The 107,514-nt window shown below is 34.8% G+C and overlaps 5 protein-coding genes and 2 pseudogenes across 7 annotated transcripts; 5 read left to right on the top strand and 2 right to left on the bottom strand.

The window, feature by feature from the left end:
* The first annotated feature begins 7,294 nt into the window (after positions 1 to 7,294).
* On the top strand, positions 7,295 to 20,712 carry LOC147407961 (crooked neck protein, putative / cell cycle protein). Of its 2 annotated transcripts, none has more exons than XM_086436762.1 (8): positions 7,295 to 8,687; positions 8,807 to 8,872; positions 17,930 to 18,074; positions 18,211 to 18,429; positions 19,032 to 19,248; positions 19,341 to 19,536; positions 20,110 to 20,260; positions 20,451 to 20,712. In XM_086436762.1, exons 1-7 carry the CDS (start codon positions 7,519 to 7,521, stop codon positions 20,222 to 20,224), a joined length of 2,127 nt encoding a protein of 708 aa, XP_086292888.1. In that variant the 5' UTR covers positions 7,295 to 7,518; the 3' UTR covers positions 20,225 to 20,260; positions 20,451 to 20,712. The 2 variants fall into 2 exon arrangements, with proteins under 2 accessions (XP_086292888.1, XP_086292887.1); XM_086436761.1 differs by having other exon boundaries at positions 20,410 to 20,712.
* LOC147407962 (two-component response regulator ORR23-like) lies at positions 8,879 to 17,918 on the top strand (annotated as a pseudogene).
* An 8,670-nt stretch (positions 20,713 to 29,382) lies between the features above and the next one.
* On the top strand, positions 29,383 to 38,140 carry LOC147407960 (uncharacterized). 2 transcript variants are annotated; one of them, XM_086436758.1, is made up of 4 exons: positions 29,383 to 29,536; positions 30,120 to 30,213; positions 32,370 to 32,559; positions 33,220 to 38,140. In XM_086436758.1, the coding sequence occupies exons 3-4, from the start codon at positions 32,466 to 32,468 to the stop codon at positions 37,860 to 37,862; spliced, it is 4,737 nt and encodes a 1,578-aa protein (XP_086292884.1). In that variant the 5' UTR covers positions 29,383 to 29,536; positions 30,120 to 30,213; positions 32,370 to 32,465; the 3' UTR covers positions 37,863 to 38,140. The 2 variants fall into 2 exon arrangements, with proteins under 2 accessions (XP_086292884.1, XP_086292885.1); XM_086436759.1 differs by having other exon boundaries at positions 29,390 to 29,536; positions 30,126 to 30,213.
* A 1,560-nt stretch (positions 38,141 to 39,700) lies between these two features.
* Positions 39,701 to 53,361, bottom strand: LOC147407959 (mitochondrial adenine nucleotide transporter ADNT1-like). The gene is made up of 8 exons (XM_086436760.1): positions 52,878 to 53,361; positions 51,251 to 51,299; positions 50,145 to 50,308; positions 48,215 to 48,252; positions 44,069 to 44,181; positions 43,823 to 43,936; positions 41,195 to 41,539; positions 39,701 to 39,931 (listed from the first exon to the last, which is right to left on the bottom strand). The coding sequence occupies exons 1-8, from the start codon at positions 53,033 to 53,035 to the stop codon at positions 39,848 to 39,850; spliced, it is 1,065 nt and encodes a 354-aa protein (XP_086292886.1). The 5' UTR covers positions 53,036 to 53,361; the 3' UTR covers positions 39,701 to 39,847.
* A 17,231-nt stretch (positions 53,362 to 70,592) lies between these two features.
* LOC147407958 (jasmonoyl--L-amino acid synthetase JAR4-like) lies at positions 70,593 to 75,580 on the top strand. Its single transcript, XM_086436757.1, has 5 exons — positions 70,593 to 70,831; positions 71,989 to 72,330; positions 72,430 to 72,531; positions 73,058 to 73,833; positions 74,848 to 75,580. The coding sequence occupies exons 2-5, from the start codon at positions 72,038 to 72,040 to the stop codon at positions 75,387 to 75,389; spliced, it is 1,713 nt and encodes a 570-aa protein (XP_086292883.1). The 5' UTR covers positions 70,593 to 70,831; positions 71,989 to 72,037; the 3' UTR covers positions 75,390 to 75,580.
* Positions 75,581 to 77,853: 2,273 nt separating this feature from the next.
* Positions 77,854 to 83,671, top strand: LOC147407957 (protein trichome birefringence-like 25). The gene is made up of 3 exons (XM_086436756.1): positions 77,854 to 78,239; positions 79,379 to 79,656; positions 82,642 to 83,671. The coding sequence occupies exons 1-3, from the start codon at positions 78,002 to 78,004 to the stop codon at positions 83,413 to 83,415; spliced, it is 1,290 nt and encodes a 429-aa protein (XP_086292882.1). The 5' UTR covers positions 77,854 to 78,001; the 3' UTR covers positions 83,416 to 83,671.
* A 12,254-nt stretch (positions 83,672 to 95,925) lies between these two features.
* On the bottom strand, positions 95,926 to 97,582 carry LOC147407956 (hydroquinone glucosyltransferase pseudogene; annotated as a pseudogene).
* Positions 97,583 to 107,514: the final 9,932 nt, after the last annotated feature.

Raw genomic sequence — 107,514 nt, 5'->3', positions numbered from 1 at the left:
TCAATAAAAATCTAATCTTTATGACTCATTAGATTCGAAAATGAAAGTAGAGATTAATTTTGTCATTTTTATGTTGATTTCTTCTTTTATTTTCCTGTCGTTTTCTTGTCGGAGAAAATGAGTGATTCAATTTTTACAACGTCGAGTTTAATTTATATTACCATCGAATTCGACAGAATTACTATTATGAATTCGACGGTAATTAAATTACCATCGAACTCGATACTAATTACAGTTGTGAACTCAACGGTAATAAAAATTGAACTCAAACTTGGTACTACTATATATTATAAACTTGATGTAAATGATACTCCGAACAACATGCACAAAATACTATTTGACAATACTGTCGAATACTATACTAATAATATTGAACTCGATTGTAATTTACTAAACAAAACAATTTTTTTATTTTAAAAATCCTCAAATCTTGTCTATAATTAAACTTGCCTTGGGTAATTTATTTTCCTACTTTTTTTACTTTATTGGAAGCATAACTTTTACATGACATAGAAAAAAAATTATATCAAAGAAAAAAAAAAAAAACTTAGAGAATAAAACATAATTTAATAGTCACTTTCATCAGGTATATTGTATAATGAACCAAGGTTATTATCATTGATAAATTTTTCTCGTTCTTCTTCAGTAAATTTTGAAAAGTCATTAAATTTGTCATGTGACACGAAAACACATTCTTATATTTCCCTCTTCATTGTGTTCAAGAGCTTGATCAAATGTAGATGATATATTAGTCAAGTACATCTTTGTTTTCTGTCAGATAATTTCCTCCATTTCATCAATCTCTATCTCAAGACATTTAACTTCACTAACCAACCAATGCCACTGTTTATTTCTTTCACTAAAAAAGTCTTTAATCAACTAGTTGGTGTATTTTTATTTTTATTTTTATTTTTTATCAAATGAGGGTAGTGTATTATTTAACCAATTGCTTCGTCTAAGTTACTCGTGCCGTAACATGTGTTTCGTGAGTATTCATCAGACTGACTATCGTAATTATTCATTAGCTCTGTTTCTAATCCAATTCATCACTGCTAATAGCAACTAAAGATTTTCCACCAAACGTCAACGATAATGAGATTATTGTAGAGAATAAAATAATTATGAGTTGAGAGGTGGGATCCAAAATATTGTATTCCAATAGTATATATAGGCTATCAACTAATATGAATGTGACCCTTCGACATTCAAATGGAGTGCTGTGAATTGTCATGTCTTCAAATAGGTATGCAAATGTAACCATTCAGTATTCACTAAAGTAATCGAAACAACTGAGGTGAATTGTCATGTCATTAAAAAGTTAGAGTGGATGTGACCATTGAATGGTGTACAAAGAATTCATTGAAGCATGTGATGGAACCATGATGTTAATGGTCATGTTGCATTAAAAAAACAAGAATTATTCTTAAAGACAAATATTGTTGAGTTCGACGGTCTTAATATTAATTAGTACTGGGCTCAATTGTAATTTAATTACAATCGAATTCATTATATTATTTAGTACCGAGTTTGATAGTAATAAAAATTAAACTCGACGTTGTAACTCATTGTTACTCGATTTTACAATTTTGGTTATAACATAATTTTTCAACAAAACGACAAACAAAAACGAAATTGATGAATCGTAAACTCTATACAAACCATCTATTTACTTGGGGTTTATCCTAGACCTATTATTTTCATATAGAACAAGTAAAAAAAGAGTGCTAAAAACTCAACTCTCGTGTTGATTTTGTCGTATAGACAATTAGGAAGGAGAAATTAAGGGAATGAGAGCAATATTGATCTCTTAGATGGACTTCTAAGGCTTCATATCATCAAAAACTAAGGAAAGGATAATTTCGACACTTCACACGTTGATAATGGAGGGAATGAGGTTCATGGACCATTTAGGAATATATATATATTTTACCAAATGTCCTACCAAGTTACAGTTGAAAAGTTACAGTTGAAAACTTATAAACCATTTAGAAATAAATCATTTCGTGAGGGTTCTTTAAGTAATTTTCCCCAACTTAAAGACATATGGCACCAACGGCCTCTACGTCAATCCCCTTGTCATCCTTTTTTTTTTATTGGTTCCTCATCGTCATTATCTTTGTTATCGTTATCATCATCATCATCATTACTGTTTCCTTATATTTCGAGATTGATGGTAATGCTCCATTGACTTTGATATTCTCTTATAGACTACTATAAAATGATGTTAATGCCCTCATCCTCTCTTCATCATTGTTGTTGTCACCATCATCATCTCCGAAAGGGTGAGATGATGGGGTATTAAATTAAGGGTTTTTAAGTCTTTTTTTGTTCTTCTTTTCCCGTTAGTCTATACGTGAAGACCACAATCAAAGGGTATGCCACCGTTTTTAAAAAAATGAGGCCATTTTTAAAACACGACACCAATGATCTACATGTGCCTTGCACATCTAGGCCTTAACTAATATTTTTTATAATACCATTGCAATGTAATCTAACCCATAAGAAAACTACACCAATCTAAAAGAAAATTAAAAAAAAGCATCACTTTAGTCCTAACTATAAAGTTGTCCCTCTTATAATACAAAAGGTCTTTTACTAAATATACATACAATTTTCTTTAGTGTATAAATATTAGGGGTGCACATGGAAGATTGGTTCGGATTTTGACAAAATTGGAACAAAACCAAACATAATCGGTTCTACAATTTAAAAACTGAACCGATCCAATTACCCTATAGAACCAAATCAACATTGGTTCGAATTGACTTGGATCGGTTCTTGGATCTCATATAGAAAAACTAGTATTTTTTTTTCAAAAGAGAAACCCTTTGGATCATATCATAAATAATACCTATTTTTAAAATGAAAATGATTTTATGATTAAATTTTGACTGAAATCTGTATAAATTAAAAATTAGAGGAAGCTCAATGAGATTAAAAAAAAGTTACAATATTAAAATTGGTATTTTGGATGGATTAATGAGGAAATTAATCCATAAATGGTAGATTAACGAATCCAAGTCTAGGTTCATATAGCATATTTCATCTAACAAATACGACATAAAGGTTCTCATAAAAAAATAAGGAATCAAACTCTTTGAAAAAGTTTTTCCATAAATAGATTGATCCATTTAAGAGTTGAGAGAGAGATTTGTCTACATTTTTTTTTTTTATGAATTTTAATTAGAAAAAAATAGAGGAGATGAAGTTGAAGACTTTGAGGTAATTATATTATAATAGATACTTCGGATTAGTTTGGTTCTCGGATTGGTTCGATTCTATTATACCCCTAATCCGGAATTGAACCAAATCAATCGGATTTTTTTATATACAATCCGCATCCGAACAAAACCATGCTCAATCTGAACCAATCCAATCCAAAAGACTTCGGATTGGTTCGGTTCTCGGATTTACCCAATCCAATGTGCACTCCTAATAAATACTTCTATCTTTATTCTCTTTCTTATTCTACCAATTTTCAATATTACCCCTCCAACTTTATTGTATTTCATCTTCTCTTCCATTTTTTTAACAATACCTCTCCGATTTTATCATTTATTCTCTCCTACTTCCTTAACCCTAAAGGTTTTTTAATAATACTTTTCTAATTTTATTATTTTTTCTTTTTTACCCTCCTTAATCCCAAAGAGGATGCCCATGTCGTAGGCACAGACAACCTGTGTAATGCATATATATATATATATAAACATGGGGGATGCTAATGTCCAATATCCCAAGGCTTGAGATGTTAGAAATATCCACGACTTCGGATTTTCAAAAATGCCCTCAAAATATATTTTTATCTTTTAGTACAAAAATATTAGAACAATTTAATATTTGTAGGATTATACTTTGAATAATGATTTTCTGATGCCCCCTCTGACATACGCCCCCCCTACGCTCTCATCACAAAGCTGTAGATCAGCGTATAGGGATGTTAGATTATCACGACTCTTATACTTTTGTATATGTAGAGATTTTCAATGGTATTTTGCTTCTTGTGCAATAAATGACTTTTAAGAATGGCATTGAGTTTACATAAGCACCATCTTGTAAGTACCAAAATGCCTTTATCTTTTACACTAAAAAATTAAAAGATGAAAATGTTAAAAACCACAAAATCGTGAAAGAAATGTCTCACGGCCTTTTTGTAACTTCTCAATTGCAATTAATAGTCCGCCACTCTATATCTCAAGCAGAATTTTCCACCACAATAACTTGTGAATACGTTCTCTGCGTTGTAATCACCTTCACAACGTACCTGTATGCATCCAATGCTAATGCATATCTTCTCGATAAAGTGTTTTCTTCCATGTGTTAGAACAGGCACACACAATAATTTTTACATCTATACAAAATAGTTAGCCAACTACTTTGCACAAAAGATCTAAAATACCAACTACAACCACATATAGGCAGAAATGTGTGATCATTACACATCAGAGCAATAGTATGCATCAACTATACCTAATACATTGAAAATGACGTCGTTTCACACATTACTGATGCGGATGTGTACAGAATCATAGATTCTTTTCATTGAGCTACGAGTGAGAAGCATCTATAATTTTGTGCACACAAACGTGTGAAACAATGTCAATTTTGATGTTACTCCAGCACGACTATGATATAAATCTTTGGATCATTAAAAGACTTTTGAGTAAGAGGGACACGCGTAATGCACATGCTTTCTTATTATTTATATATTAATTTAATTGATTGATTTAAGTATATCTTCTAATTTAATTCTCAATTCTCTAATTTTAGAGAAATGCTATTGTCACCCCAATTTTTTTAATTATTTCCACACACCCCAATTAAAGATTAAAACATACTTCTAAAACATTATAAAGGTTTGATTTAAATTATAGTCTCAACAATACAAAACATTACAACACTCATTCAAATAATTACAATAGTTGTTTACAGTTATGATTAAGCTCATATCAAATCTAGAAAAAAAAAAAAAAAGAGACATCCACTATTGGTATCCCAATTTTTTATTATTATTTTCAACTATTCAATTATTTTCTTCAGAAATTTTTATAAATGTGCACAATTTATGAAAAAATTCCAATTCCAGTATATTATTTAGCGATCTTATTAATAAATTACCAATGAGATTGCAGGTAACATTGAAGTACAATACGTTTGATATATATATATATGGGTGGCGTTTAAGGGCCAACTTTTTGGCAAAACATTTTTCAAAACATAAGTTAGAAGTTTTGGAATGGGCTGATTTTTGGTGAGGATGATCTCTACGGTGAGGAGATCATCATCACCAAAAATCAGCCCATTCCAAAACTTTTAACCCCATCAGAAATAATTTACAAAAAATGGATGGTTCACGATTTTTAAACTTGTAAACATGGGTTAGAAGTTTTGGTGATGATGATCTCCTCACCGTAGAGATCATCCTCACCAAAAATCAGTCCATTCCAAAACTTCTAACTCATGTTTTGAAAAATGTTTTGTCAAAAAGTTGGCCCTTGAACGTGACCCTATAATATATATATATATATATATAGGGCAATGTCCAGCAACAAACATTTTGACAAAACATTTTTCAAAACATGGGTTAGAGGTCTTAGAATGAGCTAATTTTTGGTGAGGATGATGTCTACGGTGAGGAGATCATCCTCACAAAAAATCAGTCCATTCCAAAACCTCTAACCATGTTTTGAAAAATGTTCTGCCAAAATGTTTGTTGCTAAAAGAGACCCACATATATATATATGGGTAGCGATCCATGGCCAACAGTTTGGCAAAACATTTTGGCAAACACATTTTTCAAAACATGGGTTAGAGGTCTGGAATGGGCTGATTTTTGGTGAGGATGATCTCTACGGTGAGGAGATCATCCTCACCAAAAATCAGCTCATTCCAAAACTTCTAACCTCATCAAAAATGGTTTACAAAAAATGGACGGTTCACGATTTTTCAACTTGTAAAATGGGGCTAGAAGTTTTGGAATGAGCTGATTTTTGGCGAGGATGATCTCCTCACCGTAGAGATCATCCTCACCAAAAATCAGCCCATTCCAAGACCTCTAACCATGTTTTGAAAAAGTGTTTGCCAAAATGTTTGCCAAACTGTTGGCCACGGATAGGGACCCTATATATATATATATATATATATATATATATATATATATATATATATATATATATGGGTCCCGTTCGGCACCCTAAGTTTTACCACACACTTTAACAAACGCGTTTTGTCTACATGGGTTAGAAGTTTCAGAATGAGCTGATTTTTGGTGAGGATGATCTCTATGGTGAGGGGATCATCCTCACCAAAAATCAGTTCATTCCAAAACTTCTAACCCCATCAAAATTGATTTACAAAAAAATTGACGGTCCACGATTTTTCAACGTGTAAACATGGGGCTAAACATTTCGGAATGGGCTGATTTTTGGGGAGGATGATCTTCTAATCATAGAGATCATCCTCACCAAAAATCAGCTCATTCCAAAACTTCTAACCCATGTAGGACAAAAAACGTTTGTTAAAGTGTGTGGTAAAACTTAGGGTGCTGAACATTTCCATATATATATATATATATATATATGGGTCGGGTTCTTACGACCCCTATTACGACTCACATTGCGACACACCGTTTTGTCTTATATGGGTAAGAATGTTTGGAATGGGCTGATTTTTTGTGAGGATGATCTCTATGGTGAGGAGATTATCCTTGCCAAAAATCAGCTATTATGATACTTCTAGCCCTATATTTACAAGTTGAAAAATTTTAGACTGTTCAATTTTTGTAAATCCATTTTGATGGGATTAGAAGTTTTGGAATGGGCTGATTTTTTGCCAAGATGATCCCCTCATCACAGAGATCATCATCACAAAAAATCAGCCCATTCCAAATATTTTTACCCATATAAGACAAATGGTGTGTCGTAATAACGCCATCCTATATATATATATATATATATATTTTAACCGAGGGAATATCTCATCAACATTATCAAGTGTGACAAACTAATCTCCCTTAGGGTCCCACATGATCAATCCCATACGAGTTTTAAGGGGACGAACTCAAACCCGTTTAAGTGTCACACAAGTTGGTGGCAGGGGATTCGAAGACAAGACGTGGGAACGAAGTCATCGCTGGTAATTTATCAGTGAGACAACACACCAAAATAAGTATAATTATTTTCATATGAATATTTACGAATAAATAAGTGCAAATCGAGTTAAGTGAGACGAGTTGACTCGTCCGAGACAACTCGATCTCCTAAATATTTCTTTGAAAGGGATTTTAGTTTTCTTCAAAATCTTCACTGGGAATGTCAGGTTTAGGGTTTCTTGGCTAAAAGTTCATATAAACAATGGAGGATACCATAAAGAGAAACATCGATCACTCCAAGGTGAGGAGAGAATTGGTCTCTTGGACGAGTTTTGAGCTTATTTGAGAACAAAGAGGAACCATTTTCTCAAAAATCCGAGCACTCGCTTCGAAGAAGAAAAATTGTGTGTGAGCTCCTGAGAGTAACAGCCATGGCGTCTTCAAAGAGAGACTCAAAAGATTCGGACCCATCGTTAGGTTACCTAACAAAGAAAGATACAGAGGTGAAGCTTCCTCGACCAACAAGAGTGAAGAACAAAACCCCTGCACCAATCCAAATCACAGCAGAACAAATCCTCAGAGAAGCTCGAGAACGCCAAGAAGCAGAGATCAGACCACCGAAGCAGAAAATCACAGATCCAACAGAACTCGCCGACTATCGAATCCGCAAACGCAAAGAATTCGAAGATCAAATTCGTAGAGTTCGATGGAACATCAGTGTCTGGATCAAGTACGCCAAGTGGGAAGAATCTCAGAAGGATTTCGCCCGAGCTCGATCGGTTTGGGAACGAGCACTCGAGGTCAATTACAGAGATCATACTTTGTGGTTGAAATATGCTGAAGTTGAGATGAAGAACAAGTTTATTAATCATGCCAGGAACGTTTGGGATCGAGCCGTGACTCTACTTCCTCGTGTCGATCAGCTTTGGTATAAATATGTTCACATGGAGGAGATTCTTGGTAATGTTGCAGGTGCTCGACAGGTCTTCGAGCGATGGATGAATTGGATGCCAGATCAACAAGGTTGGGTTTCTTACATAAAGTTTGAGCTTCGGTACAATGAAATTGAACGTGCGAGGGCGATTTACGAGAGGTTACTGCAATGTCACCCAAAGGTCGGGGTGTGGATTCGCTTTGCGAAATTCGAAATGAAGAATGGAGAGGTAGCTAGGGCTAGGAACTGTTATGAGAGAGCTATCGAGAAATTAGCGGATGATGAGGAGGCCGAGCAGTTGTTTGTTGCGTTTGCGGAGTTTGAGCAAATGTGTAAGGAGACAGAACGCGTGAGGTGTATCTATAAGTTTGCACTTGATCACATTCCTAAGGGGCGAGCGGAAGAGTTGTATAAGAAGTTTGTTGAGTTCGAGAAGCAACATGGGGATAGGGAAGGGATAGAGGATGCAATTGTTGGGAAGAGGAGGCTTCAGTATGGAGATGAGGTTAGGAAGAATCCTCTTAATTATGATTCGTGGTTTGATTACATTCGTTTGGAAGAAAGTGTTGGAAGGAAGGAAATGATTAGGGAAGTTTATGAGAGAGCTATAGCCAATGTACCTCCGGCTGAGGAGAAACGCTATTGGCAACGGTACATTTACTTATGGTAAGTGTTCTATTGATGTTGAGCTTGTAGTTACATAGATGGTATTATGGGTTTTTTCGTAGAATCTGTTGTGGTTTTTAATGAGTGGATTTAAATAGTTTTTTTCCCTGTCTACGTAGGATTTATTATGCTTTGTATGAAGAGCTTGATGCTGGAGACATGGAGCGAACAAGAGAGGTGTACAGGTAGTTTTTGTGCTTTCAATAAATATACATATTGGATTATCTCATAGACTTTCTAATTGTGGTGGTTACCATGTTTTGGAATTTCCTTAGTCATTATCTACATTCGCTTATCATTTATATATGAGTGCATATGTGCATTCATAACCGATATGACTTGTCTGATGTTTAGTGCTAGTGAAGAGACATGAGTACCTGCTACTGTATTCACCAAAGTCTCCGGCTTATTGAAAAAGTCATGATTAAATCTTGACTTTTTTCCTTCACTGTTTTAATCACGATTTGATTGCATCTTTTCAATAAGACGTGACTTTTACGAACTTCATGATTAAATCACGTTATTTGTGATTAAATAAGAAGAAATGAAATATGACATTGATGCTCTAGTTGGAGAATATTACCTTGATGAAGATGATGGTGACTATTTTACCAATAAAATGTAAGATAATAGTGATATAAATGAGGATGGCATTGTTTTTTTTGTTGTTGTGACCAATTGATAAATCCTAACTCAGACCTATGATTCTTATCTTTTTTCTATGTTGAACAAATTAAACCTTAACTATGGTGTGAACATTTGCTTACTTGTTGTGGATACATGGATGAAATCAATATAGGATTTGGTGATCGATTATTGTAGTTTAATATGGGATTGAATGACATAATATTAGAATACCACCAACTAGGAACAATTGCACAGTCCTAACTCTAACTTGATTTTTTCCTGATTTACTGACTTATTCCCAAACTCCGACTTGGTAACTATGCCTGCTACTAGAGCAAATCTTCCCACTCCTCTTCACAAGGTCTATTTTTCTAGCTACTAAGCACTCAAAAATCTTCATAGGTTTCTTTGGTCCAATTGGCTATCTCTATGATAAAGTTCTTCGAGTCCTTTTTATTAAGTTACGATTTTGTGTGAGTTCCACTGTAACGAAGTTGGATTGTCAATGAGGAAGAATAAGTAAATAGTCTTTCAAGAAGAGTTACTAATAATCTCCATCTTGGTTTGACTTTTTGATGCATTGTATCAAAAATAATTTTTTATGCCACACTTAAGAATGATCACAATATCTGGTATCCCAATTTCAAGTTATTCTTGGTTCATACCTATTCTCCATACCTTTCTTGTTGGTCACTATGACCCTTAATTGCATAAGGTTTGAGGCAGTTCTGGTTCTTTCAGGACATTCCCCTTGCGTTGGTGGGATAAATCTTTTTGGGATTGCATTATCAGAAGTTCAATTCATCTTATTGTGTAGTGTGTGTGTTTCAATTCATCGTATGTAATGATGCATGGCTGTGGATTGATTGGATGAATCAAATTTGATAGATCCTCTGATACGCCTTCTCTATTTCTATTAAAAGTCCTTTTTTTTGTTGGCTTTATAGTAATTAATCATCAATTAATCAAAGGTATCTGCAAGAACTTCCCATATCATAAGGATTTACATTGGGGTTCATCCATTTATGGATCATCTGACTTCCTATGGTATATCTTTGGAGTAGCAAGTTTGGCTAGAAAGATCTTTTGAAGAGGATAAAGTATTGCAAACTATCTATGGCACAAGTAGTGACAAAGTCGTGGGACAAGATGACTTCTTTATGGCGTCCTTCAAATTTCTAGTAGAACTTTCATTGTTTTAATACCGAAGTGGTTAGGAGCTGAAGATATTGTGTAGTTGAGACCGATTAGTCTGGTTGTGCCTTGTACAAAATTATCTCAAAGATGCTATTTTAGGCTTAGAGTGGTAATCGTAGTTGTGATTGTTCCATTACAAGGTGTCTTTATTATTGGTCATCAAATGGAGTGTTGATGACCAATAAATGTTTTGATTCGGGAGTGAAATTGGGGTCAAAATGGGTCATTTTGTTTACAAAAATGCTATGGATAAAGCATATGATTATTTTAATTGGGATTTTTAGGATATTTTTTTGGGTCATACGGAGTTTGGACAGATATAGATTAATTAGAATATGAAATGTCCTTTTGTAACATTCTTTTGTGCTGTTTTGATGTTTTATTAGGGTTGGAAATTAATTTCCAGAAGTGTAAGATTTTCCTGTTTTAGATTACCTTTGGGGGTCGTTTACAAGAGTAATGCGGTATGGACTCTCGTATAACAATGAGAGCAGGAAGGCACTCGTCTCATGGAAGACAATGTACCTTTCTAAAAGGGGAAAAGTAACTTTAATTAAGAACACGTTGGCAAGTATCCCAACCAAGTTCTCATCACTATTTATAATATTTAGGAGTGGTATTGCAATTGAATATATATTTATTTGCTTTTCTATATGGAATGATAAGGATGAAAAATGCAGGTTGCATTTGGTAAACTTGAAACTCATCTGTTCGTCAAAAAACAGAGGGGTTAGATTTCAACACTTTTGGGCAAATGTTTATGGAGATTTAGTGTTGATGAAAGATAGTTCATAAAATATAAATATAAACTAAGGAATTTTGGGTGGAAAAGTGGAGAACTGCAATCTTCCTTTGGGAATAGAGTGAGGAAAGACAAAGTTCTTCCAGAGTTTCATCATAGGATAACTTTCAGGGGGTGAAAAGTGAGTGTGGTCTGATGTAGGGAGGATCATTGGTGTGGTACATTGCCTCTCAAAATGCAAATTTCATTGGTGTTGATGAAGAAGTTCATAGAATAGAAGATAAGTAGTCAGGGAATTTAGGAAAAATGTAAGATAAGGAATTTTGGGAGGAAAAGTGGAGAAGCACGATCTTCCTTTGAGAATGGAGTGTGGAAAGATGGCCTCAAAGTTCTTCCAGAGTTCCATAATAGGGTAACGTTTAGGGTGCGAAAAGGGAGTATGTCTGACGTAGGGAGGATCGCTAGTGTGGTACATTGCCTCTCAAAATGTAATTTTTTCAGATTTGTACTTTGTTTCTTAAAAGAAGGGGTTTCTTATTCGAAATTTCGTTAGGCCACTGGGCTGAGTTGTGTTGGGATTTTAATTTCAGGATAAGCTTGAAGAGATTGGGAGCTTGAGGATTGGCCAAGTTTCTCTCTTTCCCATCCATCCTACAGACGTGGATCGACATATGTGGGTTTGAAGTTGGGATAGAGTCAGTGTTGTCAAATGCGGTCGCATATGCGAATATGCGATTGCATATGCTATTTCAAAAACAAAAATTGTACATGCTACCATCACATATCCAAAAATATGCTATCTGACTAATATGCGATGGCATACTGTCCAACGCTCATATATATATATATATATATATTTTTTTTTTGTGCAGCAAATGCGATGGCATACTATCCAACGGTCATAAATTTTTTTTTGCAGCATATGCAATGGCATACTACAAGATGCAATCGCATATTGTCCAACGGTCAGATTTTTTTTTTGCAGCATATGCCACCACATATGCGATGTGTTAAATTGCATATGCAAACAACACGTGCTGGTCGCACATGGTTGCATATGCTATTTAACAACATTGGATAGAGCATTCTCAGTCAATTTGTTTTACCAATCCCTAGTGCATGGCTTGCCTTTGGAATTCCCAGCTATAGTTTGTCTAGGGCCCAAAAGTCCCTTCTATGGAAACATTTTTCATTTGATTAGATGTTTCAGGTAAAATCTTTACTACTGGTCATAGTATTTCTTGGGGGTATTATTTTAGTGGACTTTTATTCTTTGTGTAAAGCCAATGGTAATTCTGTCTGCTAGTTACCTATCCAAAAAAAATGGTGATTCTGTTAATTAGTTGTTCATCCATCGCAAATTTGCACATGAAGTTTGGTTCTCATTTCATTTCACAATTCCACATTTTTTTATGTTTCCCTAATTTAGTGTCATCTCTGTTTTCAAAAAAATTGGAACACTGATCCTTAGTTCTAGAAATGATCTTCTGGAGTTTGACACCATTTACTTTTGTTGAGGCATCTGGAAGGTGAGGAATATTTTTATTTAGAAAATAAACACATTCTATAGGAGGTTACCATTAGCATTTTGAGATTCCTGTTCATTCGGTGTGAAAGCTTTTAAGGAGTTGTAAGGGTCTCATCTTTGATACACCGAACATGGTGTGGATCTATATTGAGTGATAGAGATGTATAAAATACTACAGTAAAAGATTATAGAGAGGTACCAAATACAACTGTATAAGAAATATTTGTGATTATAGTACAACATAAGAAGCTTTTTCCGTATTGGATTATGATCATTTTATAAACATTAAAATGTCTTGAAAACTTTTAAAAATAAAATATGAGATATCATTAAGTATGAAGTCATACGATCAATGTAAGCGTAGAGTCATCTTGTAAACGGGAAGTTGTTATCATATAGAATGAAATTTCTTGAAAATAAGCAAGAAGCTGAAAATGTTATTCTAGATAAGCTTGTAATGATCATAAGAAGCCAGTTGTTCGAGTGAAACTCAATCATGGGGACTCTTTCAGTAGATGAATTCTTAAATGTATGTTGGTCCAATACCCTTCAGTCCTCATGGTGCCTAAATACTCATTAATTCGAAGCCCTCACTTGGAAGCCTGTCATCTTGTCTATGTCAAATGCATAGCTTTTGGATATCCACTTACGTTATTTATCTTAGCTTGTTTGTAGGATGGTTATGTTGAGGTTTCCATGTTGTTTATCTACATTGCAGTCACCATCGCCTGTGACACATTGGTAGAGTTCCTTTTCTAGTGTGAATTTTTTGACAAAAACTGCCTTTCGTTCCATGCTGGGGCATTTGGAAGGACCGACAACCAGATTATTCAAGATTGTTGTTGGGAGATCTTGGAGGTCTATAAGGCTATCAGACAATTTCCTATTGAGTTATTAAAAACTAATACAAGAAATAGGCATTTTAGAAGAACTTGTACAAGATATGCATTGTCCAGGTTTATGGTATCACTACTCACAAACTTTGCCAGCTTACCAAATTGGCACCTTTGAATGGTGAACCCTGTTTTTTAAATGTATTTCTGTACAGGTATGTTGAAATTGAATACATGACCTTAAAGCTGGGATTTTATTTCAAATCGTTGAATTTTCTTTTACTTCTTGAAAATTTCTAAAAACACGGAACACCATGATTTGCAGGATAATTTTAATCCATATATTGAGATTTGCCCCATAAGCTGCTCTTATCCTTATATCCCCATTCTTCACCTTGAACTCGATACCATTGGGTTACCTACTAAAGAAACTCCGATCGTCAACTTAAAATTCGGAGTTTATGGAAAGAATGAATAAAATCAATAAGCTTTTAGATTGATTCAGGCCGCAGCGAAGACAAATTCAATCAAGGCAAGGGTCGATGTAATTGAGCTCGTCTTCTGTTATTGCTAGTTTGTTAATATCAATTCTCACTATCTTAATCTACGTTCCTTTGGTTTTTTGATACTCTCTCAGAACCTTCAATTTGTATGTTCCTTTTAATTGGAGATGTAATTGACCTTCATTGGGCATGAACAAAACATCTCATTTGACTCTCTTAGTTTATCTCCTATTGGGGCTACTACTGTACTTCCAAAAATGTGTCTGTTTCTAATTTTCTTTCTTTGGCCTTCCACTCATCCATCTCAACATTCTTCCCCTGTGTGCTCAATTTATTTACATGTTGCTTCTTGATTGCTCAATTTTCAGGACCATGCAGTGTAGCAGGTCTTATTGCCTACTTAAATGAAAAATTCTTTGAATTTTATTGGGATGCATCAATGACATTTCACTCCAAAAGCACACCTGTACATTTTGATTATAGGTAGGAGATTGAAGGTGGTGTTTGATCTTAGGTCCGTTGTATTACCCCCTAATAGACTTTTCTAGATGAATAGGTTTGGCAACTTCGATACACGGTTACTTTAACTAAGAAGTGTTAATTTTATGGGTGACTTCCATCTAAGGTTCTCTCTCCTTATGTATAATTAAACCTGGGCAATGAAAATTGCCACTTTGGTATTTCCCGAATATCAACTTTTACTAGGCATGCCCCTCCATGAGTGTCATTACTAAAGTTGGACTCTGTTTGAGAATGTCAGGCATATGAACATCACTAATAACAACGTCAAACTTGTTTATGTTCTCTCTCAACATCTTTAGAGCTAGAGCGGCTTGAGTAGTTGTAATAACATTATACTGGCATCGACGAAGAAGAGTTTCAAACACGCGTAGGTAAGTGAGATCATCATCCACAGATAGAACTCGCATGCCCACTGGAAACTGGTCTTTGGGTTCATCTTCACAAATACTCTCCCCCCCCCCCCCCCTCTTCTTTCTTCGATTGTCATTTTAGATCCCAATAGAAAATCAAACAGAGAAAACCCGCAATCCTTAAAGGATTTTCAGCTTTGAAGAAATCCCAAGAACTCTCCACACCAAACAAAATAAAGAACCACCCTAAAACAAAGAAAAACAACCACCCCAAACTTGTGATGAAAGGGATTACCCGTGGCGCTTGTGCCTACTTGTTGAAACCTGTTCGAATTGAGGAGCTCAAGAACATATGGCAACATGTAATCGGGAGAAGTCTCATCCAGGAACGGGTGAAGGTGAACAAGGACCCAGAGCGGCTGGACATGCTGATCGGAATGGGAAATTCAACAGGAAACAGAAATACCAGGATGAAGACGAGGATGATGAATTTGATAAAAATGGGCAGGAGATTGTGGACAGCTCAACCCAGAAGAAGCCTAGGGTTGTTTGGTCTGTGGAGCTGCACTACAAGTTTGTTGCGGCCGTTAATCAATTGGACCAGATGAATGTAGAGAGGCCTACTCGAGATAATGCAGCAAGCCATCTTCAGAAATATAGGCTTTACCCAAAAAGGATCAGCTGTGTGGTGAGCCATCAAGTTAACATGGTTGCTGCTCCCCTAAAGATCCCTCCTATTTGTGCATGGGTTCATTTGACAGACTTGGAGATTTTGATGCCTTGACTGGATCCGGGCAGCTTTCAAATCCCTCTAACATCTTTTCCACCGGGTGGGATGCTCGGTAGATTGAACACTCCTGCTGCTTTGAGCTTACATGGGGTCACATCATCTGGAGTGATTCAACTCGGTTGCACCCAAAACTCCGTCAGCTCCATAAATGATCTTGGGAAGCTGCATCAGGTCTTCTCACCTGGAAACCAAAATGGATGCCGACATCATTTGAACTCGACCAATTGCAACAAAGCAAGTGTGTATCTCGCATTGGAGAGTTCTCTACTCATTAATTATCTGACATTTTTTTCCACTTGCTTGTGCCTTCCCGGACATGGGGGGGCCATCGGTAGCTCAAGCAATTCTCTTCTCAATGTTTGGAACAACCAATTGTTGTCACAAGGACACCCACAACAGGCATGAAGTCAGGGAAGCTTGGGAAATCAAACTTCTGTTAGAGTGCTCTTACTTAACTCAGAATCTTTTGAGATAAGTGCTAGCGTTTCTTCTCATTTACTTGATCAATGACAGCTGGCAAAGTGATGTTCCATAGACTGGCTTTTCATTGAACCTTTTGCCACCAAGTGACCCTTTCAATCATATACTGATTTGTCTCCTAATAACTTGTGAGAAAATACTTCTTCGATGGCCCCAACTTTCAGGAGTAACTCACTTGATATTTCCCCCACTAGCGTGGTGACGCCATCTCTGCAGGATTTAAGAGGAGATACCCGATACCAAGCTGGCACGATTGGTGTTAATAATGTTTAGCATGATAACTTGAAGGTCTTGAACTCTGGAAGCATGGGCAGTAGGGTTGGTCAGAATATGAACTGCACCATGCAGCAGAAAAGGGAAGAGAATAAACAGGATTACGCACACAATTCAAATATTAACTTCAGCTCTTTAAACTCTTCGGTACCTGCCCGTGCTGTTGTGGATCCCTTGGGCCAGGAGGGTATGTTTATAAACGAAGACATCGATTGTGACATTTATCCTGTCAAAACTTGTATTTGAAACTTGGGTTGCACTACCAACTCCTAAAACAAAAAAGGGGGTGTAACAACATAAATATCCTTAAGATTACATTCTCTAACACACTCAACATACATCTGCCTTGGTTCTATTTATTCTAACGTAGTTCTAGTTATTCTAATGCCCTTGGACTCCAAAACAGCCATCCTCAGTTTTACTTTTGCATTGACTCCCTCTCTGGTCTCATTGACACATAAATTCATCTAAATACAGCATCTTCAAAGGAGAGACCTTTACTTTCCTTCTTTCTGAATTCCCCAGGGGATGACAACTGGGAGTAACGACCAAATGATCTGTCCCCATGATAAGAAAATGCCCCCCGCTCCTCCTCCTCCTATGCATCATCCAATACATATCCAAAAGTGAAAAGGAGGTTTCCACACTTCCCTCACACTACAGTGCATGAACAAGTGATCACGTCTCCCCATTTTCTTTAGACAATAAACATAAATCAACAAAATATTCCATCTAGAAATCAAGTCATCCTTTGTCAAAAATTGATCAACATTCGTTTCCCTAGCAAAGAATGATACATTGGATAGAATTTGAGATCCACACACTGAGTTAGGGCCTTAGGGCACATCGATCAAGATGACTTTCCAGTGTAGAAAGGTGAAGCAAACTTAGCATTTGTATCCAATGGCCAATACCTTGGGGTTATTTACCCAAGTATTTTGGTGTGAACTTATATGAAGTTGATTCGAAGCTTTTGGGCCATTTTACATCTTTCTTTCTCTCACACATACACACACTATTATGATATTATTGTTATGTCTGCCTCTTAAAGACCAAACCTTGTGTTTTCTGAATCCCCTTTTCACAATATAAATCCTAGGGGTTTCTTCTGTGGGCAAAAATGATAACTAATTAATTAGAAAATGTAACAGGCCCCTTCTCAGTTTATAACACTGATTATTGATGTGAGGACAATACAGTAGATTTGAGGTGGAATTTCTGTGAACCTTTTTTCATTCTCTTCTACATACTTTTTTCCCTTAGCTACTTGTATGTTTCATTTGGATGGGTTGTCACTTTGATTCAAATTTTGTAGTTTGTCTCATTCTTGTCCCAAAAGTTTTGGATAATGCACTGTAAATGTTGATGACATTGTTTTGTTCAATTATTTTGGCCAGGGAATGCCTTAAGCTGATTCCACATAAGAAATTCTCATTTGCAAAGATTTGGCTAATGGCTGCCCAATTTGAAATAAGGCAGAAGAATCTCAAAGCTGCACGACAAATCCTTGGCAATGCAATTGGGATGGCCCCCAAAGATAAGGTATTGTTATATTCTTTTTTGATGGATCCAAGTGCGGAGTTGTGTTTGTGTGTGGTATTACCACACACATACTGTACCTCCTCACCAAGGTGACATGGGTTTTTACATTTTCTTAATATATGCCTGTCACTGACAGATATTTAAGAAGTATATCGAGATAGAACTGCAACTTGGCAATATCAACCGGTGTAGAATTTTGTATGAGAAGTACTTGGAATGGGCTCCAGAGAACTGCTATGCCTGGAGCAAGTATGCTGAGCTGGAGAGGTCTTTGAATGAGACTGAGAGAGCTAGAGCTATTTTTGAGCTTGCAATAGCCCAACCTGCACTGGATATGCCAGAGTTGTTGTGGAAGGTGTGTAGATGGAATATTCTATTTTAGTGCTTAAATTTCAGTTGTTCATTATGTTAACAAGGTATCATAATTTAATGAATTAACACTGTCCGAAGTCAAGAATTTCAAATATTATTTCTTCATTTATATTAGGTCATCTAGTCATCCTTGTTATCGGAAACCTACAAGTATCTCAATTCAGAGACCAAATTTTGTTGTTGTTGTTGTATTGAATATCAATGCATATTTGAAATTCGTTACTAGTATTGTAGACCTCAGCTTCAGACTCTCATGTCATGATTCATGAAATGTTTTGAGACAGCTGATTGCTGGTTCCTCTTCTTATTTTCTTCCACTTGTTTTCAAGTTTCAATGATAAGTTTGTCCTATATACTTAGATGAAAAAGCTAAAATAGTAAAGTATTGTATCAAAATATTGTCTGATGTATACCTCTACATTTATCAGTGGCCTCATTTTGGGGAATGAAGAGTCACGTATCCATTTCCCATACCAATATCCATATTTTTGGCATGATTTGTGTTAACAGAATTTGGTCCGGTATATTTAGTAAATAAAGCTATAAAAAACAATTATAATGTGGCATCTATTTGTTGGATTACAGGCATACATAGATTTTGAGATATCAGAGGGCGAATATGAAAGAACTAGACAACTTTATGAGAGACTACTAGATCGGACAAAGCACTTGAAGGTCTGGATTAGTTATGCAAAGTTCGAGGCATCTGCTGCAATGGAAGAGGAAGGCGATGACATGCAGGAAGATAATGATCAGGACTCTCTTGTTGAACAAAAGAAGCAATGCCTCGAAAGAGCTAGAAGTAAAGCAAAATTACATTTTATTCGAGTTTTGTGAAAATTAGCCCATAGTTAAAAATTCTAATTATAATATTTATTCTTTTTTATTCACCAGGGGTTTTTGAGAATGCTATGAACTATTTTAGAACGTCTGCACCTGAACTAAAGGAGGAAAGAGCTATGCTTTTGGAGGAGTGGCTGAATATGGAGAGCAGTTTTGGTAGCATTGGAGATGTCAGCATAGTTCAGAATAAGCTACCAAAGAAGCTCAAAAAGAGGAGGGAGATTGTTTCTGAGGATGGTCCTACTGGGTATACCATCAACTTTTCATCATTCTCTATTCTTTTGTTTTCATGGCACAGTTGTAATTTGGAAGAAAAATGCTCAAGTGACTTGAAATAACACTCAAGAGTAGCAATGAGAGTGTACTTGAGTATGCAAAAAACCATAGATGCTTTTTCTTGAGATACGAGTGTTCTACACTCGAAGAAAATCGATGGTTCTCTGCACACACACTGCTACTTTGAGTGCTATTTCGAGGCATTGGGCTTGGTGAGCTCATGCAAGCTGGAAATATAACTTAACATGTTTCCATTCTGCTTGTGCAATGGGCGGCTCCAACCAATAAATATGTTACCTTCTATCATTTATGAGAACTTATATCGCCAAAGACACAATATTTATGGAAAAGAGGTGTTCGTTAAAAAATAGAATGGTTTTTGCATCCCAGACACCATATTTAATTTTTTTAGTCCTAGTGTGTGATAAAGATGGTGGTGTGGAAATATAAGCTCTCATATTTATGTATGTTCAAGTTCGTTCTTCGCTTAAGTTTTGTCTTCTATCATGTAAAGGTTCATTCTGACCTTGAGAAACCTTTGCAGGTATGAGGAATATTATGATTATATATTTCCCGAGGAATCTGCGGCCCCGAATCTTAAAATTTGGGAAGCTGCTTACAAGTGGAAAAAGCAAAAACTTAGTCATACTGAGGATTGATGAACGAGATTCCGATGGTTGTCACCTTTGCAAACGGTAATTTATTTTCCTAGCAAAGCATTCTTACTTCAAATATTTCGATGTTTTTTCCTAATGACTGATAGCTTAGTTTATAAACTGCATCATTGCTTGCTTGCCTAAATCCTTAGTCCATTTGACTTATAATTTATATTGTTGATTATTAGGAAAATGATGCACGTCCCTACACTAAATCTCTTCCTTGTAGATTGTTGAAGTTTTTAGAGTGGAAGATCATCTGTGATGGCTTGAGCAGCTAAATAAACAGGTGAGATCTCCAGGGGGGCACACCCTTTGCTAACATTGGAATATTGGATAGTTTGTTTGCTAGCCTTGGATTGTTTAGGTTAGTTCAGTTCGGAATTCAGAATGTAAAATATACATGTAAACATCACTTTTTTGAATCCCCACCATTTAGAGAACATAAGATTTTTTAATGAAAGAAATGTTTATTGTAGTTGTACAAAGAACTGGTTTTTTTGAGGAGATTTTATATCACCACACCTATTTTGATTATTACTCCAAGTTATGTAATTATGCGTAACACAAGTGGATCAAATAAGAGGAAGAAAAGTGAGCAAGTTCAAGGGTGATAGAACAACAATCTGACATTCAATTTCTCTGTAACCAGTCCTTTTAGAGTTGAAAGAGTTTTTCTTAGAAAGACAAATCGGATGGCCTGCGGGGGTTAAGGAAATTGAATTGGTGTTTGGAAAAGAATGGTGTGGACAATATAAGTTCTGTTTTTTGATGAATCCACCTGATCCGATTTTTTGATATTTTATTTATCGTTAGGTCTAAAGTCTGGTAAAGTTCAGTTTGATAGACATGCGAGCCACAAATAGTCTACATTGTTGACTTCGGCCCTATGATCGGGCCCATGGATGGGTCCTACTCCCGGGCGAGAGCGCCAAATTCTCTTCAACACCGATTTAATCATTTAAATTACTAAATAAAAATAAAAATAGAAGAGATTCAGAACATTTGAGTCATTTTTTCTGAAAAGCCGTACAAGAGTGACTTCAGCATTCTTCTTTTCTGAAATAGTCGCTGCTGGAGTGGTTTCAAAGATTGACCTTATATTTCGCACTTTTAAGATTGACCATATATGCTTTTCACTCGTATCTGGATGAAATTCGTCTAAGGTTCGTAACCACCTCCACATTAGCAGTGCGAAATGTGATTGCCACATTAGCAAATTGCGAAATGTGGTCACTTCGGCGTTATTCTTCCTAAAATTGCTGAACAACCCAATGTTTTCCCACATTTTCTTAAAACAGTCTCGTATAAATCGTTGGATTATCACTAATTTTTTTCTTCTTCTAATAATCTCTCAAACACTGCAGCTATAAAAAAAATGCTATTCAAGTGATTTATATAGGATTATTTTAAGATAAAGAGGGGAGATAAAAGGAAAATCCTGGTGGACTGTGATTCTCACTGTGTTGATGTGATAGTCTTAAATGTGTTTTCTTGAGATACGGGTAAAAATTTTTTACCAATAGAAACGTGATTCTCACAGTAAATCCCAATGTCACGCCCAACATTACTCAAGTTAAATAGTTTGATAGTCTATCAATTTCAGAAAATATTGGACAATTTAACATTTTAAACTGCTTCTAGTGCAATATTATTATTTTTATGATAAATAATAAAATCAATATTATTTTATAATTTCCTCTGTAACTTGGAAAATATGGGTAATAGTCGAGTGAGGATATTTGAGTAAACACGGCTAAGATAGTATTAATAGGAGGATACTTTCAGTAATCCTAGGAGAACGGGCATCTACAAAATTTGTGGTTAGAAAATCTATGATTTTCATCACTCCGTACATTTGATGGATTGCAAAGAATGTCATTTGAGATTGGGAAAGTTTTGTGCAGGTGTCTTCAGGGTTCTCACGAGTGGGGGAAGGGGTGCAGTCATCGGTTCACATAGGGTTGGACAATGGGTCGGGTTGGATCATGTTCGTTTTCGTATTGTATTGTATCGAGTTAAGGGTATTATGAAAATTTACCAACTCCAACCCATTTATAAATATATATCTACCTGATCCAACCCACATGTAACCTATTTAATAAAATTTTAATCTTTATTGAAAAAAATAAATTTTATTTTCACTATAAAAAATAAAATATTATTATTAAAAATAAAATCACACAAAACCATTTATAAATATATGTACCTGATCCAACCCACATGTAACTTATTTAATAAAATTTTAATCTTTATTGAAAAAAATAAATTTTATTTTCACTATAAAAAATAAAATATTACTATTAAAAATAAAATCACACAAAATAAACTAAGTTCAATGAGAAAAATAATTTTCTTTTGATTTTTTTTTTCAAAGTTCATAGAATTTTATCCTTTACAACCATGTGGCATGAGATCATGTTTTTGGATACCATAAAGTGATGTAGTCAAAAGCTTCCCTTACTAACTTAGTAAGAAAAGTATTTTTCAATATTATTATTATTATAATAGATTAAGTAAAGTGTATTTCATTATCACATAAGACATAATAGCTTTACTTAGTAAGATCTTAAATCTTATTAGAAGTCATTTTACCAAATATTAGGAATCAAGCACTAAATAAATAATTTATTAAGAAAAATATTTTTTATTTCCCAAACTAAAGTTTAACCATTTATTAATTTAAAAATAACTTAAAACACTCTTTGTATTTTATAGAATTTAATAAAAATAAATATTATGAAAAAGTTCTAGGAGATTTTAGAAAAAAATGAGTAATTCAAAAAATTCTTAAATAATTATTGATATATTTAAAATTACATGTTAATAACAAAATAACTAAACTGGTTAGGCGGGTTGACGCCCAGAACTCAAACCCAATGTTTGATCGGTTGACATTATTATGATTCAAACCCAATTATGCTTTACCCAAATCAACCAACTTCGTGTCATGTTCACAGGTTGTGTTGAGTTTACCACCCCTAGGTTCAAATTTTTTCTAGGAAAATCCTAGAGGAATTTGTTTTCCACTGTGTTTCACACTACATTGACGTGTCGACCATAGATATATTTCCTCGAGATACGAGTAAAAAGCATATATGGTTATAATAACCATAAATGCATTTCCGCGAGATATGAGTGAAAAGCATTTATGGTTATGTGCACACCTCCTCATCAGCACAGTGTGAAATGTAGTGAAAAACGAAATTCCCCAACACGACTCTTATTTTTAGGACAATGTGATTTTTTTTTTTTTTGAGGATATTTATGTAATCAGGTCGAAATATAAATATATAACCTATGACATATTTAAAAGAGGGGGAGATGGGGAAAGAAGAATCACTTCGTAATCCTTGGCTTGTGATGGTAAAATGATCGAGTGCTTCCGAGGACATAGCCCATACGTGAACCTCGTAGATACTTGTGTTTATGTTTTTGCATTATTTTAGATTGTATGTGGAAGTAAAAAAGAATGGGCTCCATCTCAAGGTCTTAGTGATTGGTTGGGGACTCTTTGGAACATGGTCCTCCACGACACAAATTCTCTAACGTCCTAAGTTGGTACAATTTCTTTTTAGGGAGGTTTTAGAGTAGAGAATGCGTACCTTAGTAAGTGGTTGATGGCCTATTTATAGTCATGATTTTTAAACTCGTCCGAGACCGAGACGTATCATCCGAGTTAACTCGATATCAGAGTTGAACGAGACAAATTCACAAAGTCATTTTTTGATCGAGATTTATGAGTCACAGTTTAATTTATTGATTTGTCTCACGAGACGTCTCAAATGTATCAAAAAACTCGTCCGAGATGACTCGATATCAGAGCTGAACGAGATGAGATGAAATATACCGAGTTTAAAAACCATGATTTATAGAGAAAATAAAGTAGATCTTTATCATTTCCTTTCCTGATTTTTATCCCTTCTTTTAAGAATTTTTTTGGTTTTTAGGACTTCCCTAATTGATGAGAACTCCCCCTCATTTAGCTTTGTGAACAACATTATTTCTTGGATTATGTGCCTCATCTATCCTTGATTTTTAGGTTTTAGGTTAATCCTGGACTTATTGCTTTTTCTGAACAACCCTTGGTCCTTCTGATCTTACACACTCCGAATTGATCTTGAGGAGACCGATCTCCGAGCTCTTTACCTTGAGCACCATACTTGATGAAATGGGGACAAATCCCAAAATGACATCTGGCAAATCTGTTAAAGGGCGATGTCTTTTATGCTCCATAGTGTGTTTGTTATTTCCTATCAATTCTTAGCAACAAAAACGTCCTAAGCCAAAATACAGCATGATGGGGTGATATCTAAACATTCAGAGTTTTCCCTAGATTTTTTACTGTCCAAATCTTGCAATAAACATTTCAATCCCACCCAACATCAAATCAAAATAATTTGGATTCCCACCCAAATAGGTTACTATATGAAAGAGTGGCTTAGAGAAATGCATGTTAGATTCAGAAATAGAATCGTCAAAAGATTGATTAATTGACGGTATTCAGATAAAGAATAACCATCAAATTAGTAGACTTGTCGAACTTAGGGCCGACTCAATACAAGTTGAGGTCTAAAGACTAAAACTCTAAATGGGTTTTTATTTTTTATTTTTAATAAAAAAGCTCTCCAATAATCCAACATGGATCTATTAAAATGTTAGTGAGTTTTTTTTTTTTTTTTTAACAAGTTCCAACTTGGAGGAACCGTAAGGTTTGTGTAATGTGTCTCATATTGTTCATAACCTCGTACACTATCTTAGCTCAATATGATTGTAGGTGATGTAAAATTTTGTTTAATTTAGATTAAACATATAATATCTTGATATAAAAGCTAAATCTCATAAGTGAAAATACCAGACTTGAAATCGATCCAATTATCCTCGAAATTTATAAGCATGATTTTAGAACTTGGAATTTGGTCTCGTCTCTCGTCTGAGTTACCCTTTAATTCGGTTAACAATTGCTTATTAATATACACTTACATGTAAATAATTATAATTTAATTTATAAAATAAGGTGGATTATAAGATTATCAATCATAAAACCATATTTTTATTTAGAAAATAAATATTTAAATTATTAAAAATAATCATTTTAATAATAAAAAATACAAAAACTTGGTTGACTTGGTCAAATTTTATTGACCCGGGTAAGATTTTAGAAATATCGCTTGAGTCATCTCGATTGCCAAACAAGATATTGGGCTTGCAAGATGAGTCTGATGAAATATTTCACTTGTTCTTTAATGATAGGTCTTGGGTGAGATTTGAAACCATCTATATAATAAAAAACAATGGTGGATCCCACTACAGCTACATTTTTTGGGGAGTAGGGTCTTCATTACTCCACTTTATTATTTTCATATTTACTCCTACAATTTTATTTTCTTCCCTCTCCTTTCTTTTCGATAATACCCTTTCAATTTTACTATTTTTCATCTTTTATCACTTTAACCTCAAAATGAATGCTTGTGTTGTACGTTAACTCTAATTTATATGATAAAACATAACTGTACAGTCCACCTTCGTTACAGTTTTATGAGAGATAAACGTCTTCTCAACTACAATTATTGGGGAAGGGAACAAACATCCCACCTAGTTATATCTCCTGCTTCAAATTTTTTTTCTTTACTCTCCACCCCTTTACTTTTTTCAACAATTCCCATCTAATTTTACTATCTTCATCTTTTATCCCTTCAACCTCAAAATTTAATAATTCCCTTCTAATTTTATTATTTTCCCCTTTCCCCAAAGTTGATGCCTATGTCGTCAGCACGGGCAGTTTCACTATCTGTACAGGGTTGGGGTAGTTTTGTGGTCATCCATCGGTACTTGTCGATTCAGGGGCACAAGAAAAGGGATACCATTTGTTGCTCAAACAACAACATGAAATACTATTTATACTATAGATACGTGATTTTCATATTCGAATATCACCTCTAAGAGGATTTGGAATTGCCACCATTCACTTTTGTAAATAGGTGTGAATAATCACTTGAAAAGTATTTTTAGAAAAAACATCGTTTTGGTATCATAGTGACTCTCGTATGGATAAAATATTGAGCTACCTAAGATTTAGATAAGTGGTTCGATTAGAGGGAGGATAAGGTTTTAGGCACTCGTCTCTCTCCATCAAATGATGATAACCTTAACAACATGGTCATTTTTTATATAAAAAAAATAAAAATGATCGAATAATCGACGACTTGTACCCTTAAAGGTAAGGGATTTACTATCGGTTTGAATCATAAGGATCATCTCATTAACGGAGTTGATCTCATCAATACCATGCCTTAAGAACCTAATTTTCGAAAGTGTTGGCTAATGGCTATGGGCTCATTCTCATGGGTTGAGAATAGTCCATTTATCGATTACCTTAAAACGTATTATGTTAGGGGTTTAAAATAATTTCTTTTCTAAAATAATTATAACCCCTACATTTTCGATTGAACCGAAGTCTGATCTTCCGGAGGTAAGGGAGGGGGAGCATTATATCTTAAAGGCTTTCTAAAAAATAAAATTAAAGAAATGAAGGGGGAGGTAGAAGAGGGAGATAAAAAAGGGAGAGAGGAGAGTGCAATACTATATTTAACCCACCTTAAGGCTTGGGCCTTTCTTTTACTTCTTCTTTTTTCTTCTCCTTCTTGAGTTTTTTGTAGTTATATGAGTTTCATTTTTAGAGAAAAAAATAGTTTACAAGGGAGAGTGTGAGTTGAGTAGAATGAGATTGAGAAACTTCTTATTTGAGTTTTTAAGGCTTGAGAGTATGAGTCTCTTTTTAAGAGATTAGGGGAGTATTTATTGGATTTTTGAGTTGTTTTCAAGGTTAGAAATGTTAAAAGGGAAAGGTTAGAAGGTAATAGGATGATGTGTAAGTATAAAAGAGGTGTCATTTGGAGGTTAGAGAAAGGTATTTGTGTAAGGTGGTGGGAATATGTCACTTTGGACCTAACCCATTTGAGTTGAGTGTTAGGTGTGGTATTTGGTTAAAAGAATGAGTTGTGTAGGGGATTAGGTGATTAGGTTTTGGGATAGTGGAGGAAGTGGTGACAAGTATCTCAAAGGCGTGTGTGTGTGTATGTTAGGTGAGTTGATTAAGGAGAAGAGGAGTAGATGTTGGTTAAAAGAATTTGGGAGGTGAAGGGTAGTGGTGACAAGTGTCCCCCTTGATGATCAAGGATTGCATGGATTTTTATTGCGATTGATTATGGGTATGGATATGGGTAAGGGTATGAACTTTAGGTTTGGACTTGATTGAGTTGGGTTTTTATCTTGATGATGGCTTCGATTTTAGAATTGAATTGAGTTTATGGTTTGAGTTAGAGTTGGGTTGTATGAGATTATAGTTATGTTAGGTTAAGGCCTTAACTAAGGTTAGGCTTGTTTTAGGGTGAGGCTAAAATGGTTTTTAGGGGGGGTTGAACATTAGTAGGTCTTAGGTGGGTTTTGAAAGTTTTCGAGTTTGGTATTTGAGGGTGACAAATGGAGAATGTTAGGGGCTTGTAAGGCCTTATTGTGGGTCCATGAGACCTTTACGGGTCTTAGGATCTTTTGATTTGATCAAAATGTTGATTTTTGTTGATTTGGACTTTTTAGGCCTATTGACGGATTTTACTACAAAAATTGATTTTTTTAGGTTCTTTTGAGTGGGGGTTTGTTCAAATTGGGCTATCTACACTTACAATAGTGGATCAAGGTATGTAGAGTAATGGATTAGAGTATGCAACGAGCAAAAGTTTGGATAAAAGGTCCTGGTCTTAGAATATATGCAGAATTTCAAGGATAATTTTTAATTTATTATTTTTTAAATTCTCTTTCTTTTTCAAGAATGTTTCTCCAATTTTCTTTTTCTCTTCTATTATATAAAGATATCCCTCTAATTTTATTGTTTTTTCTTTTCCACCCTCAATGCAGATGAAAAAGTCATGCTCCAAACTCTAATATATTTAGAAAGACTTACCCGATAGGCTTAATTATTGCATTTTTATTATAAAAAACTCTCTTGGAATCTTGACAATTCCAAGGAAACCGTATTTTATGATGTTTGTTACCCATCAAACCTTACTTTATCAAGTTTATTATCCAACAAATCTTGTATTGGGATCCATGTAATAAATTCAAATTTTTGGGTTTAATTGGTTACTTAACATAGCTTGGAGTGAATCCTAACCACATAAATTTGAGGCATCTAGATGCCACATGTTTATAGAGGATAAAATTCTAAGAACTCCAAATAATAATAAAAATTGAAAAAAAATAAAATAATACTATTTAATTTTAATTTTAAATTTGAGAGATCGGTATCCATCTATTTTCAACACCTTCGACCAAGCTAAAAAAGGAATATTTTTTGAATTTTTTTTCTTATGGATCTGAGTTTTCCATGAAATCTAGAAGAATTTTTGTATTGGATTTCCAATTTGATAATCCGTGTGGGCCCAAAGAACCTTAGTAAGATTTCTAATCTTACTAAGTTAATCATGCTAGCCTAACTCATGAAATAAGGTTTGCTGGGGTAACAAACTTACAAAGTAAGGGAGTTTTTGTAATAAAATTACAACAGATAGGTCTGCCCGGTACGGTAAATCTCTCATATATATTTATACGAGACTGTCTTGGACGAGTCAACACGGTATAGGAGGACGATAAACCAAATTTGAAAACCAAACGTCATGTCCACCTTTATTGAATAAAACGAACGGCGGTGCGCGGGAAACAGCCGTCCCAGTGTTGCTTTATTGGATGGCAGTTAAGGTAATAATGAGGAAACTAAGGGTATTAATATTTAAATAAACTCCAAAGATTCCATCCCCAATAGGTTGAAGCCGAAGAGACGCTTTGGCGACTGAAAGCACGTGAGACACGAATGCATGATGATGTGAAATTACGCAATTAACCTCACAAACCTCCGCTCTTAACAATCTGAAAAGGATATTTTTGGTAAAAAAGCTAAAAATTATACGCGGTCATTGGATGTTGGCGATGGTCTCCTGTCCAAACAAAAGCATATTTTATTTTCTCTAATAATTCTATCACCATCCCTAGGCAGACTGTCGTCCCAATCTCCAGGAATTCAGATCTTCCTTAAGATTAGAACTATAGATCTCGAGGATTATTCAATTGTTTTAAACCTGGGATGACGGTTCATCGAGTTGGCATTATCATTCCTTTTAAAACTGTTCATTTAAAGTTTGAAACCTCTGTCTGTCTCTCTCTCTATCTGTAAAATTTGTTTTGGATTGTTTGAGAGGAACATGTGCTCTTCGCCTGTCTTCAAGAGTTCCAGATCGATTAGATGAAATTCTACTAACCAAGGTAGAGATTTTGAGTTCAGATTCAAAAGTTTTTTTTATTATTCTAGACTGAATTTCATCGTTTCTTCGTGTTTTTTGAAGTTCGGATCGATTAGATGAAGTTCTCGTAAGAAAATCGAGAGTTTGAGCTCAAATTCACAACTTATCTTAAACTGATGATTTAATCAGTTTGTTTTTATCTTTTTATTTACTGAAGTTCAGATCGAATAGATCAAGTTGTTTTGCTTAAAGATTCTTAACGAGTTTCTCTGTATCTGTCTTTTTCTCTTCGAGGTTTCTGAAGTTTGATCTGTGAGACGAATCTCGCGATAGCAAAACTAGATTGGAAGCTCTATATCGTCTTTTATGGATTGTTTTTAGCTGAATCACTGGTTTTTCTAAGCTTATATCGATTATATAAAAACTCTTGTATGAAACTCTTATATTAAGAAGATAGATTGGGAAAAATCAAATTCTCGTGTTTTTTTGAATTTAGATAGATTAAGATAAAGGTTACGTGAGGAAAATATTGTTTTGAAGCTCAAATACTCAGTTTTGTTTTGGTTCCTAGTTAAAAATTTTCATTTTCTTTGGTTTTCTTGAAGCTTTAGATCGGGGGCAGAGCTTCTGTAAAAAGAAAATTCGAAGTTCATATTTGCAGAGGTTCATGTGAAAGAAAAAATAGCTGACAAATCTCAGGTGATTATTCTCCATCTATAGGTTAATTTTCTGGAAAAGTTCTTGTTCCTTTTTAGAACTTTTTTCTAAAATAAATTAAAAAATTAAATGATTAATAGACTCTCTCTGTTATCTAAGGCTTTTTGCTAGATTTACTTCTAAAAGAATGTATTCTTTTATGAGAAAACTTACAAAATTCTGATACTAGAGCTGGTTTTCTAGATTTCAATTGGGGTATTGGGGGTTTCCAAGAACTTGCTAATGGGCGTACTTTATATATATATATATTCAGATAGGTATCTGAGGAAAATTATATGATGAGATGAACATGGTTCATCATCCTCAACGAAGCCACTATTCTCAAACACAATACATGTTATCCACCTGTGTGACTAATACAACAATGGGGTCTGTAGGGACCTGGGGCCCACTTTTTTTGGTGGGCCATAATATTCCTAAATTCAACTGATCAAGCGATTTTAACTACCCAAGAAAAATTTAAACAATCATGGGGAAAGTTTATATCTTGTTGGGTTAAGATCACTGGATCACATGATTTTGGGTTGATCATCCAAGAAGATTGCATGGTCTGGATTGTAGTTAAGCCATGTGTGCAGGTAATTGTTTTCATATAGGGTGACGAATCCTTGCTCAATTTCTTTATCAATGTGCAGATTTAAATTCACTATCATTGTCCAAAGATGTTTAAGTCTAGGATTTTCTTTAAAGAATACTGAAATTATGGTTTTCATCACCTGTTTATTAACCCTCCCAATTCCTGAAAAAAATTTAATACATAGGAGTAGAGATTATGCATCTGCTTTTTTCCCCTAATGAAGCAAAGATTTTATAGATATAAAAGTAATTTACATGATTAAATAAAAAAAACTGGGGAAATACCTCTATGATACTACTCTAATAGAGGGAATTCCAATCAAACCCCCCTAAAGGCCTTCTTCACTGCTGAAGGAAGGTCACTTTCATTATAGAAAAGCATGCGAGATCTTGATTTAGAACCCACGTTAGCCAAAACATCCGAATCTTTGTTTCCTTCCCTAAAGATGTGATGAATATCTCAATTTGACTTAGCCAATCTGTCATTCACCTCCCTTGTCCAACCATTCACAACACAAGGATACGAACGACCATTTAATTATTTAACAATCAACCAGGAGTCAGTTTCAAATAGAGCTTATGCATCATGTCCTCCTGCTGAAGGTTTAAATTTCCATCTATAGATCACACACCCAAGCATTTTGAGGGGACTTGGAATTTTAGCAACTGCAAATAATCTGATTACCTCCACGTAATTGTTTGGATTAGCTTATTAATGGGATTTAGCCTCTAGTCCTCATGTGCTTCCTATATGAATGTTATAATTATCTAATTCAGAAATGCAAAACTTGGTAGTTGTATTCCTCTTTCTTGGTTAGGAGTAGTATTTCTTTTATTTTCATGTTGTTCTTTGTTTTACTGTTTATCCGTTGTGGATAATTTCACTCACTCCACTTGGAATGCTTACAATCACTTTTGTTATTCTGGAAAAGTTCAAGGCCACAGTGAATTTTCAGGTCAAGGAAAGATTTCTACATGGCCCCTTTTTTTGCCAGACGTATTTGTGAATTCTTACTTGACCAGAAAATTATTGCTATTTTTGTACAAATTGCCTTGACTCTATTGGATGAAAACTAGAATTTTGTTAGTTTAACTACAGAAGGGTTAGCTTGGTATGGAACTTCAAGAGGATCTTGGTTTTGCTAATCCTTAACTCTATTTACTTTTATTAGTTCAGCAACAAAAGATTTGCTTCGTTTGAAACTCCAAGAAGATATTGATCATACTAATGATTTTCAATTTTTGTCTTTGGTGCACAAGTGTCCTATTCACTTACTTCGATGGATGATGAGAGTTGTTTATCCACTGACATATGTTCACAATAAAATCAAGTTGGTTGAGGAGTTTTGGAAAAATTCTACTCACATTGATTTAATTTGATTCGCAATTTGTATTCTTCATGTGTCTTGTTCTTATTTTCAGTTCTCTTGTGTATAAGTACAGCTTGAGAAATCCTAGGCCAGGAAATTGCGACTTTCTCACAAATCAATCTAATCTTCAATTTAGTTTTTTGATTACCTTCTCTGAAAATTTTGAGGGAATCTTTGAACTCTGTTTTTCAGATCTTCATGCATTTAAAGCTTAAATAGGGTACTGCTCTGTTCTGAAGGCAGCGGGCTTGTTAAGGGAGGTGTGCAGACAAAGCAAAACCAGTAGAGATGACGAAACATCAGTGGAGGGAGATGATACAGTCTTTTTTTGGACATCACATTGCTCATGAGAAATCTGAAGAGCAGGAAAAGAATAAAGAAGGTGATTTTTTTTTCTTGGGTTTTTCTTGTGCTTAAAGAGATTCCTGGTTTGTTGGCAGTTTTGTTTCTTTGTCTTTTTCTTTCAATTTGTTTTTAATGTTAATGATCAAATACAAAAGAAATAATACATTATTAACCTGCGTATAACTATTTATTTTCTTTCATGGTTCCTAATATTTTCTTAATTATTTGTACCTCTTAACTGTTAAATACAATAGACATTTTTATTCTTTCTGTAATATACTTGTAGAATTTGTTATTTTATTATGCTTCTCAGGGTTGCTATCTTCAATAACCACCGTTTCTTGATATAATACACCTATAATTCTTGTAACCAATTGCTTGAAAGGTATTGTCAAACAGCTTACATATGGTCTTCTTTTTAGGATCCCTAGTTTCAGCCCATTTTTTTTTAGTGTCATGGGGGAGTACTTGATTTTTATCTGTGTCAAAGCTACATAGGCTATTATTCCAGCTTTCTATTTAATTTTCAAACTTTGGATTGTGTTGAACATTTACCTGCAATTTGTTAATCTTGTTTACTTTGGTTTGACAGTTAAAGATTTCTACTGTAGTTCTTTGTATCTTAAACTTTTTGTCTTGCCATCCTATACTTGACTAATCTTCAGGAAATATTCATAAGCTGCGTGTTACTTTGCAGACGTTGAAAATAAAGTGAAAAAGATATTGAAGCTGATCAAAGAAAAAAATGTGGAGGGAGACCCACTAGGGAACTCAAACAATGAGTCAGAACTCATTGTTCTCATTGAAGATTTCCATAATCAGTATCAATCTCTCCATGCACTCTACAACAATCTCACAAGTGAACTGAGGAAAAAAGCTCATTACAAAAAAGAAACAGATGATCACTCTTCGTCTTCATCCAGCTCGGACTCTGAATCTGAACATTCTAAATATAAATCCAATAAAAATGGAAAATGGGAAGATGAACTCCGAAAATTAGAAGGCTTGAAGCAAGAACTGGAAGCTACGAATCAGAAATTGACAGCTACAAGGGAAGAGAAGGAAACTTTAAGCTCAGAATACCTAACAGCTTTGAAAAAGATTGAAGAAGCAGAGAAAACTATAGAAGATCTGAGGATTAAAGGTGTTCAGTTGGAGGATGAAAGGTTGAGACTATGGGTCGAGAATGGAAATGTGAAGCTACAGCTGGAGGCGGCCAGTAAATTAGAAGCTGAACTGAACCAAATATTGAAAGATGCAGATAGAGAGAAGGAAGCTCTGAACACTGAGAAATCAATGGCTTTGAGCAGGATTGAAGGGGGAGAGAAAATTATGGAAGACCTAAGAGCCAAAACAGAGAAGTTAAATGATGAGAAGTCACGGTTGTGGGTAGAAAATGGTGCGATACAGCTAGAATTGAAAACTGTGCAAGAGGAAGTAAAACAGACAAAAGAAATATTGAAAGAAAGGGAAACTGAACTCTCTGCTCTTGTGACGATACATGAGGACTTCAAAAATGAATCAGCAGCTTGTATCAGGGATTTGGAGGCACAATTGGACCGCTTAAGCACTCAGAAAAGGGAATTCAAAGAGCAGATTGAAAGTAAAACGAACATAGCTAAACAGTTGGGAGAGGAAAATTTAAGGCTTGAGCTGATTCGAACTGAACTTCAAAACCAGATCAAAGAATTGGAAAGAATCTCTAAAGAAAGAGAAGATAAAATCTCTGGGCTCCTGAAGAATCTTGAGGACAGCGAGAACAATGCATCGACTCGAGTCAAAGACTTAACGACGAAGCTCAATGATCTGGAACTGGTGTTGGATACATTACGCGCTCAAAAAAGCAAAATTGTAGAGGAAAAATTGGAGCTTCAGCTAGTTGTAACTGACTTGCAAGCCAGGATACTTGAATTGGAGAAAATATCTAGTGAGAAAAAAGACGAACTCACTACTCTCTTAAAGAAACTTGAGGACAGCGAGAATCAAGCGTCGTCTCGAATCGAGGGCTTAACTATACAAGTCAATAATCTGCAACTTGAGCTGGAATCCATGCACACCCATAAAAGCAAATTAGAATTGAAGATCGAAGGAAGAGACCACGAGGTTTCTGAATACCGGATGCAGGTTGAAATGTTGAACCAAGAGTTGGCAAGCAAGATTGCAGATCAGCAGAGGATGTTGAAAGAGCAGGAGGGTTTAACAGTACAGATAAAGGACCTGAATCTGGAGATCAACTCCTTGAGCGCTCAGAAAAGCAAATTAGAAAAGCAGATCAAAAGTGATGGTCACCACGCAGAACTGCTAAGAGAGGAAAACTTGGAGATTCAGAAAATCAGAATGGAGTTGCAAGATCGGAATTTGGTTTTGGAGAGAGTATTGAAAGAGAAAGAACTTGATATCTCTGCTTTGCTGAAGAAACTTGAAGATGGTGAGAATGCGGCGTCGACTCAAATGAAGGATTTAACGGCAAAGGTCGTTGTTCTGCAACCGGAGCTTGACTTATTACGTGCTCAGAAAAGTGAAATGGAGGAGAAGATGGAGCGTGAAGTTTATGAAACTAAACGGTTAAGAGAGGAAAATTTGGAAATTCAGCTAGTTGTGACTGAGTTGCAAGACAAGATGCTCGAATCAGAAAGAACCTTGAGAGAGAGAAAAGAGGAACTCTCTGCTCTCCTCAAGAAACTTGAGGAAAGCGAGAATCAAGCATCATCTCGAATCGAGGGCTTAATGATTCAGGTCAATAGTCTTCAATTGGAGCTGGAATCCATGCAAACCCATAAAAACCAATTAGAATTGGAGATTGAAAGAAGAAACCAAGAGACCGCAGAATTGCAAACACAGATGAAAATGCTGGACCATGAGTTAGCAAGCAAAATTGGAGATCAACAGAAGGCGCTGAAAGAACAGGAGAGCTTAGCAGCACACATACATGAACTGCAACTGGAGGTGGACTCGATGCGAACCCAGAAAAGTGAATTAGAAGAGCAGATCAAGAGTGAAAGCCACGTAGCTGAACAGTTGAGGGAGGAAAATTTGGGGTTGCAGCAAATCAGAAGAGACTTGGAAGATCGAATTTCAGTTTTGGAGAGAGTATCGAAAGAGAGAGAAGATGAACTCTCTGCCCTCCTGAAGAAACTTGAGGACAGTGAGAACAAGGCATCGACTCAAATCAAGGATTTCACAGCAACGATCAACAATCTGCAACTGGAGCTGGACTCCTTATGTACTCAGAAAAGCGAGTTAGAAGAGCAGATCAAAAGGGAAAGCCACATAGCTGAACAGTTGAGAGAGGAAAATTTGGGGCTACAGCAAATCAGAAGAGAGTTGGAAGATCGAATTTCGATTTTGGAGAGAGTATTGAAAGAGAGAGAAGATGAACTCTCTACCCTACTGAAGAAACTTGAGGATGGTGAGAACAAGGCGTCGACTCAAATCAAGGATTTAGCGGCAACGGTCAACAATCTGCAACTGGAGCTGGACTCATTATGTGGTCAGAAAAGCAAGTTAGAAGAGCAGATCAAAAGTGAAAGCCACATAGCTGAACAGTTGAGGGAGGAAAATTTGGGGCTACTGCAAATCAAAACAGAGTTGGAAGATCGAATTTTGGTTTTGGAGAGAGTATTGAAAGAGAGAGAAGATGAACTCTCTGCCCTACTGAAGAATCTTGAGGATGGTGAGAACAAGGCGTCGACTCAAATCAAGGATTTAACGGCAACGGTCAACAATCTGCAACTGGAGCTGGACTCGTTATGCAGTCAGAAAAGCGAGTTGGAATTGCAGATCAAAAGTGAAAGCCACCTAGCTGAACAATTGAGGGAGGAAAATTTGGGGCTACAGCAAATCAGAACAGAGTTGGAAGATCGCATTTTGGTTTTGGAGAGAGTATTGAAAGAGAGAGAAGATGAACTCTCTGCCCTACTGAAGAAACTTGAGGATGGTGAGAACGTAGCGTCGACTCAAATCAAGGATTTAACGGCAACGGTCAACAATCTGCAACTGGAGCTGGACTCATTATGCAGTCAGAAAAGCGAGTTGGAATTGCAGATCAAAAGTGAAAGCCACCTAGCTGAACAGTTGAGAGAGGAAAATTTGGGGCTACAGCAAATCAGAACAGAGTTGGAAGATCGAATTTTGGTTTTGGAGAGAGTATTGAAAGAGAGGGAAGATGAACTCTCTTCCCTACTGAAGAAACTTGAGGATGGTGAGAAAGAAGCGTCGACTCAAATCAAGGAGTTAACGGCAAAGGTCAATGATCTGCAACTGGAGCTGGACTTGTTATGCAGTCAGAAAAGCGAGTTGGAATTGCAGATCGAGAGCCAAAAGAAAGAAACTTCAGAAAGCCTGATTCGGGAGAAGGAAATTACCCAAAAGTTTCAGGAGGAAATCAAATCTAAAGGTGAAGTGGTTCTTACGTTGCAAGTGGCTGCCGAAGCGTTGAAGAAAGAGATAGAGATTGGACGAGAAGAAATCAATAAGTTGAGAACGGAGTTAAATAAATTGGAGGAGAATAACCAAGAACTCCAAGAAAAGCTTCAACTTGTAGAGACAGAGAGGACGGCAACAGCTAAAGAGAAGGAACAATTAATGCAATCGACAGACAAAATGATTGAAAGGCTGAAACAAGTTCAAGTAGAGCAGAAGGAAGAAATCGAAAAGTTACATAAGGATATCAACACGATCGAAGTCAAACTCCGCCTATCAAATCAGAAGCTTCATGTCACGGAACAATTACTCAGTGAGAAGGAAGAGAGTTACAAGAAGACAGAAGAAAAGTTCAAGCAAGAGCGTAAAGTGCTTGAAGACCGAATTTTTGAATCATCCAAGCAGATTGTTTCTACCAAGGAGACTATGGTGAAAGTAAACAATGCATTCTGTGAACTGGAATTGGTTTTCGAGAAGTTCGAGCAAGATCAGTGGCTCTTCCAAAACCGTATTTCACAATTGTCAGAAGAACTTCGGTTGGCAAAGAAATGGGTCTCCTCGACAAATAATGGGAAACAAGAACTGAAGAAAACAATGGGTGATATGGTTGAAGAATTGAGTGATAAGAAACGGAATGAATTCGCTTTGAAAGAGAAAGTTGGGAAGTTGGAAGTGAGGGTGAGGAAGGACGAAGGAGAAAGTGAGAGACTGCTTACAAATGTGAGTGAACTTGAGAAGAGAGTGAGAGAATTGGAGAAGAGAATGAAAGAGAAGGAAGAGACAGTGCTTGGTAGGGAGGAGGAGAAAAGGGAGGCCATTAGGCAGCTATGCTTATGGATTGATTACCACCGCGATTACTCTGATCATCTCAAGGAATTACTCTTGACCACATCGAAAAGAAGCCAGAGGACAGTGTAAGATTTCTCTTAAAATTTTTTTTTTTTTTCTAAGTTCTTTTGTTTTTCTTTTCTACATTTGTCATTGTTATTGCATCCTTGGTTTGAGATCAGTGGGTCTCTTATTATTATAATTATTATTTTCAATTTTCAATTCCAGTAAGGCAGGTCAGCTTGTTTATTAGTCATTATCAGTTAATAATTTGTTGTGTAAATGAGAAATCATTGGCAAACTTACCTTTTCTTCTTCATCTTTCAGGATTGTATGAACGTTATTTTCAGCTTTTGTTTCTCTTTTCATGTTTAATGTGCCTGCACATAGACACAACACAAAGCACAATTTTTTTTTTTTTTAATTCTAATTAAAATGACATTTTTCAAAGCCTTTGATTACATGAATCCCAAGGGCTGAATGTCATTTGGGCCATTGTGTCAGTTACACAGCCCAAATGATGAGTATATTTAACAAAAAAAATATGATTCGTATATACATGTATAGAATGTACATATTTTCCTCATATTATCGGATTGTATCTATATATTGGGTTGGGTTCCAAGACTTGGACCCAGATCATGAATTATTGGATTGGATTATATTTAGCCGACCGATGATTATGAATCGTGTTTTGGGTCTGAATTCTAATCTGATCCATTGGCCATCTTGTTTATTACTTGGGGTTGAGACTGGATGGCTTTATACCGAAGTTGGTTAAAAGTTATGTGAGAGTTGATAACATGACCTTGGTTTAGTTGCCTAGTGACACACATTCAAGGAATCTGATCAAAGCCTATCCTTTATTCCAACCAATTTACCCGGTTCATGTCTAAATATTGGACCAGGGTGACGCTATTTGTACACCCTTAAAATACTCAATGTCAAAATGTTAAAAACAATAAAAAGAAAGATATTTTATAATTTTATCCTTTTGCAAGTCTTTGCACCCACCATAAACTATCGATAAAAAAGTTCACTTCTTCCTCTCTCTCTCTCTCTCTCTCTCTTTATGTCCCCCATCGCTCTTCTTGAATCTGAATTTTAAAGGTGGATTACCTCCATTTAGAATTCAGAAGTGTTACCAAAAACACATGCACACAATTAAAAAAAGTAATTTTTTTTTCTTGAGTTTTTATTGTGATTAAAGAAGATCCCTGGTTTAGAACTGCCCATGAACATCTCGTTCTCGTCCATATCAAGAACTTCAGATGATCTTGCAAGGAGAGGCATAGGGGAGTTACAAGAAGACAGAAGAAAAGTTCAAGCAAGAGTGTAAACTGCAAATAAAGTTCAAGAAGACTGACTTTGCAGATCACTTTTAACAATTAAGAAGACTACGGTGAAAATAAAGTAGAGCACATAGAGGTCTTTAAAAATGGCCATAATTGATTCCAATACCCATTTTCATCAGTGATTAAAGCAGCAGGCAGCACTGAAATCAAACTGATTAGATACTATCCCTCTAATTGGAAAAACTTTTTTTTTTTTTTTTCATTTCTTGATGAATATGAGAGAGATTGTCGCAAGAGAAAAGGTCAAGAAGATGGGCTATATGCATGGAAAAAACACAGAAATAAAAAATAAAAATATAGATGCTCACTCTGATCTTACGAGCAAGGTAAATCCCTGATTACAAACAAAATCTCCATAATGATAAATCAGTTTTACATGTGTTTCAATACATTGTTGCAAGAAATGGATTATTAGATTCTTGAATCATAAGAGAGAAGAAAGCCATTTGAAAGGGAAGAAAAAAAGCATAAAAAAGAAGAATCAATGGAAGTAAACCCAGATAGAAAGAAGAAATTAATAAACAACCAACTGCCACAAAAGCTCAAATTCTAAGGTATAGCCCAGCAAATCCATAAAAGTTGAATTCCCTACATTTTATTACCTTTATTGATAAATGAGTAGGTAAGACAAAAGATGTGTTTGGAATAAATGTTCCCCTTGACATCTTACCTACAAAAATAGCATGATAATTAAACAATTATCGAGGAGTTCTAATCACTTCAATCTGATATTCTCATCTCGACTCCAAGAACATCCTTCACCCCCTCGTAAGTCACAAATGCGATTGCTATGGATGGAACCACCTGTACAGAACATCATCATCTTAGTAATGTCTCCAACATATGTCACATAATTTGAGTTCCATATTCATATTTTCTTAAAATTGGATGTACCCCTCCTACATGATTAATTATTGTGAAAGAAAACTATGTTTTAAATTATTAATTCATGAAGGATGTGGATTGAGGTAGTGGGAGTGGATTTGAGGATACTTGAATTAGTAAGAAGACATGGCTTTGGATAGAATTGAGAAATGGAGAAACAAGCATATTCCTTCAGCATACCCCAGATTTCAGGGATAAATTTCTAACAACGTTCCAGAAAATAGATAATGCCAACACAACCCACCACACCAACTGGTTTGTTTATTAATTAAGTAGAATCAATGTTTCTCACTTAGGACCTGTTTGGAAGCTTAAATTTTTTTTTTTCTAAGCTTCCATCAGGGCCTTAATAGTAATTAATGAATATTTTCTTATAGGTGATTAAAAAATATATTTAAATATTTGAACAAAACTAGGACTGGAACATGAATTTGTTCGGAGAGGGACTCAGGCTAGATGACTGATGGACTGACAAGAATTCATCAACGTAACCAATGTCGCATATGGATGCTTGTATAGAGAGTTCTCCAAGGTCATTAGCCAAGACATGGTTATCATCTCTGCCTTAGCACCGTATCTTGCGACTTTGTGAAGGAAAATTACTTGAAGGGAGTCTTTCTATATTCCCCATAATGCCCCCCCCCCCCCCAAGATAGACAATTCAAGTCATTGAGATCGACCTTGATCCAATCATCAAGATCACCTTTTACAATTGTGGTTTTCCTTTGACAAGTAAACCTTTTACAATTGTCAAGATCAAAGATTGTAAATCATTTGATCCTGAATCATTGAGATCAATGATTCAAATTTTGTAGAGTTCGACAATTTCAAAGTTGATCTCAACAATTTGAGTTTGTTGTTTCATTGGGGTGATAGGGCTATTAAGAAAGAAATATTTTACTAACTGGGTTGTTAAGATATCAGTGTGCATCTAGAAACACGTCCTCCAACAGGGTCTATTAAGTAATTTTCCCATGAAAAAAGAAGCAGCAGCGAAATGGCAATGCTGGCGAGGATCACCAAACCCACATTAATACTAAATGTTTCATTGCCCAACTTGTGCCATCCAATCATCCTAGCCCAGGTATCCTCTTTCCGATAAAGTGACGACTTGGAGCAGGGCTAAGGGTAACCTAACAATTTTTGTAAAGCTGATTTTGGTAAGTGGGAGATAGTACTGACCTTCACTAAATTTGGAACCAAACCCTTGTACAATGCTCCAAAACCCTCATTCCGAACTGTTTTCCTGAATGCATCAACCATACCACTATACTCAAGTGCCGCCTTGCTCCTCCCATCACCAGTAACGATTGAAGAAGCATTATTCCAGCCCACCATCTGCATTCTTCGCCGAATGACATCGAGAGGGTAAGAAAGCGTTTGGCCAACAGTTCCTGCAGCAGCACCACATGCAAGCCTTGTTGTCACACTCAACTCCGAGTCTTCAACTAGTCCAAACGGCTTGTTCTTCATCAACCAGTCCTTCAGAGATTCATACACAGCAAAGTTGAGGCCCACGTACGGGACCTGTGAAACACCAAACACAGTAGAACCACAGACATCAATGGAAAAATAAGTCATTTTTTTTCTAAGGTTTGAATATATAAGCAGTCTAATAAGGGTCAACAGATGTACAAGGATTGCTATAACAGAGTTACCAAAAAAATGGAAAGAAAAGAAAAGAATGGTTACAAGCCTACAATTGAACTACTTTTCAAACACAAGCGGGGTCACCCGTCAAGAAGGATTTCAAGCTTACCAATTTCCAACATACTTGTACAATCTTGTTTTTGTAATAATGTTCTCCCAATGAAGAGAAAATAATGAATTAGGGATGGCATTTTGAGTATAATCTTTATAATGCAGGGATGTAAATATCACAGTGACTAGGGCTGATAGGAATAAAATGATCTTTCGTTTATAATCTCTAATTCTTCTTTTATTCTGTAGTTCTTTCATCTTCTTGTGTTTATCGATCAAGCTCATCATCACTACAGTCACAGCTTGGAAAATCTAGAGAGCCACAAGAAGATTCACTCACTCATTCACGCACACAGAGAACACAAATTGGGTTCTCTTAATTTGCTGATTTAAAGAAAGTAGCTTGGAGAATCTAGAGAGCCACAAGAAGATTTCAGAAACCAATAATAGACTTTCAGGTTAACACAAACACGCTCACAATATTTTTTCTGATATGCAAAGCTTAAAAGATATATTAATAAAGAAAGAAGAAGGTGGCCAAGGAGACCACCTACACGACAGAAAAAGAAGAAAGAAAAAAACAAAAGCCTATCCTACAACCACCCAAAGAAAACTCAAGCTGAACATAACAAGTCCCATCTAAACAACAAGTCCTCGGAAGAAAACTCCTCTGAACTTATCAAACAATTTAGTCCAAAAGAAAAAGAGCCCCAAAATCGAGAAAAGCACCTCTTGCAAGGAATGTTCCTTTCCTTCAAATGCCCTGCTATTCCACTTCAACCAGATTCCCCAATGAACGGCAAAAGGAGTAACAGACCAAAGAATTCTTTCCTTGAGGATTAGGTTTTTGACAAACCAACTCTCAAACACAGATAGAGTTAGGAAAGCACCAAGGGATTCTGAAAAGAGAAAGAAAGTGGGACCAAACCCCTCTAGCTTAAGAACAATGAATAAGCACATGATTGACTGATTCTCCACAAGACTTGCAAAAGAAACAATAATAATCCAAAAGGATTCCCCTGGCCATTACTTGATCCAAAGTGTGACTTTTTCCAAAGGCTGCTGACCAGGTAAAAAAAATGCTATCTTTGAAGGAACTTTGGGCCCCCAAATTGCTTTGACAGGAAATTAAGAGATTGGATACGAAACATTGGCTTTGTAAAAAGATCTGATGGAGAACAACTTATCCTTGCTAGCCTCCCACTCACTTTTTGCCTCCATCACGAAATCATTGTGGACCCGAGAGATACAACGAATAAAACTTGTAACCTCTGGAACCTCCCAATCATTAAAGCCTCTTCTAAAGTGAAATCCCACGAGAAGCAATCTCTAGAAGGAACCAAGAAATCTTTAACTGGACCCTCTTTCTTTTGGGACAACATGCTCACAATTTGGGTTCTATTAATTACCTGATTTAAAGATTGAGGCTCGGGAGAATCTCGATTCTCAATACAAGAAGTCAGAAACCAAGAAGAAATTTCAGGTTAACACGCACAAATGTGACCTCTGGTAAAATGATTGCAATCATAGGAAACATAATTAGAATTTTTAGAAACAACCATGGGGATAAGGAAGAGAATCTGCTACACATATCAACTAAAAGAAAATAACAAAGGTATCTGCATTTTTTGCTTGTTAAGATTCCTTTCAAAGAATAAAATGCTGAAATTCAAGTAGCATTGTAGCAACTTGCATATTCTTGTCAAGCTTGATAGTATACCCTAAGTACTTCATAAATGATAACCAACCACATTAAGGCTCAAATGGTAAGACCAACCATTGAAGCCACATGCAAGCACGGCACGAATACAGCATTTGCACTTAAAACTGATACATCCAACATGGATATGCCAGAAAATTTGAGAATCAAGATAACATAAGCCAATATGGTATGGTTCAATACTCAAGATTTGTGGACCTGGGCAATGACATTCTCCAAAACAAAGGACCACATGTAGTGTGTATATTATTATCTGGAAGATTCCGAAACACATTTAATTTTCTTTTTTTCTTTCCAATTATATAATTGAAAATTTAAAACTAGGATGCGAGTAGTTACTGGATCAGCATATCAAGCAAGATTTTTCACTATAGAAAGATTCCACTTACAACTCCAATGACAGAAGGGAGCCATCCTCTGTACAAAGCACGAGCACCTTCTTCCCGAAGGACAGTTGATAATGCATGGAACATTCCTCTGTACTGGTAAGGGGATTTATCTGTCTGCATAAACAAGAAAGGGAAGGAAGATAAAATGATTATAATGCTAAGACACTAAAAATGCCAAGCAGACTGCACCTAGCAAATCCAGTACAAAAGCACAAATGAATTTTGTAAAAAAGACTGAAAAAATACCTGGACAGTAAGCCTTCCTCGCACCATATCCATGGGGTATGTTGCTGACATGGCAATGATCCCAGCACATGCTCCAGCACCAAGGCGTAAAAGAGGGGTGAGCTGTGCATCTTCTGCAAAAGATATAATAAAAATATAACATTGATTTAACATCCCTGATTGCTTCAGTACATCTGAATCTAAAGACATGTTTAAGAAATGATAATGAAATAACCTAATATGTGTGTTCTGAGGCTAAAAATTGATTGTACTAATTGGAGATCTAATGTGCTTGAAATGGAGTTCTTTGAGAAAACAACAGAACATTTTAAGGTCCTGCCAACTTCAAGGGATTCAATTACGTCAAGTGTTAAGAAGGTTTTAAATATGAAGAAAGATAAAATAACTTCTGCACTGCTTCAAGTAAATTCACATGTTAATAGAACAATTTTGCAATCCAAGCTACTTTTTTAACATTTAAACGCCATAGAATGTTGGAGGGGAACGGTGGAACAAGGGATACGATGGCTCACATACCACCACATTGGGCTTCTGAAAATATTACAAGTTTCTTTCGTGTTCTTAGTGGAAGATGAGGTACCAGATCAACAGCAATGGCCATCATGTGATAGTTGGATGCTCTTTCCAAGACCTAGACAACTATCACTAAATTTTTTCAAGATTCAATCGTTTTGGGCCTCAAAACATCTTAACAAGTCCAGCTAGAGTTTGTGGTATGATTTAAGGTCATTACAGTCAATATTGGACTTAAAAGATTTAGGTTATCATAGATAGAGATCTGAGATTTGTTTCTCATCCCTTTGTTATTTTATTTCATACAAATAGTCGTTCAGAGACCATGGTGAAGATGATACTATTTTGAAGAAGATGCTATCCATAGAATCATAGCAAGATAATTGACGTGGAGGTGCACTACTAGAATGATATGTGACTGACGCATACCAATCAAATTACAAGGAGAATTTTATAAGACGCCAATGAGATTAGCTATGCTTTATGGAGCTGAATGTAGGATGGTCAAGAAGCAAAAATGATTGAGCATAGTATAGATGAGGATGTTTGAGATCGTTGTTGGAAAGACTGAAAAACGTAAAATTAGAAATGAATGCATATGAGAAAATTTTAGGGGTAGCTCTAATAGGTGATAAACTAAGAAAATTTATTAAGATGGTTTGGGCATATTCAACCAAAGCCAATTACAGCCCCAGTTAGAAGGAATATGCAAGTTGAAAGAGCTAAAAGAAAAGAGAGAATGACCTAAAAGAACATGCATTGAAAATTTTGGGATAAGACTTCAATGATTATGATAAAATAAATATTTGTCATTCAACTTTTAAGTTTATGGCACTTTAGATAGCTTTTTCACTACGAAAAAGCTCAACAGTAACATAAATTGATCTTATATCTCATACTTGCATAAATTGATCTTATCAATCTCATACTTGCTTTTCTTACTGCAAAACATTTTGGATAACCACTTACTGCAAAACATGCAATCTACAATTTTTCAATCTTATAGGAGTTAGCTTTATGGTATCACAGATAGACAACTGATAATAGTTTCTTAGCCCTTTGATGACTTTATCCTCAAACTAACTATTAGTTCAAAAACCATGGTAAAGAGGGGAATATTTTGAGCTCGTGAATGAGTATTTTCCATTTAACTTTAGTCTTCCAGTTCTTTTGATGACTTCTCGATGTTTTTCATGTAAGCCCTAGCAAGAGGCTTACTCACATGTCGCTCTATAAAAGCTTGACCTCAGTAGCATATTACTAAATTTCTACATATTTTCACAAAATATACTGAAATATTTTCAACTCCACAAGCCTCGACGTGAAATTTAACCAATAAATTCTTTAATAGATTTTGATGGGGCACTTTTCATTTCACCAAATATTTCAGTGAATAGTAAATTTCAACCAAACTATCCAATTTCAGATTAAAAAATGAAGATTTCAGTGGAAATATTTTAATGAACAGTTAAATTTGACCAATAATATTCTTTTTTAATAAAATTTATAAAAATAATCAAAATTATAAATTTCTTGTAGAAAGGACTTGTAAATTACACATCATAATAAATTTTATTAGTTTGATATCTATATATCATCTTACTTTAATGCAGTCTGAGCATATTTACATGTTTATAAAAGCATGCATTGACAAGCATTCAATTTCTAATTACTTGGATATATTAGTTGTTTATTCATAAATGTTTTAAAAAATTCTATCTTTTCATATGTAAACATTTTAAAAAATTCTAATACTCCACAAATGTAGTACATAATTATTTGTTCATCAAAGTGCTTTAATATAAGGTTTACATAGTTAACACAACATCATTATTCTCATTTCCATGTAGAATATTATTGTTTTTGGCTGCCTGGCTATCAACTACATGTGCCAACATGTAGTGGAATGTTATTGGTCATTATTTCCACTTCACGTGGTCATTTATTGTAGTCTGATGACTTATTAACATGTTTTCATGTTTCCTACAATTTCAATGAAAAGTTTCTCAATATTTCAATCATATTCACATCTCCATGAATGATGAGGCACAGGGGGAGGTGCATCGAAACAAGAATAAAGAAAAGACAATTTGGATCCATTCGATCATGATTTGAGTGATAATGGGCTTGATGGATCATCTGGGCCTAAGTTGGGTAAACCTGCGGTTGACTTTACATTTTAAAGCTACAAGAATTTAAGAGTTTTGGGTTGGTGGGACCTATACATTAAGTGCGTCAACCTCCACATGGGGAATATGTTGTAAAAAGCCAAGGCATGGGATAGGGTAAAGTCCTTATAATTTTCCAAGTGATTTTTAAGTAGGTTTTGAAGTTCAAGATATTGGGGGAATAGTTCTAGGTTGTTTAATGGGATTTAGTTGAGAGAGAATTAATGTCTTGAAGTCTATAAAAAAGGCACCAAAGGAGAGGGGTGTGGGCAACACTTTTAACCCATTTCTGTCCAATATTTTGTGAAGACTTTTAGTCTTAGGTTGAGCTTTAGCTCCCTTCTTGGTTTGGCGATTGGTCTTGGGACAATCCCTAATTTTGCTTGTATTTCGGCTCATTAGTAGCCCATATCTATATACAGTTATATTTCTATTTTGTGGTCTGCAATTTCTCCTTGAATTCATCCTTTCCTTTGCATTGTCATAGACTCGTGGTGCTTCCATGGATCGGTGCTACATTAATGGTTTTTGTATTAATTTACAGTGATCGATGTATTCCATGAAATATTTGCATTTACATAAACCCAAATAGATGCCGAAGCAAAAAAAAAAAAAAAAAAATACTACCTTGAGAGATCGAACTATTAGTCTCAATCTTTCCTACAATTTTTCTTGCTGCAAAGCATGAAATTCTAACCCCTCTCCTGCAGTTTCAATGAAAAGTTTCTTAATATTTCCATCATCTCCACAATATGTCCATGATATTTATATTCATTTCCAGTGATTAAAATATTTGCATTTCCATGCTGACTCAAAATAGACACAGAAACAATAAATATTTAACACCTTGCCAACAGAGATCGAACTTTTACTCCCATACTTTCCTACAATTTTTCTTGTTACAAAGCAAGAACTTCTATCCTCTATATCCTCCTCCCCTCTTCTAGGGAGATATGAAAACAGAAGAACAATTTTTGGGGAACTCAGATTTTGTTTTAGTATAGGAAGTCTCTTTAATATTTTCCTTTAGTTTCTCCATAAAGAAACTCTGGTTCATTGTGACTCTACATTGTAGATATCACATGTCTAGCATCCCTCCATCAAGTACTTCAAGTAGGTATTTTTATATGCGTTATCTACTAAAACTCAAGTCCTAAAGTAATAGTTGTTGTTCGTAGAATTTAAGTACCAAGCATGCTTGCATTTTTATGTCAAGCATGCTGCACAGGTTACAGTTGCACATAAGGATACTCGACAACCACGTCAACATTTAATGCATCCCTTATATTATTCTTTTGTTTGCAATTGAATTCATGATAAAGAACATTGACCTGGTAAATACATGCAAAGCCACATATTTGGTTTAAAAACAATAAATACGCACGCATGCAAGCACGAACATGCAAACCCTGAGAATAGTTTCTAAAAAAGTAATGCCATAAAATAAATATAGGGAAGATCATACCGTTGCCAGTTTGTTGACGATAAAACCATAAAATACCCCTGTTGAAATTATCAAGAAATAGCAAGAAAAAATAAATTAAATATTTGAAAAGATGAATAATGCTAGGTCTGACATCTAAAATGCATGCAGTCATAAAAGAGAGATTTCCGGCTTCTAGGTGAATGCCTATCTATGCACCAGAAGAAAACAGAAATATTCTGAAGGCAGCTGGCATGGAAAACATATATTCAAGATAATGAACTAAACCAAAAAAGCATATGTGGAAGTTTCCCCACCTGTAAACATGAATGCAACATTCATACAAAATAAAACATGCATGTGGAAGAATGATATTGACGTAGCAAAAGCGTGCGAATCAATAGATTCAAAAGGAATTAAGAGATTGTGTTCAATGGAACACACATAATCAATTTGAATCAATAGATTCAATTGATAAACAAGCAATAGCTTGAAGAAGATAAAGCAAGGAATTATAAAGTAAATAAGAGATAAAAAAAGAATTATATTGATATGTTTGAATTCATTGAATTTTCGTTTTTGAAGCTCCTTATATAGACAACTTCATCATAACAACTTACAAAACTCCTAAAATACTAGAAAGTAGTTTTCCTAACCTATCTAAAACATAATAACAACTTTGTAAACCTATTATGAATCAATTTGGACACTTCTAAGCACTTCTATTATAGCCTAAAGAATGAAAACGAATTTAAACAAAAATAGAAACTTGAAAACTAATTAGAAAATCTGAACGTGACTGAAAATGGGGTGGGGGTTGGCTTGAGTTGAGGCTGCAGGGGTTTTCCCAGATAAAAGGGGAGGATAAATGGATTCAACATGAACTTGGGCAGGGTTGGGCCTGAAAATTTGAGCCAAAGTGAAAATGGGATCGGGGTTCAGGTGGGGCTAGAGTTGAGGCTTTGAGGATTACCCAGAAAAATAGGGGAGGATAATTATGTAAGGTGGCAACCAGTGCAAAAATCTCCTAGTCCTAACATGAATCCTGATCTATTTGTGTGCTTTGTCTACTCAAAACCCTCTCTCTTTTCTTACAATGAAACCAACAAGAGGATGGTGTGATCAAACAGTAGTAATGAAAAACCGACAAAGAAGACAGGGATCGTTTGGAGCAGGTTATGAAATGGGCAAGTTGTGAGTTAGGGTTTTGGACAGGGATCCTAGAACCAGTGTTTCTTGCAGATGAGAAGGGCAGAGAGACACCGAGATATGATAGAGATGAAGACAAAGCTTTTTGTCTCTCAAGATATTGGAAAACTCAATTGGATTTTAGAGATATAAGAGGCTTATTGCAAAGATTACAAGAAAACAGAATCACAGATCAAAATGTAGAATGAAGAAGAATGCCAACAAACTGGTCCTTTGCATGAACCTTGGGTTGAGCACAGGCATGCAGAATGCCTGAGGCTCTGCTCAGGCTCAGGCTGAGATCCAACTCAACGCAACCCGCCAAAGTCCAGCTTCACTAGTACAATACCCACTGATGAAAGCATGCCAACAAACTGATCCTTTGCATGATTTCTGTTTCTTTTCCTCGGTCATGTTTTAGTTTCATTTTTTTTCCTTTCAGAACAGTAGTTTTGAAAGGTAAAGCGTAGTTTTGAAAGGTAAAGCATCTGATCAACTAGACCAACCATTTTGAAGCTTTGATAAATTGTAACTGTTTGGCAGTAGAAAACTTACCATACATTAAAATATCTTTTGTGTACAGAATGTTCACGAATATATACTCGACATAAAGATGCAATCCAAGAAAAACTGGATTCCATAGATGATATGATACGGGTACATATTAAGCCCATCAATAAATACTTTTCAAAAAAAAAAAAAAAAGCCCATCAATAAAATAAAAATACACATCAACAGCCAATACGAGTCATGAAATATGAAGATTTGAGGAAAGTAAACAGACCTAGATGCTTGCTCATAGCTATAGAACTTGACCGCAGAGTTTGGGACAATGCGTGCACAGTTAGTACCATTGCCTTTGAATAATCCTCGCAGACCCTCATTTCTCCATATATACTGTAAGCCTTGAATTGTTCCATTGTATTTTATAGTATGAGGATTTTGAACCTGCATTTTATAAAAATCTGAATGTATCATGTTTTTGAAATCAAACTACAAAACAGAAGGACTAAAAAAACCAATATTAATAAATGGGGATGCTGTCTGTAAAGGAAAGAATGTTTAACTTCATATTTTTTTTAACAAGCAAAGATGTCCTTACAATATAAGGAAATAAGATTAAGTCTCAAAACTCTTTAGATTGATTTCAATAACTTCAAGAACTTATCATAACAGAGTTGCTTGGAAAAAGATTACTCTCCACAAGAGCTCCAAACATACCCCCCCCCCCCCCCCTTAGGGGAAAAACATGTTCTATTTTAGAGAGTTCTGAGACTATGCCCCGGGCAGATGTTTGTCTAGAATAGACCATCTAGTTTTAGCGTTCTCAGACCACTCACAAGTCACAACTCTTTGAGAATTCAGGAGTTTAGTATGTCAGTTTACCAAACCAAGTTTGGCACCCAAACTGTCTCCTTAAATGGTGTCCCATAAACTAGTTTTACTTCATATAATAAATTATCTTTCTCTTAAACAAATCTTACTGAATTTCAGCATTCTATAGTATCATTTTTTTAAGCACAACTATAATACTAGCACACAGTTTATCTGTTTTATGCTAGCAAACAGTGGTAATTTTCGAAGGGAAAAAAGATGTGGCTATTAACTCCATGTTCAACAAAGCAGAAAGGGACCAGGGCACTTAAATTTATACCATATGATCAACACAAATTATGCACAACAGGTATGGTCGGTGTGGTTAAGAGCTACACTTGATGCTTCCTTCGGCCCCATCAAGAGACAGGATTCTTACTCAAGGTAGAAGAAGGAATTGTTATATTTGATAGGAATATGTACAAATTTACAGCTTCTTACTAAGAAGCTGAAAATTAACATATAAATACATGCCTTCATTGGCAGAAAGAAATCAAATGAACACAAGATGACTACCTGAAGCAAAATTTTCATCCGTTCTAATGGAGCAACGGCAGTGCGTGACCTGCAACAGAAATGCACAAGCACAACAGAGATTTAATACAAAATTGACAAAGCCAAAAGAATACAGTAAACTTCTCTTGTCAATAAAATTATCTTTATCGATAAAAAAAAAGAATACAGTAAACAATACATATGAAAAAAAAAAAAAAAGTTTTACAGTTTTAAGTTAATAAATAGCAATGCATCAGAATAGAAGAACGGAACAGAATAGCTAAATTAGCCATCCAGACTATCCCATTCAATAGTGCCAAACGAGAGTATAAAATTTGTTAATGGTATCAAATTTTGAGGCAAAGGAGGGCAATGTGCATCAAATCATTCTTTGCATCACATCTTTGATTTTCTTATGATCAGAATCCAAAAAACGAATGTGAAGGTCTTTCCTTTGAAAATTGTAGTTAGATAGGATATCAATGTCGGTGGGAGCGATGTTTAAATTCTTGCTCTCATGGTGCTTGTTTTTCGTTTCTTCTTATGATTAGAATCCTAAAACGAATGTGAAGGTCTTTCCTTTGAAAATTGTAGTTAGATAGGATATCAATGTCGGTGAGAGCGATGTTTAAATTCTTGTTTTCATGGAGCGATGTGAATATCAATGTGAAATTCTTTCCTTTGAAAAATTTTAAGCTAGATCGTAGATGTTAAAAATGGATGGCTATCGAACTCCCAAATTCTTGTCCCACTTCATGATATTCACATGAATCCTCATTGCTTTTAATTAAGATGAGTCTCCTCTATTGATGCCCGTCACTTTTATCCCTCAGGTCATAGAATCTGAGGCCTTGTTTTTTATCCTATTGAAAAAATACAAGAACTTGATAAAACTACCCTTTCATTCCATCTCGTCTCCGTTAATATGCTTTTTCGAATAAATGGTTCTTCTCCATTTGATTTTGCATACCACTGAGACACGTTGCCTGGGTGAATGACCTAACACGAAAACCACAGCCCCTTATTGCTCCAGTTTGGTGGTTCAATATCAAGCAATTTCTTTTAAACCCCATCTATTCTTCTGCTTCTTCCCATTTCTTGAGCCCTCGGAGATTCCTTCTAGTTCCAGAATTACTTCCACTTTGGAACAACTTGCTTGGAAACAACATACACTAAAAAAATATGGACATAAAGCAACACCTACAGCATAAATATTAAGCTTAGCACATGAAAATTTTCTTGCATATTCTAGGTGGGTTTAATTTTCCATGGATATTTAAAACTCAGATTTATTGCAGTACTTGTCTTCTATATCGTCCTTTCTTTCCTGTGAGCAAACCATCTAGTTGTGATCCTAGTTGCATAAAATGGGAGTGGTTGCAAGTAATAGTTGGGCACAAGAGCAAGGAAGCAGTTGTTGCACTAATTTGTATCAAAATGTTCCAATACTCTTTAAGGGTTTAACAAATGGAATCTACATTATAACAATTCAATAACAGAAATCGCCAAAGAACAAAAATATCACATTTTTAAACAACAAAAGAACTTATAACACCAAAATATAAAATTAGTACGACAAAAAAAAAAAAAAAACAATAATATTAATAACGAAATCATAAACCCTGATTCGATGAAAAGATGAACTCACACTCCTCCAGCGACACCTCCAGCGACAAGAGACTTGCAGACGCTGAGGATGGCGTGACCAGGCGCCTTAACTCCTTCGCTCGCCTCTTCCGCCAGATTTACGATCGTCGAAACCGCTGATTCTCTTGTTGATTTCCCAACAACATCCTCTGACGCCATTAAAACCCTAGCTCTTCCAAAACCCTAAGAAGTTTAGATCTCCTTGTTCTCCGTTCCCAACAGGTTTTCAGGTGATCAATCGTTCTCCTCGTACTATCGAAGAACCAAAATCTGCATTTATCTCTGCTAGGATTCTTGGCGGTGGAGAGAGAGAGAGAGAGTGCTAAAATGCGCTGAGAAATTATTTCCTTTAGAGTTCAGTGACGGCGACTTATGGCATATTTGCATTTACACAGAGATAAAGAGGTAGGTTTATATGTATCAATCACCATTTGAAAATGCTACAGTGACTCAGTCAGATACTATGTTTAACACCGCCGATGTGTAGATGTGTTCAGAATCATAGATTCTTTTCTTCGAGTTACGATTAAGAATCCATGATTCTGAAAACATCTCCACGTCAGCTTCGTGTCAAACGTAATGTCCTGATGAGTCACACTAGCATTGTTCATCACATTTAGTTTTCTGTTAGTACGGCTGTCTTCCGAAACGGAAACCTAGAGCATCCGACGGACGTTGCATTCAGGCCATTAAAATTATAAATCAGTCACTCGAGAGAATCGAATTCACTGAAAACCCCTTCTAACCTTTAAATTTACAAGATGATCCTCCCTTAATTAAGAAGTTAATAAAAAATGATCCACCACAGATGCTTGAGATACTTGGTATTCCCAAGAGAAATGTATATGAAAAAAAATATATATCTTTACCCCTATAAAGATGGATACAGATCTCTAGATTTCTATTCTTATCTCAACCGTCAATTTGATGGAAAACAGTTTATTTTTTATTAGAGGATCATTTTCTATCTCTTAGAGGGGTCTTTGATAATTACAAATAAAAGAAGGGGTTAGAAACTTTTAATTCTTCTTTCAGCAACTTGGCCCAGGAGGAGGCAAGGGATAGATTCTGTGTCTCAACGTGCAAAATTGCAAACGGGAGAAGAGTCAAACTAATCTTACTAAGTTAGTAAGGATTTCACCCTTACTAAGGATCCTTGGACTCATCTTGTGGCATACAAAAACATGATCCAATGCTTCAAGATTGTGAGAACAAAACTAAAAAAATTCAAAAATATTATTTTTCACCATTAAATTTCAATTTTAAGTTTGGGAGTTATGTTGAAGTTCGGTAATCATCCATTTTAAAAATCTTAGATCAAACTCAAAAGAAATTATTTTTTGAGGATTTGAGTTTTTCTATGAAACTTAGAGGGATGTTGGGTTGTTTTGCTGATGTGGTAATCCATTTGAGCAAAAATCACCCTTCATAAGCCTCAAAATATTTACTAAGTTCGTAAAAAAAAAAAAAAAAATTCCTTCTCATAGAAGAAGCTGGAAAGTGTCACTAGTCACTTTCATGGTTTCAAGACTGGAAAACTTGAATGGCAATTGAGTCAAGTTGACAACTTGTGGGCTGACTCAGATTATATTTTAAAAACATTGTTTATAACATTTTAAAATATAATAAAATACTTATATTTTGTTCTCCAAAAAGAATCCATATAATAAAACTATACCATTTTTCATTTATTTCAAACTTTTTACCCCCATAAAGAAAGTTTCTCTCATAAAATTTTACTCCAAAACTTGTTGTTTTTCATATTCTACCCCTCTTTTTCAATAATACTCTTCTAATTTTATATATTATTTTTTTTTCAATAATACCTCTTTAATTTTATTATTTTTTCTCTTCTCCTTCTTTTCTAATGATACCCCTCAAACTTAATTATTTTTCTTATTTTATCCCCTTAATCCCAAAGAGTATGCCCTTCAATGTTATCAATCCAATTTTATTATCTTTCCTCTTTAACCCACCTAATCTTAAAGAGGATGCCTTCAAATAATATTGCTTTAACTTTATTATCTTTTCTCATGTAACCCTTTTATCTCAAAAGGATGGAGGCCCTCTAATAATATTGCACCAATTTTATCATCTTTTCTCTTTAATCCACTTAATCCTAAAGAAGATCCTTTCAATAATATTATTCCAACTTTACTGTCTTTTGTTTTTTACCATTTTAATATTAAAAAAAAGATAGAAGCCTTCCAATAACGTTACTTCGACTTTATTATATTTCATTTTTTACTCACTTAATCGCAGGGATGGAGGCCTTCCAATAATGTCGCTTCGACTTTATTATCTTTCTTTTTTTACCCACTTAATCGCAAGGTGGAGGCCTTCAAATAATGTCACTCTAACTTTATTATCTTTCCTTTTTTACCCACTTAATTCCAAAGAGGGTGGATGCCTTCCAATAATGTCGCTCTAACTTTATTATCTTTCATTTTTTACCCACTTAATCTTAAAGAGGATGCCTATGTAATAGGTCAGTGGCGGAACCAAAAAAGAGCAATTGCCCTTATTGAATTTGTTTGGGGTATTTTAGATACCCCTTACATTTTGGTGTTAATATGAGATACTCCTATGTTTTCAACTAATGACATGCCCCCTTTGATATTTTGTCCTCCTTTAAACTAATAAAAAATGATCTAAATACCCTTATTTTCAACTTATAATAATAAATAAATAAAACTTTTTTTTTCTTCCTAAAATCTCTCATCTTTATGTACTTCAACCTCTATAGAAAATTAATTGTATTTTCTTTAATTTCATACTCAACCTATCATCTTAGTCATTTACACAAAACCCTAAAATTATCTATAAAAATTCTCATCGTCTTCTACTTCAAAAGTCTTGTCTTATTCTTTAATTTTGAAGATTAAAATATATTAAACTTAAGGTTGAAAACTAAAATACAAATTTTACCCAAAAGGAATTCAAAAGATTTTTTATTTCTGGATGAAGATGGTAACGAGTCATTTACTTTTGTCTATGGGATAAGACTGAGGTTGAGGGGGCATAGAGTAATTTGATGGATATTTAAGATGACCTATGTTTTGAACTGATGATATTGCCCCTTAACTTAGGTCTTCTCTCATAAACTGATGATAAGTGACCTGGATGTCCTTTTCTTCATCCTTTAACAGTAAACACTTGAATTTTTCTTCCTTAAACCATCAACTTCAAACTCTTCAACCTTACCATTAAATATAATTTGCCCCATACATGAAAATCCATGCTCCACCCCTGCTATAAGCATAGGCAAACTCTAATTTAAAACACAATGATTGTTTCTCCCCTTTGCCTCAATCTTTATCTCCCACATAAAAAGTATCTCGATGATAACTTTAATGTCTTTCCTCTTCTCCCCTTCTTCAATAAAATTATTTTATTTCTCCTTCCAACTTTATTATCTTTCCTATCCCCCTCCCCTCTTATTCATAACCCACTTAAACTTTATTATTTTTCTTCTTTTACAACTTTAACCTAAAAAAAAATTGTTTGTGTCATAGGTAGAGATGTCAATTGAGACAAGGGTTAGAACCTTCATATTGAGGCCTCAAGGATAGGGCCAGGCTCAACAATTTTAACCCGTCAAATCCAGGTTGGGCTAAATGAATATAGTAAACAAGATCTGACTTTTAGGTCCAAAAAAATTGGAACCAGAAGCAACAAGGACATGAAATCACGACTTTTGTTCAAGGAAGATAATAAGGACACGTGGTAAATTATAATTGATTAAAATGACAATTTAGTCTTCTCTAAATTGGATGGCATTATCATGAAGATAATTCAAGAAATTTTAGAAAGTGAAGTGGAGAGGCAAAGTCTTCATTTCCATCAACATTTTTCAATTCTACGCAATAAAATAATAGGAGGGTGAGATAAAAAATAATCATTATAGTCTCACTTTAGAGTTGTATGTGGTTTATATTACACTATTTAATTAGACTACTTATTGTTTCTATAAAGAGTGGTGATAATATGACTCGTCACGTGGCATAATCAATCGTATTGCTGATGTGACAAGTTTGAGAATCGTAGATTTGTATGTTTCGGGATGCACGATTGCACTTCCCCATAAAATAGTGGAAACATGTATTCCGAAACGTACAGATCTACGGTTCCCGAACTCGTTCACCTTAAGAAGTTGATTGAGCATGCCACTTGGCAAGTCATATTATCGGGACTCTTATAAATAAGTCAAGGTTGTGTTTGGATTGAGAGAAATGAAGAGAAGAGAAGAGAAGGGAAGAGAAAATAAATGAGTTTCTCTCCATTTCTCTTGTTTGTATTGTTAAGTGGGGAGAGAAGAGAAAAGAATTGGAGAAAAGAGGAGAAAGAAAAAGGTGAGTTTTCCATCTCTCCAAAAGTGGAGAGAAACCCTTTTAAAATATTTTATAATTTCAACTCTGCCCCTAGATCTATTTTTTTAAAAGTATTTTAAAATTTCAAAGTCGTCCCAAGTTCTCTCTTGTCAATCCAAATATAGTGGAGAGAAATTTAATTTCTCTTCTCTCCACTCCTCTCAATCCAAACATAGCATAAAAGTAGAACAAATCCATTATAAATGTATCCATCGGTTACTTATTAGGTACTCGGTTCTTAATGGATTCCTAAAATGGCTACCTAGGGCTAGAACCAAACTAGAAATTTATCAGGTCATGATGATGGATCCAGAACCTAATCGGTTCTCAATAGATCGGGTAAAAGAGTAATAGGTTACCCATTAAAACACGTGATCTATATAAAACGATACGTTATGATTTGCATTGGTTAATCCAATTTTTTTTTATTAAACTGATTTAATTTTATTAAAATATATATATTATAAACCAAATATTTATAAAAATATTTAAACTGATTTTAACAAGATGATTTGGACGAGACAATTTGGTCTTAAGAAACCAGGTTTGAAAACCATGCGAGTATGAGTGGGCTGGACTTGTAGTGGCGCCCAACCATATTGTATGTCTTTAGATTGGGTAGGCTGGACCTCGAAATAGTTGTTCCTCAAAAGGGACTGATACACTAAGCCAAGTCCAGGTCATTTAATTATTGGGCTTCCCAAGTCAATAAGGAGATTGGGCGGGCGGGACCTTGAATTAGGGCCTAATAAAATAATTAATATTTATTTAATTACTTCCAGTCAGGCCTTGAGAGCATCTTCTGCGTAAGCCCAGCCCAATTTTAGGTTTACATTTGGGCCAAGTTGAGGGTAGAGAGAAGTAGAAATTTTTTACTTGGATAATTGTGAGTTGTTAATACTAGATCGGTCAAAGGGTATTAGTATAGGATATTATTCTAATTACTTTTAATTATTAGGGGGTGTTGTAAAAATACTTTTTATTGCTATTGGGACTGCATAGGGAAAATTACTAAGTTATTAAGGATTTCACCCTTACTAAGGGTCCTTGGACTCACCTCGTGGCATACAAAAACATTATCCGATGTTTCAAGGTTGTAGAGGACAAAACTAAAAATATCCAAAAAAAATATTTTCCCCGTTAAATTTCAATTTTAAGTTTGGTAGCCATCCATTTTAAAAATCTTGGATCAAACTCAAAAGAAATTGTTTTTTGGGGATTTGAGTTTTTCGATGAAACTTAGAGGGCCCTGTCGTGTTGGAGTGCTGATGTGGTAATCCATTTGAGCAAAACCACCCTCAGTAAGCCTCAAAATTATTTACTAAGTTAGTAAGAAAAATGCTTCTCATAAAAGAAACTACAAAGTGTCACTAATCACTTTCATAGTTTCAGAACTAGAAGACTTGAATGGCAATTGAGTCAAGTTGACAACTTGTGGGTTGACTCGGAATATATTTTAAAAACATTGTTTATAACATTTTAAGATATAAGAAAATATTTATATTTTGTTCTCCAAAAAGAATCCATATAATAAAACTAGAGAAGTATCTAGATTTATGTGGCAGTTTATGTTCATTATCATGGAAGGTACACCAATTAATCTTTATCTACCATACCCGAACATGACAAGTAGAAAATGTAGCCAGAATGGGAGCATCTTGAAATTTATCATAACATGTAGCTAATAAGGTTATAAGGGTTTTAGAAATATAAATATATATTTAGATTTAAATAATATTTACTTTCTATATACTATAAATTAGATTGACAAATTTTCAATCAAAAACATTATTTTATATAGATTATAAATGATTTATTTTTATATATAATAAATGTCAAAACTAGATGACTTGGTCAAGATTTTCAAATTTTTGGTCAGCATGTATAATCTAATACAAATTAATGAAATGGACAATTCATGGTGGATATCTTGCTCGGGGGTCTTTAAGTCTCAATCTCCGAGAAGTGTATTGCACCAGAAAAACGGGTGTATTAGAAAATAAGATCAAAATTACAAATGAATCATAATTAAATAGGGGAAATTACTCAAAGAACTTTGGCGGAGGGATTTTTTTTTAAATAGTTCCTAAGTTTAGGGAGATTTCTAAATAATCCATTTAGTAAAAAAAAAAAAAAATCCCCTTAATGGTCTCTCATTATTGGTGAGTTCATCACTTTTTATTTAATGTCAAGCTCACCAATTTTTATTGCTAAATTCAGTAATTTAAAAAAAATGTTGAACTCGATAATAAAAAGTGATGAAGTCGACGTTGGTAAAACTCACCTATTTTCGTTTTTCAAGTTTTTCCGATTAGAATACATGGAAAAATTGACTAAAAACTTGAGATGATAACTTGTCTAGATGATTTCAAATCAAACACAATCATTCTTGATTAATTTTCATCGAAAAACAAAGATTTTTTTTTAAACACTAGTTTTTTACGTCTATCTTAAAAAAACTTTAAAAAATCCTTGAAAATGACTTCTTCTTCTTTCCTAAACCTTTTCCAATGGAATGGAGTCTTTGAAACTCTATTGGTATGTTGAAAATCCAATTTTTTAGAAGAAAAATAGTGAAATCGAACTGTTAGGATATTCATTTGTGAGAAATGTGGTGAATGGGGTTTATGGACTGATTAGAAAAGAAAGTTTTACTAAATGATTTATTAAGAGAAGCATTAAAACTTAAGGATCAATTTGAAAAAAATTCCCTCAGCCAAGGACCTTTGAGTAATTTTCCCTAATAAATATAGCAAACAAGATCTGACATTTAGGGCAAGAAAATTGGAACTGATATGAAATCATGACTTTTGTTCAAGGAAGATAATCAAGGACACGTGGTAAATTATAATTGATTAAAATGACAGCTTAGTCTTATCTAATTTGTATTGCATTATCATTGAAGATAATTCAAGAAAATTTTGAAAGTGAAGTGGAGAGGCAAAGTCTTCATTTCCATCAACATTTTTCAATACTACGCAGTAAAATGATAAGAGGGTGAGATAAAAAATAATCATTATAGTCTCACTTTAGAGTTGTATGGGGTTTACATTACACTATGTTTAATTAAACTACTTAATGTGATAATATGCTCGCCAGGTGGCATACTCAATCGTCTCCCTAACGTGACAAGTTCGAGAATCATAGATAGTGTTTCGGGATACATGATTGCACTTCCCCATAAAATAGTGGAATCGTGTGTCCCAAAGCGTATAGATCTACGGTTCTTGAACATGTTCATGTCAGGGAGTTGATTGAGCATGCCGCCTAGTAAGTCATATTATTCGGACTCTTATAAATAAGTTAAAAGTAAAACAAATCCTCTATAAGTGTATCCATCGGTTGCTTATCAGATACTCGATTCTTAATGGGTCCCTAAAATGGCTACCTAGGGTTAGAACCAAACTAAAAATTGATCAGGTCATGATGATGGATTCAAAACCTAATTGATTCTCAGAAGATCGGGTAATAGAGTAATCGGTTACCCATTAAAATATGTGATCTATATAAAATGATACGTTATGATTGGCATTGGTTAATCCAATTTTATTAATAAAAATATATATTAAACTGATTTAATTTTATTAATATATATACATATATAATAAATATTTATAAAAATATTTAAACTGATTTTAACAAGATGATTTGGACGAGACAATTTGGTCTCAGTGGGAGTCCAAACCAGGTTTGAAAACCATAGGAGTCTGAGTGGGCTGGACCTGTAGTGACGGCCAACCATATTATGTGCCTTAGATTGGTTAGGCTGGACGGCCTGGACCTGGAAATGGTTGTTTCTCAATAGGGACTAATACACTAACGCAAGTCCAGGCCATTAAATTATTCGGCTTCCCAAGTCAGGCAAGAGATTGGGCGGGTTGGACCTTGAATTAGGGCCTAATAAAATAATCTAAGTCATTTATTTGTTTAACTGATCCAAGTCAGGCCTTGAGAACATCTTCCTGCCTAAGCCCAGCCCAATTTTAGGTCTACCCACTTACATTCGGGCCAATTTGAAAGCGACTTTTGAGTGGTTTGAGTTTTTTCTCTTGTTTTTCAATTCCTAATTTGGGCTTCGGAGTCTCTTTGGCAATTATTAATCAATACCCCGAGGAGAAAGGATAAGTAGGAGGGGATTAGAAGATGATTTGCTCAGTTAAGGATAGATCTCGAGGAGAACATGATTAATAAAGGTAAGGTCACCACTATAGTGACTTTTGGATCTACGCAAGTAGGAGTTTTCAATTTGATTTTACGTGGGTCTTGTCCAATTAATCAAATCCTTCATTGTTATTTTTATTTTCCATGATCTAATTTGTCCAATTCAAATCCAGCCCGAATACCCATCCAAATTTGGTCGGGTAGGGGTCCCCTTTTTTTCGATCCATGAGTGAATCGGTGGAATCTAAGTGAACCACCTAATTGAAGATTGAGAAAGTTTCTACATCATTTTCGCCTTAGAACAATAGGGTTTCTAGGTATTGATAACTAAAAAGCAATAATGTCCCACCAAAACCTTTGAAGAGTCCATTCATACCCATTACATATCTCTTCCTAATCAAACTATCCTTCAATGAAGTTTAAAAAAAAAAAAAAAAAAACTTGGTTATGAACATGCGAAAGAACTAATAAGGTCGAAAGTAGAAACATCTCCATCTACATAAATCACTTGAAAAAAAGACAATATGGGTGGAAAGCTGGGAAAGGCTGAAAAAGAAAGGAAAAACAAAAAAAATATGTGGAAGAAATGGGCAAAAGATTTAGAGTGGTACCAAATATTTAGATACCTCGTGACAGTGATCGATTATAAATAAGTTACATGTTTTATTTGAGAATGTGATTTATAATTTTGATAGGTGAACATTTAAGGATAAGCCTATTGATAATATAAAAAGGTTTTGGCACATGCCCTTGACGCGTTTGCTAAAAGCCAAACAAATGTCAAACTTGTGGCATGATTGACATCAACAATAGAGAGATTCTCTCTCTTGTCCGCTTCCCACATATCTATTTTTTTAGATTTCAAATCTTAAAAAAGTTATTTGGGCCTACATTGATTATCACATTTACAATCCAACAACACAGTCTTTTAGATTTAATGAAAATATTTGTATTCAAAATATATATATGTGTGTGTGTTAGGTTCAAGGGCCATATGAGAAAACATATGTAAAAACTTTCGTTTTTAATAAAATTTTAAAATATGGGTTAGAAATTTTGGATTGAGCTGATTTTTTGTGAGGATGATCTCTATGATGGGAAGATCATCAAAAAAAAAAAAAAAAAAATCAGCCCAATCTGAAATTTTATTTAGAATGTGGACCGTCGATTTTTTACCAATTTTTAACATTAATTTGTAAATCACTTTTGATGAATTTAGAAGTTTCTGATTGAGCTGATTTTTTGTGAGGATGATCTTTTCATCATAGTGACCATCCTTGCAAAAAATCAGCTCAATCCAAAACCTCTAACTCTTATTTTGAAAAACGAAAGTTTTTTCATATGTTTTCTCATATGGCCCTTGAACCGCCCCCTATATATATATTGTTTTCGAGCTTGATCTAAGGTATTGAAAATGGATGGTTAGTAAGCACCCAAATTTCTTCCTAATAAAAAATTTAGTGGTAAAAAATAACTGTTTTTTTTTAAAGTTCATCTAATATTTTCCTTTACAACTCCAATGCATTAAATCATGTTTTTGAATGTCGCAAGGTGATCAGATAAAAAAGTTTTCTTTTTTTCACTATGGGCAAGAGAGAGAAAATGACGTTAACCAAAAATTGTCATATTACTGAAGTTTTTGAAAAAAAAATAGGTTAGGATTGCCAACACTACTCTAAAAGTAACTATTCATAATTATAACCAAGAAAACAAGAATCAAGATCAAGTAAGGCGTCCCATTCCAATAGAATAGGAATGGTGTCTATATAACACATTTCGGTTGGTGTTTAAAACATGTCGAAACTCTAAGTCAAACCTTTTTTTTCCGTGGAAGCAAAATCCAGAACGGTGCCCCATCCTTATAATATAGGTAAGGCATCTATGTGACATGTTTTTGTTGGAGGTTAAAAAATATAGGTCTCCTAACTAATTCGTTTTATATGTAACATGCAGCCAATGCGTCTAAACTCCAGTACAAACGTGTCATTGTTCTGGATCACAATTCTTTTCTGCATCGTACGCAGACCGGTTATTTAATATCCAACCAAAACATGCCAGGTAGGCAGGTATGGGATCTTTTTTGACCCACGGGTATGAATCTTTTCGACCCATACCAAACAAGTGGAGTTAGATATTTAGGTGTACAATCTATACCATCAAAGAAAAGCAAACCCATAGAATAGAAGATTAGGGAATTTGATTTGTGGTCACTTTCCCGTTAGAATAATGGGGGGATTTATACTTTATAAGTCTTGATATTTAAAAAGAATCAGTGTCTCACCACTACCATTTGAAGAGTCCAATCATACCCATTACATGTTTCATCTCAACCAAACAAGTAATTCTTCAAGTAAGAATTCCTTCAGAACAAACCCTAGACATAGTAAGTTTTATAAAACGTCTCCATCCAATATAAGTCACATACATGGCATTATGGTAGGTTTGAGAAAGAGATAAGGTAGGCCAAAGCTAAAATAAAAAAGATAGAAAAAATTAAAAATGTGGAAGAGATGGAAAATATTTAACATTTGTATCAAATCCTTAGGGTACCCTATGAAGTTGATTGAGACCATCACCCTTCATCTATGAGAGTGGACACTACTCAATTAAAGGGCAAATGGCAGTGGTGAGTGATAGGGATTAGGGACCACTGTAGAGCAGACAAAAACTATTGACTTATGCAAGATGTCCTCTATACCCCTAGAATTGTGCATCAATATTATTTTCAAGAAATAATTATAGATTTGGCACTTAGGGAACCGTCCACAGTGTCCTTTATTGTGGTGATTGGTAGCAATGGTGGTGGTGCTGGTCTAGGTGTTGCTGTTGTGAGTGCTGCAGTGGTATGGTGGTCATTGTCGTGTGGTAGCAGTGGTGGTGGTGATATAAGCATGGTAGCGATTAGGGAGACAAAAATGGTGGCATGTTTGTGATAGTAGTAGTGTTGCTAACGCTGGCATGCATGGTGTTGGGTGGGAGAGGAGTTAGTTCAGAAAGGAGCCGTGATGAATGCATGTGGTTGAGTACGCGGATGATGTGCTAAGGGCATAAAATCATAGATCATTTTCATCGGGATACACAAAAAAAGATGTGTGGTTATGTGCCTTGCCATGTCATCTGCGTACGAAGGCCGTGTGCATTCATCGCGACTCTTAAGAAAGTGTAGTGGAATACCAAAAAATCAAAGAGTCAGTGATTTTCTGATGCCCCCTCTAACATATGCTCCTTAGTATATGTACAGTTGTGTATCTCAAGGAAAAGATTGATGATTCTAGCACATGCCACGTGGGGGGGGTCAGAAAATCATTATTAAAAAAAATAAAGTTCTGATGTATCCCGCCCCTATTGGAAAATACAATGTCTGTGTCATGTGGTTATTGAAGAACTAACACATTGGGCTGTGTGTTATATAAAAAACAGCTTGGTTAATGTGACGTAAATCCCTACCAAAACACACCATATAGACACTTAGAATGGGACACCATTCTGAATCCCTAAAAATAAGAGCCATTCTATAATAACTTTTACACTGCATTGACGTGGAGATGTGCTTAGAATCATAGATGCTTTTCACTCATTAAGAAAGCATTTATCGTTTCGTGCACACCTCCACTCCAGTTTAGCATTTAAAAAAAAAAAATGATATTGTTTTGAAAAATATTTTTCTGACTAATTAAGTCAAGAAAGATCCGCGACTACACCTTTATACATCCAAAAATATGATTGGATGTCACATGAATGTAGTGCACAAAATTTTAACTACTTTGAAGAAAAATTAACCTACTGTAACTTTTCAGCATTGGATTTGAATTTTAAATTTGAGAGTTTAGTACATTTTCAAAACCCTTTTAACCAAATTTAAATTATTATTATTTTTTTAAATCTAATCTAAACCCATTAATTCTAAAGGGCTTATGTGTTACTCGGCTAACATGACAGTCCAGGTGGGCCACCAAGTCTTGGTACGTAAGAGTCGGAGCCCGACAAAGTTACCAGCCTAACTATAATTTTTTTTATTATTATAGTAATACAGTATTTAAAATGAGAGATTCTATTGCCACACTAACTTTTTCTAATACCATCCCCATTCATATGTAAAACATCAAAGATTAATACACATCTTTGGGTGGCATTAGCAAAAGTTGATTTGAAGATTATTTTGGGCAGTTGGGATATAGATTGGGTGACCATTAAATTTTATCTAATGGTCCATGTGATTGGGTTGCACTTTGGAGTGGAGACATGCTTTTAAATCTCGTCTGATATTGACTCATCTCGATTTCATCCATGAACAAGACGGATGGACAAGGTGTCTCACTTTCGAAAAATCTTGCGAGACAAATGAGATGACTCAGACAATATTTTAAAAATCTCAGTTGAGTTTACAAAACTCGTTCAAGTCAATCGGGATTTTGTATATTTTAATTAATATATTTTTTAAATATAAATATTTATTATTAAAATAAAATATGATTATTTGGAGATCGAGATTTTGTATAATTATTTTCACAAAAATATATATTAATAAGTATTTGAAAATTTTCAACATTATATTCTATAAAAATCTTATAGGCCTCTCTATGGGAACTTCCTTTTGTCATATTATTCTCAAAATTCTAGTTGATAAAAAGTGATGCAATAAAAATCTTTTAGACCTCTCTGTTGGATATTGTTCTTATCATATTCTATCATGCTCTAAACTCTAGTTAACAAAAAAAGATGCTATAAAGATTTTACGGCGGGAAACATTGGAATATAATTTGGGGTTTCAATAAAAATATATCATCGAAAATAACCAAAATAAAAATATATGATGATTTTTTTTTTCATTGTAATATTTTTATATAAAACAAAATTTCTTTTCTAACAAATTAAGAATAAACTAGAGATAGATCACTATTTATACATCTAGGTGAGAAAAAAAATGTTAATTATTTATACATCTAATTAGTTCTGATGCAACAATTCTTCGGTGGGGACAAGGAGTCTATTTGGTTTAATTTGGATGGATCAAGAAAATTTTGAAGATTATAAAATTTTACTCTGAAAGATCGAAGATGATGGATGCTTTTTTTTTTTTTTTGGGGGGGGGGGGGGCATCAAATTATTTAATAAGATGGAAGAATTTTTTTTTTTTTTGGGAGGGGGGGGGGCATCAAATTATTTAATAAGATGGAAGAAAAAGAATTTGCAGGCAATGGATTTTTAAGAAAAAATAAAGTATCAAAAAGATCAAATAAACCTTAAAGAATAAGAAGAAACGAAGAAAAAACTTGACGATTTACCGATAAGTTAGCAATTAATCGGCGGATCATCAATTAATTAGCTATTTCATCAATAATCATTTTAATTGATTTTTTTTTTTTTTTTTTTTTGTTTTAATTTCAAAAAAACAAATTTGTTGACTTTTATGACAACGATCACATCTAAAATTATGTGGTGACTTTGTGACCATGTACCAACCAATATAATTTGACCTATCTCTTAATGTCTAGGACCTAATCTAGATATGGGTGACATATGTTGGTGACCTCTGTGATGCAATTGCACGCATGCTTTGAAGTCTTGTCCTAGAAGTCAAGACAGTCTCCGAGTCCCAATTGACCCAATGATCCAGAACTGAGTCAAATGAGAAAAGATAAAAGGAAAAGGATGGAACAATCCGAGTCACACCCGAGTCCAACCGATTCAAATAAAGGTCATTTGTGCTCTAATGAACCACTCAAAGAAAAAAAAAAAGGAAAAATCCTCCAACTTGTGAGAGATGATGATGGTGAGTCACTCCTTATTAATATAACCAATAAATGTGTGGTTCAAAATATTTTATGTTAATTTTAACCTTTATTTGGAGTCCACATGAATTGTTAATGGAACATGGGCCTCACCCATTAAAAAAAATATGATCCCTAAAAGTACCCTTGGAGGTTGGAATTTGAATCTAAATCAGTCTTTAATCACCCCCATTTTAATAAGATTTTGGCTTAAAGCATACATGTACTCGAATGTTTATGAGACCCAAATTATAATTTGCATCAAATTAAACAAATTGTTGAAATTTTCAAGATGTCAACTCCCCAAACAATCATAGAATCTTCTGGCTGATCGATAATGATTACAACATCATGGTGTACTTAGTGGATCTGCCAATTAAAAATATTATGCCCCAAAATCTGATAATGACACTTGTGTCATATCATTTTTGAGTTAGTTATCAATCGAAAAGAGAGATTGGGATTGGTGGACTCTTTTTTTTTTTTTTTTCAGGCAAATAACTGCCTCAACCCACTAATTACTTGTCGCTATTCTCTTTTTGATCATTTGTCGGTAAACCTATTTTTAATGAGATAAGTAACTCATTGATAACGAAAAATGATCCAGGGTCTGTGGTATTATCACCTAGAGACTTCACCAACTAAGTTAATTTGTATCTTTTATTGGTCACTAATCTCATTTGTCTAGTAAAAAAAAGAAGTAACCCTTCTAGGTTTTAATGAAAATTAGAGATATCACCTTGGGATTTCAAGTTGTTGATAGTAAAAATGATCATCTCCTGCTTCTTGATAAAAAAAAAAAAAAATCCTTAATATTTCTCTAAAGACTGATCGTATTCAACCTACAATTTTTTATCCAAGCATTCAGTTAGAGGTTGAAGAGGTTAAAATTTTTTTTACCCAAGAACAACATTCAATAAATAAGGTTCTTGGGATCTTGAAGACGGGGCATTCAATCCCTTTTAATAATACCATCGTCAAAAAAGGGTATGCCATTGGTTTGGAAACTTAGGAATTTCTCTAATTTTTACTAAAACCTGGTGGACTACCTCAAAATACTCTTGTTTTTAACATAAAAGGGTATAGTTTGTGAACTTGTACTCACTGAGATTTGATTTCTAGAGTTAAACTTTCAAAGGTTCAACTTTTGATAGTTTATTTAAAGTCGATTATAATTCCAATATTTTTTGTTTAATAGAGTTATAACTCCAACGATGATCATCACCACCATCATTTGTTAACATTACTGTAGTGGAACAATTCTCACCTCCACCTCACGATTCAAGGCACCACCAATTCAAACCTACAAAAAGCCCCTTGTCTAAGCACAATCCACCATCATTTCAAACCTACAAAAGCTCCTTGTCTAAGCATTGGTTTGATACCTGAAAAATAAATTTTGATGTCAAAGTTAAATTCACAACTAAAATTGAATTTAAATTAATTGGCCTTTAAAAAATATATGTTGCCTAAAACCTTGAGGGTTGGCTCAATGGCAATATCAGACTGATAAGCGGTTGATGCCCATAAATCATGAGTTCGATTCTCAATATGAGCATTAATTCCTCATGGGCTACCCGCAAGAGTAAATCCTCACTTACCTGGTGCGTGTGATGTGCAAGCATTTCATGTATCTCTTGAGACTAGTCATTGAAAAAAGCCATGATTTATGGATTGGGCAAAACCCAGATACGAGCCCAGTCTGTTGTCTGTAGGCATATACGATTATAAAAAAATAAAAATAAAGGTTACCTTAAAAAAGTTAATGTAATCATAAAAAAATTATCTTATTTTATATAAAATAAATAAGTAGACATAATGATATTTTATAAACTCAGCCGAGATTTTTAAAATATAGAATGAATCATCTTGAATCTAAAATGAGTGAATGTAACGAGTGATTCACAATGAGAGATGACTCGTCCGAGTCTTGTAGGGCCAAATTTAAACATGGTAAGGCCAGAGCCAGACCGAACAGGCGCTTTTTGGTGTAGTAAAGTCTTCCAAGGTCACAAATCCTGAGGATTATAACTTTTAGATAAAGATGGCAGGTAGTGACATCCACCCACGTGGCAAAATCATAACGGACCATTGGTATACCTAATCTCTAAGTCTCCAAACTACTAGCTTGTCTTTCTGTGGATAATATTTCAACTCCCCAAAATGGACAAGAGATACAGAAGAAGCTTTACGATGTGGGACCCCAATTATAATCAACTAATCAATCACCATTGCCATCACCTCATACTTTCTTTCCATTTAAAACAAATCGAATAAAATTTTCTTACGAAGCCCATTATCCTAAAGATTATTTTGTTGCCGGGGCCTTAAACAATGGGTCACAACTCTAACCTTCTACCCTTTTAAATGACCAAAGATTTTAATAATAGAAAAGTTTAGTAAATATTCTAAAAGTATTATATATTAATTTTACTTTGTGTAAAATGTAACTTTTTAGATTTGGGCAATTAATAGTTACTACTTCTTACCCACAACTTAAAATAATGATGAATGCATGCGATTGGGGACACAATTGACGTGATAAAGACATACAATCGTACATCTTTTTCTTATATATTTCGACAAAAAAATCTATGATTCTGTGTCGTCATCTGTCAACCAAGTTCATTCATTACGACTCTACAACTTAAGGTAAGACTTGTGATATAACATTCATATAACGTGCCTTAAGCAGAATGCCATGTGTTATTTTGAAAATAAAAAATGCTAAATTAATTTTTTTCGATACTACTTTTAACACTGCTTTGATGTGGTAGTGCAGAGAGAGCCATGGATTTTTTTCAGTGTATCTCAGGAAAAATATTTGACTCTCTACTATTGCCATGTCAACATAATGTTGAGCATTCAATGAAGTCAGTTAGTTTAGAGCGATCATTTTAAAATAGAAAAATGATGGAATGCCTTTGTTGGACATTATGGTGGTCATTGTGCTAACTTGACAATGTATAAAAAAATTGTTGCTTTTTAAATTGTATCTTGAGAAAAAAATCTATGTTTATGTGTGCACTATCATGTCAACATAGTGTTATCACTACTCTTTAAAATAAGAGTAAAGCACAAGTGACCTCCAGTTTGTACTTCATATCACACTTCCTCGTCAAGAAAGTCAGATACGAGGTAAATCCTTGACGTCACTTCAGTAATGAGTGGACCAGCTCGTCAAAAATAGGCCTGAATGAATATTTATAACCTCTAAACCTTCACTTTCATAATTAAAATCAAACGGTTATTATCACCAATCAGGAAGATTTATGACAGAAATTAATGGGCCCAAACAAAAATACACCACGTGGCATTTGGAGAGAACCCCATCGAACTTTTGATGTTGCGTTTCTCCATCAACTAACTTGTAATGCTCCGTCCATCAACTGTTTTCCCAGCTTTTTATGCGTTTAACCATTTCGTTAGGGCTATAAATGGCAATACAGAGAATCTTCTCTCACCGGTAACTCCCGCGCTTCCAAGAAAGAATCTCTCTCTCTCTCATAAAAAAAAGAATATTAGAAGTCCAAGGATTTAGAAATAATTAGTCTTCTGAGCAATTCGTCGAAATCAAAACCTCTCCTTCATCTCTTCTTCAATCGAGACTCACAGACACAGAAAATCGATCTCAAACAAAGAGAACAATTACGGTACGATATCTGTTCCTTCAATTTTGCAGTTTAATTTTACTTTGAATCTCGTTCTGTGCAGTTTTATGTTCCAAGAATTCGTGTTTCTATAACTTTAGCTTCGATTTCTGGCTCTGGATACCGATCGAGATCGGTTTGATGGAATTTAGTTTGATTTCGTTTTCTTTTGTGGTTCTTGCACGGTTTTTCGTCAAAAAAATATGTTTCTGGAATTTCTTTATCTTATTCTGAAAATCTTGGAATTTCTGCTCACTTCGATTTTTTATTTTTTTTCTCTCGCTTCAAGGAAGTTCTTTAGGAAGGAAGCTTTGAAATCCTTTCAAAGGTTCAATTTATGCTGAGTACGAACTTTGATTTCGTTGATCTTATTGTTTCAAAAATTCATTTTTTTTCATGCTCCTCCATTTTACCCTTTCGAAGAAACTCAAGTGTTGACTTATTTTTTGTTCGCTGACTTGCATCAAGGGTGAATGGCTGTTCGAATTGACTTCAACACTTAATAACTTACCTAATTTTTTCTTCAAATGTGTTGTGTTTTTGTCTAAAGATGCAATCTTCAGCTCATAAACATTTAAATTTCTGATATCTATGAAAGAATTTGTTCTGTGGAAGTTCTCATTGTATTTCTTGCTGTGCGGATTCAATTCTTGGATAGATCCCACAACATCACAACCTTCACCAGAATCTATTTCTAGTGAATGATGAATCCTAAATTTCTCGATTTTTTTTTTTTTTTGTTTCTTGTGATTTGATGCTTGGATAGATCCCACAACTTCACAGCCTTCACTAGAATCCCTTTTTTTTTTTTTTTGAAAAAAATAAAATAAAAAATCTTGAATTTCAATTTATGTGAAGCGTGAATATCTTCAAAAGATTTAAGCATCTTATGTATTGGGATTTTCTTTTATGTGCTCAAAGTTTAGATTTGTTTATGTTTTTCGGAGCATTTTATTTGATGCTCCATAGACTAGAATACAATAAAACATATCCAAAATGATTTCTGTTCATCTTTTTTATTTATTTAAGTGTTTTTCAGTGTCAATGGATTCAAATATTGCCATGAAGTCTTTGAAAGTGTCTCGAATAAACTATTTCTTGGTATTGTTCTATCTTTGAATGTATTCACTAAGATGTTTTTTTGTTTTCTACAATTGAAGACAGGAAACTTAGGTTGACGATTGTAGCAGTTTTAAGAAGTTTTTAAAGATGTTGGAGAAGACGGAGGAAATCAATTACGAGAAGATCATAGAGGAATTTGAAGCACAGACAAAGGACGCAGAAAGAGTTCAGAGAGAAACTCTCCAGAAGATTTTGAAAGAAAACGGCAAGGCAGAGTACTTGCAAAATTTGGGCCTCAATGGAAGAACCGACCTTGAGTCTTTCAAGGCTTGTGTTCCACTGGTTTCTCACAAAGATTTAATACCCTACATTCAGAGAATCATGGATGGGGATACTTCCCCCATTCTCACTGGAGAACCAATACCAACTATTTCGCTGAGGTGTTTTTATTTGCTAGAATCTTCTTTGTCTATTTGGGTGGTTTTTTTTTTATGTTGTTGTTCTTTTTTAATTTTTGGGAAAATTGGGTTTTCTTGCAGTTCTGGCACTACTGAAGGAAAGCCAAAATACATCCCTTTCAATGAGGCATTGTTGAAATCCACGATGCAGATATTCCTGACGTCATTTGCATTCAGAAACAGGTACTAGGATCACCATTTTAAAAACAATTCCTGTTTTTGTTTTACGAAAGCTTTTGTCAAATATAGGGAATGTCTGTTTTAATTTGTTGATAATTTTTCTCTGTAAACATATGGATGAATAGGGTAGTTTGGGTCACTGTATGATTGTGATTTTCAGTTAGGTCCCTTTTGGAAATTGCATTAGCTTTTATGAATTTGGTTAATTGTAAACTCGAAAACTTCTGTTGTAAGAGTTTCCAGTACACTGAAATGGACTTTTATTTTGTTAATTGTATATTCAATTCTATGTTAGAAGACACTTGTTTTCTTCAACTGAGTTCCGTCAAGTGTTTTGGATTGAAATAGCTTGTTCTCTTTTACTCTACTGGTAATTGGATTGAAATATTTTGTTAACCTTAATAATCTAAGTGAAAGTTGAATTTTGAATATCTTGGCCAAGTTTCTATAATACAATTTTACCTTGAGTGAATTTTTTGTTTCTCCGCCTGTTTTCAATTGATAAAAGAAAAGGAAACTTCTCATGCAGGGAATTCCCTATTCGGACTGGAAAAGCCCTACAGTTCATTTATGGAAGTAAGCAGTCCAAATCAAAAGGAGGCTTGGCAGTGAGCACAGCCACAACAAATATCTTCCGTAACTCAGTGTTGATGAAGGCAACACAATGCCAATCTTGCAGTCCCGATGAAGTCACATTTGGGCCTGACTTCCACCAATCCTTGTATTGTCATCTCTTATGCGGTCTCATCTTCCGGGATGAAGTTCAGTTCGTGTTTTCCTCGTTTGCTCACAGTATCATCAGTGCATTCCGGACCTTTGAAAAAGATTGGGAAGAAATCTGTACCGATATCCAACATGGGGTCCTTACCAAAAGAGTCACTGCTCAATCCATCCGCGATGCTTTATCGAAAATCCTTAAGCCGAACCCTGAACTTGCAGATTTGATATCTCAGAAATGCAAGGGATTGAGTAACAACTGGTATGGAGTAATACCAGAACTTTTTCCGAATGCCAAGTATGTCTATGGGATCATGACAGGTTCAATGGAGCCCTATGTGAAGAAACTGAAGCATTATGCGGGTGGATTACCCCTGTTGAGTGCGGACTATGGATCTTCGGAAGGATGGATCGGGGCAAATGTCAATCCAACACAGCCTCCCGAGTTGATGACTTTTACTGTGCTTCCTGATATTGGATATTTTGAATTTATCCCTCTTAGGGGAAATCTCGATTGCAAGGAACCAGTTGGGCTCACTGAAGTGAAGGTTGGGGAAGAGTATGAGATCATTGTCACAAATGTTGCAGGTACTCTTATCACTGATATGGTGTCTCTTATCTTTTAATAATTACTCAGTAATTTGTTTGGTGACAAAGCAAATATTCATAATTCATTAGTTTGCATCCCCCTAATGCATGGGATTTTAGTTGCATTTTCTTCTTATATCTATAATTTCGTTTTATTTTATGGTTTCTTTAGTTCCTTGTTTCTGTTTGTTGCGAAGTTTGCCTATATTGAAAATGCACATTTGTTCTATATTCTCCTCACATGGGTAAAGAAGTTTTATTAGCTTCGTTGTATGTTTTGTTCTCTTCCCTAAGACAAAAAATTTCTCAAACAAACTTAAGTTTGCTTAGAATTTGGGGAACTAGATGAATGACTGGAAGCACGTATTGACTCAACATAAAGAAAGGTCAAAATGACCGCTTGAGAACTAAATGCCTACGAACTGCGTATCAGAGTACTGTTGCTAGAGATTGTGTATCAGCAAGTATTTTTACATATCCACATAAACATATGGGGCATCATTCTACTGTGATTCTGGCATCATTGGTAATCACATATGTGCTTAAATATCTATAGTTCATGGAATCTCTGTTCAATTTTCAAGTATTGTTGGGTAGTTGTAGTAGTGATTGGTACTCTACAACCTTACCATCACGTAGTTGAAACCATACTTGGGAGATTCATGTTTTCAACCAATTCAGTTGTTTACATTGATTAGCGTTTTTTACATTATCACACTGCAACAGAGTTCCAACTACAACCTTATCTGATTATTCCAACAAGACGTTAGCTCTGTTTGGCAATACACACAGGAGAACTCTCAATCATTCAATTGATGGGTGGACCCATATTAAACATGAGTGATATTTTGTTTAGTATTTTTTCTTCTGTAGACTTTGCTTTTCTCTTTTGGAGTCTTTAGTGTTACCTCTTTTTATTTTTTTATTTTTTTTCACCAGTTGATGAAAACGTTACAGTTCTTTGATTCAATAATCATTTTTGATAAATTTCTATATTTCAATTTGATTTTGCAGGTTTATACCGCTACAAGCTAGGGGACATATTGAAGGTGATAAGCTTCCACAACTCGACCCCACAGCTCCAATTTTTATGCAGGGGGAACATGTTACTAACCATCAACATAGACAAGAACACTGAGAAAGACCTACAGCTAGTAGTAGAAGAAGCGGAGAAGCTACTAATAAAAGAGAAGCTCGAGTTGGTGGACTTCACTAGCCATGTGGACATGTCAACAGATCCCGGCCACTACGTGATCTTCTGGGAAATAAATGGTGATGCAAGTGAGGAGGTCCTAAAAGAATGTTGCAATTGTCTTGATCAATCTTTCGTAGATGCAGGCTATGTTGGTTCTCGCAAAGTCAATACTATTGGAGCACTTGAGCTCCGGGTCGTCAAGAGGGGAACTTTCCAGAAGATTCTTGATCATTACGTGGACCTCGGGTCTGCTCTCAGCCAGTTCAAGACCCCTAGATGTGTGCCGTCCTCGAACAACATTGTCTTGAATATCTTGTGCAGTAATGTGGTCAAGAGCTATTTCAGTACTGCATTTGGTTGAAAGGTGAGATTATAAGCAATTGTATCCGTTTCTTGTGATTCTAGCTGATTTCTGTTTTGTGGTGGCACTGAAGAAATAAATCCATTATTCCGTTGGAGAGGGAACTTTCACACCATCTTTTGTAGCATCATATATTGTGGTGATTAATAGAACAAAATTCAAGGACTGAACAACTTCTGTCTTCTCAAGAATGAACTTTCACACTCTTTTGTTGTATTACATTTCATGTGGTGATTAATAGAACTATAACTTAATTCTCCCATTCTTTCACCTCCAAGATTCAAGAAATTAACTCTTTAAGTATATGTAATTAAACAAGTTTAATGGACAAAACTTACTCGAACTCCCAAAGCAATCACATTTGATTGGAAGGGAGGTATAAATAGAATGACACCACATTCTAAGGGAAGTGACAACTTTTGAGAAAAAGGTGCTCAATGAAGAGGAATTCAACTAAAATGTGTAGGATGCCATGAGTTATGCGGTTAATCCAAGGTTTAAGATCCCATCTCGAGTCATTATTTTGCTAAGGAGAAAAAAAAAATTGAGATTGTCTTGATCGAGACAATAATGCTTCACACCCATTTCAATTGAAGTAGATGCTTAAAACACGGGCAAATCACCACGGGAAGCTAAATCCAACTACATTAGACAATACTTCTGGCTCCTGCATTCAAACGAGCCCTAATTCACTTCCACTTCTTTAAAGAAGATGATTTGCTCAAAATGTTGAAAGAATTGGGATTCAACGAAGATCATTGCATTTTTTTTATTATTATTGAATGTCCTAGAACAAATTTATACATGTGGGGCACCAAAATTACAGTGTACATGTGATCTCAATTATTTATTAAATATACAAAGCTTTTTAACCTAACTTTTATGATAAAAGTACCTTTTAGAAGAGATAAAAAGAAAACCATTTATTTGAAATTGGCTAAATACCTCATTATTGTAAAGGTCATAATACATTTCATGAAAACCATGCAATTGAAGAAAGAAAGACAGAAAGACAGGTTGAAGAAAAGCAAAAAAGCAATAATGTTAAAAAATTGTACCAAATAGATGAGCCTTGAAGGCAGTAAATAAAAAGAGAGAGAACCAAATGCAAAATCAGGATAAAGCATAGAGAGGTCTGTGGGTCCCTAATATATTCTTGTTCCTTTAAACCACTATTTGTTCTCCATATTAGAAAGTAGTATGATTAGGACAATAAAGCATGACTTATTGGCACTAGAAGAAGTCTTTGGCTGACCCCACTCTACATGTATAAAAAATCAGCCCTATTGATGTTTTATAGCCATTAGATTTGGTTTTCTGATTAAAATATCCCTGAAAATATCATTTCTCTTTGATTAAAATAAAATTGGAGATTGATGTATAGTCTTCAATGTGGGGTCCCAAATCATACAAACATCATCCCTAACTACATTTAGAAAGTGAGAGCTTAAAGTGAAATCAAATGATAGATACTCTTTTATAGGTAAATAATTAGAAATATTACTCTTTCTTTCTAAACAATAAGTAAAATTTTTAATTGTGTTTCCCCCTTCATCATTGAGGATGGGGACTAGGGAAGGTTCTCACATCCAAGCCCACATCCTTCATCTGATGGTTGTTGTGTGTCGATGATGATCATGATCATTGTAGCCTTTGTTGATTCATCAAAAGTATCTCAAATACTTGTACATTGTTTGTTCATAGAAATTATTCAAAAGTTCCTAGAGAAATTTTGGAAAGTAGAGTTTAATTTCTTTCTCTAGTTCCTTCTTTTAAAATCTTCAACTTGTATGTTTTTTATTAAAATTTTATCAACCTTCATTGCACATAAACATCTCAATGATATTGGGATATGTGCATAATTATGATTATTAATAGAATGGTGTTGGAGTGACTTCAGCTTAAAACCTCATATTGCACTTCTTGACGTGTAAGTGAATAACAACCATAAATGTTATTCACTTGTATCTTTATGAAAAGCATTTATTATTTTCGTACACTTTCACATCAAGAAGTGTGGTACAAGATTCTAGCCTGAGGTCACTTTAGTATTATTGTTATTAATACAAAGAACTTTTAAACAAAAATTTGAGAGGTGGAAGTATGTAGGGATCATAGATGCTTTTCTCGAGATCATAATGGATTTGATCCATCTGGATCCAGTTTCCAGTCTCATTCTTTTGTTAGGTCTGGTTGGATCTGTACTTGAGATTAACCCGACCCATTTCCACCCCTTTAACTTCCATGTCAAACCAGTAATAACCACCATAATGACGAACAAGCAAACTAGCAAAGACCCCATTGATATTACAAATATAACCTTGGCATTATTAAACTTAGTGTAAGTTCTTAGTGTCATTAAGGATATCCTTAAGGTCATTATTGTCATATTAAAATAGCAAAGGCTGCTCTTCAGCTTCACACTAAACTTATTACACCACACCAAAACCTGCAACAACAGACAAGACTTCTGGTTTTTATATTTCTTGTATTTATTTCTCTCTCTCTCTCAATCATATTTGGTTCTTGTTGACTTGTTAAATCAATATGGGTAGTAAAGCAAAGAAGTTGTATTGTCTAGGTTCAGAGATCTTCTTCTTCTGTAAGGGAAAATGGTGAAAGACATGAGGTTCGAATGGAACCCATGGTCCCTTCACAAGCAAAACCATGTACTTGTGAAGTTTGTCGTCTCAATCCTTCTAATGGGTCTTGCTTTTCATTTCTTTTTCTCTAACTCTATTGGATTTTTGCCCACTACAGAGACACCTTTTGAAGCAGAGAAAACAGAGGGTGCGGATACACCAGTTTCTGTTGAGGTCCCTGTAATAGAAGATCAGATCTCTCAAAAAGGTCTGTAATTGTTTCTCTTTTTTCCCTCCTTATTTGTGTTGGGTTTTGAAATTAATGAAGGGAGAAGGAGATTAGATTGAAAGAAAAATGGGTTTTGTGAAAAATCAGATTTAACACTACTTTTTCTCTATTTTGTTTTGGTTTTCAAAGAATGTGTGTCTTTCAGAGAAACAGCTTGTTTCTGACTAAGTCCGAGGTTGTGAGACAATGGGTTTTTGAGAGAAATAGATTTATAACTTCTGTTTATCTATTTTGAGTTCTTTTGGTTTTTAAGAAGAATTGGTTGGATCCATTTGAAGGTTTTTTGTTTTGTTTTTTGCTGTTGTTGGAAATGTTGGTGAGCAATATGGGAAAACCAGATTTATGAGTTTTTCTGGTGCAAAATGTTTTTGTTTTTTTTTAAATTCTTTGGGTGGTTTCAGATGTTGAGAACTTGAGAATTTCATTTTTGTTGGTTGTTTTATTGAGTTATTGTTCTGTATGAGTTGGGTGTTTCAAGAAAATATTGCTTCTTCTAATGGAAATGTTAAGAAAACAAGTGCAATCGAAACAAGAAAACAAATTAAAAAAAAAAAATCAAACACAAGATGCAATCACAAAAAGAAACTCAGAGATTTTATGTGGTGCCCTCTGGATTGGGGTACGTCCACGGATCACACCGATCCCACGATGAAGAAAAACTCGCAGTTACAGATTACACCCTTTCACCAAAACGAGAAATATAAATACCCCAGGAAACCTAACTAGGGTTTTACATAATATAAATACCCCAGCGTGAAGGCGTGGCTTGATTTACAGTACCTCCTTGTTGACCAGTACTATCAAGCTCCACAAACCACAACAGGAGTGTAGTGCTAATCACACAATAATCAAATCACAAAAACAAGTTTTTTGGGTGGTTTCAGATTGTGGGTGTTTGTGAAATCATCCCAATTCCATGTTTAGATCCAAATTCTCTTATGGGAATGTTGAGTTCTGTTTGATATTTACAAAGGTAAATAGTTTTTTATCATATAAATTACTAAAAGAGTAATGGTTTTGTTGTAACTAGTCTCATATTCCATGTTTGTTTTAATCTTTCACCATTTGTGTTTATTTTCCAATGTGATCTCTTATTTAGTACATCAATTACAATGCAGAAAAATGTGACATTTTTACTGGAGAATGGATCCCAAATCCATCAGGGCCGATTTATACTAATGAGAGCTGCCATGTCATGGAGGATCATCAGAATTGTATGAGGAATGGACGCCCTGATTCAGGGTATCTCTATTGGAGGTGGAATCCACAGGATTGTGAGTTACCCCAGTTTAATGCGGAGAGATTTCTTGATTTGATGAGGGATAAGTCGTGGGCATTCATTGGTGATTCAATTTCTAGAAACCATGTCCAATCATTACTTTGCATTCTCTCTCAGGTACATTCAAGGTTTACTTCACATATGTTAATGGTATTCTTTGTCGCTCTTTATATCAGTTTAGATAGTAATCTAATCTTTATTCCCCTACAATTTACGTTAGGTAAGATTCTGCACTTGTTATAGGTTGTTTTGAAGTCTTAATGGCCTAACCCTTCAAGGGCATTTGGTTAGGCCCCTTAGATCATATTGAGAGTGACCATATACCTTTTTTCTTTCTTCTATGGATGTCATCTCTTAAGTAGAAGGGGTGCTTTAGAATTTCAGTTCGGCACTCATCATCACCATCATCGAGGCCTTATCCTAAAGATTTGAGTTCGGCTAGTATCAGTTTGTAATTTAGATTGTTAAATATAATGTGGCAATTGATATTTTTATGAAGAAAATTTATGCTTAGAATATCCAATTTTCAGTGCTTCAAAACATTCTCTTTATGAGATTTTGTTATTCATTAATGGAATAAATGGATTAGGATAATTGGTCAGTATCTTTTGCAGATACCAAGAATTAACACAACCAAAAGTGATGCAAAAAACAAAAGATCTAAGAGAAAAAAACTTTCACGTATGAATGAGGCATTCTTTATGTGATTCAAGGTTGTGTAGAATAAGCCTCAGAGCAGTATCTTGAGCTTCAAGACCAAAAGAACTGAAATCAAGGCGAAAGGGTCGTGAAACTTCTAACAGTCATAACTTTTGACTCGGTTGGCAAAACGAAGTATAACTATAGATCGATGGATTCATCTTGACGAGCTCTATGCAAAGCAAGGCTAATCCACTTACTCTGATTGGGGTCTGGCTCCAGGTGAAAATAAGGCCATTTTAAGTTGAAGACGTTGATCTTCATCCTTGGTTATTTCTGACTGACCGCCGTGTCACTAGGTCCATGGGCAATTACGATCAAGAAGTTCCACTATATCAAATTGGAAAGTTGCAAAATAAGTCTACCAATAGCTTATATATGTAAACTACTAAAATGGTAACCAAGTGATTTTCCAGAACAATAGTTTTGTACTAGGGAAAATAATCATGGTAGCAAAATCTTCTACTTAATACGCCGCTCCCATACCTACTCCCACTTCTGTTCATAAAATAGTTTAATTTCTACTTTTTATTTTATTGATGTTCCCGCTCCTAGCAGAGCCTTTTTATGATACTTCGGTATCTAAGGATGTGATAGCCTCCCACCACCTCCCCCACCAAGCGAATCATCCTGTCAATGGTTTGGAATCCCTTTTGCAAGCCCAAAGAGTCACCAAATTATGATAGAATTTGAGGCATCCAATCCACATATAACAGTATGTTGTCTATAATATGCTCCCAATGGGGCTTGGTCACAGTAACATGACTTCAAAGATTTGAAATGATATGTCCATTTAGAGACCTTTTTAGCTTTCCGTTGGTAAGAAGCTGATTTTGAGAGATTGAAGAATCCCTCCACGTAACTTATTATCTGTTGCAATTGGTTCTTGATTTGTTCATCGCTATTGCATTGGTATTATTCATTATTTGTGTGTTAATTGGAACTCTGATAATAACCAACGAGTGTTGGGCATAGTGGCCAGGGCGTCCCTCAGAAAAGGGAGAGGTCTTGAGTTCAAGCCCCCTCATGGTCACCCACAGTAATTTATCCCACCTTACCTGATTTGTAGGGTATTGCATGTACCCGGGAGATTTGGGCGAGATATTCTGATAATTGATATACATACTTGCTTCAATAGTTTTAATTCTATGGTATTTATGAAGATTTTTTTTTCTTTCAGTATTTACAGAGGGGGTTATCAGATATAAATCCGCTTGTGTTGTGTTTCCCTTAGTGACCCAAACCGTGAGGTAGGGTAGGTGGCCCGCTCTCAAATCGCAGTTCCACTGTTTATGCCTTAACTCACTCACTCACCAATTTTTTTTTTTTTTGATAACGAAATTCACTCACTATTTATGCGTCACTTAGCTATATTTAATTGCGAGGAGATTTAGAAGTTTAATTTTGTTGTAATTAAAGTTTGATGTTATTCTAGATAATGCTTTTAGAATTCTTTTTAGGCCCACTAATGACTAGTCTTAATTGTATGGATCTTTTGATCAACTTAATTGGTAACTCAAGTATTAGATTTGATAGTTTTTCTTGAATGATTGTCAATCATTGCTTGATCGTGTTTTAGTACTCCAATCTACTATTTAGATTTGATAGTTTTCTTGAATGATTCCCAATCATTGATTGATCGTGTTTTAGTACACTCCAATCTACTATTTATATTACCATCTTAATTGATTTTTTGTTATCTCATGACCTATCATATTAAATAGTCACATTGATTCAACACCATAAAATCCCTTCAATCTGGGGGTTTTATTTTTATTTTTATTTATTTTTATCTTCTTTTTTTCATTGTTGAGCTCATTAGTAATATCTAATCAAGTTGATTTAATGTTCTAATCCATCAAGTTCTTCTATCATTCATCAATCAGATGGTCTACATTGGAAAGTTCTTCTAAGTGGAGATGAATTAGTGAACTTGTAAGATGTTTTGTTATCTCTACATGAATTTTTAATAAACATAAAGCTACCGGGAGTAATTTATATATATACATACACACACACACGCTCTGGAGACTCTCCCTACTTGAGGATATTTTGAAGGGTGTTCCCTCTCCGCTTCACACTATAGTCACTAAGGTCTTTCCTTTAGCTAATGCTTTGGACAGACTTAAATGGAGGAACATGATTCATTTAGCTGATACTAAATCTTTGGGTTAAGGCTTTGATCACAGGGGTTACCAGAAATACCCCAATCTTCTGAAACCGCATCCCAATAAAATCTATCTGATGGGCCTTCTTTGTTGTTCTGCCATGATGAGTAGTTTTAGTATTATTAGTAGAATTAATCTATCAAGTGACTGCGCATCGTCATGCTTCCTAAGTATCTTCTTACTTCTAAATCTGAAATATTGCACTGAAATAGTGTTGAACCGTTGTTCATCATAGGTGGAAGAAGCAGTTGAGGTATACCACGACAAGGAATACAGATCAAAAAGATGGCATTTCCATTCCTACAACTTCACCCTCTCTGTAATCTGGTCACCTTTCCTCATTAAAGCTGCCATTTTCGAGGACATCAACGGTGTTTCATCAGCTGATATTCAGTTACATCTTGACAAACTCGATGAGAAATGGACAAATCAATATAAGAGCTTCGACTACGTTGTAATTTCTGGTGGAAAATGGTTTCTCAAGAGTGCAATCTACTATGAAAACAACACAATCATGGGTTGCCATTACTGTCATGGAAAGAACTTGACAGAAGTTGGGTTTGACTTTGCTTACCGCAAAGCCCTTCAATTGGTGCTCAACTACACCACGTCGTCGGATCACAAGGCAGTGATTTTGTTTAGAACCGCTACACCGGATCACTTCGAGAATGGAGAATGGTTTAGTGGAGGGACTTGTACGAGAATGGTACCATTTAAAGAAGGTGTAGTTAGTTTGAACGATGTCGATTCAATATTGCATAAGATTGAGTTGGAGGAATTTGAAAAAGCGGTTCATTTAGGATCCAAAATGGGTGTGAATCTGAAACTTTTGGATACGAGTCACTTGTCATTGTTGAGGCCTGATGGGCATCCAGGCCCTTACAGGCAGTTTCACCCTTTTGCGAAGGATAAGAATGCCAAAGTACAGAACGATTGTCTACATTGGTGCTTACCCGGGCCTATTGACACTTGGAATGACATGGTGATGGAGATGGTTGTAAATGATTGATTTATTTGGCTTTGATATGTGATGATTTATAAGCCGTTTTGTTTCACTTGTGTACTATTTGTTTTAATCATCAACTTGAATGGTGAACCGAAAAAAAATCGATGAAACTTAAGAATCTGAAACGGTCTCTGGATTTGTGAAATTTTGAATCAGAAAGGTGTTTCTCGACGAATTGGAGGGATAAGGGAGTGACCTGCCTGTCACCCTACTTTTAATCTTTCTGTTGATAAGAGCAACTTTGGTTCCAAATTCAAGAAATTGTCTTAGTATTTCTTTGACCAACATTTTTTCATATTCAAGAATATGTTTAAAGAGAATGAAGAACTCTAATAGAGACTGCCCAAAGACGTTTTGAAATCAGTGTCCATTCTACTTTAGGCCGAGACATTCTCAGATGGTATGAAACATTAAACTACTAGTGGGGATTATTCTCGATAGGCACTATTTTCAGAAATTGCTCCACATGAAGAGTTGGGAGGATCCATTCATTCAAAACCTCCCCAAATATTAGAATTAGATGGTCAAAAGGGCACAACTTGGATGGCCACAAACAATTTGATTGAGATTCAACCATCATTATATTACTGATATGAGACTTACACCAGCTGGTTAGTGGCAACGCATGTGAATAGCTCAATCTGTGTAAGGTTTAGAATTTCATTTTGATACGATATTTCAGTCGGGAAAAAAAATATGGTCTCAATCAAAACATTTTAATACATTTCAAAATATCCCAAGAAAATCTGAAACATTCCTAAAAAATCCAATGTTTTGGGATTAATGTTTCATTCTTTTGAACGAAACCTGAAACATCCTGGAATGGCACACAACTTTGAGCCATGGTTGCCACATCTTTATTTAGCTGTCACAAGTTGGATTTAAAGCTAGGGGGAGCTCAAACTTGAATGACAAAAATATGGAAATCTATGCATCAACTATGGCCTACCTCTTAGCCGGGACTGGGACAAAGTTTCAACTCACTTCTTCCCCTCAACCCTACATTAGGAGATGTCTGAAAGGGTAATAAATAAACCCTCTTCACAAACAAGAAATAAGCCCTTGGGTTTTTCGATAAAGAGAACCCAAATACAGAGGGCAAAGAAATCTCAAACATGTTGGAAGCGAAGTAGAATTAGCGAAGAAGATGATAAACTATAAAGATGCATCAATAATGCTCCTAACCAGAAAGAAACGAAGGTGCTTAAGGTTAAGAGAGAAGCCATGAGAAAGACATCTCAAAGTTATTGAGGCATAGAAATGCTGGTGATGGTAACTAGAAGATGAGGAGCAGATGTAGGACTGTAAGCTAAGATTGGTTTTGCCCAACAAAGAGGATCCATCTGTATTATTATATCACTTTAAATAGGCTATCAACATTAAGATGATTGAGTTTTCCCATTAACTGGCTAACCTCTTTTTTTTTTTTTTTGAAAGGTCATCAACTGGCTAACCTCACATACTCAAAAATATGGCAGACCTAAGCAAAAGAAATCAAATTGTTTGTAGATCAGTCAGCTACACACAGCTTCCACCAACAAAAAAAAAATTATATTATATACCCCAAACCACTACCATTGAAATTTTAAGATGAATAGTTCAAACTTTCACATACCATTTTTTTTCTCTGACCAATGTAGTTTGCAGAAATCTATTATTTGGGTATCTTAAGATAATCAAAGTGATCCAATTCAAAAGCTTGTCTCACAAACTTGACTTAATCAACTAAATCCCATGTTAAAATTGCAAATCAAACATATATTTCACGACCATGTAAATATGCATAACACATGTAGCTCACATCCAAGCAAGAATGCCTAGGCATGGGGCCAAAGAACCAATGGAAATGAATTTGTTGTTGTAAAACAAGTCAAGAATCTTGATTGGATATTGTTTGCATTTCAATATCACCAAAACCCTGTATTTCGGATTTTAAGATAACCATGAGCTTTATTTAAGAAGATTTTGTTCCAACAACCAACCTTATTAGTCTAAAACTTAAATTCAAAACTGCATTTAAACATTTAGCACCCACTACATCTCTTCTATTTGGTGGATGGTGGCTCTTGCTTCTTTTGTCCTGGCGTACGGAATGGATCCTGCACATTCATGAGGGGTGGATATTAGATAAAGCAATCTAACAAAGCCTCATGAATAAGTATTGAACATTCAATTTTTAATAATTCTTATTATTGCAAAAGTAATAAGAAATGAGCAACAACCTCTCATTAAGAAGTTCTAGCAGAGTTCGCCGTTTAGATTGGAATAAATAATGCATAATCAAGTGTACACAAAGTCACGGTAGATCCTTCTTCTTTTCTTTACCCCCCTTTTTTTTAATCTCACCGTAGATGAATCAAAATTTTCTCAAGCAGAAAAGAAATTATCAAGAAATAGAGTAAACTTCCGAAAGGAGTTTGGGATTAATGATATGGAAAGGAAGATTAACAGGCAGAGGTTACTCTAACCAACAAATCGCTTAACTCAGCTTTGGCAATAGAAAACTGTTCAGAAATTAACAAGAAATGCAATGAACCTACCAATTATAATGAAGCGATTAGTGTAGGGCTGCAACCTGGGCAGGTTGGAGGGTCAACTGGGCTCAACCCAAGTTGTAGAACCTTCAACCCGAGCTCAATTCAACCCGACCATCGGGTTAGAGATCATTAACCAAAGCTCAACCCGAGATTCAACTTCTAAAATCGGGTTAGCCCAAGTCAGGTAACTTTGGGCGGGTTGGGCTCATTGAGCAAGTCTAACTTCATTTTGATCAACACATAAATTTTATTTTATATCTTAAAAAATAAATATAATATAAAAAAACAAAATCACTAGTAAATAAATTTGCACACAACCTCCAAATCCATTAATTTTTATATTATAAATTTTCCTTAATTTTATAAATATATTTAGGAAGAGAAAACTAATAATTAAAAAAAAAATTAAATAAAAATATTTATATGTAAATATATAGCATCAAGTTCTGGTTGAGTCAAGTTGCCCGGAGAATTCAGGTTGAGATTTCCTAGCCCAAGCTCAACTCATTTTTCATATAACTCAACCCAAGCTCGCCCATCAATCGGGTTGAGTTCGGGATAGCCCGCCCAAGTTGCAGCCCTAGATTAATGTATGAAAAGGCTTTTCAAGTTGAATTATCTTTGTGAAAAAAGAATGATCAACATGACTGCAATGGAAGTGAAAGTTTAGAAGCTAGGAACAATATTTTCATGTGTGGAGGCATAGGGGCAAGATGCTTTATTGGCCCAAAGTACAAGGCATAAGTCTCATGAACAACGAAAGGGTAATGAATAAATTTTTTTAGGAAAAATAGGGAAGAAAGAGCATATGAGGAGGTCCAAAAAGGTGGGTGTTGTAGTGATCATTTCTTCTATATTTGTAAAAATTATTGTTAAAAAGGTAGAGTGGCAAGATGATAATTATATTGGGATTTGAAAAGACTTGTAAAGCCATCTTTACTGATGAATAGTGTCCTTAATTGGATAAATGACACAAGATGTAAATAGATGTAGTAACAAGATGATAATATTGTTTGATTTTGTGGTTTGAAATACTTGTAAAGCTTGTGCAAAAACTTCCCCAAATTTGAGGTAGAAAATAGGTAAAACCATGATAGGGAAAGAAATGAGGAGACCATTGGGAGAGAGCTTTAGTCTTTTCCTCCCCAAACATAGGTAAGAGAGGAAAAATGGGGAAACCGTTGCAAATGCTCTAAAACTTGCCACCCCCATCAAATGCATGGCGTTCACACCTAAGATAGTGGTGTGATTGCATTTACCTTTTTCTAAGACTGATAAGCCGACTACCTAATGGACATCATTTATGTCTTTTTACAAGGTACGTGGTGCATTGCAAAAGCCCTTCCTTTAGGTGAGACTCAAGGCTTAACACCTTTAAGTGCCATCTAAAATACTAGTTAAGACTTAAGAATCAACAATGGGCATAAGATGAATAGATAAGGAGAAATAAGGGTATCTGAGAGAGTGAAGATCATATGCAAACATTTAACCAAGCAACTCATCTTTCATTCAAACTCTCCTCACATCATGGATCTGACCAACAAGAGTCTACCATTTGGCTTTTGAGCTCCAGTGGACCTAATAAATATCTATCTATCCTTTGAAACCCTAAATACCAAGGGCATCAGACCTTGCTCTCCATGGATCCAATTGACATCACCCAAGCTATCAATCACTTCCTTCGTGTTCAAATCCGACCTGAGTCTTTCAAACCATCTACACGGCCCAACTTGTAAGGTTAAGACCCTCTTTAGCCAAAATCCTTACATAGCTCAAGGATGCTAACGACACGATGTTTCTATCAATTTGGAGGAGTCCCACCTCCTAATTTCACTAAAAAACGGCAGAGTTTCAAAAGTGCAAGCAGAAAACCAATTCCTAAAGAAATTCTAGGTCAGTATCAGTTATTTAAAGCACTTTTAACACTGTTCTTCAATCAAACCCTAAAACAAATTTCTCCTCCATGAATCACAAAAAACGAAATTTGAAAACCTAATTCAGATCATTCAATTGAACCCGAGCAACCAAGAACACAAAAAAGATTAAAATTTTACGCTCTCCAGTCAGTATCTGTTATATGAAGCAATTTTAACACTGTTCTTCAATTAAACCCTAAAAAAAAATTCTCCTCCATTAAATCACAAAAAACGAAGTTCGAAAACCTAAGTCAGTCGCAATTCAATTGAACCCCAGTAACCCAAAACACAAAAAGATCCAATTTTTACACTCTCAATGAATCTAATGAACAAAAATTTTAAGCCCCCCATTACCCAAAGCTCAAAAGATCACAATTTTTACGCTCTCCAATCCATAATCTAAAATTTGGGATCCGAACATGTTCTATTAGAGGGAGAAAAAAAAAAACTCTCAAATGTTGAAAATCTACCTCTATGTTTCATTCGAATCTGAAGCTAAATTCAAGAAAAATAACACATAAATTTCAATTAAAATCTTCCCCAAATTTAGGGTTTTGATAGGATGAGACTCACATTTTTTTCGAAGAGAAAGTGGGTGACGATCACAGTGCCGAAGATGGCACCCAAGATTGCAGGTGGGCCCGTTAGCAGACTCCATTTTCGGTAGATCATCTCCTTTCCTTCTTCTTTTCTTCTCTTGATTTTGCTTGCTAAGGCAACAGACCTTCTCTTTGATGGTTTTAGAAAGTTTTTCGGATCTGATCGGTTCCACGGAATCTGAGTTGATTCGGGAAAGTTGATTTCACTCGAACGAGTCAACCCATGGTTCAACACATTTGATAGATATAAATAAGTTAATAAATCTTAAATTAACATGACAATCATCAATCAATGACGCATACACCAACTTCCATGCTTCTCTCTTTTGGGGGATCTTCCCTAATCATCCATGTTATCATCAACCACAACCATTGGAGTTCTCAAAATCTGACTTAAGTGGGGGATGATTAAAGATGATTTGTCCTAAAATGATGGCAGCCTTGCGTTAATGGTCAAGTGGTAAGTCACTGATCATTAAGATTGTGCATCTTCTTGATACATGTACGCTGAGTCTTGTTGATGATGGTCATTCATCCATTGATACGGGTTATGTTGGGTCAGAACCTCATGCATCACTTGCATCCTATGTGTTTGTGTATTTGCCTCTTCCAAGAAGAATATAAGTTTTGGTGACCTGAGAACAAATCGAAACGAACTGAACTATGGTTGGTTTGGGTCGATTTGGTTCTAGGGTATATTTGGTTAGATTTTGATTCAGGAAATGTAGAACCGATCTAGAGTTCCAATTCTTTCCAAAACCCGAACCGTGTGCACCCGTGTTCCAATTCTAATTATTTTAAATAAATTAAATATTTGTAATAAATATAAAATAAGATTTTATAATTGATTATCTATAAATCTAGTTTAGAATAGACAATACAATAATTATTTAAATATAAACATACATTTAAATAATTATTATGTAATAGTTTTAAAATCATGAAGTATGGACAACTCTTTTTTTTCCTGATAATCGGGTATTAGGGCTGAAAATGGGTCAGATTTTATCTGAATCCAATTTTTAGCAGAAATGGGTTTAATGAAAATATATAACAAAAAAAAATCGGATATGGTTTGACCTAGTAGGATCTAAATTAAAAATTGGGATATGGATATGGGTAGACACATATCCGATCGGAATCCTACATGGGCTTATTTCTGGGCTTTGCCCAATCCACAGACCATGGTCTTGTCCAAGGACCAATCATGGGGCAAGTGCAACCCCCGCACATCACACGCACCAAGTAAGTGAGGGTGCGCCTTTGCAGGTGACCCCTGAGGAATTAATGCTAATACTGGATCTTAAACTCACGACCCACAAGCATTATCCTCTTATCGGTCCGAAATTGCCATTGAGCCAACCCCTCTTGATTAGTAGGGACTAGTTCTTTTAATATATAACTAGATGAAACAAACAACTCTTACAATGTGAAAAAACCCAAATTTGATGGTCCAAGGCCGTCGAATTTCATCGACGGACCAGATAGAGGGTTGAATTTTTCACTGTCAACTTCTTTTTAAACGGATTGAAACCATCAAATAATGAAGGATGGGAGAAATTCGATGTTTCTAAGCCGATGAATCTAGGGAATGTCAAGAATTTCTATGGCCCTAGACCATTAAAATTCAATTTCTATAATTCATGGGCCTCAGCCCGTCGAAATTTTCTATCGAATTCTCCAAATTTTATAAGTCATTTCTATAATAAACTACTTATAATTAGGAATTCAATTGTCTCCTTATCATTTATTTTCATAAATATTTACAACTTTCTCATACATGTTCTTAATTATGTCAATGCATCCATTGTCATTGACTATTTGAAAAGTTTTACGAGAAACATGGATAAAGCTTCAATGATGACAACGATGACCAATTATATTTCAAAAGAAGGGGTAAAAAAATATAGGAAAGAAAGAAAAGCTTATCATTCAATTTGAATTATACCATTTAATCACTTAATGTCTCAAATGAAATTGTGGGATGGGTGACTTAAGAACTATCTTGTCATGATTTGGCAATCTTATCAAAATTATAAAACAATTCTATTAAGCTTTTTTGTAATTCAACCTGCAATAATGAGATCAAGATATCTTATCAGCCCCTTTTATGGATCCACGAAATAGAAATAATCGGAGATGTAATTTCTAAGTTTTGGATTCGAGTAAATTGGAAAAGCGCTCGAATCTATGGCCCGTGAAAAATGCTTGAATCCGAAGGAGTCAATGAGATTGATTTCTGAACAATATGTCCACCAAAATGTGGGAAAGAAAACACCCATTGTAGGCTCAGTGGGCCTGAAAGAGCGAGCAAATGTTGAAGAGCAAAGCTTGATTTTCACCCTCAAAATGTCATCATGTGATATACACTTTGGGTCCTACCCATTGAATGTTTGAACAAACAAGTGTGAACCATAATAATTATCATTAATGGTCACTAATTGGTGGCATGTGCGATGTTCCCGCACATTCCTTTTGACCTAAATGACCTTGATAATAGTGAGGTTAAAGTAAAAGTGAGGGCATTTTTGGTCATTCAAATTTTAGTGTAAAGAAACACTTATCGGTTCTTCACTCATTATGAAATAGTAAAGATTTATCACAATTAGATTTAAGCACAATTTATTAGGTAATTTATATCTATGAACATGTGTCTATTAGCACAACTCATTAAAATTTAATACTGGGGTGGAGCTAGGATTTTGTCTATTTGGAGGCAACTAAGGCTTACAAATTTTAAAACTTCGTGTGAGGGAAATAGCGATGGATATATTTTTCCCATCTTTGTTATTAGTCACATTAACTTATGAGCCTTGTTATAGTGCCTTGAAGTGGCATCGTGTGTATGTAGAGAACCATCAATTTTTCTTAAATGTATAACAATCATATCTCGAGAAAAAACATATATTATTTTTTGCACATCAAGTGCGCTCTTAGTGCTACTTCTAGTTTCATTTCAAGTCATGTTAGCATTTTTCTTAATGTATGGTGATCAATGATCTTAGCAAGTTGCAGGTGCTAGCTTAGTTGGTAAAATCTTTGAGTGATGATACAAGAGACTTAGGTTCAAATCCCACAAACATCGAGTTATTGACCTCATTAATAATTTCTTGGATTGTGACTTATATGACATGTATTGAGATGTGGGAGCGAGGAGGGTCAATCATCTTCCTTAGTCTTTGGTGCATACGATCTAGACTCTTACTATAATGCACTATAGTTTAATAATCATAAAGTACATGTAGTTAGGTACAAGAAGAAGAATAATTCACTAAGTAATAGAAAAGAAGAAGACAACGACCATAGGTCAACTACATATTTCATGAACAAGGTACAGCGTACACCACATGTATTAGACTATCATGGAATGAGTGGTGAACAAAATTGAACTTTGAATTACGATGTTCCCTAATAACTGGGACAGACAAATCCACAGAATGGACAAACTAAATCGGCAAAGTTGACTCTCGTGATATACCAATCTAGCACTCTCCCAGGCTTTGTTTTATTTAACCAAGATGGGTTCACATCTAACTAATTTCCAAGCCAGTCATGGAACCGAACCAAAGAGGGGGTTGGTTCAATAGGTTATGGGTTTGATTGGGTTAGAAGAGGACGATTTAATTGGTTTATAGGCTAACTTAATTATTAGAATTTTTGTTTGTCATTCATAAGAATATGAAAATAATTCTCAGTATCTTATCAAATCCAAAAAAAAAAAAAAAAAAATGAATAAAAGCAACTAGGAAGGATGGTATTTCGAACGAGTTTGTAACATATCATGAGCTATAATCGTAAATGGCAACATAATTTGTAGGCCATATATATGTATTTTTCTACTGGGCCGGTTTTGTGGCAGAATGCAAAAAATCAAATTTCTGTAGGGCAATTGATCATTATTTTCTTCAGAAATTGGTGAATTGATGTGGATTTGTGGACGTTCCTTAATTTTGAGGGAATCATGTAAATCTTTGTAATTATTTGTGTGATTGCACCTTATTTTTTCGATTTTTCACTCGACAAGACCCCTCTAAGTCCATAACAATTATTGGTAGCGGTCATGCACTAAAGTTTCTTTATAAGATGTCAATTAGTTCTATCCGCGTCAATAATTTAGTGGGTTCGGTTTATTATCTCCACCCACTCTTAAGCACTAACATGCGAAAGTGTGTGTCCAAATATAAGCCCTATTAGAACCCCATTTAGGCAACAATAATGTTCCAAATATGTCACGAAAAGGTTGATGAGTGTTGCAATAGATCGGAATCGCATGCATTGGCAATTGTTAACAGGTTGATTTCGATGAGTATGATGTGTGTGGACCCCTTAGTTTACATTGGGATCTTTCTTTTCATCATTTACGTCGGTATCCTACGTGGTCATAATGTGCAAATCTATTCAATCAATCGTTTTTCTTATCAATAATACATTATTGTCCTAAGCCAAAGCATTCATTATCAGTAAATAGTACATAATTGTCGTAAGGTAGAATAGTAGTGGGGATTGCACACACAATAATAACGAGTTACTGTGTCACAGACAAGATAAACAAATGAAGGAGATTTGATTAATTTCCTTAAATAATTAATTACAAAAATCCCAAATGATTTTATATAGTTAATTGTAAAAACAAATTTTAATTAAAAATAAACTTTATCTCTAACAAATTTATAAGAAATATGAGTCAAAATCGCAATATACCTTATTATAATATTTTGTATCTAATACTTTATAGATAGCACTTCTGAAGTTAAATGAAGTATCTGTCGGTGTGTGATGATATAGTGATTGGGTACAACCTTTGTTAATGAAGGGATTGCAAATTATGGCACGATAGCGAGTGTCGTGTGGTGACCAACCACCATACAATGTAAGAGTGATCCTAGAGCAAAACTTGTGTTCATCATTCATTGACTATGGCAATGACTGGTCGTAGAGTTGAACATGTGTAGATCATGTAGCGACGAAAGCTAATGGTCAAAAGCATAAATCATAGTCTGTTTTTTTTTTTTTTTTTAAGAACTCTTTTAAGATATTAGATGGCATGGTGTCCAATTCAAATATTACAATAATTTGTTTCTTCACCTAATCAAATATTTTATTTATTATTGCTACATTATACACAAAATGTTATGAAACTTTAGAAACATTAATCTATTGCCTCATATTTTACATTCAGAGACTCGTGACCACAAATATCACCAGCCATTTGATCATATTTGTGAACATTTTGAAGGTAGTTTTAGCAAAATGATTTTGAAAATCATCTGAGACCGAGATGACTAAGTCAAGTCATCTCAAAAACTTGAAAACTCAATTCAAATGTCCATTGAGTCAATTCAAGTGTAAAATGTGTGAGTCAACTCTAATGAGTCAAATAAAAATATATTAAATTTTATATAATATTATTAAATAAGTATTGATTCCATCGAGTTTGGGGGGAAATTCAACCAAATGGAGACAACTCAGCTGAGTTTTGACTCAGCTCAATGAGTATTAAAACCATGGTTAGATAATATATTCAATTACATATTTGTTTTATATGGTATCATATCCCACAACATTGAACACACCCACCTCACCTACTCCCTCCATTTAAAATTAACATAAGAGGACCCTCTTTTGTATAAACTGTTTATAAAGCCAATTCTGACTTCTGAGTACTAAGTACCAATGTGTTATACAGCCAACAGCCTAATAAAATATAAATCATTAATATATTATTATTTTAATGTTAAAGATTCTTAGTACATGAAAATGGGAATCCAACACTCAAAATTCGTCAGAAAAGTTAAGAGGATAATGTTGTTTGGGAATTAGAGAAGGTTAGATTAAGTTATGTAATTATTATTTTTTTGAGTAAATTTTTGTTGTTGGACTTTCTTACAGTTATACGATGTATATCTCTGCAAATGATATCGCAAATTTTTATGACATAAAACTTTACTTTACAGTCTTTTGTAGTAGATTTTTGGATGATAAAATTTTGTGGGATTTAGTAAGAGAATTTATGGAGTTAATAGAAATTTGTAATAGATGGAGGCCCACTAATATACAACTTAGACAAAAATTTATGGTAATTTTTTAGAGACAACCAAGCATTCATTTCATGGGCAAAATTTTGTTTTATGTTGATTTGCAGTCATACCAAGCAGGACAATTTTTTTACCCATCCGAAGAAAAAGGGTTGTGTTTGCCAACTTTTTCTAATGTTTTTTTTTTTTTTTTTTTTTTTTCTTTCTGATTGGTGGGACCCAATAACAGATAAGAAGCTTAGAATAAATTGGAACCTGAGATTTGATGATTATAATAATTTAATATGATCTAGATCTATTTTAGTTGGATGGTTTTATTTGATTTAGCTTAAGAATGGACTCGATTGATTCGTAGTGGTGGAAAGAGATAATTCATTTTTCGGTTCACTTAGGTTTTATAGTTTTGTTCACTCATATATTTACAAGTACAATGATTTTGTTAAAAAGTTGAATGATACACACTAAGAAAATACATGTAATGATCAAATATTTAAATAAATATATTTAAGTATCATTTTGATGAAATTATAATTATTTTAATCATATTTCAAAAAACATCCAAAAGAATAAATGCCCATAGAGGATGGTTAAAAGATGATAAAATAATGAAGTAGACTTTTCATTGATGATGACTCTTAATCTAAAGATAAAATTATGTCGCGTGAAGATTGAAGATGTCTTTAAACGTAACTTTCTAGAAAGTCTTTGTAGTTGTTTAAAAGACATCGAGTATTACATGTGTTACGAGGTGTCATGCATTTCCCATCAATTTATGTTACATGAAGGCCTATTATGCATGTATATGAGGTTTTGGATATTTAAGTACAAATGACGTTTAGTTTGCATTAATTGTGTAAATTATTTGTACCCGTGTGTCTCCAAATATGTTGGAAAAAGTCTTATAGTTGATGTATATATTATGTATGAGGCGTGCTGGAGTGGAAAAATATCTATGGTTCCCATATACTTTCATATCAGGGTGCGCGATGTGATCCAATCTTGAGATTACTTGAGCATTATTTATTATGTATTTGCAAACAATTAAACAATAATAATGAATACATTATACATTGAGTTGAGTCATTATCGAATCCACGTGGGATGATACAGAGCCAATGCATTATGCATATAAAATAAAAGTTAAAAAGAGTAAGAAATTGATGAGCTCAGCTTAGGTGTTCTTATCTTTTGATTAATTTTCATATTAACTTTTAGGATTTTTTTTTTTGGATAAGAGGTAATACAGACAATGATGGGCGTTTCTCCATGTAATTCCACCCACTTTTAGAAGCTAGTGGAGCTCCAATAACTTGATTTGATGTTACAACCATCAACTTCTCTAAGAACTAGGGTTAGTTCAATTTGATGGTGCTTAGTGTACCATCCTCACCTACTTTCAACCTTTATCTTTTTTTAACTTTTGAGATAAAAAGTCTAAAATAATATTACCATATAAATTATTTGTACATAAAGATCCATCCAAAGTCTAAAAAAGCAAAGCAATATTAAACAATGAGAACAAAATCAAAACACAATCATACAAAAGTAGATTAACAAAAGCTAGAAAAAAGTATGAAAGAAAATTAATTTTGATTTAAATATAGTTTTAGACTTTTTCCCATTTCCGTACCACCTCACATAGTGACTTGGTTGATGAGCCATTTTCAGCTAACACCATGGAAGATGCATCTTTGAGATTTCTCATCTTGGTTCGAAGTTGTTTTCCTTCTTCACCTTCCATGAGACCCTTAACGACTTTAGCGATCTCTTCTCGTCTAATTAATCCATTTTCGTCAACTGTAGGTCTCAAAGAAACTTTTAAATCGTCAACTAGCATTATTGCATTCATTTTTTGTTCGGCATAAAGTGGCCAAGAAATCAATGGTACGCCGTGCACGATACTCTCAAGAGTCGAATTCCACCCACAATGAGTAAGAAATCCACCCGTCGAGCCATGGCTCAAGACCTGGATCTGTGGTGCCCATGAAGGTACCACTAGACCCAACCTTTTGGTCCTATCCAAGAAACCCTTGGGTAAGAATCCAAAAGGGTCTTTAATGCTTTGTGCACTAAAATATGTTGCATTGGCAGCTTTATCACTCGGACTTCTAACAACCCATAAGAATCTTTGCTCACTCATCTCCAATCCCAAGGCCAATTCCATCATTTGTTCATTAGAGAGGGTCCCACCACTCCCAAAAGACACAAATAAAACAGACCCATGTGGCTGATCATCCAACCACTTCAAACATCCAGAGCCATCTTCACTATTTGTCGAACCGGTCTGTATCAGCGGTCCAACCGGGTAAATCGGTGGAAAATCCAGTTCTTCTTTCTTCAAAGCCTTTATTGCTTCCGGTTCCAAATCCAAGAAGCTATTTACCAAAATACCCTCTGCTGATTTATACCTTTTTGCATGGCGTAGAAGCATTTTATACGCATCGTTCTTCTTGTCTTGAACCGGGTCCATGAGATCACGTCCATGTATCGGTACACAACCGGGAAGCTTGATCGGTTCAGGTACATCTCTGTACTCACACGTGTACATATCGTCGAGCTTAGGAAGATGAATAACATACGACAACACAGTAGCATTTGGAGGGAAGAAGATGTATGGTGAGACCTTAAATTCCTTAGCAACGTCAAACGCGTCGGTACCGAAGAGATCAACCACTAAGGAGACGACACGTTTAGTAGCAGTTAAGTTCTTGAAAACGTCACGGAGAGAAGAGAGAGACCGAGTTATGGTGAGTGAGATACGGGTTTCGATCTTGGAATCTTCAGGGAGGTCATCGAAGTTAACTGGAGAGAGGAACGTGTAATTTATGTTTTCGGGGAGGGTATCAAGGTAACTTTCCATGGATTTGGAAGGAGAACCGTCTGTTGGAACGGTGAATGTGACGGAGAAGTTGTGGTGAAGGACGAGTCGTTTGGCGAACTCAGTGAGTGGGATGATGTGACCCATCCCAGGACTCGGTAGAATGATTATGTGGGGAATCTGTTGGGTATTCTCCATTGTTATGTGGGGAGTCTGTTGGGTATTCTCCATTGTGTGTTTGATGAATGTAAGTGGAAGAGTTAGGCTTATGTGCCTTTATATAGAGACGTTTGGTTTTTATTGTAATTAAGAGTGAAGTTTGGTCTTCTCTTGTGGGCTGAGTGAGGAAATAGAACTCTTGGAGGTGTGACGTCAGTTCTAACGTAAGCCTTGTGCAATCATTCAAACCCCTTTCTTTACGCAACAAGGGTAGAAATGTCATTTTCTTCCATTTTTTTTGTTTTTATTGAAACTTAATAAAAGTTTTCTAGAATGGATAAGAGAGTCAAACATGAGATGAGCCGTTCTAGGATGACTATGATGCATAATACACATTCTTTAATGTGGGACCCACAATAAATTGTGATCATCGAAGGAAATGCTGATGGTGGTGACAATTTCAAGAAATTAAAAAAAACAACAAAAGAAAGTATTTTAAGTTGGCATATGTCTGTATGATGCCCAGCTGACGGATTTTGCTTAGTTTATCACTTACGCAAATACGTTTTTTGGAAAATAAATTTTCCCAAAAATCACGAAAATGAAGTTCTTGAGAAAATATTTGTTACTTCTTTGATTATAAAAGGATACGTTTTCCCCTGATTAGAAAAGCGGTGAGATCACTGGATATTTTTCAGTCTAGGCATAAAAATTGTTTTCTTCTGAGAAATGGACAATCAAATAATCGGTTATTTTTTCCAAAAAAAAAAAAAACCACTTTCCTACCATTTTGTAATCTTTCTAGCCTTTAAGGTTGGTATAACTAGTTAACTAAAATCAATTCCTTAGGAAAATGCCTTTTATTGGGACGTGTTTCACCATTTTGTAGGAATTGTTTATCTTATGACAAATTCGTTTTTGAGAGCTACTATTGCCACACCAATTCCTGTATAAAGCACTACAAATTGTACATAGGTGATGTGGCGTTGGCAAAAGTTGGTGTGGTAATAATAACACTCTTATTTTTCTATGACATATGAGGAAATGACAGTGTTCTGTAGACAAAATTATATACAAAGTTTTGTTTTATATGGTTAAAATATTTTGGAATGGGCTGATTTTTTGTGAGAATGATCTCTATGGTAAGGAGATCATCCTCACAAAAAATCAGTCCATTCCAAAACATATAATCTCATGAAAAATGCTTACAAACTAATGGTAAAAATTGACAGTCCATGATTCTTCTACCGTACCTTACCAATGAGAAAATTATTTTCCTACACTAATTTTGAAATTGATATTCCTATGTAGTAAGAAAATTTTAAGAGATTGGTACTTCCAATTAGTTTTTTTTTTTTTTAGATAGGTTTAGATTCGGATTTTCTTTGGAGTTAACAAAAGATTAGTTGCGGCAATACTTTTCTCATAGATTTTAACACCCATTTAAATACACCCTTAGTTCATAAAATGACCATACTTTTGTTTTGTTTTTGAGGATAAGAGGGAGTTAGGCAGACCTCCAGACTAAATATATTAAAATAAAGGGATCATTACATTCTGTACTAAACATTTCCTCTTGCATCTTCACTAACTAGCTTATCAAGCTCTCTAATTAGGGATGGGGAAAATTCAATTAGAACCACTTCATTACAAAGAGAAGCCAAAAAATTAACCACTTTATTTGATTTCCAATAGTAAAAAAAAGAAAGTACAAGTCTTCAATAGGTTTCTTAGTCTTTGAATTTCTTCCACTAGCCAACGTACATACCACGGGCTTTGAAAAAAACCTTGGATGCATCCAATAGCTATTGAGGAGTCAGCAACAACTTCAATATTTTCAATGTTCGTCTTCATGGCCATAATCAACCTCCTTTTTTATTGCTTCTAACTCGTGATTGATTACCAATTTACCTTAATAACATTCTGAAAGTAACCTTATCGCATTGCCTTGATTGTCCCTAATTATACCTCTATGTCCCCCCAAGCTACCTCTTAGGGATGCATTTGTGTTGAGCTTAAAGAAGTTGGAGGCTGACCTAGCCCACATGAAAATCAATACTAGATCATAAAAATCAATCACTGAAGGTTTTAGATCATCTTTGTTAAAAATGACAACTATCAGATTACTTTGTCCATCTACCTCAGTGATGACATCTTTTGTGGATGTTAACCTTTTCTTTGTATTATTTTTTCAAGTTTCAAATTCTCATCTTCTTAATCTTACAATTGCATTCTAACAATTAAGTTAATTTCAATTTTTATATAATAATGAGTTTATTTAAGAAAAATTATGTATATTTACCTTTGTTAATTATGTTTAGATAATTTTTAAAAATCCTTAATAGCACCACATTGTATATGTTTGTATCTTATTTAGATATTATAACAGGACTTGTTTGAAGTTTTGTGAAAACTCTTATGCACATGTTAGGTATGTATCATTATTTTAAGATTAAGTTTTCGATTATCAAATCACATGTTGCTTGGTTATGTTATCTTTTGCTTGTTACATAGAATGAGTTCTAATTAATCCCTAATTAAAAATACTAATCACATGTTGCTTGGTTATGTTATCTTTTGCTTGTTGTAGACACCCCAATTTGCACGAACCCGTTAGAAAGATTCAAATTTTCTCGAGTTGATTTCGATTTAGAACTCAAGCTCTTTGACGGACCCGCATTGCCACTTATCTTCATCATTCATGCATACATGCATACATACATCATGTCATATAGTTTGCATACTCAACCTTGTCCCTAATCCACTTTAAACTTATGTCCATCATCCATATCCTAAGCCCACACCCATACCATAACCAAGGTCCATTTCCTCCTCCAACCTAACCCAAGTCTAAAACTCAAGTCCATATCCTAAATCCAAAGCCAAGTCCATTCTAAGCCCAAACCCAAGTCCATATCCTAACCCAAACCCAAGTCCATATCCTAACCCAAACCTAAGCCCAACACCAAGCCCACTCCAAGTCTATTCTCTCACCCCTTCATAAGATGACACATGTTGATATCTCATAAGCCCAATGCATCATCTAATTGGAGGGTCAACTTTTCTTTTGTGAAAACTCAAGAATGCCCTTCTCAAAAGGTTTAGTCAAACCAAAAAGGTTATTTGGTCTTTGGTAATAATCCATAAAGGTGAGAGAATTTCCCATTATGCCCTCAAAAGGTGGTGTAGACACCCCAATTTGCACGAACCCATAGGAAAATCCAAATTTTCTCGAATTAATTTCGATTTAGAACTCAAGTTCTTCGACGGACCCACATTGCTATTTTGCATCATTTTCATGCATACATGCATCATCTCATATCATCGCATGCCCATACCTTGTCCCTAATCCACCTAAACCTATGCCCATCACCCAAACCCAAATCCAAATCCATATCCCAAATCCAAATCCAAGTCCATGTCCTAACCCAAAACCAAGTCCATCCTAAGCCCAAATCCAAGTCCATATCCCAAACCCAAACCCAAGTCCACATCCCTAACCCAAAACCAAGTCCATCCTAAGCCCAAACCTAAGTCCATATCCAAACCCAACACCAAGTCCATACCCAAGCCCAACACCAAATCCATTCTCTCACCCCTTCACAAGATGACACATGTTGATACCTCATAAGCCTCCAATACCCAATGCATCATCTAATTGGAGAGTCAACCTTTCTTTTGTGAAAACTCAAGAATGCCCTTCTCAAAAAGTTTAGTCAAACCAAAAAGGTTATTTGGTCTTTGGTAATAATCCATAAAGGTGAGAGAACTTCCCATTATGCCCTCAAAAGGTGAGAATCTTCAAGTACATACATGGAGTTCTCCCATTGGTCCATTTCAAAAATATACTTCCATCCTTGCTTTATTTGTTATTTACAAATGAACCAAGATCTACTTTTCACCTACCACTTCACCTTTACACATGTCATTCTCCTATTCACCCTCCCAAATGTGCTTTTGTTTTCCCATTGGTTCATTTCAAAATTACACTTCCACCATTGCTTTATGAGTTATTTACAAATAAACCAAGATCTACTTTTTACCTACCACTCCACCTTTACACATGTCACTCCCCCATTCATCCTCCCAAAAGTACTTTTGTTCTCTCACCTTTATTTACCAAAAAACCAAGGATCAAAGCATGCTTTTAGGGTTTCTTCACAAATGTCATCTTTACCCTCATACAAATGGAAAATCCAAAAAGAAACAACCTAAATCTCATGTCCATTTTCTTTATTTTTAGGGTTGGACCACTTTATCCCCAAAAATTCTCCAAAAACTCTATAAATACTCTCATTTTCTAAGAACAACTCATGCTCTCAAGCCCCCATCTCTCAACCTAAAACACTCACTCTCTTATATTCTAAACTTCAACTCACTCAACCTTCAATCACCTCACTCAACTCTAAGCTCACTTCTCAATCAAGTTCATTCAAACCACCAAGGGACAAGGTAGGGTTTAACATGTAGTCTATCTATTTCAAAGCTTGCATCTTCTTCTTCTAACCTTCTACTTTATTTTATTTTTAGAAAGCCTTAGGATGTAATGCATACCCTCTCCCATCCCCGGTAGATTGGACTAAGGTTCGATCGAAAGGATGGGGGTTGAAGCCCTCTTCATCCCAATCTCATGCATCATCTTGTACACAATGCACACACTCACCTATGCATGACAATGATGAAGAAATGTGTTACCCTCTTGATGGGGTGAAACACAAAGTTTCTAGCCATGCATACATGCATCAAGGTTGTGACTTCAAGGGAACTCCATTATGGAGTCTCTCTAAGAGTTCAAACCAACATTCATTTCATAAATTTAATGTGATTATATGGGTCATTCTCTTCCATAGAATGCCCTTAATGTCATTTTGAAATCAAAACCCTTTTGGAAAAGGGGACATTTCACTTTAATGCACACACCACCATTGTCATACATTCTCATGCATCTCTAATATTTGTTTTATTGAGTTTTTTACAAAATAAAATGGCCAAGCAAGGTAACCACTTTTGGTGGAGAGGATGGGGTGCCTAACACCTTCCCCATTCTCTAATCGGACCTCCTTACCTAGATCTTAGGTAGACCGTGCCCTTTCCAACATATGAGAGTCACTACAATGCCATGGAAAAAATGGTTTTCAAAAGAATTAATCCGGGTGCCCATTCACACCCATTTCTAAAAAAGAATGGTGGCGACTCCAAACAATGTAGTATTGAAGTTCATTGTGAGCATTTCATGTCTACAGGTGGGAATCTTCAAGTACATACATGGAGTTCTCCCATTGGTCCATTTCAAAAATATACTTCCATCCTTGCTTTATTTGTTATTTACAAATGAACCAAGATCTACTTTTCACCTACCACTTCACCTTTACACATGTCATTCTCCTATTCACCCTCCCAAATGTGCTTTTGTTTTCCCATTGGTTCATTTCAAAATTACATTTCCACCATTGCTTTATGAGTTATTTACAAATAAACCAAGATCTACTTTTTACCTACCACTCCACCTTTACACATGTCACTCCCCCATTCATCCTCCCAAAAGTACTTTTGTTCTCTCACTTCTATTTACCAAAAAACCAAGGATCAAAGCATGCTTTTAGGGTTTCTTCACAAATGTCATCTTTACTCTCATACAAATGGAAAATCCAAAAAGAAACAACCTAAATCTCATGTCCATTTTCTTTATTTTTAGGGTTGGACCATTTTATCCCTAAAAGTTCTCCAAAAACTCTATAAATACTCTCATTTTCTAAGAACAACTCATGCTCTCAAGCCCCTATCTCTCAACCTAAAACTCTACCAAAATCTCTACTCATCTCTCATCTCTCAACTTCCAACCTTCAACTCTCTCAACCCTCAACTACATTCTTCAACTCTCAAGTTCATTACTCAAGCTCAAGTTATTTCAAGACTTCCAAAAGGGACAAGGTGGGATAGTAGTTAGTTATTTATTTTCTTTTATTTTTGCATCTTCTTCTTCTATCCCTCTCCTTTTTTTATTTTTAGAAGCCTTTAGAATGTAATGGAGAACTCTCCTTCATCCCGAGTAGATTGAACCTCAACCTTGGGCATGGAATGCTTGAGGCGATTTGGTCGAAAGGATGGAGGTTGAAGCCCTTCTTTAACCCATCATCATATCATGCATCATAATGTACACTATGCACACATGTTGGCTATGATGAAGAAATGTGTAACTCTCTTGATGGGGTTAAAACACTAAGTTTCTAGCTAAACATGCATGCATTAAGGTTATGGATCTAAGGGTATTCCATCCATGGAATTTCTCTAAAATTCTAAACCAACATCTCAACTCATGCAAAAGTGTGTTGACTCCATAGAATGTCTTCTTCCATAAGATATTTCTTATGTCAACACTAACATCAAATCCTCTTCTAAATAGGTACATACACACTATGTGCACCCACCCACTTCATGCATCTCATGCATTCTAATTGTTATTTTAATTTTTTCCAAAAAATGGCCAAATCTAAAGGTAGGTGGAGAGAATGGGGTGTTTAACACCTTCCCCATTCTCTAACCGAATCCCCTTACTTAGATTTTAGGTAGACCATACCTTTTCCATGATTGAGAGTCACTACAATGCCATAAAAAAAATGGTTTTCGAAAAAATCGATTCGGGTGCCCATTAACACCCATTTACAAAAAAGAATGGTGGCGACTCCAAACAACGTAGCATCGAGGTTCAAAAGTTGAACATTCTCATGTCTACACTTGTTACATAGAATGAGTTCTAATTAATCCCTAATTAAAAATACCAAATGCTCATGGTTGATATCTTCCCATTATTTAGTGACTCGGGAAATCACTACGGATGGTGAGTTCAAGAGGATTGATTCCATTCCATGAAATACTTCTACAATTTCCATGGAAATGATATTTTTAATTGACGGCATGTCATGGCACCATCATTTTTTTCAAAAGATCAAAATCTCAAATTAGACTTACGAATGGTCATGGTTGATGATTCACGCACGGCTTTATTTTCTTTGATGGAGAAATTGTGTGTGTGTGTGTGTGCGTGTGTGTTTGAGAGAAAGGATACATCTTCAATATAATTTTTGACAAAGATTAGATAAATTCCAATGATGATCCGATGAGTTTTGACCATAGTGTATTAACAAATTTGAATTCGATAATTACTTGGTAAATGTTCAATTTGAGTAATTCAAATAAAGTCAGGAAGGTTTCGTTAAAAAAATGAGAAAATTTTCAGAGAATCTACAAATTATGTTTTTGGGTTTCTTACCAAAATCTATCATCTTCAACCTCTCTAAAAACTCTGTCTTATTCCTGATATTTGATGTTGAAGAAAATAAAATTTTGAAAGTGCAGGATAAAAATATTACCTTATTCAATGATTAATTGGTGAATTGTTTAGCCTTTTATTTGGAGAATTTTACAAAAATTTGAGAGAATTTTGTGACTATGGTTTCAACAAAATCAAATGATAATAATTTAATAAGTTTTTAGCGTTGGATTCTCATATTGGAACAATGTAGATTAAATAAAACGAATAAGAGTACGATTGAATCTGGATTTAATCCAATGAATGATGGATTAGATCAAGATTTGAAATTATGGCCTATTGGATTGGGTTCTTATTGGATCCCAACATTTTTTATCCAAGTCTGGTTTGATATCCGAATAGAGTTTCATCAGATCTCGATATATATGATCTAATATTTATTGGATTGGGTCCTTGTTAAATCACAATATTCAGATCTAAATCTAATCCTAACAAATAATTCGATTTAAGTTAGATTAAATCTGATTCTAATATTATATTTATTGGATTAAATATGGATTGGATCAGGTCTTTATGATATGATACAATGTTGATTTGCGTGTTAGTTGAAAATCGAGATGTTCTTGACTGAAATATTCTAAAATGATTAAAAAAATATTGGGTAAATTCTCAAATGATATCCAAAGTTTTCAAATAATATCCGAAGTTACATGTGTTGACACAATTACAACATAATATTGATAAAATATTATCAAATTGTCAACATTTTGAAAATATCAAAAACTTTTATAATTATTCGGAAATTTAGTAAAAAATATTCAATATTTTGAGGTAAATATTTCATTCCAATATGGGTCAAAATTAAAATATTCCATCCGAATATACCGAATCAGTACCCAAAATAAATAAAAATGGTATTACAATGTGAAACTGATGGCATCCTCTTGACTTCAGTCGGACACACAAAATGACCTAAATACCCTCACATTCAATTTCCTACCCAAAAAAAACTCTCAAGTCTTCATTTTCGAAGTCTGGACCGTACGATTGGTGGACCACAAACAATTTAATGCAAAGAAAACGATAGAGATATGATGTTCTAGACCTTCCAGTCAACATGTCATTATTTCACTTAGAAGATCACAATATCTAATGTCACAAAATGTTACCAATTCTGCCTGTGCAAACGTTTGAATGATGCATGGCTGAGAGAAGCATTAAATCTACCCTAATGCTCGGGTGACATTAGATTTACTGCGATTTTTTACATTTCTGACGTGGAGTAGTGTACATAACCCGTAGATACTTTCTACTCATGTCTCGAGGAAATACATCTACGGTAATGTACACAATCCACATTGAAAATGTAAAAAATCGCAGTAAATCCCAATATCACCCCACTACGACTCTCTAATCTAAATGAGAAACCCATAAATAAATGAAGGATTTTTCCAATCTCATCCATTAAAAATTCCAGATGACCCTTGGTCATTTTGCAATCTCTTTGTGAAGAGATTTGCAATTTTATCTTTACTTCTAATGGTTGGTATTCTTAGGATTCCAAAAAAAGGTCTTGTTAACATGTGAGCACACATTAAAGTGCAATAAACAGACTTGGGAAATTGTGTTTTGTACTAAAAATGCCCTAAATTTTTTTTGTTATCAAAATGCCATCGGATGCTTATTCCCAAGTTGTATTTATTGCACTTTAACAAAAATAAAAAATAAAAAGTCGTATTGGGGGAACACAGGATTTACTTCGATTCTCACAATTCTGACGTGGAGATGCATATATAACCATAAATAATTTTTACTTGTATCACGAGAAAACACATCTACGATTATGTGCACATCCCACGTCAGAATTGTGAGAATTGTAGTAAATACCCTGTGTCACCTCAACATTAGTGAAACAAAAAACCCAAAAAATGTCTTAAATGAGTAAGACAACTTATAAATATTTTGTTCTTTCAGGAAGATATACTTGGAAGCTTTGTGGCTAGCATGTTTTGCCCTTTGAATGAAACTTATGGATTAGAAGAAAACCTAACTCCATATGTTGTCCAAATAAAAAAACAAAACAAAAAAAAAGATTGTGCGGTGATTTATATTTTCTGTAATTGAATAACCTAAAAAATGACCTAAATGAGTAAGACAACCTATAAATGTTTTGTTCTTTCTGGAAGATGTACTTGGATGCTTTGTGGCTAGCATTTTTTGCCCTTTGAATGAAATCTATGGATTAGAAGAAAACCTAACTCCGTACGTTGTCCAAACAAAAAAAAAGATTGTGCGGTGATTTCTATTTTCCATAATCGAATAATTTTTTCATTATTATCAATGACTGTGACCTATGCTTCAAAAACAAAATCGGTATAAAACCCATTATCGAATTTCACAAATCCATGGTTAGAAATCACTTATCAAAACCTTGAGGAGTTGGCTCAATGGAAATTTTAGACCAATAAATGGTTAATGCCCGTAGGTCGTTAGTTCAATACTTAGTATGAACATTAATTCCTCAGGGGCCACCCGCAAGGGCACACCCTCACTTACTTGACCATGATTTATGGACTAGGCAAAGCCTAAATATAGGTTCGGTTCATTTCGTTGTTTACTGGGATACCTGGTTATCAGAAGTCAAACATTCACAAAGTCAATGCAATTACTCATCACTACCATTTGGCCTTTTAATATGTTCATCAAAGCTTTTCTTGACATACATTCTCATCAAAAAGAATTAGGATGATGAAGAAGGTGGTAGTGAT

Source organism: Akebia trifoliata, chromosome 3, assembly GCF_017979445.1.
Source record: "Akebia trifoliata isolate Shusen 1 chromosome 3, ASM1797944v1, whole genome shotgun sequence".
In the NCBI taxonomy this organism is placed as follows: domain Eukaryota; kingdom Viridiplantae; phylum Streptophyta; class Magnoliopsida; order Ranunculales; family Lardizabalaceae; genus Akebia; species Akebia trifoliata.
The sequence above is the reverse complement of the archived record's forward strand: the minus strand, read 5'-3'. Positions and strand labels throughout refer to the sequence as shown.

Bases quoted from the DNA above. Each gene is read 5' to 3' on its own strand.
- LOC147407960 (XM_086436758.1), top strand. From the start codon at position 32,466: ATGACGAAACATCAGTGGAGGGAGATGATACAGTCTTTTTTTGGACAT. The intron at 32,560-33,219 runs GTGATTTTTTTT...GTTACTTTGCAG, and splicing joins GCAGGAAAAGAATAAAGAAG to ACGTTGAAAATAAAGTGAAA.
- LOC147407957 (XM_086436756.1), top strand. From the start codon at position 78,002: ATGGTGAAAGACATGAGGTTCGAATGGAACCCATGGTCCCTTCACAAG. The intron at 78,240-79,378 runs GTCTGTAATTGT...ATTACAATGCAG, and splicing joins AGATCAGATCTCTCAAAAAG to AAAAATGTGACATTTTTACT. The intron at 79,657-82,641 runs GTACATTCAAGG...TGTTCATCATAG, and splicing joins TACTTTGCATTCTCTCTCAG to GTGGAAGAAGCAGTTGAGGT.
- LOC147407959 (XM_086436760.1), bottom strand. From the start codon at position 53,035: ATGGCGTCAGAGGATGTTGTTGGGAAATCAACAAGAGAATCAGCGGTT. The intron at 50,309-51,250 runs GTAGTCATCTTG...TATAAAATGCAG, and splicing joins GGATGAAAATTTTGCTTCAG to GTTCAAAATCCTCATACTAT. The intron at 44,182-48,214 runs GTATGATCTTCC...TATCTTTTGCAG, and splicing joins TCGTCAACAAACTGGCAACG to AAGATGCACAGCTCACCCCT.
- LOC147407961 (XM_086436762.1), top strand. From the start codon at position 7,519: ATGGCGTCTTCAAAGAGAGACTCAAAAGATTCGGACCCATCGTTAGGT. The intron at 8,688-8,806 runs GTAAGTGTTCTA...CTGTCTACGTAG, and splicing joins CAACGGTACATTTACTTATG to GATTTATTATGCTTTGTATG. The intron at 18,075-18,210 runs GTATTGTTATAT...TGTCACTGACAG, and splicing joins GGATGGCCCCCAAAGATAAG to ATATTTAAGAAGTATATCGA.
- LOC147407958 (XM_086436757.1), top strand. From the start codon at position 72,038: ATGTTGGAGAAGACGGAGGAAATCAATTACGAGAAGATCATAGAGGAA. The intron at 72,532-73,057 runs GTACTAGGATCA...CTTCTCATGCAG, and splicing joins TCATTTGCATTCAGAAACAG to GGAATTCCCTATTCGGACTG. The intron at 73,834-74,847 runs GTACTCTTATCA...TTGATTTTGCAG, and splicing joins CATTGTCACAAATGTTGCAG to GTTTATACCGCTACAAGCTA.